Raw genomic sequence first — 144,179 nt, forward strand, 5'->3', positions numbered from 1 at the left:
CAATATTTTCTGACATTCTGATGACTCAGATCTTTATCTTTAGCCCATGTTTCTCTTGAGCTCCAATCCAATATTCAATACCTATCACAAACACAGTAATACCAAAACCAACTACCTTCCTCCTCATATAGTTCTCTATTTGTTGGTAAGTACATCCAGCTGCCTCTGTGGCTTAAATCTTCATCACATAATGTAATCGTAGTTCACTAGTGTTCTTCCCTCTGGTTGTGCCTCTCTTCAACTGTCTCAGGCTGTTAGACCAAGGTGATGTTACTCAAATACAAAGGTGACTGTGCCAGCTTTGAACCTTTTGGCGATTTCCTAAGCTCTCCTCATCATGCCCCTGCTTACATTAGGCCTCACCTCTCACCAGAAGCTTCTCTGAGGAGGATCGTAGTGCCTTGCACATGCCACATGTGCAGTCTCCTTGTTCATATTCTCCTTTTGCCTAACTAAAAGTTCAACTTGTTTTGTTGGTCCCCAGCATTTCAACCTCAAGGACTTGTAACAATCCTTCAAAATCAACTTTTTTAAATGAAGCATTTTATGACCTCCCCCCACCACCAAAAAAATGATTGACCATTTCTCTTTTTTCTTTTCCATACTGCTCTCTGTGTAAACTTACCATTGTACCTAAAAAATTCTATTGTACTTCCATGATTAGATACCTTTTTTCCTCCCACCAAAATGTTATAAAGTGTTTGGGATCAAGAATCCATCCAGTTTTATTAATTTTTTCATTCTTAGAGTATAACATAGTACCTAACAAATATGTTAACTGATTTTTAAAAGGATATGAGATCAGATTATAATGTATAAGAACTCTTAATAGAGCAGGACACAAAACTGTATTTATATCATGCATATAACTTGGTAAAACATAAGTACTTAGAATAAAACTGAAGAAAATACACACAAATTGCTAAAATTTTTACATTAGGATGTTAAAATTTGAAGTGAGTCTCATTCTTTCCCTCTCTTTTTCTCCTCCCCTTTCTTTCTCTTCTCTTCTCTCCTCTCCACTCTTTTCCAAATGTTCTATCAAATGTTCAAATTTATTTTATAACTATATATTTATATATTACTATATTTTTTTTTAATTTTAGGAAACAGATGGTTACATATGGTTCACAATGGTATGTCTCTTTATATATGTGTCATTTCTTTCACAATCACTTGGATATATAATCCTAAAAAATGCTTCCTCATAAAGACGAGTTGAAAAATGGTCAAGGGTTCTAACAAAATTACACTAATTCAATTATACCAACCTCCAAGATTGGGTTACACGTATCCTACTTCTGTTTTCTATAATGTCCCCAAACATTCCAAGTTACCACAAGAAACTAAGTTTTTTAAAATATTTCTTTCATATTTCCCATTACTTCTTACCTACAATTTGCTTTATTATTCCTTATTCTAAAATAATGTAGTCTCACAGCTTCTGTGTAGTTCAGCTGGTGGGCAGTAAATCCAAAACACATCTGAAAATCATGTTTTCAATGAAAGCTCGAGCTTTCTGCTTCCACTGCCTGACTATCCCCTGTATCAGACAAAACCCACAAAAATCCATGGACAGAATTCCTTTTCTATCTGTGAAGACAGGGTGTTTATCGGGCAGCTCAACAGTTTTAAACAGTGACCCTAAACAATGACCCTCAATTCCTAGGCCATAAGCAATTCAAAGACCAGAATAGATATGAGTCATCTCTACATTTTTGGTGCCTCGCACTTATAAGTTGCATAATTAATGCGTGTTGAGTCATATCGTAGCTCTGTGAGTTACAATAGGAGAAACAGCCACTAGCCCCAGTAAGAGACTAGTGACTAGAAAAATAAGTTTATTATTCTCTGTTTTGGAACTAACATTCTGTAGAAAGTGAATGGCAAGTCAGGAGAAGTTAGAGCTTAATTTATGCTAGGCACTACGATTTTTATGTGTATTCCTTATATACATATTAGATTAGTGATTAAAAGGGTAAGTGTTGTTGGTGCCAAAATGCCTGAATTTGGATACCGGCTCTATCACTGTATAACTGTGTGACTTTGGACAAGTTAAAAGATGTCACTATTTCTCAGTTTCATCTACTCTAACTTGGAGGTAGTATTAACAGACCTACTTGACAGAGTGATTGCAGCAGCTGAGCTAATACATATAAAGGCTTAGCATAGAGGTTGGCACATAGTAAACACTTTCTAAGTGTGATTTAAAAAATATTTATAATCATTAGTTAACTCTTACATCATCCCTTTGAGGTCTGTATTATTACCACCATTTTACATCTGAGAAAGTCTAAAACTAAATACTTAAACTTGTCACATCACATTGTGAAACTCAAATCCAAACTCAAGCCACAGAGATTTTGTTCATGGATCACAAATGATGATTTCATAAAGCACTCTTTCAGAAACAATAGGAAAATAGGTATATTATATTTAAACCTTGATAACCTAAAATCCCAAGGAGCTAAGCTTTTCCAAATAGAATTTTCAGGATAACCAAATTTAAATCCCCATTAACACAACATACTAGGTTTCAATTCTTTTATATTAGTCAACAACACGTACCATACTTAACATAACTTATTTTATTCTTTGTAACTTGGGCTTATTATTATTTCTGTTGATTATTGTGCAGAGTTATAATAGCCCATGTTATCATGCCCTGAGGAGCTGGTGAGCTCTGCAGAGATGTTTGCTCCTTCACTTAATGGCCCTGGCCAGCATCTATTCGAGTTCTTTTATCTGTATTTCCGTGGTTTTACTCTCCCCATCTTTGTCTTGTGTGACAGCCTTCATGGGTCTCTGTCCTGTGTGATAGCCTTCATGGGTCTCCGCTGGCAGTGTGCCTGCCAACAGCAGCCCCTTTATCCTGATAATTTTTACTCTAATCATTCTATGGAGTTGATAGAAGTAAGTATATACCACCAGACTAGTATAAAATCAGAATAAGCAGAATCTGGGTGAAGGCCAGAAGGGATGTTATGAGTAAAATCCATGCTCTGTATGTGTGAGCACTATAAGCATCTATTTCGATTCTGCAGGGATCGTTTGCTCACTAACTTGTGCTTCTCTGTGTTTTCCACAGGGTGTGTACTTAGTTAATTCATTCAACTATACAACAATGGTTACTTGGAATATTTAAATATTCAAAATGAGATTTAAATAGAAAATTATTTTGAAGCAAGAATACTATTACAAACCACAGCACTTGAATTCGAGCTGTGTGTGCTGTGGTGTTCTGCAAAGTCAGTCGCTAAACATTGAATAAGAAGTCTGTTATTTAGATATATTTTTAGGAATTTTACCCGTGTTGTTTTTCATCTGCAATAGGCTTACTAGGAAGCTGAAATAAATATTTCAGACAGTCATTTATTGGTAAGTTTTCTCTTTAAGGATGCTTAACCCAATGCATAAAACATAATACAGACAATAAAATATTATGATTTTTCTTACAATCCAATCTTTAATTAGAAGAGACATGGTGACCTAATTCCACTAAACCCTATTTCTATATATTCTAATGCAAATTTCAACTTACTTAGTCATTGGTTAGATTCTAAAATCTATAGAGCTGTGGAGTATTTGAAACAAAGTTTCTCCTCCTTTAACTTCAGGTTGTTTTTATTTCATCTAATATGCTTTAGAAATTTTTGTTTCTTAATATTCCAGGTAGGAAGAAGAAAAAATAATGTGACCTATTGAAATATTATTAATTACAATAATCATCTTTGTCTGCCTGAATTTGCTTTCAGTCTAAATGACTTTATTTTGATGAATAACTTTTATTTAAACTGCGTGATTCTGTCCCAAAACATTGATAAATCTTAAACTTTTTATATTTTCATATAAAAACTCTCTGTAATCATTAAGCTTTTTCATCTTAATTTCCTCTTTCTAATATCTTATTAATTTTTTATGCAAAATCTTTACTATCATATTGCCAATTTGCTGACCATTCTGCTTATATTACTTATTCTTAAATTCTTGCCTTTGCATATTAATTATTCCCACACTACAATATAATCTTTCCTTTACTCTGCTAATCCAAATATTCTCTTTCCTTTGAATCTTCCAGGAAGTCTTCTTGGTTTAACCACATCTGATTTTTGTATATTTTTTATGTGACTATGAATTATTTATATTACTTGTGCTATTGAATATGTTTTCTTTTGCCTTTTTTATGAGTATAGGCTCCATCTTCCAAAACAGAAAGATAAATCTACCACAAATCTATCATCATTTTTTTTTTGGCTCACATTTATCTCCTTTGGCCAAGATGCATTCTCTAAATTTTACATTCTAAGTATACATTATTGCACGACTAAGGATAGAGAAACTTAGAAGAAAGTGAAAATGGTAAAAATTTATTGTACATTTTATAAACTTTTTCATTTGATTGACTTTCTAGGTATTTGGCTAAAATTCATGAATGTGAGATTTGGAACAGGTGTTGGAGGTCATCAAAGTCTAATGATCTTATTTTATGAATGAGGACTCCCAGGCCTCGAGGAGCTAAGAGGCATCCCAAGTCAAGTAGCTAGTTAACAGCACCCCGAGGACTAAAATCTGGTCATCGAGTATTCAGCATGTGACTTTGGGCTCTATAACAGGTTGCTGTCCACATATTCAAAGAGTACTCCCATTCAAGTCCTTGGGAGGGACTGTTTAAGTAATCCATATATTGTTCCTGAGGTTTGAGTACACTCAAGGATCGTGGCCCTGTTTCACATATGAGCTGGAACAAAGAGGTGTTAAGTGGCTGACCAAGGCAGCAGAACAAATCTACAAAGGCATAAAAATAGAGCACACCTCTACTGTGTTCTACTTCTGGATGTTATCTAGTAAACTACTCTGCCTTTGTGAGAACAAATTCTATCTTCCCCAGGGGCTAAATAACTCCCTAATGGTAAATTAGTCACTTAGGAGGCACATTAACTCTATCAGGCCACTGGGGTGTCATTACTTTGGAATCATTTGTTTCTAGGCCATTGGCTGCAATGATAGCACACTACTCTAAATGGGACCCTAGTGGCCCAAAGACCTAATGCACCTTCTTTAGTGCTAATCTTGGTGCAAAGCTTAGGGACGCCCCTGAAATCCCTTCGACTCACAGAATATGTAAGCATTTTAAGGTTTTCTGGCTAAGGCTGGCACCATATCAAATTGTGTCTTTATTTTGACTTCAAAGGTCTTACTTCTGCTCTCAATGATTCTCCCTTCACCCCTTTCTCATTTATCCAGTATCTAATTCATCCAGGGACCAGAGTTCTCACACTGTCAGTAGGTGTTCATCTTGCCATGCCATCAGGACTTGTGATCTCTCTTTATAATTTTGCTTCTTTGCACCCAAACTTCTCTCTCTTTCATGACAAAATATATCAAAGTTCGGTCTCATTTCTATAGAAGTCTATACTAGCCAGTTTTTATCAAGGGACAAAACAACTCACATTAAGATTTTAATAATGTGAGTTATTTAATAATTAACCATTACACCAGACAATAAAATTGAACCATTTAATAATGGTGTTAATAGCTAATAGTGAATTTGTGTGTTTCCTTTAAGACATGCTTTAAATCTATGTATTTTAATACATTTGACCAAAGAATACATTGATATTATAAGAAATTCAAAGGTACAAAAAGTTATACAGTAAAACGTAAGTCTCCTTCCCTGATCTGATCCCGAGAGTCCCAGTTTTCCCTTTTCTAGGGCAAACTTCTCTTATCAATGATCTGTGTTCATAATGTATATGTGTATATATTGCTTTTACACAAATGTTAGCTTATTAGACACACTGTTATATACCTTGCTTTTTCACTTAAAAATATAAATTGGTTGCGACAACATGGATGGATCCTGAGATACCCATGTTATGAGAAATAAGTCAGACAGAAAATGTTGAAAACCACATGATATCACTTATATGTGGGATATAAACCTAAAAGCAACAAACAGGACAAACAAACAGACTCATGGACATGGACAAAAGACTAGTGGTTACCAGAGGGTGGGAGGGAAAGGGGATGTAGACGGGGTGAAAAGGGTCAATTATGTGGAGACAGAAAGAAATCTAACTATGGGTGGTGAACGCATATGCCTTACTGTTGATTGTACACTTGAAATTTATTGGATTTTGTAAACCAATGTCATTATAAAAAGAAATAAATCAATAATAAAAATTTAAAAAATTTAAATTAGGAGTAATTCTATTTCAATACCTACAGAGTAACAGCACTATTTTTAACAGACATGTAGTTTTCCATTGTATGGATGTACTATATCTCATCTAACCAGTCCCCTCATGATGGACAGTTAGGCTTCCCCCCAACCCTCTGTTATTACAAATAATGCTACATACAGTAGCGGTGTTAAATGTATAAATCAGCCTTTATGCATATGTGTCTTTATATAATAATTCTAGAAATGAAATTGCTGAAACAAGGGAGACATGCATTTTTAATATTGATAAATATGATTAAATGACCATCCACAGTCTGTAATAATTTACATTACCTTAACAATATATTGTGTTATCATGTTTCAATGTTGGCCAATTTAATAGATGAAAAAATGATTTCACATTGAAGAGGTTAATACAGCTGACTCATGGAGTCAAGATTTACAATTTGGACAATCTGACACTAAGCTAATTCTCTTTTTCTCCTCTTAGTTATGGAGAAAAATTGGGGAAAGGATTTTCTGTATAGCCGCACAAATGACAACACATTGCAGACACCTACTTCATCTGGCCTGAGAAGTCAAGTGTGAAAGAAAGAGGTGTGTGAAGTATTGATGGGCACAGGTGTAAAAGAATAGCCCAAATAAAGGAAAACAGGAAGAGAGGAAAAATAAAAGTCACAGCTGAAATAACACAAGGGCTCTGAGACACTGATGTAAGACTAAAGGTGAGCATGGTGAGGAGGTGTAACACCAGTCACCCCAAGATGGAGCTCTGACTTGACTCCACGACCGTTGTTAGTTCTCTCTCATTAGTCCTCCAGAATCCTTATTCTTATTCTCATAGTTATATATTTACAGGTTTTGCTTTTGAAACATTTATAACAGACTATTCACCCTACATGTTAGCAGGAATTAGTAAGGATCATGTCACTCTGGGTTCATTTTTTCTTTTTTTTTTAATTATGTTTTTTTTTACATTTTTAGATTATTATATTTGAATTAGTGGAACTAGCGATAAGTGAAAAGTGCCCCCAAATACTCTCATTAAAAAAATTAAATAGGATAAACCAATCTTTTCCAATGAAAAGAGAGAAAAAAAATACCCGACCCAACATAACGGTCTTTATAGCCTCATAAACCACAGTACCACCCAAGATGTTAACAAGCTGGCATGTTTTGAGCATCAAAGATAGAGAGGAAACTGTGTTTACATGTTTGGCACAAAAACTAATGAGGAAAGTCAATTGGCCCTTTGTCTTGGGGGTCTGAAGCGCTGAGCTCTAATGTTTGGTTTCTTCGTTGGCACTTGTTCAAGTAATCACTCGTGGCCTGACAAAGCCGCACTTGTGTTTTATTAGTGGCCACGCTGAACTCTCCTGCTTGGGCTGTGTTGTCTCTCAATAGAGTGCCGCATCAGAGGGCACACTTATTTGAAAACACTAAATCAGAGCATGATGATCTTTGCCCAAGCAGAGCAACCCAGAGAACAACAGAAAATGTTCAGAGTACTGTTCCTTTTGTTTGGAGAAGGAGGGAGGCGAGAACAGGAGGAAGGTAGAACTCGTGCCTGTGGCTGAGTAATCTGAAAATGGCAGCTACAAAACTGAGTTTAGGAAAGAAATCTTTTCCCCTTCTAATCATGGCAGCTGCATTAACATCTGAACCGGGCAGTAATGCATCACATGGCACAATCCACGCGGCCTTGACTCATGCCTGTGGTGGCAAGAGATGTCAAGGTGACCCCAGAGGTCTTTTTTCTTTTTCCCCTGGAATTCTAAGGAGACATGAAAGAACAATCACGTTACTCTGGGAGGCAACGGACTTTGTCTTTGCAAATATACTCCCGGAGAAAGGAAAACTTCCAAAGTAGGTCACAGCACAGTGTAGCTTTTCTCATAGATGGCTTTTTTAACATCCCTACCTTTCTCCCTCCCTTCCTCATTATTATTATTATTATTATTATTATTATTCCTGGAATTCTAAGGAGACATGAAAGAACAATCACGTTACTCTGGGAGGCAACGGACTTTGTCTTTGCAAATATACTCCCGGAGAAAGGAAAACTTCCAAAGTAGGTCACAGCACAGTGTAGCTTTTCTCATAGATGGCTTTTTTAACATGCCTACCTTTCTCCCTCTCTTCCTCATTATTATTATTATTATGATTATTGTTATTATTATTATTATTATTCCCATTTAGACACAAGAATGCTTTGGACTGTCCCGGAATTTTTACCTCCACGACTGAACAAGAATCCAAACATTTGGCTGCTATTTTCAAAGTTCTGAACCAGAAACGAGGACTCCAAAATCTGGTTGCAAACAACATTTTTAAAGTGACAGTTTTGGCAGTCTTACCTACGGATCCAGTAAAAATAAAACCTAGAACAGTTTGTTCTTAAACTATTTCTAGTACCAGTACTGTGAAGAAAGTACTGAGTTACACATAATTAAATTTATTTTTTTTTAAATGACTGAAATTTTACATGTTAAAAATGAGAATTTGGGATAGGTTAAGATATGTCCTTGCCTTTGCCAAATCCTTGAAGTTCTCTCTGGCTGTCTGCCTCCCATCAGATCTTTTTGTGAAGGGTGTAAGTGTACACTCAATGCAGTCACTGCCACTGAATAAGTCTGAGTGATGCCTACGCTGAGAAAATGCTAAGTGAGAGTTATTACTGGGAAAATCACGTGATAAAAAGTCAAAAGTTTAGAATATACTGAACGTTTTTGACTAAAGTGTCATCTAACTACCTTTAAATAAGCAGCATTTTCTTTGCTCGTTACTTCTTTAACGTTTACTTTTGAAAACGAAGAGGATGCTAATGGCAGGAGTGTTGAGTTTTATAATTCTGGAGCACTTGAGATATAAATTTCTCAAGCTTTCATTGTTCCTGCACAAAGGAAAGCATTCATTTACGTGGGGGTAAAGTAATTCCAAATTTCTATTCTTGTTTTTCAGAATATTTACTTTTAGATAATGACCATATTATGCCAGAAACACAGTAAACAGGTGGAAGCATTCTAGAAAAAGCAGTTCTGTAAGGGGGAAAAAATGTTGGGCTCCTGCCTTTGAAATCTAAAGTGGCGGTGGTAAGTGAAGTCCGATACCTCAAGTCTACAGACCTAGTCGCTGGAGAAAGGCAGTGTTTAACTAGGATTTGCTTTTATTAATAGGCGGTCCTATTCTCGGCCTTCAGACCAAGGGAGAGCTATGGGAAGAGATAAGCCTCATCCGCACCTGATCTCCTTTCCCGCCTGTGCCTCACTGCCACCCATCCGCCCCTCTATCTTCCTGCACCCTCCCACCCTGCACATGCACCCAACACTGTTCTTTCTTGCAGGCTCTGCTGCAAGAATGTCAGACATGGCAGCTCACATTCAGAGCTCGGATTGCTATGAACGCAGCCAGGGGATGAGGGTGGGAGATGTGCAGTGCTCGGCTATTCCTCCGTGGAGGAGCTGTCCACAGCCTGGGCTCAGGATGGGTGTGCTGATGCTGCAAAGGGGCCGCTTCTCTCCAGCTGCGTCACATCCCTACAGGCAGGCCCGGCTGCTCGGCCGAGGGGAGAACCAGAGGGCGCCCTGGCCACCCCCGCACCCCAGCTCCCACCTTCTGCGGACAATTCATTCAGAATCTAGCGGCGTGAATGTTAAAAGCTGACCACTATTACAGTCTTTTAAGGAAAGATTTTTCCCTCATTATAAAATGTATACTCTGCCTATAACATTGCAGTGTTAAGGCACATAGGACTTTTTTTTGAAAAAACATGAATTTAATAAATTTACTTGCCATCTAGAGTGAGATATGTGCATGTTTATTACTACAGCCTAAATATATCACAATGTGTATTGTATTTGCTGTTTTACAACACATATTCATATGTATATCATAATGTATATTTATATGTACTATTATAATCTGTTCTTTGTATAAAAACATTAGGCTTCAGAATTAGCTTAGTCACGAAACAAACCTCACGTATTTGATGCTTTTAAGTCATGGGGCAGGGGGCTTCACTCACCAAACGTGGAAGAAGAATCAAGGCCAACCAAATAGAATAACAACAACAATGTGTTAACCACTGGAAATTTCATGGTGCGAACCATATCTTATACAGATTATGACTCTGTGCATTAGTATCCCTGCTGGCATGACCACTATGCCATCAGCCTAAGGATTCCCCAGTGATGATAAAACTTAAGGGTGAAGTATTAGAGAGCCGAATGAGGGCGACTCGTTTAAACCATGAACCAAGCGATCATGTATTCGCCTATTCAGAAAATTAGAGAGGAAGAGCAAAGCGTAGGCAGTGGGGAAGGTAAAGATGTGGAATCTTGGTTAATTTTCTTCTAGAGGTAACACATTTTTAGAAAATTGTTCAGATTATAAAATGAAAGTTGTTTAGAACCAAATACCCAAATTTGAGTAGCACTATGAAAACTGACCCTGGACGGTCATGAAAGAGAAAATACTTTATCATTTCTTGAATGTCTTTTTCAGTGACATAAAAAATATTTGGTTTAAATAACTAGGGTTTTTTTTAGTACTGAGTGTTTATCATAGTTAGAAGGAAGCCAGAAACCAATGATGTATGCAATCAACAAACAGTAGATTGTGCACAGCAAAGAAATCCAGAATTTAATAAAAGTTTCACAGCCTATTTTCTTTGAGGATTACTGCTCTCTTGTTTATCACTTTATAGACACGAGGTAAATAAGTAACTCAAAATATTAAGTCCTATTTATACATAAACTGATAGCATCATTTTTTTTTTTTGCAAATAAGATTAGTGCCTTAATTTATGGAGTATGATTTTATAAGCACTTAATAATAATAAATTTCATTCAACACTTGTCAAAATACTAACCAATAATACCCACTGTTCAGTTTTCAAAAATTACTTAAAAATAGAATTGCCATTACTCTAGCTATAAAAGACTAGAATATCAGAATTAAATAAGCCTGTTACCTGGTACTATTTATATTAGCATTCTGTTGGAGTCTACAGGCTGTTTCATCACTGAAAAACATTCAATTTCAAAAATTTCAGAGACCAAGTTTTCAGATAACCTCAGCTGTTTTACAATAGTTCCAAAGACAATACATTACCCATCTCGTAAAAAGTTAGAAATTACAATGTGTTCCCAGTAACTGCATTTGACATATTTATGAACTGTCAGTCTCAACAGAAATTCAGAAACTATTACCAGAGATTTTCATTAAAATTTAAAGTCTATAAATAAAAAATAATGATATATTTTACTTTTTAAAATAGAAAAATGATAAAAAAATATTTCTTACTATTTCTTTTTGATGAATTCTGCCTAAAGTCATCAATATTGTTTTATTATGATATCCAAATAGTAAATTTCTCTCCCACTGTCTCTGTTGTTACACTGTTTCCAACTATATTCTGAACTACTAAAATCTCTCAAGACTAAACTTTTTGGGGAGTTGGATATGAGTCTGCTTTGTAAGTAGTTATACTCTTACCACTTACGGATATATTTTTTAATTACGGGATTACTGTACTGGTATCACCATTTATATATGTTATCTTTCTCCATCAGCAGAGATATTTGATTGCTAGGTGAGATATGCTTGGCAAATAGTTTTAGACTTTTGCTCCTTTGATATTATTTAAAAAATCATACTCATCTCATCTATCAAAAATGTATATATTTAAACACAAGTATTTCTGAAACTATTCGGATAAATCATCCCACAGTCCTGTTTTAGCTCTTAGAAAATTAAAATCAGCTTTAAAGTTTTTGAGTCCTCCTCTTATTTTAAGAACTGATGTTTTAATACAGATCTTGATGACCTGATGCTGTTATCTCAACATGGTACAATTTTTTGACCTTTGAAATTATTCATAAGTCTCAGACATAGGCCTGTGTTTTAAGCATGTCTTTGAAGTCTCTGACTAGATTCGATGTTTACAAGAATTCTCTCTCCGCATGAATTGGGTCATGTTGTTACCATACAACGTCCTCGAACCAAAGAAAAATGTAATTACGCATCAATACATATACGATTTACCCTAGTTCTTCAGGATAAAAGGAAAATTTGACTCAGCATTTTAGAAACTGTTGAAATATAGTCATAATTTCATTTATTTTTTCTAGATTGGCTTTTTGCAAGTACCTAATATAATGTTTCTTTGGAAAATGTAAAGCCCTCACTAAAAATCCATGGGGTCATCTGGTCATTTCAACCATGCAGATAGAATATAGATTTTTCTCGTTGCTAATTTTCTACAATTCCAAGGGTTCTACTGAGTAGTGAGATAATGCAAATGGACCAAAGCTCCAAGCCAGGCTTCCACAGAGAAAATCTGAGTCCTGCAAGTTCGATTAAGCTAGCTAATTTTCAGTCCAACAAGCTAATTTCCAGACAGATTCTTCTGATGTATTTCCTCTGTTTGTAATTTGCATCATTAAATAGCTCAGTGTTTCAAAGCAGCCACGGCACTAAGGTCACAAGGCTTTGTGTTAAATCGCAGCCACCTCGATTTTTTTTTTTTTTTTAAGGAAGGAACAGAGAGCAGCTGATCCTGCTATAGCATGAATTTCTTTTTTTTCTTAGTGGGAAGAGGCTGAAGTGTCTCGTGGATCACAGAAATTTTGCTTTGGTTCGGAGAACCGCTTTCGTCAGTGCCTTTGTGTTCCAGAAAGCAGCCCAGGATCACAGGTGGCCTTGATTATCAAGATTTTTTTTTTAATGGTGTCCCCCTCCCTTTTATAGAACAGCAGGACATCTCCCTGACATGAATATCTCATTTTAAGTGGCACAAAATTCAAACATCTTAAAGGCATATCCAAAACCTAAATTAAAAAAAAAAAAAAAATCTACCATTGAACTTCAAAGGATAAAATTGGTTAACAAACATTACCGAGACCAGAAAAGGGTTATACAGGCAGATAATGTAGAGTTATGGCATCTCATGGCCAATTTTTCCGCAGAAGGTTTTCAAGGGACTGCTTCTAAAGTCACATGCCAAATACAGAGAAAGCAGGAAAACACTTTTTTCCATTCTTACTTATACTTCTCCAGAATACAATAATTTCCCTTTGTCTCTCTGGCCACACAAGCACGTACTCTGGCCCACTGGCCCCCTGGAGCACTGTTGCTACCCCACATGCCGACGCTGGAGCTAGTATTAAAAAGTCTTCAATCATATAACTCCAAGCCATTCATATTAATGTGCCTGAGTCAAATTACCCTTTCTGTTCTGCAGGGAAAGAAAGGCCATAAAATACTCTCCGCATCCATAAAGACGGCCACATTGGCACAGATGGGAATTGTGCTGTGAAGTGACAGCACTGTCTTCCTGAAACAGGACCCAATGACCACAGTGGGTTTCTTTAGAAACGCATTATTTTGTCATCAGCCCATCTCTACCAGAGCCCACACTCCTGAACCATTCCACAGCAATATTCCCGGGAAGTTAAAGATGGCTCAGAAGAAAAAACTGTCATCTTTAACAATAGCTGTTTGTCGTGGGGAAAGGCCTAATTCGGTTTGCAGTATCTCTGGGTTTCTATTTTGACTCGAGTTGTTTTCAGCACGTTCTCTCCAAGTTACCAAAAGTTAGAAAGTGTATTTTAAGAAATGCCACCATTTTTGCTATTTACTGAAGATGACATGCTCAGGGATTTATTTCCATGAAAATGTAGACCGCAGATTTTAGAAACACACAGTGTACAAGAATTCGGCGTGTTTTAAGATACCACTAAAATGCAGGACGCTTTTCCCAGATAATAATGAGATTAATGTTGTAAAGTATGTACATAATATTAGTTTTCATTGACATTGATTTTCATTGTGACAGGTAAATTTGGGGATTATAAAACATTCTCCTCTTGAAAGGAATACTTTTTTTGTTGGTTTTTAACTACAGTTCACTAATGCCAATTTCTTTCAAGAAATAATACTGTCCCATCCTCTCTGGTCCCTCAGCAATTGGTGTCTGGATGAAATATAATGCTTACCCCTTTGCATCATACTGTCTCTCCCTCAGTAGAATATAACCAGCTGTGGGCAGGGACTGATTCCTGCATAGCATTAACACAATGCTTGACACATCTGCTGAACCAATCGTACGTGGAATTAAAATAGATTTTACTTGTCTATTTCAGAACTGTGTCATGGCACATCATTACAACGTTTCGGTTATTTTGAAAAGCTCTGATTTGTTGGGGAAAGGGTAGGAAACTACTACAGGCCTCTCCAACAAAGACAGTGCCAGTAAGATTCATTAGTAGAGTGATGCTGAAGAAACAACAGAAACCAAGTGTCCATCTGTGCACAGTACATGCAATGCTCAGGTGCAAACAGCTCTATGCTCTTTAAATGGATGGATTCTCACATGAATTTACTATTCATCCTACTCGAAGGATGTTAGGAAAATGGGAGCAGATTTAGGTAGTATCTATTTTTACTTAGCTACTTAGAACCCATGATAGAATATAAAAACACTTCAATAAAATAACTGATGCAAGAAAGGTTCTTTTCGGTGCATTCTGAAGTGTGCAAACATGACATATCTGATTAGTATTATATTCCATCTTTTAAAAACGCTCAAGATTTGAGATATGGTAATTTCCTTTAACAACTTAGAGCTGCTCAGCTTTTCAGGTAAACATTACTGTTACTGGTTCTCAGTACAGACTACAAAGCAGTTCACACAGTAACAAAACTAGAACTGGACACTTATTCTTTCCATACTTCCCCATGGAACTAGCCTAGAGAACTGTGCACTTAGGACAGAAGCTCATGTGACTCAAAGCAGAACCACCTAAACAGCTGCATTAAATAGCTCACGAAATGACTTGTGGTAGGTAACAGATGTGCTACTAAGGACCTCTGTTCATCCATTGCACTTAGGTTGAAGAGAACCATCAGGCTTTTAATTTTGTTCAAGAAAACTAGTCTTCAAAAAGCAATTTTTTGGCCCCCACTCTATCGGGCTGCACAGAATTTTCAAAGCTGCACAATGTTGTAAAAAATGCCCTTTTAATCAGATTACCCTTGGCGAACGTCCCAAACTCAGGCTGAAGTGTAGTGCTTGTGGTTTCTCAACAGCTTACACTAAGCCTGCACCATGGAAATAATCTACTTTTAAAACCCAGGAAACAAATCGACTGCACTAAGGACATAAGTCGCTGTCATTAGGGAGTGATTAGGCTAAACATTTTTATACACTCTACTAGCCCACTTTCAAATTATATATCTCTGGCTGATAGGAAGAACCGCACTTCAGGTGAGTGTTTGGAACAATCATGCAGAAAAGTTAATAAATCCAAAGGAATAGAACAGTAAGAAGAAGAATTAAAAGAGCTCTTGTTTCAACTTTAACCTGCTAATATCTAAATCAGGATGTTTTGAACCAAAAACTGGGAGTTTTAGTCACATAACACATGCAGAAAATATTTTTCTTTTTAGCATAGAATATTTTTAAAGCTCGACACATCACATGTCCCTATTATTTATTTTAGGCTAACATGTTTCCTGTGTTGCATACTTAATATAAAGAATTCTGTGAAAATGAAGAATAAGAAAATAGCATTTTTCTAATTTATCATTATACCATTCATCTTTCTTTAATAGTGAGGGTTCGTTTTAGGGATTTGGTGACTCATCATCATGATATATTGCAGACGAATAAGAAGTTACAGCATGGTCCCAGATACATCCACCCCTTCTTGTCCCATAAGCCCTCTCCCCACCCATGGAAGCACACACGCAACCCAACCTAGTGCGCTGGAAATAGGAGACTTACAATCTTACATTATATCTGCTATTATTCTACCTATTAAAATGTTTATCATCAATAATGAAATGCTTAGCATTAAGTTCCTTGGTTTTAAAATCACTTCTGAGGTTGTTTTCCAATTTCTTTCCTTTTGGTTTTTAGTTTGTTTCTGAGATATGTGTGGAAAATATCAACATGCCAAAAAGCATGTAGAAAACATGGAAGAAGCCGCATATATGTTCTCAGCCAGTGGATATGAGAGGTTTATATTTTCCCCATGAGACTGAAAAGAGATTGGATTTAAGAATGGGCTGGCTATTTTACTGGCCCAAAGCTCTTGTTTAAACAATCTTTGAGTCCTATTTTGGACATTCTGCTTCATTTCTAATTTATGAAACATTTCATTAATCCTCAATCTGTCAGCTCTTTCTTGACAACAATAGAGGCTGACAGACAAAAGATTAAAATTTATTAAGTACTCTACACTGTAGAAGTTTTTGAAACACTATGTCCATTTTAGTCTCCATTTCACCTAATTTTAAACAAACGACACTGCTCTTAGTTTCTTCTGAAAGCAAGTGGACAACACGACAAAACAAATTTTAAACACTAAAATACACAATACTGAATCTACAACACGACAGAAAAGATCACAATGCAGCGATTCTTGAGCAGAATTGCTAGCATGCACATGAAAGCATCTCCTACATCCCAAGTATTTCAAGCATACATTTTTTGTACGCTCTTCTTCCTCATCCTCAGCATTCCCCCACCCCCATTTTTCCAATCTTATAAATAATTCATGACCTGATAAATATGCAATTTCAAAAAGTGCAGACAAGGCAGCACTACATTAAAAAAAAAAAAAAACCACGAAGAAGAGGAGCTTGTACATTTTTACTCACGAGTCCTGTGCTGCACTTTATGGACGACAAATGTCCTAGAATTCAGATACTCTATTGTGTGTATGACAGGAGTGGGATGCTTTTCTGGTCAGATCCCTTGCTAGACATGTTTTGAACTGTTTATAAAGAAGACTGTGATACATCGGATATAAACATTTAAAGAAATTAAGTGAGCCAAGTCGTAGGGCTTGGCACTTTACCATTGGAATTTTCTAACAAATGGTTTAAATGTCCACTCGGGCAGGTGCGACACCCAGGCCTTGCACGTGGCAGATTCTCCAGCGCTGGCACCATAAAGGTCTCAAGCCCCTAACGGATCTCCCAGGCACGCGTCATTTATTGGACATCATAAGAACAGTCTTCAGAGGCCAATTTAATTAGCCCAACGGCAAACTGCCCTGCCCGAGCTTTCCAACAGGTAAAACCACCCACCTGAAAACTGGGATGAAGGGCAGAGAGGAGAACCTCCATTTTGTAGGCTGACTGATCACCGGCCTGAGACAAAATGGAGGCGAGACCTTTCTAACGCCGCCCGGGGCTTAGGTGTCGGAGGGAAACGCGTTCAGGGGGTGAAAACTCTCCTCAAAGAACATTAGGTGTCTAATCCGGTAAATAGTACAGGTAATGGAATAAACACAGATGACGTCGCATTTATATGCTGAGAACAGAGATAATAGGGATAAAGTGCTCGTTGAAAAGAGAACCATTCTAGTTTAGCAACAGTTAAGTTTCTCTTTTCTTTCTTTCTTTTTTAACAAAAGAACCTGATTTCTGGCTGAAATGTAACCTTTCAAATGAACACTTAAATTGGAAAACACCATGGGTAAGAAATAGACCACAGCATTTAATTTGAGCTGGCTAGTTGGAAGCCTATATTTACTGTACTATAATTTCAAATTTAATTAAGTCACACTGCTGACGCCAGTAGCATCAACACAGTAAAGATGATTAATTGCATGCGTAAATGAAATATAAACAGCCCTAAAAGTAACATTAATGCAGAACCTTGCACACGGAAATGGTATGATAGATTTAAGTGTAAGCGCCTACTTACATCTTTGAGACACTTGCCAAAATTAGGATCAGGGCCCTTCATTTGAATGTAATCACTGTACCAAAAATATAACATTTTATAGGTCATTATTTTTCTAAGACATGTGTCCAACCTCCCCTTTTCCTCTCCTCCGGTACCTCAACCCGCAACGTGATCTGTTATCTTAAAGAAGACTTTTCACACGATTTGCATTGTCATCTTATGGATTGGCTACCAGTACACAAACATGAGCTGACACACTGCAATGGCAGGACTGGGCTGTCACAACAAGGCAGCTGGACTGTTATATATTCCACTTTGCTTCCATTGTACTTCCATTCACAGCCGCAGTAGGACAAAGGGCCTGACAGAGCTAACCACGGATTGTCACCTTGATTCATCCAGACCAGCAGATACGCAGAAATGAATTATATTCTCCTGCTTATGAACACAACACAGAAGCAAATAAAGCTTGCAAACAGCATCTTCCAAACCATAGTATCCAAAAAACACCAAGCTTCCTCATAGATACAACATGCTGCCTCACTCAGTAGGTGAGGAAAAGCAGAAAGAACCATCGGATTAGTGAAGACACAGAAAGGTTCTCCTCCAATAATATATTCTTGATATTAGAGCCTAAACTCTCTCTGATTGAGAGATATGTAATTTGTATTCTGCTAAGCTTTTGTTTTTGATGAATGCTATCACCCTCCTTCAAAACGCAAAGTTAAATCATATTTTTGCAGAGAATGTGCTGTGTGAAACCCGGTAAATAAAGTTCTTGCCCTTTTAAGAAAAACTATGTTAAATTGAAATGTTTTTCTTAAAAATGATAAAATGAAAAGCTTCACTCAATGTCTGTTATAGTACACTTTTCGATAAACTTAAAGCCTGTTTTATTTATATTTTACTGTATGTTAAAGCTCTAAGCCCGAAAGCATCCCAAATAGCTGGCTGCTAATGAGGAAATTCACTGGAAGATTTTTTTTTTAATATCAGTTGTTTAATTTACTACTTTATTGACAAGGTATTTGTATGCCTTTGAGATCCAGGCAGTTTTAATAGCCACACATGGATAAATGAAGCAGGCAGGGTTTGGTGATTTCTTTATGAAAATGTGCCTGCAATACCAGAGAAAAAGAGAAAACTGTTTTCTATCTGCTTTTTGAAGAGACATAAAAGAACATTTCTTCATGCAGCAGAGAAAAAAATTGTTGCCTTCTTTAAAAAAAAGACAAAGATAAAGATCATTTCACACACATACATATATGCACTTACAAATTCTTTCCATTTTCGTAGACAATGCACTGTGCTTGCTGATCCCTCAAAAGACACATTTTAGTAAAACCAGAGCCTCATGTTAAGAACTCCGGGGGAAACAGAATGTAATCTACAGTTTGTTTTATTATTACTTTTTAATGCTACCCACCTTGACAGTATGTGCAGAGTGTTTGGCTCTGAAGAAAAGCCTTGAGAAGCATTTTATTTGTTCTTTTTTTCTTTTCTTTCTTTTTTTTTTTTTTAATTTATGAGACAGGATTAATCTAAAGATGCAGCATTTAAAAACAAAAATGTTGCATTTTGTATCTGAGCATATATTTAAACTACTTACCCTAAAACGATGTTCCCTTCAAAAGGCCTATTAATTTTGAATTTTAAATTGTACTAGTCTATTGTCTTCTGCTTATACATATGGATTCTGTTCACAAGGCAACACTTGGTACCTAGTGTTTTAAATGGTGACTAGCACAAGCCAACATGATACGCATAGTAGACAGTATGTATGAGAAGAACATAAAACCCGACCCCATACAGAAATGCAAATGTTATATGATCAAAGGCTGCATGTTCATAGTGAAGGATTCGGTCAAAATAAAACCTCTTCTTTAGGAGGATACAGAAGAAAATCCTGCATAACTTGTTTCAAATTTATTTAGAAAAAATATGAATGTACCAAAAAGTACTGTTTATTATTGTCCAAGGAAAAATTGCACCAATGTGTCTTTCCTCGGGATTCTATGCAGCCAGCCATGGGAGCTGTGTGATCGTGCACCTGACTGCAGCAGAATCGGGGCTTGATGGTTACGGTGGGTGACAGAAAGGGGCCATTGGAAGTGCTATTATGCAGTTTGCACGCGGAGATTTCAGCACATTTCAGCTTTATCTAGTTATGCTAGGTAGTTGTGTTTTTTTTCTTTCTTTCTTTTCTTTTACTAGTTGTGCATGGCTTCCAGTATTGAAATCCAACTTGTACTCCGTGACCACCATTTCCAGCACCCTTGTGCTTTAAGAGTCAGTATTATTTGACAGATTTTCAAGTTCCTTTGGCATTTCAATCTGCTTTATGCTTGTAAATAAAATTCACACGTTCGTGCCTTCATGCACATGGTCCTCTTTGCAAAAGATGGAATTCCTCTTTATCCTTTTAATTAAATGGAGGGTACTAAGGTTTTCTCCCAATTCATAGTAGAAATATATGCCCAGTTTAGTTCTTTTGTGAAAAAGAACTAACTGGTTTCCTTAAGTCTTGTCTTTTATGTTTCTAAAATATAACATGTACACGTTTCTTTAAAACTGAGTGTGTCATATTACATGTGATTCTGGAATTTGGAGTTATTTGCAATTATTTTATAAAAAGTACAGTTAGATCTCTGCATAAAAGATAGAAGATCATTCTGCAGTCCTTTAAAGAGGGAAAAATACCAAAGTTGAAATTTTAAAGGTTTAAACCCATACAATCAAGTATTTTTTTTTTTTAATCAGTAGTTATGTTTAAGAAAAAAAATGTTTTAAAGCATTTCATGGAAGACACAATGAAATATTTGGAAAGATAAGATTTTGTCCCAGAAAATTTTAATTGTTCATCCTTTCTCGCCATTACATTCTCATCCCATGCCAGAATGTTCTTTTGAAACGTAGGTTAAAGTGGGGTGGGGGTGGGTGGAGAAGGGCATCAAATCACTGTTCAGCATTGCTCGAAACTTTCATTACATTTAAGAGCAAGGCAAGCCACACAACTCGGCTCCCTGATATACTGCTGAGTGGGCCGTCTGAGGTTCTGTTTTCCACGTCGGGTCAGGACTGCTGACATGGGATTAATCAGCTACTCCTCCTAAACCATGAATCAGAACAATTGCTGTCAGTTTCATATGGTACAACCGCCTGGAAATAGAAGAGTAGGAAAGTGAGAGAACGTATCAGGAATGTAGAAAAGAAAATGGTAATAGATAGTAGTAACTCCACTTTGGCTATTCATGATTTGGTATAGTAACTGAATTAAAATGATGACATGTATGTTCGACCAAGTGATTTTGGAACATCTTTCCCCACCTTTTTTTTTTTTTTTTCACCTTTGAGATCCCGTTCATATATCAATTGTGACATTTTATAAAAACTTCACACTCATTTACTTTCTTTGGGTAGGCACCATTTATGTTCAAGGCCACATTTAAACACATCTGTTGACCCAGGGTTAAATTCAACGAAGCCTGTGCAGAACGTGTGCAGCTCTTGTGTATACATATTTCAAAGCCAACATTGTATTTAACCTCTCCTTGAATGTTTGCATTACAGAATTGGAAAATACTAGGTGCAAATGCCTGCATTCAGGGGAGCTGAAATCCTTCACTATGAGAGAGGAGTGTGACAAGCTCTTTTTATACTGAGATACACTTATATTAAAATGTCCTTGCTCCTAAATGAGATTGCTTCTGCTACTAACAATGATATGGAAATGAACACTTACTGATCACATGTTTGGAAAGATATCTCTTGCTTTATCAATGATATTCATCAAAATCAAGAATTGTATTTCTTGGGGATAAAGTATCACATACAAAAGCTTTTTCTATTTATTTACATTAGAATTCAATATTTTGGAGAAAGTAAGTTTAAGATTATATGATATATATATGATCAGGCTACATGGGCATGAGTGATTAAGAATTGTGTCATAAAAATAAAATAATATTTTATTAGAGAAGAGAAAAATGTACAAAATTTATCAGTCAAAATTTATTTTTAATTATTAAATTTAATATTATTCAATAGCAATTTTAAGACAGTGCTCAAAAAAAGAGTCCTGCTATGATTAAAAAAGTAAATAGATGTTTTTATGCTGATTTTTCAAGTTAAAATAATTTATTATTTAAAATGTTAAGAACAAAAATTATGTAAAACCATAAAAATGTAGTTATTTATAAATGTACTCATTTCCTTTGTAACATGAGTTCTGCTTTTACATAACCGATTAAAGGTAATAAACTTATTTTAATGTTTCATGATGCTACCACAAAAGTATTTATAGCACATGATATAATATAGAAATACTCAAATTGGAAATAAATAGTGAAAAATTGTAAATCTATAAACTAACTCCATTCAACATATACTCAATTTATATTGTATGTTAACCACATACATATTACAGACATATGGGCAATTAGTTTTGCTACTATTAAAACACACTGCAGGATTAGTGTGTTAAATGAAATGGAATTGTTCCCCCCAAAACTATGTAAAATAAAAACTATATATTTTGTTTTAGTATGCAATTGTAAACACTCATGTTATACCACAAAAATTCTAAGTCATTTTAAATGCAATATTTAGTGTATCTATACTAAAGATTTCAAGATTGAATCACCAAAGAAAGAAATTAAAGAATCTGTAACTATACAGCACAAGGATTTATTCTTTTCCAAACGAACTCTCCCTATAACTTTAAGACATTACTAGGAAACAAATGTATAGCTATTATCATCATCTTTTTAAGTTTAGAACAGTATTTAAAGTGTTAATTTGTATATTTTGTAAATATAAATATTTATTTGATTAAAGATATGGGGATTGAAATTAAAAGTATTATATCACTTTGATATTTTTATTTAAAAAATATATAAAATTGTGTGAACACAAATTGGCCATGCAGAAGTACTTACAAGAAGCACTGCTTTTAGAAATAGCTGACTTATTTTTATCTAAATGGGATAAAAAATTAATGCATTTTGTAACTGATGAAATATTTGATTATAAAAATAATTGGTTATAGTGTAATTCAAAATGACTGTTTAACAGTAGTATGACAATGATTTATAAGATGTTTGATAAAATAACTGCCAAGGTTTAAATTGTACAAGGCAGCTAAATAATTGGTAAAAGTGTATTTAAAGGATTTCAATATTTTTTCCTGTTTTTATTCATATGTTTATATGAATAAAAAAGTGAAAATATTTCCAAAAATGTCCATAAATGTACCGAGGTTTCGTATATATTTGTTTAACGTTTCCAGAATTTATTTTAATTTATAGCATTTAGTTCTAGGCTTTTTATTTCAAAAGAAAACCCATAGGATCAGTGTTATTGCCCTAATGCTTGAATAAAAGCATTATATAAAGGGATTTATATAACAAATGGTATTCTAATCTTTTTTTTGAGAATGAGAATATTCTGCTTATCGAGAATCAAATAATGTGTGATATATATTTTTAAATGATTTGATAGTGATGGTCAGAGTTGAAAACACATGCCATTAATCTCAGAGTAAAATCAAGGTAACTGAGAACAAATAAGGCTTAGTATTATACCTGAAGATAATTTCTGCAAGACAAAATAAAACTGCTTCAGAAATGCAGAAGTGCTCACGAAGAGAAGGGGAGGGAGGAGGCAGGGGGAGAGGGAAGAGGGGGTCCTGGGAACCTTCAGGAAGACAACCAATTCATCGATGTGACTCCCACCATTCTCCCAGAATGATTTGCACTGAGAAAGGCTGGACACCTAGATCAAAGCCATGCTCAGCCTCTGGACTCTTGCTAACTTGTCCTCAATTATAGATGACCTTTAGGCAAAGAATGAAAAAGAAATATTTCTTTACCATTAAATGGAACAAAATTAGGATTTTCAAATTGCTGAGTACACATGCACGACTCAGCTCCAGATGATTTTTACCTGCCTTTTCTCCACTTATATTTTCTCCACCTACTTTCTCCACCAGATGATTTTTACCTGCCTTTTCTCCACTTATATTTTCTCCACCTACTTTCTGCATACGATTTGGGAAAAGACTTTTAAGTTATTATGATTACCTGTAGAGAATATTAACAATATTTAATATGCTTTAAATCCCATTTTAGACTATGTAAAAGAATCAAGAAGCATGGATGAGAATGATTTATAAAACAAATTTTTCCTGTAAAAAGTTAAGTTAATGTAAAAACCTTGATTTCTTCTAATGAAAATAATATAAAAAAGGTTGCTAATTATGTTAAAAGGGTTGCTAATCATATTAAAACCCAAAGTACTATTATCTCTACTTGAGAAAAAATTTCTTAAACTGTTTGTTTACCAAATAGATAATACCTCAAAATTAGAAAGCTGTAGAATACCGATCGAAGAAGAGAGGATTCTACTGGCCACTTAAGAATTTTTAAAATATGTATCTGAAAAGCACTTTGGTAAGACGAAAATTACCTTTAGTTTTATGTAATTTTTAAAATTTATAACAGGAATAAATAAAGTTTTTAGTTAAATGATACCCCCAAAATCCACACACACACAAAAAAAACAGAACTATCACAGGATAATAATAGCATTGTAGAATTCTTAGGTATCAACACACTCCTTCTAAGAAGTATTCAGTTAATAAAATTTTCCTTATAATTAGGAACTTACTCTCAGAGACTCTAAATCTCATAAATTATCTAGTCTTTACTCAAATCATTGTTTGAATTGCTTAAGAATAATATTTAAAATGTTTTATATCTTTTTTAAAAAAGCTTGTTTGTCTTCCTTGCTTTATACCAGAGAAGTAACACATTACAAGTTTTCAGAGCCCATTTTGTTCAAAGAAAAATATCTTTGTAACTATTTCTTTTCTTTTTTTAACCCATTGTATAAAATTTGAAAATAGGAAAATAAATATTCTACAATTCTAACAACTGCAGGCAACTGCTGGAAATATTTCAGAATATTTCCTTCTAGTCTTTCTTTTCTAGAATTTTGCTTTTTATAATAATTTTTATTATAAATTTTATATAACTTGGTATTCTGCACTTTTGTTCCAAAGTATGTTATTAGAATTTCCCACATCACTGCAAGCCCTTTGTAAACAAAATTGTAAAGATCATATGATAATCATACAAAAATTTTACCTAAATTACTTTTAAGGAAACAAGGAAGCAAACTTGTTCTTCAAGTGATGTTTTGGTGAATACTTTTATGAAGATAACGATTACCCTGTTTTGTTTTGTTTTTTTACTTTTATAGTTTACAATGTTGTCAGTTATTTAAAGCAAAAGATAAAATAAAAAAAACACTAAGTTATAGTGAAAATGTTTATCAAACAGCCCAGCTTTAACAACATTTCTTCCAAAAAGCTTGCAAAGCTCCCTCTTCACTTGGGGGTATGCGAGAAAGGGCTGGAACGAGAATAACTGAGATTTGCTGGAGCCAGCGCTTCCAGAAAGGAGAATCTGCAGGTTTAAAAAGGTAACGCTTTAATCTTACATTTATATGGAGCGAACCACAGATGTGCAGTGTGACCATTTGCAAATGTCGTTTAAAAAAGGACACATAGCTATGAATTCCATATTCGTTTTAGATAACCTTGTTTTCTTTCATATGCTACGATGATATTTGTGTGTCTGTGAAGTATGCACATTCACCTTAAAATGTGTTGAGAATCAAAGTCACGGGAACTGCTAAATGAAATAATGAGGAAAATGTGCAATGAGGTGTGTAGACAAGGTGCCCATTTTAGAATAATTAAGAATGTCTCAGATAACATACGGGTCTCCTTTTTAGCCTACTTTTTTACTACAAAAAAACTTCCCAAAGCACGCAATGGTCCCATTTATATCAATAGGGTTTTAGAGGTGTTTAGGAACATCTTGCTGAAAAACCAACAAAATCCCATCCTTTTTTAGATAGCATCTGGGACATACAGGCAGACATATTTTTCTCCTCTTGCACTGATCATTCTAATTGCCTGAAATGACCTTATGCTTACATATGGGGTGGGGCAGGAGGGGATATCTTGAAATAAATGTAATGATCAACCTAAGACTCTCACTGAATTTTTAATTTAATTGAACAGCTATATTACTTAATTGATCATCTTATTTAGTTTAGGGAATGTAGTGTCTGTGGGTGTGTGTGTCACGGATGCACGTGCACATGCATATGTGTGTGTTTTGAGAGATAGAATGATGGGTAGGAGAGCTTCAGGCCTAAAGAGAAGTAGAAATGATCACAAATGTAGAAAGTATTTACAATAATGCACGCAGGCATCTCTGAAGCCTTGATTACAAGTGTCAAATGTTTCTCACGTGTTTCAACTATAAAATGATTTCGCCTCCATTATTTGAGAGAGCCAAAATATATGGTATTTGCATGTTAAAAATCTAAATGGGATATTAATTCTGCTCTATCTCGTCGGAGTTTATTTTCAAAGCAAAGTACACAGGATATATTTAGAAATGTGGTTTGATATATCTATGCTTGCAAAGGGGAACAAGGTTGATTTAAATAATTCTATAAAAATGAACATGTCCTAAGAAGTGCTCTCTCACTCATTTTGTTGGTTTATTTTAATATGAAAAAATAATCTCTACTTATAAGAAGATTATGTAATGTATTAATTTATTTAAAATTAGGATACACTTGATATCATGTGAGTTCCAGACATGCAAAGCAGAGGAAGAATTATGAGCCCAAACACAAATGAAGGGTCTAAGCTTGACTATCTGTTTTATTGCAACTCTCATTTTGGAAAGTAACAAAATGCTTTTTCTTCGCCTAATGAAAAAAGTAATAGCTCCTTTTTTTTTTTTTTTTTTCTCAGCAAATCGTCAAATTGAAGAATGAGCATCACTAAATTTAAAGAAAAGTGAAGATGTTCTTTCCATTTTCTTTGTGGGTATCAAGGAGACTGTTCTTTTCTAATTATTTTGTACCAGGAAGCTAAATTTTATTTTGTGGGTAATTTAATTACTTTCTATACCTCATGGATTTAGAACATGTCAAGGAATGATTTTACTTTCCCCTTTCCCCCCATATCTCACATATGATATGTGATAGAAATTTTTGAAATGCTAGTGTTTTCATATGAGGTTAATTTCTTGAAAATATATTCTTTGTCTTTCTTAGAAAATGCATGTGTGAATTAAAAATTCATATCTTAGTTTAGTAAAATATATTCAATGCTTTTAAAACACATTAAATACCTTTTTTTTTTTCTACTTAGTTATGCCTTCCAAGTTACCACAAGTAATTCCACTGGCAGATCCCATTCATGCACCATATAATTGTTTCCTTATTTGGGTACTAAAATTACATAAAACATAAGAGGTTTGAATACAAAGTAATGAGATCAATCTAACAAGTAAACCCAAACTTACATTTTCAAACAAGTCTTTTCATTCAGGGGCATCACCTCAAGAATCTGCTTTTTTTCTAATTGTGTGGCCATTCTTTTCTTTAAAATTACGTTTTTGATGGGCACCCTGTTTACAAATCTGTAATCAGGTCAAATTATTGTGTATTGAGAGGATTTGTAATATCATTCAGTGCCAGCAGTGGTGAGTGGAAAGGTTTTCTAACTTGTTTTAGGTACAGAAGAGAAAGAAAAAGAAAAAGAGAAAGATTATAAGAGACTGGGCGATACCATAATGTGACCAGTCTTCTTGCGTGACTCATGAACATATTCAAAAGACAGTTTTAAAAGATGAGTTTCAAAACTAGTTTTGAACAAAGACAGAAGTACTGGTGAACTGGATGTATGGGTTCCAAGATGGCTCATTTGAAGGACAATACTTATTTGGACATATGTACTAATTTGCTACTCTTAAATACATATAATCATTCTTTCATGACAACACTTTTTATATTTGATCTTAGCCAAAAGTCTGAGAAGAGATATGGCAACACTTTTTATGACTTTTCCTGCATTTATATCTTGAAAGAGAAAAACATTATGAGCAGAGCAGTTAGAAATGGGGGCAATAGTGTATTCGGTATCTCATTCTACCCAGTTGACCATTTTCTCCCGGGTTCGCCATTTGTAAGCATAGCATTTACACTTGGCTCCAACTTACTAGGTTTTGCCTTCAGAGTCCTTTATTTGGTCATTTCTTCCATTAGCTACACAAGCAAGTCAGTCTTATTACCTTATCATTATGATTTTAGACCCCCAAAATGGCATTATCCAGTTTGAAATACTTTATGTATTTAGATTTGGCTTTGAATAAATTCTCATTGTTTCTCAAACCAAAATAATCTTCAAAGAAAAAGGTTCTCAACCTTTGAAGGTAATCTATGGTTTGAAGAACAGATCACAGGTCATGAAAGTAATTCCAAAAAGAACCTTATAGTAATATTTTGATCAATGTCTATTCATTGGCTTAAGGTGACTATTTGAGGGGACAGCACTTTGAGTGTCTGATTTCTGATGTGGATCTAAAACATTTTCGCACACTTTTGTTTTTACACATCTACTATCGTAATTATGAAAGTTTAAATGTAATGACTGTAAGTCACATGATTGCTTTTTACCTATAATTTCTCACTTAGAGGTTAAAATCAATTCAGAATAAAAGCCAGATTAAAGGACATACTATAATCTTAACTGTAAAATAAAATCACTCTCAGATGTAATATTTTATTTACTTTCACCCTCATTCCAGGAAAACAGGTTGTTAAAATATCATTTGTTGTTGGGAGAAATTATTTTTTATTTTTGACCATGAAAGTTTGGAATGTGAAAGAATTAATATATTTCAAAACACTGGGAGAGATGTAGAAAAAACAAACAAACTTAGAAATGTTAGATTTATCAATATATAATTATGAACATTTCATCTACTGATTTACTTAAATGAGTTAAATAACCATGGATTATATAAGACATTGTCTGGTAGGGGGTCATCAATCTATTAATGCATTCCCCTGGGCCAATTTCTGTCTTATATGTAGGTTTGGGTATACTGAAAGGTAAATATGTGGAACATTTTAATCCCTCTCTTTAATTCCTTCTTGTTTTATTTTACTAAAACAGAAGAGTCTACAAATTTCATTTGAGTATAACCTATATAAATGTGCTGTGAAAATTCTTCATTACTTATTAATATGTTGTTTCATCCCCTAACCATTAAGTCTTAAAAGCCAACTTCAAGAACCACTTCTACTATATCTAAGCCTCAAGCATTTTCTGAACATTTTAAGTAAAGTCTCCCTCTGCCCCTTCAGATTTTCTATGCATTTCCTATAACACTATTATAAAAATATAATCAATCAATAGGCTATTTTCGAAGCAGGAAAGGATTTAGCAATAAGTTTGTCTAATCTCATATTCTGTATATGAGGAAATGAAGACCCAAAAGTAGAAGGTGACTCACTCAAGGTCACTCAGCTTATTGGTATAAGTAGAGTGTGAAGATCTCTTCCAACCCATACGTCTGAGGACACATCACCCTACTCAATGGATTGTAGAATAAAAATATAATCTCTTTTTCTTGATCTCTTTGTATTTAGCTGATCCAATGCTGTTTATTATCTGAAAAGATTTGGAACTTTTTTTTTCTGATCATGCAAAGGTACATTTTTCTCAAGAGAATAAAAAAGAAGTCAAGACTAAAATTGGTCAAACTTTTTAGAAGTCAACCTAAAATAGGTCAGCTCCAAAGTGGAGCTGACACAAAACTTTTCCAAAGCAGCCAGTGTCCCCTCACTATCAGTAGTGATGGTGTCCAGGAGCGAGCCTGTCTCTGGAGCCCCTTCAGCACCTTACCAGTGAGGATCCAGGGGTGCTGTGATGGGGTGGCAGTCTGCCACAGAGATAAGCTAAGCAGGATTCCTTTTAGGAAACCACAGGGCTTTTCAGAATAGTCATTGTGTTCTCCCTTATTTGGAATTCTGTTTATGCTGCTAACATTAGCATAGATTTTCCTTAATAAATGCTTTCCAGATGAAAGATGGTGAGATAGACTGTGTGAATCTTTTTAATATTAGTTCATTAAATTAAAACTGTTCTGACTTGCAATGAGGCCTTTTCCTTTTGATGTTATGCTCAGGTTTGCAGATAATGTCCATGACAATACACGTGTGCCCTGCAAAGATGGTCTTTTTAATCAAAGTCCTTTAGTGTTAGCACTTTTGTGTAATAACTTGAGAGTTTTTCTGTTAGGTGATATAAACGTTAACATAAAAATCTGACTATTTCGTAATGTGAATCCATGTATTTAGTTGAAACAAATTTTTCCCTCAAACTCAGTGACCCTACTTACCAAAAAAATATATATTTTACTTCTTATCCTCTTTTTTAAAATACGACTGTTTAGTTAGGCTGTTTTGCTCATTTTCTTATAAATGATTGCGAGGAGGGAGACTCTTTAAATATCCCCCTATGCGAAACCAAAAGGAAAACATCACCATATTCTTGATGATTGTATTTACTAAATCACTCCCAAATTAGATGCTTTAAAAACAACACGCTCCACAAATAGCAAATACTCAATTCATGCATTGCCTGGAGGCTTTGGACTGTATTACTCTCCATCACAGGAACAATAGAATGAAATGATTCTGCAAGGTTAGAGAACTGAAACCCACTCAGCCACTTTTCACAAGACATATTTGGATAACCAAGACTTGATGCAAATATTTTTTTTACTAGCCATTATGACAAGCTGGGGACATCCCATGAACTTATTAATATCCAGTCATTCGCAGTTTGCTTTTCTTGTATCAAAACATGCACACAGATAATAGAAATAAATTGTTTATTTCCCATGTTACTAGGCAATTATAAATATTTCAGCAAAAGGGCTATACTGTGGCAAGGTTAGAATCTAATAGAATAATTCAAGATGCAAATGCCATTGTCTTGTAGGCTAATGCCAGAGTTCCCATCTAGTCCTCATTTGATTGGCTTCTAGAGAAAAGACTTAAAACAGAATAAAGTATGCAACAGCTTTTAAAAAGCTGCTAGTCTATCACTTATCGCTTCTGCAGGATTTCCCTGACTTTTTCTTCCCTGGACAGTATTCCTAGGAAATCATGCTGTACAACTCGCATAGCTATTAACAGCTCAGAACTACTTATTTCAATTCTAGAATATTTTAAACACAAAATTTAAAAGTTACCAAGCTACTTGTTTATCTTACTACTTTGATTACATAATAGTTTTAGAGAGCTCTGCCTAATTTTGCATCGTAGGCAATTTTTCCACTATCGCTTTTCATAATTTATTTAATAGTTTGCAATAGCAACTATGCAGAGATTTATTAACAAGTTATGTAGTCTCTGAAAAATGAAAATATAGTTACAGAATCATGGAACTGAAATGGGCTCAAGGCCATACTACAGCCAACCGTCCTATTCAACAAGTCAAAGAAAATGTGTCAGTGAAATAAAACGATTCAGCCCGAATTGAAGTAAATTTTTGGCAGTGGAGCCAAGACCAGCACCGACGAGAAGAGGACATTTATGAAGTCTACCTACCCCTTTCATTCTGCTATTGTCACTCATGATCCTATATCCTTGTGGAAATGCTTAACTCTTGCATATTCTACAATTATTGCTTTCGTTCTCTATCTTTTTCATGTCATTTTCTTTGTGTTCGTTCATTTTACAGAAGATGAAAAGAACTGTTAAAATTATGTGGTCCTCTTTACGATGTTCTAGGATACACAAGAAGGGTTTGAGATATTTTAAAACAGAAACGTTCCTTCATCTTCTAAGACATGGGACAGATAAAGAGGATGGGGCATCCTTCTCAGCAGTTCCTGGGATTCACCTATGAGAAGAAAATGAAGAGGCGAATTTTTCAGAAAGCCTGGGCTATTTTGTGATTTAAGTTCAAAAGACTAACTTTTTATCCATTAAAAAGAGTCTTGTGACCATTTTGATAGAAAGGAGTCTTAAGAAGTGTAGAAAAAAAGCAGAGCCTCTTCTTGGACGGCAGTCAAAGGAAACAAAACAGAGGGCCAGTTCGTTTGCCTTAAATCTTAAATGTAAGTAGGATGGACAGAAACAAAAAGTGCATTTGTGTTAGTTTAGTATTCAATGTGGCATTAGTTAATAACTAACACTCACTAATGTTAGTTTAGTTGGCTTTCTTTTGCAAGTGTGTGTGTGTGTGTGTGTGTGTGGTGGCAGTGAACATCTCACATGGTTTTATTTAATTTACAAAAGTTCAGAGCTACTCCAAGAAAGAGCACTTTTTCATTTCTTTCTGAAATATTATTCTGAAACATGGAGGCAAATATTTTACTCATTGCGTAATCAATAAAATGAAAAAAAAATCCAGTTAGTTGATGAAAATTGTTCAGCTCAATGCTGGTGGATCCCTGATAAAAATACAACCTCTGGAACATATCTTTTAAGGGGATGGCATTCAAAATTTAAAATATTAATTCAAATATTCCAGTCTTTGAGATTCACATTTTACATATTTATACATCATTTATTGTTATTAACATAATACTTTTTTCTGACTATATCAGAATACATATATATGATACATGTACATTTTATACATAAACAATTGTTAACTGATATAATAAGATACGAGAGCTAAAACTTTATAGAATTTTATGTCCTCCCCTCCCCCTCAAAAAAGAGGTTCTAGACTAAAGCACAAATAGTGAACAAGCTGCTAAGGAACGCTCAGAAAATGAACATGAGGCCCATTGTATTTCATTTCCCTTTGGAGTGGCAAAAAACAATTTAGTAGGGTTATTTCTTCATTTCCAAAGGCATACAAGGATTGGGACACCCAATCTTTAATGCGCAATAAAATGAAATGGCAATTTTCCAAGAGCCGTGAGACTGCAGCTAATTAGCACATTAATTTATATAAATAAAATTCTCTTTGCTGTTCCCCAGTGCTGTGCCTGAGAGATGCAACAAAATGAATGAACATGACAAATCAAAGTGAAATTTACAGGCTTAAAAAAAATAAAAAGATGCAGAAATAATCCCTTGACCTTATTCCAATTTTCCTGACCCTTCATCAGTGCCATTTTCCTCAGAGCCCCTAAAACTGCACTTCCCATTCTGCCAGACTTAAATTCTAAAGACAAGTTCACAAAGAAGACCACACCCATCTCTCCTTCTGGAGTCGGTCTCCTGCCTAGGAGAGTCAAGATCAAAACTCAAGAGAATGACTATCATTTATTCTTACATTTACTTTCAATTTTTTGTTGCATCCTTTTTTTTTTTTAAGACAAAAGTATAAACATTTCTTCTGTTTTTAAATTTTTTCTTTACATGCAAAATCATTTTTTAGTTTTAACTAATTTTTTAGTTTTAACTGATTTTTATGATTCACCCAATTAAAAAAATAAATATTGTCTCAAAGCCAAGTCAATATTTCAAAAAGAAATTGCTGATTGAATAGAAAAGCAAGGCCTTAATTTCTAGGAAATGTTTCATTAAATTTATGTTTTATTATAATTCTGTTACTCTAAAAATAAATTTAATGTAATGAGTACTTCCAGATATTGTGCATGTGTGTATATATACACACTCTTACTTTTACATAGATACATGCGTATATACATATATATGGCTATAACTCCTTTGGTGAAATACAGCCTGTAAAAACATAAGTAGTAACCCTGGTTATAACCCATTACAAAGTAGCAAACTTAATTTTATAAAAAATAGAGTAGAACAGAAAGTAAGAGAATATATTTCATGTAGTAAAGATAAGTACTGTTTTGTGAGACACATTTATCAGTCATGCGTTTCTGTCTGTGTGTATATATTATGATATATTATATTTTTCTCACTGTGAATCATGCTTATAAGAGTTGAGATCTTTCAATAAAGCAGCACATAAAGAGTTTAGAGCCTAGACTAAGCAATGCAAACCTTAATTCATATGTTCGATAAATATTTATCACTGGTACAACAGTGAACAAGACAAAGTCTATGGAATTATAAAACTTACATTATAGTGGAAAATCAAAAAATAACCAAGTAAATAAAAATGTATATGTAATATACTATCTAGAGATAAGTGTCATAAAAAAAAGAAATAAAGATAAGGGGATTAGAGAATAAATAAAACCAGAGATAGGATGGGGGTTACTGCAGTACAACTGTTAAAGAAAGCTCACTGAGGAGGTGACATCTGATCAGAAACCCAAATAAATGGTGTAAAGAGCATTTTAGCCCAGGGCCTGACAAATGCAAAGTCCCTGAGTAGGAACAAGATTAGCATATATAAAGGAACTGCAAGAAAGTCAGCATAAGTGGATGGGGCTGACTAAGGTGAGGAGTGGTTGAAATGAATTATGACTTAGAAAGAGAGAGGGGCAGGTGGTTGGGGGACTAGTATGAAGCCAGTAGAAGTACAGGAAAAATAAGGTGACAATAGTTTGGTGTAGGATGGCAATGATGGATGATAGGCGGATGAAAAATGGGTAGAGTCTGGATACATTTTAGCCACTGGACTTGCTGACAGACTAAGTGATGTGTATGAAGGAGAGAGATACGTCAAGATTGATTTTTTTGATTTTTTGGTTCTAACAATTCTGTGAGTGGTGGTGGACTTTCCTACTGCATGTAGAAGGTTCAAGGAAAAGAGGGTTGGGGGTGGGTGATTACGTAATTAGGTACCTTTGCTTTTTTCTTCTATTAATACAGTACCATTATTATAGTTGTAATAAACATTGATAAAGAAATTGGAAAGAGCCAGGCTCTGTGCTAAGTGCTGGAAATAGAGTCAAAATTAAAGCCATTGTTTATGCAAAGAAAACAGAAAAGAAAACTAAACTAGAAACTGTACTGTGGTATAATTTGTGCTGTGATAGTATATAAAGAGGACATTGGAGCAGCAGAGAGTAAAGAATCTTTATCAGTTTGGGGGATTATCAAGTATTTAAAACAAAGATGAAATTTTTAGAAACACTGGAGCTGTGTTTTACAAGATGAGTTGAAGTTAACAAGAATAAAAACTGCTAAGAGAAATGGAAGTATACTCAAAGCATTTAAGAGAGCATGAGCAAATGCGTAGAGAAATAAAGCACATTTATTTAGGAAACTAGAAGCTCGCTGGATAAAGGGTCTATGTTGGATATTGACAAGTGGAGTGGCCAAAATGGTAGGCCGGGAAAGATCATGAAGGGTCTTGTCTAACAAGCTAGGAGTTTGATTTGTAGTGAAATCTGATTTAAATCAGGAGAGGTAGTATAATTAGACAAATTGGAAAGAGACCGGGCCAAAGTTAGAAAATACAGCAAAAATGTTTATGAATAGAATCAATGATAGAAATGATGAGATCCTAAAACACGACACTGATAACAGGCATTGGAAAAAAACTAAGTTTCCTCTCTATTAAAAAAGGTAAGCTATGTAAGGCAAGCAGTCTATGCGAGAAGTCGATGATGTCAATCACTGGGTATCGAGAATTCAAGTAGATTATACCTTAGACTCATTTTATGCCCGGTCAGAAAGTAAACAGGTCGAATCTAGGGCCTTGCCTGGCCCTAGACTTCTCTAATGTAGATTCTTCCCGAGTCCTCGACCCTTTACACTTTGAGATCCTAAACTGGGTCCTGGTTTCTGCTGTAATAAATTCCCTACTTTTCATTTTTCCTTTGACCTGTACCTTTCCTGTTGCTCAATTACAAGCAGTGTGTGGTGGAGTAAGAGCATCAGCGAAGGAAAGAACAGCAGTGTAGACCTCACACCTGGCACAGGACTAACCAGTTACTTGACCTTCAATATGTTTCACCATTTCCAGAATATAAGAGTTTTCATCACAGGGTTATTGTGAGAAATTAGACATATTCTGAGTGCCCAATAATATGTGACTGATTAAATAAAAATGTTTGAAAACCATAAAATAAATACTGCATTAGGAGTCATGCTTTTAGTATATTAAACGATATAAAAAATGTGCATGATATAGTTACATAAATAGAAAACAGTTTATAAAATTGCGTATTTTGTTTTAATCTATACATAAATAGGGATATATTACAAAAAAAGAAAAGATATATAATAAAATGATAGTAATGCTTATATCTATGAAAAGCCACTATGAGTAATTTTTATTTTCTTCTTCTTTGTGATTTTTCTGTATTTTTTATATTTTCTACAGCCAAAAATAGGTTAATTTTATAATCAGCAAAAAGTAATTAAAATAATCTATGGTTTTCTCATCCCAAAGAACAATTTCAAATTCAGTGTAGATCTGATTAGGGTATATTTAGCAGCAAGAACCAGAAAACTCAATTAAAAGAGACTTCTGCTTTCTCTTAGGAGAGACAGTTTCAGGATAATGTTGCTTCCATCCTAACGATAAGAAAAACCCAGATAACCTATATAATCATTACTTTATTTTTTTTTTAAATCATCACAGACCTGGGGATGCAAAGAAACCTAAATAAATCTAGAAAGTGAAAATCTCTTCCTAGGAAAAAGAGCCTCACGACCACTTCATTCTTGAAAGAGCAGTGAAAGCAGAAGGACAGGTATAAAGAAAACTCACTTAAATTCTTAGAAAAATTTAAGGTCCATATGAACAGGTATGACAGTTCAGCATTCAGTGGGCAGTAGCCACATACAGAATCTGCACCCACCCACCCTTTCCCGTGGTCCTTCCTGGAGTAAAAACATAGAGACCTGAGGACAGCCGAGGGCCTGACGAAGGTTGAAGGCAGGGAAGACAACCCCATTCCTCACAGAGTATGACCTAGTGATGGCTTAAGGCTGGGGGAGGGCAGAATTGCTGAGAGAAACCACCTCCCTGACTGAGCAATATCTAGAGTCTTCTGGGTGCTTAGATCGTGAGGTCTTGCTCTTGATCTTAAGTCGTTTGAAGTCTGTGGTGAACCAAATCAAACTAAAGCAACCACGGTCTCAGCTCATCTATAGATTAGATTTATTCAGCCCCCTACTCTAGCGGCCTGAGAGAAAAATGAGCCTGCTCTCTTCTGAATTTTATTATTATTTACTTTAATCTCTACTGTTCTTTTAGGCAAATTTAGTTTCACACAGCAAAAAATTATGACACACAAAAAGAAGCAAGGAAATATGACCCATCAATAGAAGCAAATCCAGCCAGAAATGGAATAGGTATTGGAATTATCAAAGACTTTAAAGTAATTATGATGAATGTGTTAAATGAAAGTGGAAGAAGTAGACAATATAGGTAAACAGAGAAGGAATTTCAGAGCCATGAAAATCATTTTTCAAAAGAGCCAAATGGAAAAAAGTAGAAATAAAAACCATAATAAAAATTAAAAAATTATTTGATAGGTTTATCAATTGATTGGACATGGAATAGAAAAAAATAAGTGAACTTGAAAACAAATCGATAGAAATAATTGACACTGAAACACAAAGAGAAAAAAATAGATCAGAGCATACTTAGTAAACAATGTAACGTGAATAATTGGAGTTGCAGAGGAAAGAAGAGAGAGAGTGAGCTAGGAAGAATATCTGAAGAGATAACAGCCAAGAATTTGCCAAAGTTGGTGAAATATACCCACCATAATCCACAACAAATATATCTACCTATAAATCCTCAAAAGGAAAAATACCAAGAAAATCACGTTTAGGTACATTTTAATGAAACTGCATGAAGCCAACAATTAAAAACAATAAGTAACATACAGAAAAGAACATAGACTATCACGAATCACAAAGTGTCTGGATATGGAGTAAATTCTAGAATTGACTAGCCTAGCATCTCACCCAGGACAAGAACTAAAATTCTTTCCATCTTTCTTTCTTTCTCTCTCTTCCTTCCTTCAATCCTCCCTCCCTCCCTCCCTCCCTCCCTCCCTTCCTCCCTTCCTCCCTCCCTTCCTCTTTCTTTCTTTCTTTTCTTTCTTTCCTTCCTTCTTTCCTTTCTTCTTTCCTTCCGACATTAGTTAATGAAATCCAGTAAGTTTCAAGTGTACAAGTCAACAGTAAGTTACATTGTATGTTCACTGCCCATAGTTAGATTTCTTTCTGTTTCTTTCTGTTTTTACATATTTGACCCCTTTTGCCTCCTCCCTTCCCCCCAATCTCTGGTAGCCACTAGTCTATTCTTTCTTTCTTTTCTTTCTTTCTTTCTTTCTTTCTTTCTTTCTTTCTTTCTTTCTTTCTTTCTTTCTTTCTTTCTTTCTTTCTTTCTTTCTTTCTTTCTTTCTTTCTTGCCATATTTAGCAAATGGTCTGCTCCTTTTGTGTTCAAAGCTGCTTACAGGAGCATCAAGAAGCAGATCATTGCACACATCCAAACACCAGAAGAGAGAGAAGGTCTCTTTCCTATATCGCTTCTTAAGGGTAATGAAACTCTCCCAGAAATTTCCTGGAAGACTATCTCTTCCAGGTAGAATTGTACCATGTGCTCATCCCTAGACGAATCACCAGCAAACAAGAAATAGTTGACTGGTGCAGACTAATTACTATTCACTCTTGAACCTTCCCCTATAGTTTGTGGTTCTTCTTAGCTTTGCCAAAACCAGACTTCTTTTAGCAAAGGAGTAAAGAGAGAGTATGGTTATTGGGTAGAAAACTGTTTGACATTTATTGAAATGAAAATTCACAGAGGCAGTAGGAAGATATTTCAACAGAGAAAGGATGAACATAAGCTTAAATCTTACAGTTGCATTACTAATGATTTCAGAACATCTTTGAATAGTTGGTATCACTATTTGATTATTCTCATACTCTTACACTTCATTCTACAGCCCCTACTGGGTGTGGGATGTAAAAAGAGGCATTGTGTCTGTTCTCAGAGTCTGCTTTGTAGGATGGGAAAATGGACAAATGAGTGCCATTGGAAGACGCAGTAGCAGAACATGGATCTGGCTTCAGTTCCTTCACTTACTAACTAAATTACTTTGACTAAGTAACCTAAACTCTCTAAGTCTCAGGATCGTGTCAGCAAAAGGAAAAAATATGTATCATTCTCATATAATTGTGGTGAATTTTTAATAGATAATCCATGAAATGATTAGCAAAAGTGTTCATTAACATTTGCTATCATTATTATTATTTATTAACGTGTTTACAGAGTTTATTAGGTGTGCTAGGAAACAATGATTAAAAGTGTCAACACGGAAATAGTAAAGCTTGACTATATCTGGATACATGAGTTGCTCCCCTATTGTAGAAAGGACTGGGATAGTAATAGGAGGCATTTCTAGATTGACTGGGATGAAAAATGAGGAAGAAGGGGTTCTAGAAAAGCAAATAAACCCGAGCATAGGCTTTTTGAGTCTAGGGCTGGGAGTTAAAGGTGCGAAAGAACATATATGAGGCATGTACAGGACGTGAAGCCTCATATATGACACGATTAAGGTGTCAGACTCTATTCTCTAGGCAATAAGAATACACAAATTTTTTAAAAAAAATTTTAAGGTAGAACTAACAGATGCCATTTTTAAAGACCATTATGGCAACGGTGAGTTCAGATGGACACCGAGAGAGACCAGTGAGATGTGGCATCTGTGCCAGTCACGATGACATAGAAGACTTTCACTAGTCCGCTTGAGAAATCATGAAGGCCTGAACTAAGGCCATTAGGAAAGGCTGGAAGAAAGGGACTGGATATGAGACCTGTTATGGAAAAGCTTAATTCTTAGCAGAAAGGTCAATTAGAAGATTATAAAGTATTCAGTTTATGATTAAAAAATTGAAAGACGATTGAATGACTTTCATTCATGGACAATAACAAAAATAGTAGTAAATAAAGTGCTGTAAAATAGATATTCTACACAATGTTTGGATTATTAGAACGAACATTTGAAAAATAATTATGTGCAGCCAGTAAGTACTCTTAAGCTATTTAAAACCCACCTGAATATTTAAGCAAAATAACTATTTCTTTCTAGAGGAACAGAACAATTTTGTTTACTGTATTAACTTAATTAAGAAGTCTTTTTTTTTTTTTTTTAAGGGTAGTATTACATTAAAGCTCAACCCATTTCTGGTTGAACTGTTATAAATTATAAATGAGCAGATTGTGAAGTAATAAGATTTGAAAATATCTAGCCTTAATCATTATTGCTTAAATTTAAATTTCTCTCTTATTAGTTTCTCTTTGGAGATAAACTTAAGCTCCTTTAACCTTATATTTAAGGTGTGGTTCTCATGGAGAGCACATGTAAGTGTCTTCTGGATCTTAAATTATAAATGAGTTAATATTTCTTCTTGGACAAAATCTCTCCCCATTAATCCTAGTGTTTCGACAATACCCTGAATCCCTCTTTCAAGTCTTTTCCAATCATTTTAGAGCCGTCTGCCAGGGTTATTTATTAATTCTCACTTTATATAAAGCAAAGCAGTTCTAGGCTTTATTCCCATTTCACAGATAATTTATTTATTTAGGCAGAACTCTCTAACATGTAATGCCATTCAAAAGTAATTTTTATACAAAACTTATAACACACATTCTTGGCTACTGGTTATAAAAGTGGAAACTTTTCTGCTTTCTATGCTTTTCTGCAACTCAGTTAAAAACACTCTAGGCTATAGTCTGGAATTTAGTACATTGTTGGTGATTTAGTTACATTTATCAAGTATAGAGCAATCCCATATTCCAATTTCTATAATATTGTAATAGTCCAATCTGCTTTATTAAAGGATTATATATCTAGTGACCATTTGGCTTTAGAGCCTAAGCATTATAAAAGACAATATGGGCCAGTCAGAAAGACGTTTAAGTCAGTAGCAGGGCTCCAGTCTCATCTCTGCCACTAGATGCGCTTCTTCGAACAGTTCACTGAGAGCTTTCTGCATCTACGTGCGCATCCCTAAACTGGAGATTATGGTCCCTGGATCTACTTCATTCAAAGGAAGCTGTGTGAATGAATGCAATAATTTGTCTGCAGAAAATAAATAAAAGAAAAATACTTCCTATTTTATAACCATGATGCTGAAGACTTCCTATAGATGCCTCTACTGTTTTTAATAATAAATAAAGAGTACTTTCTGAATCTCTACTTTTTACAGTACTTCACAACTCTAAATCCTTGGATTAACTGGTTTCTGATCCTTGCAAAATGCTCTAGGTAGCGACAGAATTTCTTTCAGCTGCTACAATTTCCTTTTTACGTTGTGTTTGCGTATAATAAAGTTAATGCTATCTATTAGATGTGAAGTAATGAAATATATCTGCTAAATACTCTGATCTAAGGCACAAATAAGCTCCAAGTTACTTTCCTCTGCCAATTGTAATCTTTTAGAGTAGTCTCCTCAAGTGTCCACCAGAAAGGCCGCTCTACTGATTTCAAAAACAACTATGTAAAACACCAAAACAAATGATTTTGAAGTGAGAGTATTTGCATTAATTTAAACACCTTTGTTATATTAATTTGCTTTGTTAAATTAATTTGCATTAATTTAAACACCAAATCGAAACAAGAACAAACAAAATTATATATACATATATAATACAGAAAATATGTAAATGTACATTTACATAGTTTACATATACATATTTATATATGTACGTATTTACATAGTTTGCAGAGAGTGACTTAACATTAGGACTTCTGTAGGAGGTCTTAGGTATTTTGAGATTCTGATATTTACATTCTAACCTAGGATTCCAATTGGACTTGGTACCCTTGGTACTGTAGAGCTTCTCCCAAGGCTGCAATGTGAGCCCAGTGTCTGTGTGCTAGAATTGACATGAGAAGCTTGAAACTCCAGTTATTACCCTGGCTACAGACACATGCATATCTTTATTTGAAGAACACTAACAGCTTATTAGCTTCCAGTATGCTTTTCTCTCATCTGTGAACACTACATCTTCCTTCATTCACACTGGACCCCAGGAACCTGGCACGTTATTTGTACAAGAGTGTAAATTCCCACTTGGCCAACGCAGAGCCGCCCTTGGAGTCCACATCTCTGGCCACAGTTGTGTTTATCCTTAGTATCTAGTTTCAATTATCTTTGTGTGTGTGTGTGTGTGTGTGTGTGTGTGTGTGTGTGTGTGATCGATTTGTTTCATTTACTAAGTTTCCCATAATAGAATGGTGAACAGGGCCACGAAGAGGTTGCATAATGTGGCAAGGCTGGGCCTCATTCCTAGCCTTTTGGCACTTAATTACTACACTTTGCTTGCCAACTATTTCTTGGCAACTAATTTAATTTGGGGACTTGCCTAAGTGTTTAATTGAACTTGAGGAACTCCTTTCAAATATTTATATCCACTTTCTCTTTCTCCTCCTACCACATCATCAATAATTCTGTGCCACATTTAAAATCAGATCCACTTTCTTTTTTCCCCAAAATGTTTGCCATTCTTTTTTTTTCTATTAAATATATTGCCTCACATCCTGAATCCTAATGACTTCATCTTTTTACCAAAAAAAAATATATATAGTTTGCCTTCCTTTTCTTCTAAATCTTTTCCTGCCCTGTTATAGCAAAAGAACCCTACATTTTTTCTGTCTGTAAAGTTTTTAGTCCCGCATTTTATCCAACTTGTATCTCACCCCTCTGATAAGTTTCTTGTGTCGAAACGGGCAGACAAAGGAAAGAACAACGGATTCCTTCTACTCATCACAGCCACATCAGCTTCACCGTCCTCACCTCTGACCACGACTCTTCCCCTTTAGCTCTTTCATTCCATAGTTACATGTAATGTGTCCTTGTATTCCATCCACATCTACAATTTCGTGACCACTTTCACTTCTTTCCTCAATCTTTCAGTGTTCTCCTGATTTTATGTCCTTCTGCCGCGCGCCGTGGCCTCATAGCCCATCATTTTACCTGGCCTTTTGTCGGTGCCTTCGAGCCTGTATCAGTCTGTCCTTCTGTAACTACCGCCACTTAAATTCTAGTGCTGGACCAATCCAATCATATCCTGTCTGCACTCTGATACAAATATACACAGTGCTGTATGGGAAAGTATAAATCAGTCTCCCTCTCTCTCTCTCTCATATATATACGTATCTATGTATATATATATGTGTATATGTGTGTGTATGTACATATACACGCACATATATACATATGTGTGTGTGTATGTGTGTGTATATGAGAGAGAGAGAGAGAGATTCCCTTTGGAATTGCAATGCTGTTCATCTTTATTTTTCATCCTTTATTTTTTACTTCTCTCATTATTTCTACTTACCTTTTTCATACGTTATTTAAACTCCCTTAATCACAGAACCAATACTTTCAACTGTACTTTCAGCTGAGGCTTTTTTCTACTAACCCCCAAATTCTTATGTTATCAATTGATAAAAATAGTTCTAGTCACAATATCTGTAGTATTTTAAAAAGTGTGATACCAGTGCAAATATTGATGATCTAAATGAATATAACAGACAATCCAGAAATAAATCCAATATATGTGATAAGAAAATGTTTAAATGAGTGGAAAAATAGGTTATTCAATAATGAACTAGAACAACTGGTCAGCCATCTTGAAAGAAATAAAACAGGATCTCTATCTCATTTCTTTCACCTAATAACAAAAATATAAGCAGTAATAATTCTTTTTGCCTCAGTGCAATCATGAACTTACTCATAAAAAGCGATGCTTAAAATATGTAAAAACTAGCTTTAGAGAAAGTCATTCTTAATTTTTTTAATCTTTATTTTTGACATTCATATTATTTTATATTAGTCTTAGATGTACAGCATAGTGGTTAGACATTTTTATAATTTATGAAGTGATCCCCCCCAAATAAGTCTAGTACTCACCTGGCACCATACATAGTTATTACAACATTATTGACTATATCCCCTTTCTAACAAAAGCCTTTGAAAGACAAAGTCTTTCTAATCATGTCACAAAAACTGCAAACAAAAAAAGAAAATGGGGACACATTTGTTTACATCAAGGTTCTGTTTGACAAAATAAGACAAACAAACAAACAAACAGCAAACAAACCAAAAAACCTCAAGATGACAAAATGATGTTATTGCAGAATTATTTATAATAATGAAGAATTAAAAACAGTCTATATACTCATCCATGTGGGACTAATTAATTAAATTACAGTATATGCCTATTATAAAATCTCTACTAAAATTAAAACTGAAGTTAAAGTTTATAATGATATGGAAAGATAGTCACAATATTATTGTCAGTAAACAAAAGGAAGGTGCATGTATGTACGTATACGTACGCATGGACAGTGTATACAATACGTGTCCATTTCTATAATAGGACAGTTGAAAGAACTTGGATTGTTGAGTTAATATAACATCTCGTTCTCTACTTTTAACAGTTTTAGTGTGACAGACACTCTTCCAGGCAATTCAAAATACCATTTTTTCCATTTCATAGGCTAGAAACAGTCTCAGAAAGTGTAAGCAACTTGCCTTGAATAAGGAGGTAGGGTGGTCCATAGCCAGAACATAGAAACTTTCTTAGTCCAGTGTTTGACCACATGATAGCTGAGCCCAAAGAGAAGATAGCTGTTTCAATGCAACCAGTTATATTCTATCTCCATTAAACAAAGAAGAAAAATAATTGAGGTTAATCTATTAGTGTAGATACTATAAATTATCTTTTTTAAAATTTTTCTTTCTTTTCTTCTTTTCTTAGAATGAAGAAAAACTGATAGTAAAGTATGATAATAGGTACCAAATAAAGCACCTTCCACTGATTTATCTGCAGCTTTGCCAAAGAGCTAGCACTGCTGGTGTGCTTCCCAAGGATGACGTCTGTTGGTTTAATTTGGGAGCATAAGATAGATTGAGCATAGCCTAAGCCATATGAAACAGATAACATCTACCTGCGTTGTTTGAAGAAAGATTTTTATCTTCCCCAGCTTGTGATATAATTCCATGAATCTCATCTCAGCCCCCCTCCCCCAAATAAGCTTATATACACAAGGATCTAGGTAGAGTGAGGAGAGACATGGGGAGTTGGAGTGTTCCCTGGTCACTTCTAAAATAGAGAGAAAAAGCAGGATCACTCATTAGTCTTCATCCAGATGACTCCTCTCATTTAGGGAAGAGGTGGCTCACTGAAGGCTTTTAGTTCACAGTCAGAAGCTTCATTTTAAAAAGTGGGAATTGAGACAAGATCTAGAACTATTGAATTGAATCCAAATATTACAGTTGCTACAATTACAAGATTCAAAATAAATCTGAAATGGTGAAAGGGGGAAGACCTTAACATTTATTAAAAACTTACGGTGTTTTGTGCAACTTGGAACTTTATATACATTATCTGACATTTTAATCCTTGCGATAGAGTTTACCTGACCAGAAGCCCATGTAGGTAAGAAGCCAGCCTGAAAGATCTGAGAACAAAAATCATAAAACATAAACCTACTAATTATATTTTATTACTTACTTCTCAAGTGATTATACGGAAAATCTCTGGCAACAAAGAGGTATCTAGGTCGACCTTCTCACACACGTGATATTTTATTCTATTAAGTAATGACACTGTTTCTCCTGTTTCTGTTAAAAGTATTTGTGTTTGCTACCCGTCTTCAACAAAAGTTGAACATAATTTCAAAGTGAAGTTGATAAATGGCACTTTTTATGTTATAATTTAGGCAAACAGTAAGAAAAAGGTAAGTGGAACAGTTCCATTGGGCATGAATTCTTTAAGCATGTAAGGTCGGTTGTTATTTTATAGACTGTGCGGTGGCTTCAATGCAACACAGCTACTGTGCAGAAATTCTTTCATTTTGCAACACAGTTTATATTATTGGAGTAGGTCTATTAAAGTAACATGCTTACTTTTGAGAAGATGACATTTAAAATAAAAGTACATGATAGATAAAGTATAAAAATCATATATAGCCAGGCGTCCAGGTGGACATCACCATTGCCGATACTTTAAATCAAATATTTTAATAAACTGATAATTGGCTGTTAAAAAAAACATGCAAAGATCCTCACAGCCTGGTCCTTCTTCAAATCCGATGACTGGTTTTAATGTGTGTGTTAGAAAACAACTGTACTGATTATACATACTTGTATTAGGAGATTTAAATCTTTCAGACTAAACATCAAGTGGGTACTTTCACAGTCAATGTTCAAAATATGTTTTGACCATAATTCAAAATAAGGATAAGTTTCTAAAATTACAAAATTTATATATATGTGTATGTGTATGTGTTATTGTTGAACTGTCAGTTTACCAGTTCTCTAAATTCTTTTTTTCTATCTTTTTATTTAGTATGGGATCATCTATAGCCTACACTAACAATATAATAAAATCCAAATATATTTCTTACTGCATTGTTAACTTGGGTCATTTTTTTTTTTAAGAAACTGAGGGACAACATATGCTTGCTTAAGCATGTTATGTAAATTATTGGCATAAAAGGATTTTTAACATGTAGGTAGTGTAAAACATGTCATAGTGACAATTCTTACATTCGATATTCATTTATCCCGACAATTACCATGGTTATAACACCTTTCTACATGTAGCCATTTTATATGCATGTTGAAAAGCAAGGCGTGAACATGTATCTGCAAGACACTGGAATTATGTCCTGAACATTTTATCTCTAGGTTGGGGCTTAGACATTGTAATTTTCCTCTGTTTATAAAATCACATACATGAGATACCCCAGCAAGGTGAGTTTGTCTACTCAGAATATTTGAAGTAGGAATATTTTAACAGGGAAGGAATTTTCCCTTTTACGTTTAGACTCAGTCATGTGGTCAGAGGCTGGAATTTACGCCAGACATTCTCAGAAATCTTCCAATAACCATATTATTGCTTTCTTCACAACACAACTGCACAGTGCCTAATTTCTAGCTGCCTTTGCAACATTGCATTGCTTATGACACGATCCTATTTTTAAAATGTACTTTACTAAACAAGTTTTATGTTATAAAGCAGAACAATATGAATACCATGCAATCTGCTATTTTGCATTGTCAGTTATGTCTTTAAAAAAATTCTATAGCAATCAATCATGTGACATAGTAAGGTCTATTTTTTTAAAGAAAAGAATACCATATTTCATCTATGAAGGAGGCAATATGAAAATGCCACTAAAACATCAGAACGATTTTTTTAGTCACTTGTAAATGCGCAGTGTCCCGCATTTACTGGAATAAGGTCTTGGAATGCAGTTTGTCAATTTGAACAATTCTGTGAGGATGGGACAGATGAGCAGCTGTTTCTTTTTTTAAACCCAGATTTCGTTCTTTTACTTTAAACAATGTTTAAAATGTTTTTTTCAATCGTCAAAAAAAAAAAAACCAAACAAACAATTTTTTGAAAAAGAAAAAGTGATAGATACAAAACTGTAATAAAAGAAAGCTCTTATTACTTGGATTAAACATCTCTAGCTCATTTTAACTGAAGATAATAGATTTTACTGGCTGAACTATGCTGATATTTATCATTATTTATACCTTAATTGTTATGACCAACTGTTATTTCAGTTTTATAGGAATAGACAAAAATACTGATTAAGTCAAATTTGAATAATCAACAGAGCATCATTATTTCTCTGTTAATGCTTAAGGATTTTCCATGTTTTGATCTCAAATGTAAACCCCTTTCTTAGCTGTACACTGCAATATGAATTAATCCAAACTAAAACTATTTTTGAAATCCTTTTGCTTATATAAAATCATAATAAAAATGCCTCTATTTTTAAATCAGAATTTCTTTCTTCTATCATAATTACTTTCCCATATTATGGAAGAATAAAGATTTAACTAATGCCCTAACTAAATTGGTCAAAGATTATAAATAATGACTTTTCACCAGGCACAAGTCTTCTGTAATTAGAAAGGGAGGCAAATAATCTGTAATGAATAAACTATATTTAATATATAAGCACTGAATATTGAACACAATTGCCTCTATACTTACTCTCAAGTGAAAAAAGCAATAAAACAAAACAAAACAAAACAACAAACAAACAAAAATATCCTTTCCTGGGCAGAAATCCCATACTCTGGGAGGTAAAACACTCAACTCAAAAATTCAGTACCACAGCCACCAAAAAAATAAAATTAAAAAACAAAAATTAATTAGTTGAAAACCAAAATGCCTTTAAAAGAAAGATTTTAAATAGCAAAATAGTCATTATCCTATTATGTCACTTGAGATTATTCTATATATTATAGCTCACCAGAAACTACTTCTGTATCTTAGTCAGAAATCTGATTTTTTTGACCTTCAATTAAATAAAAATCATTTCATTGGTCAGTTCCATACTACGCAGCAATGCTGACATGTGATAATTTTACATCTGAAATATAATTCTACTGAATGCTTTTAATGGATTGAATCTGTTAATACAACAGTGGTGGTTAAAGAACTTATTTTAATACCTTAATTTTAAGCAGACTACAATGCTTTATACCTCTAAATTGTTAGAATACAATTTTAGTTTTTTTGAAACTTATAAGCCTCCCTGCCCTTCCCAATTTCAAATTTAATTAAATCCACAACACAACCACACTGAATAGAAAGGCCAGTGTTATTTACATAACATAACAATAGCAATAACAATGAATTAATAGCACTAAACGAACACCGGTCTTAACCACAAAACACTACTCGATCTCTTCAATGAGCATCCTTTTTTTCTACCCAGCCCAGAATAACATTCAATTTTGTATAAAAATAAGTACTGCAGTAGAACTCACAGATGAACAAATATATTTTTGGAAGTTAATCAGGGCATTCAACATCACAATTATCGCTATTAATTTTTTTTCATAAACTGAGTAATCCTCCATCTTAATCCACAATATCAGCTGTGCTTAAATTTCATGTTTCTTAGATAGTATAAACATTATCCACATATTAAGCTCTTGGGACAGACAATGAAGAAATTAAGGCACAGATTACAAAAACCTGGGACATCAAGAGGTTAAGGGGGCGAGATCAGAGGAAGGAAAGTGGTAGGTAGAACCAGGATTTCCAAGCAGTGCCTTCTCTCCCAGGTTATATTCAGGCCCAAGGCGTGCCTGGAGCAGAGTCAAAGTTGGAATTTGCCTGGAGCAGCTAGCCTGGAGGGAGAGACCCGTCCCTTTATTAACCAAGCTGGACTGGGGTTGCCTCAGACTAACATCTACTCGCTGTCTGAGAGTTTCCAGAGTCTTTGGATTAAGTATGCACTGACCACGAAATCTCTCTACATGCTTGCACAGTTAAACACTGGTATTGGACACTTGGGAGACGGAGTGACAGAATTTCTAAGAGAAGCCTTCACAAAAGTTGAAGGGCAATCAAACTACAATATCAGTTTAATATTAGGTACTCCAACTATGTTCTCTCCATAATGAATTTTCTGAATCATTTTCTAAGAGTACTTACTGGCCCTTAGCTCACTGTATTCACTTTAATGCAACAATTCTCTTCCCATAATTCCTTTTAAGCCACATACACACAAAATATCTTCTCGCAGAGTAAAAGTTGACTTCCTTTATTATGTAGGGAATCCATTCTTCCAAAGAGATCACGTTTCTGTACTAGTGCTTTCTAATTCGTTTTTTTTTCTTTAACTCATTTCTCCTTGAAATACGTTTGAATTTCCAAAATCTTGAAAATTCTTCCTCTTTGAAACCACTATTTTATTTTAATCACCTTCCTATTATTCAAAATTATTTTACAGCTAAGCTCCTCAAACAAGCAACCTACTTCTGGACCCCACTGCTCTCAAGCCATCCCTTAATTCCTTAAACTCCTATGATTTGATTTATGGACCCATCAAAACCCTAACACCGCTCACTTAAAGCGTTTTTCTAATGGAATTGAGTTTCTTTATTCTGACCCTCCTCACATTCCACACTACACTTTACATAGCTTATCTCTTCATTTCTAGTTTCCAAGATATTGTTTGTGACTTTTTTTTCTGTATCTTTCACTCATTTGGCTGCTTCTTCTCTCTATCCTCCAATTTAATGATTCTCTTTGTTGTCTAATTGCTGGTTTTCCTCTACATTTACAGATTTTATACATTCAAATGTTTTAATTATCTCCTCTATATTGACAACTAAAAGATTTTTATCTTTCAGGTATCTTCTCCTCTACTTTCCCTCCTGTCCCATTCCTCCAAGTTTATTATAGGCACCTTAGTCCTTTATTCACTAGAAGAACATTCTTACAGGCATTCTTATAGGCACCGAAGATAGAGTAGTAAAAAAAAAAAAAAAAAAGTAAAAAATACCTGCCCTCATGCAGGCTATTGAAATAAACAAATAATAAACATGACAAAAAGTAAAATATTAATGTTCTGAGAAACGAATGCTAAAGAAAAAACATAAAGCAAACAAGGGGTATGTGAAATATTAAAATTTAAGTAGCGGAGTGTAGATGACAGAGATAATACAGAAGCTAAGAGACTAATTTTAAAAATACTGCAATAATCCAGGAGGAAGGTGACAGGAACATGGAGGAGAATGGTGGCAGCTGGATTCAAGAGACACAGGGTTGAATTCCAGGTTTATTTTGAAGATAAAATAGATGTAATTTTTATTGATGGACCAGATATGAGAAAAAGTATTTAAAACTTATACTAATATTTTTGACTCAAGTAACCGGAAGAATGTGGCCACCATTAAGCAATAGAAGTGAGCAGAAGCTGCGCACTAGTAGATTAATTTTAAACATCTTAAGTTGGAATTGCCTGATTATAGACAAATGGATGTTGAATAGGCAGTTGGATATATGGATTTGAAGAGGAAGATCCTAGCGGCAGAATATAAATTTTGCTGTCACATAGAAATGATTTTTAAAACCACGAGAGGAAAATTTTATCACCATTAGAGTAAATATAGGTAGAAGAGGAATAAAATCTAAAGATTAAAGTTTATGAAAATAAAATGGAATTGGCAAAGTGACTGAGAAGAAGTAGCCAGAAATGTCAAAGATATGATGGACATCAAAAGAAAAAAAAAACTTTCTGGGAGAAGGGTATTGATTATGTTCAGTGCTATAGATAGTGCAAATAATATGAGAATTGGCAATTGATATTAACAATATGAATATCTTTGGTGATCTTGACAAGAGGAATTCTGATAGACTATAAGGGAGAAACTTGATTTTCTATAAATACAAGGAAGATGGTAGGAAAGAAATTTGTGACAGTAGACAAAGAATTTCCTCAAGAAGTTTTGCTATAAAGAATAGAAAGACTTGGGGAAGTAGTTGTAGAGCAAAGTGATATCAAGCAAGAGTTTATATGATAAGTGTATGCTAATGAGAATAGCATACAAGCTATACAGAGAAATGCAAGCAAGATGGATGGGATTTGCACATGATCTATGTGGAGGCATGAATGACATGCTAACGGAGGAGACTGGAAGAAAAAGAGCATAAAGATTGGTAAGTGGCTGATGCGTTAATTGTAACTTGTAGAAGTTCTCTTTAGAAGGCTTCAGTTTTTTCAGTGAAATGAGAAATCAAGGCATCAGCTGAGACTGATGATGAAGGAGAAACTACTGGACATTTAAAGAAATAGAAGAAATCAGAAAAAATATTCTAGGAGAGTAGAAGAGAAAATGGACAAAGAAAATATAGTATGCTTACATTAAGAGATTCATTTCAAGCTATCGATAATGGATTTAAAGTGAAACAAATTATCACGGTTGTGCATTTTCCTCAGTTTCCTCAACCATATTGAGATGTAGAGGTGAAGGCACATAGCAGAAAGCTTTACTTAACTAGAGTTAAAGTTTCATTGGGAAAATATAATGAAGCAAGAGAGAGGCATGGGAGTTACCGATGTATGAAAGAGAGTGATTATAATGATTGAACATGAAATTTGAGATGGGTAACGAGGAAATTAAAGATTTAGGAGATGAAGGACTGTATAAATCTGGTAGAATTTATGCTAATTTAGTCTAGGTGTTTTTCAGGAATGTTGGAGTTGACATATAAAAAAGGTCGTGACTCAAAACAGGAGGCCAGAGTCAGAAAGCTGGATGTTTGAACTTGAGATTTTGGAGGAATTGTTGCCGTTGGAAAGAAAAAGATCAAGGAAGTGAGTTTGCAACTCAGGCTGAGGTAGAGAAGGGAACAAATCACTGGAGACACACAGTCAAGGCATTGAGGAGCCAAAGGATTGGGAAGTTTACCTGTGTGGATATTGAAATCACTAAGAATTATGAAAGAAGCAATGTTGGAATGACAGCGATCCAGGATCTAAAATTTTGAAGGAATGAAGAAAAAATAGAGCTGTGGTATAAAGATGATCACTATAAAGACTGACATTGGTATAATCTAACAGTAAAAATGACAAAGCATTGATGATTATCTTATTTCGATTCATGAAGTAACATTACAATGTAGAAACTATTATTACCTACATATTACATTTCAGCAAACTGGGGTTAAGTAATTTGCTCAAGCTTATTTAGGTATTGTCTAATCTCTTTAATATGGTACTTTTAAATTCCAAAGTAATAGCAATTGAAGTTTCCTAACGCTGAGAGATGATCCCTTCTGGAATGATGGCGAAAGAATACCCACAGGTGCACTCCATAGTGAAACAATAATTGGTGAAAATTATATAGAAAAAGGTTTTAAACTTCTGGAAATTGTTCCAGGGCTTAAATAAGATTTATTCAATAAAATTTACTAAGAGCAGTAGATTTGTAGATTTGGTAAAAACCAGTGAAGAGTTTGTAATGCATGAGATATGACCTGACCCTGGCTTGCCTCTGTCCCCAGATCACCGTGACAGAAGCTTTACTCTGAGCAGGTGTGGCTGAGACAGGATTCCCGCTCCCCTGTACCCCTAGTCAAGGGCTTCGATATCTCCTTGGAGGGGCCAGCCACAGCATTTTTTTATTCCCCCCAGTTCCACGCTGCAGAGACTGACTTTGAGAGGTCCAGATTATGATGTAAATTAATGAAATAGCGAATAGAAGAACAATGGAGAAAATTAATGAAACCAAGAATTGATTCTTTGAAAAGATCAACAAATGTGACAAACTTTTAGTTGGCCTGAACACAGCCATGAAAGAGGGAATATTACTACTGACCTTACAGACTAAAAGGACCACTATGAAAAATGACATGCCAATAAATAAGTTAACTGTGATGAAATGGAAAAATTTTGGAAAGAAGCAAAGTACTGAAACTTACTCAGGAAGAAATTGAAATCTGATGAAGTCATTAGCAAGCAAAGAGATTGCATTAATATGTTGGGGATCCTCAAGATCTCCCTAAGGGTGATTAATTCACTAGGGAGGACTCAGCATAGATTTGTATTCCTAGCTATGACTTATTATAGTGAGAAGATACTAAGCACAACCAGCAAAGAGAAAAAGTGCATGTGACAAAGACCTGGGGAAACAAGTCACAGCTTCCAAGGGTCGTCTCTCACTGGAGGCACACAGGACATGCTTAATTCCCCCAGCAATAAGGTATAGAAACACATGTCAAATGTTGCCAATCACAAAAGCTTACAAGACACTCATTATCTGAGCTGGTTACGTAGACAGCCTCTACCTAGTTTATACCAAAATTCCAGACTCCTAGATGACATTCGGCATAAGCCACATTGTTTGTACAAACAGATAAGACACAATGAGCCACTCATCAATTCTAGGAATGGTGAGAACCCTTCCAAAATCTAAGTTCCTGACACCAGCCAACTGTAAGCTAGCCTTTCTAAGGATCTTAGGCCTGTCCTGTTAACTTTTTTTCTGCATAATTAGAAAATTTTAAACTTTATAAAACCAGGACTGTTTTTTCACTAGTAGTTTCTAACAAACATTTTTTTAAAAAGCATTAATAACAAATTTTTACAAACTCTTCCCCACAAAAAGAGAACATATACCAACTCCTTATATAAGGCCATTATTACCATGATACCAAAACTAGAAAAACACATCATAAAAATGAAACTACCAACTAATTCTCTAGTTAATATATATGTAAAATTTTTCAAAAAATATAGCTGTCTTATTATTCACAGAAGTTATGCTCTATAAAGTCACTGAGAACACTGAATTAGTGAATATCAGACTATTGCTGACAAGAGAAATACAAGGTTAGGTTCTTGAGAGCCTCTAGTCATAACATTTGCATCAACTAATCAATAATAGCTTTGTTTTGTGTGTTTTTGTGTTTAAAGGAACCTTATTTAATACATATTGCTGATTCATTAACATTCAACTCATGGCCAACAGCGTTATAACTCGTATCTGAACAAAGCTTATATAATAAACACATTTCCACTTCAGGACTCATGTTAGGGTCCATTTTAAACACCAAAATTGTCAACGAAAGGCAAAAATATGTGAAAAATGTGACATTAAATAGACCGCAAAAAGGATACTTGTTTACAGTGTGAGAACTGACACAAGAGGACAGATCATCACCCTTTGTAACTTTAGCTGGAAATTGTATACATTGAGTAACTTGATTTGTTCACTGTTCTGTACGTGTTTAAAAATGACCACAAAAGTGTCACAAGTATTGATTTGGAAATTTCAAGTACATTTTAGTGAGCAGGAGAATTCACAAATATGGAAGCTTCAAATAATGAGGATTGATTGTATTAGCAAAAAGATTCTAGCAACATATAAAAAGGATTATACAACATGACTGAGCAGGATTCATCTCAGGAATGCAAGTTGGTTTAACATCCAAAAATCAATTAATATAACATACCACATTCATAGAAAACAGGACAAAAAACATATGATCATTTCAATAGACTCAGAAATATCATTTGACAAAATTCAATATTCATTCATGACCAAAACATTCAACACACTAAAAATAGAAAGAAACTTCCTCAACCTGATAAAAGATATCCTTGAAAAGCTAACATTATACTTAATGGTAAAATATTAAAGACTCTCCCTAACATCAACAATGAGAAACGTTTGTCTTCTCTCACTACAATTATTCGACATTGTACTGGAGTTTCTAGTCCAGTCAATTAGGCAAGAAAATGAAATAAAAGGCATCCAGATTAGAAAGGAGGAAGTAAGCTTAATTCTTTTTACAGATGACATAATGTTATATATAGACAAGCCCGAGGAATCAAAGAAATAATCATTAGAACTAATAAATGAGTCAGCATATTTGCAGAATTCAAATAAACATACAAAAATCAATTATATTTTTATACACTAATGATGAGTAAGCTATAAATGAAATTAAGAAAAATAATTTCATTTATTATAGCATCAAAAAAATAATATACTTAGGAATAAAATTTTAAAATAAGGGCAAAACTTATATACTGAAAACTATAAAACATTGCTGAAAAAAATTAAGAGACCTAAATAAATCAGACACCATGGATCAGAAGAGAATATTGATAAAATAACAATACTCCCCAAATTGATCTACAAATTCAACACAATCTCTCTACAAATCCCAGCAGTATTATTTTTTCAGAAATTGACAAGCTGATCTTAAAATTCATATAAAAATTCACGGTACCCAAAATAAGCAAAAGTCTTAAACTGGAAAAACAAAGTTAGATTAGTAGTGAATTTCACATTTTCAGCACTTACTACAATACTACAAGTTATTGAGATTGTATGGTACTGCAATAAAGATGTACATTAAGATCAATGGAATGAAATTGAGATTCCAGAAATAAACTTTAACATTAACAGTTAATTAATTTTGGACAAAGGCACCAAGACAATTCAATTGTGAAACAACAGTCTTTTGACAAATGGTGTTGGCATAACTGGACATCTACATGCAAAGTAATAAAGCTAGACCACTTCATCACACCATACACAAAAATGAACTCAAAATGGATCAACAAAATCAAGGTAAGAATTAAAACTATACAATTCTTAGAAGAAATAATATGAGTAATCATAAACTTGGGTAAGATAAAGCCTTCCTAGATATGACATTTAAAGCAAAAATAAGAACAAAAATAAACTGGACTTCATAAAAATTAAATACTTGTGTTTCAAAGGCACTCCTCAAGAAAATGAAAAGGCAGCTCACAGAATAGGAGAACATATTTGTATACATCTGGTAAGAGATTTGCATCCAGAATACATAAAGAAATTTACAAATCAATAGTTAAAAGATAAATAACACAATTTTAAAACGCACAAAGGATTTGAATGGATATTTCTGCAAAGAAGATATACAAATGACCAATAAACACAATGAAAGTTGTTCAACATCATTAGTCAGTAGGAAGATACAGATCAAGGCCACAATGAGATACTACTTCACACATATTAGGATGGCTAAAATAATACAAATTATAATAAATGTTGACAAGAGTATGAAATATGGAAATGCTTGTACACTGCTGGTTGGAATGTATAATGATGTATCCAACTTTGGGAAACAGACTGGCAATTCCTCAAAATGTCTCACTACACATATAATGTAACATGTCAACTTCTAGGCATACGCAAAGATAAATGAAAACATATGCCCATGCAAAAACATGTACATAAATGTTCATAACAGTATGAACATCCAATTATTCACTATAGCTCCAAACTGGAAACAATTCAAATGTCTATCAACTGAGGAGTGGATATATAATTGTGACATATGCATACAATGGAATATTATTTAGCAATAAAAATGACTGAATGATTTGTGCTACAAGATGGATAAATACTGAAAACATGAAGGAAGTCAGTCACAAAAGAGCACATATATATGATCACATTTATGTGAAATGTCCAGTATGCACAAATTTATAGAGACAGAGAGGTCACTGGTTCCTTGGGACTGTGGTATTGAAGAGAAATGAGGAGTTACTGCTAACAAGTACAGGTTTCTTTCTTCCCTTTCTTTTATTTTTTAAGGAATGATAAAAATGTTCTAAAATTAATTTTGGTGATGGTTACAAAACTCTGAATATATGAAAAACTTGAATTTGTACACTTTAAAAGGGCTAAGTATATGAAGTATGAATTACATCTTATAGAAGCTATTGTATATAGTATAAAAATAAGGTACTTTTTATATCCACCCACGTCGAAGTCTGACAATGCCTACTGCTAGCATGTATTTCAATGCCATCTCTTAGTGCATACTCTAATCACATAGATTACTGTAAGTAATCTACTACAGAAACTGTTTCCAGTTTCGATGAGCCATCTGTTGCAATATTAATTTTATTAAAATACTACTTTCATTAAATCACTCCTTTGTTCAATATCGATAATTCCCTAATCTCTCCAGTCAGCCTTTTAAGGCCCATAATCAACGGGCCTATGCTACCGACTGTTAGACAGAAGAATAACCTCTCAAAGATGCCCATATCCTAATTCTCAAAACCTTTAAATATGTTACTTTACATGACAAAAGAGACTGTGCAGATGTGATTAAAGTTCTCGAGATGGGGAGATTATCCAGGATTATCCAGTTGGGCCCAACGTAATCATATGCATCCTTCTAAGTGAAAGAGAGAAGCAGGAGAGTTAGACTCAGAGAAAAGATGTGACAAAGAAAGCAGAGGCCAGACTGATGTGGGCCATAATCTCGGGGATGTGGGCAGCTTCTGGAAGCTAGAAGAGGTAAAGACATGGATTCCCCCCAAGGCCTTCAGAAAGAATGCAGTCCTGCAGACCCACTTTTTACTGTGACATCCAGAGCTGCAAGATAATAAATTTGTGTTGTTTTAAGCCATTAAGTTTGTGGCAATTTGTTATAACTGTGTTAGAAAACCAATACACGCATGCAGCCATCTTGATGATTCTCTGTTCTTTTCATATCCTTGAGTTGAATAACCCTTCTCCACTGGTCTGGAAATTTCATTCTTCTCTTCATTGCCAACACGGCAGAGCCTGCTTGAACACTAATATTCTCAAGAAGTTTCCTCCCACTAATCCCACCTCTGTATAATTTTAGTTCTGGCTAGAGTTCTCTTCAGAATGAATTTATGCTCTCTACAAATTACTAGCACATGCATTACCTAGGGATGACCATTTGATTTTAAGTTACATGCAGAAGGCACTTAGTACATTGAATAGAAACAGTGATGTACTGATGAACTAACTCAAAAAAAAAAAAAAAAAGCTCTGATTTATAATGTTTGCTGATTGAAAACTCCCAACAAGACTGATTTCAATCATCATGTTGTATACCTTAAACTTACACAATGTTATATGTCAATTATATCTTCATAAAGCTGGGGCCGGCAGAGAGACAATATTTCAGGCTACAATAATGTCTCTTCTTTCCTTTGAATGTATGCTTATATCATAAATGTATCCTCAAGAATATAAATACGCCTATTTTTTGCTGTATGCCTAATAGTATTTAATAAACATTTCTAAGTCTTTGAATTTAACCATTTTTTAGGCAAGGACTTGGTTATTAGTGGGGGCTTCTTCCCCCAACCATTAATTTGTATTGGCGTACATAAAAATATCTGCTCTATTGTATAGGGATTATTCGCCCCACATCTCTTCATCTTGCTTTGCAATCACACTTTCTACACAGTTGGAGAAATATTTTAGTCAATAATAAAAATGTTTAACAATCATTGAACTAAAAAGTTAAAAACTTTGAGGTTAAAAGTGTCAAACTCTAAATTATCAGATGTATGAAAATGACCTTGTCATTTATCATCAGTGGAGAAAAAGTTGGGGAATCTGTAGCTGTAGGGAGCCTCAGTACCACCCACTGCAGCCACAGTTCTCTCCCCCTGTGTGCCTTCCTTATTACGTCCCCACTGATTTGATTTATGTTCATTCACTCAACAAATACTTATACACTCTCATGAAGGCTCAAAATAGAAGGCAGAAATATTTTTCAGGGACACCTGGGCACATACTCTGCTTTTCCATGCCATTCCTCACCCCCATTGTATTAGCTTTTTATTGCTTCATAATAATTTACCACAAAATTAGTAACTTAAAACAACAGCCATTTGTCGTCATACAATTCTGTAAGTCCAAAGTCCAGGTAAGTCCAGGTAAGACTACCTGGACTATCACAAGGCTAAACTCAAGAGTTTGGCTACATTGAGTTCTCACTGAGGAGGCCTGAAGAAAAAGCCAGTCTCGAGATTACTTTTGCTATGAGCAGAATTTAGTTCCTTGCAGTTCTAGAACTGAATTTCTGTCTTCTTGCTGGCTCTCAGGTGGGGCTGCTCTCAACTCCTAGAAGCCATCAAAATTATTGCCACATGGCCTCTCCATCTTTAAGTCAACAATAGTTATCAATTCTTTCTCTTGCATTGAATCTCTGATTCCTTTCTGGAACTGGATGGAGAAAACTCTCAGTCTTGAAAGGGCTCATGTGATTAGATAAGGGCCACACAGATAATCTCCTTAAGGTCTGCTATGCTGTATAACACAAGCTCATCACAGAAGTAAAATTCATCATATCCACAGTCCTGGGGATTATTCTGGGTACATATACGTGAGAGAAGGGGACAGAAAATTCTGAAGCTCATCCTCACCATACGTCTTTCTGATGTTGAATTTGGTTCAAAAACAGAAGAAATTGATATCTTAACATACAGAGAAACCTGTAGATTATTAGCATAAATTTTTGTAGAATGGAGATTCCCAAATCTAAAATCCTGCTTTGGCCCAAAATTATTACCAGAAGCTCTGTGTTGCTTTTAGAGTCTCTGTGAGTTACCACGGAAAGCCACCCTGGTAAGTGAAATACACACAACATAGCCACCCCAATTTTCATAAAACTTTATTTATATGAGCAATTAAATCAAGAACTTAATTTACTTCGGTGGGCTTGGGGAACTTTTTCAGATAACATCTAAAACACCAGAAATATTTCAGCTGGTGTTAAAAGTGCAACCAGAAACCCTGCAAAAAATAGATATGCTTCTTGTTTTCATGGAGCTTACAGTCTAGCAAGAAATACAAATTTAAAAAAAGATAATAAAGAGATAGTGTGATGACCACGTCCTAGGCAAAGGAAGCAATGCGTATGAGGGCCCTAAAAAGAAAAAAGGATGTAACACAAATATCTCAACATGAAGGAGTGGGAGCCGTGAGGCTGGAGAAGCATGTCAGGAAAAGGTCAAAAACACGACACGAAGATAATTTATCCTGAAAATAATTGAGAGTCCGGGAGTCCAGCAAGTCCATATATAGGAATTTATCCTAAGGAGGTAATCATGTAAATCAATAAAGATTCATGGACCAAGGTATTTACTATAGCGTAATATAAAAGCCATCCAGGCCACCCCCTCTCCCCATGGACATAAACTCAGTATTCATCAAAAGGAGATTGATAAAAAGTGATTGATGGAGTCGGCAGCCTTAAAAATGATGACATGAATTCCATACTCATTGACATGAAAGAACACCATATTAAGGATAAGAATGTGAAGGAGTTTGCAGGGCGAGAGAAGCAGTATTTACTGAGAGCTCCTTATGCACCAGGCAGTAAGCTCAGCTCTTAATAATTATTATTACTTTTGATCCTCTTAACAATCCAATGAGGTAAACACTACAATTTCTCCAGTTTTACAAATGATGAAACTGGAGCCCAAATGGGTAAATAACCTGCCTAAGCCCACTTATTTAGTAACCGAGCCGGGATTAGAACCCAGACAGAGGCAGTATGAATATTTCTCATTGGAACCCTGAAAAATAATAAAATAAGAGGGAGAGAGGGGGCAGGGAGTGGGAGAGAATGAGAAGAGAAAGAGAGGGAAGTAGGGGAGGGATGAAGAGAGACAGAAACAATCGAAAACCATCACCGAAAAATCTTGAGTAGTTATCTCTAAGTTGTAGGACTTGAGGCAATATTTTCTTTCTTCTTTACATTTTTCTGATGTTTAATTTTTAAAGAGCAATTTTTATTTATTTTTTTAATGAATAGACTTTAAAAGATCTTCAGGTTTGCAGAAAAGCTGAACAAAAAGTATGGAATTCCACTACTCTCTCCTTTCTCACACAGCTTTCCCTATTATTAAAATTTTTCATTAGTGTAATACATTTCTTAAATTAATGAGCCAATTATGATACATTATTATTAACAAAGGCCATAGTTTACATTAGTTTTCCTATTCATGTTGTAATTTCTGTGGGTTTTGACAAATGAATAATGACATGGATTTATCATTATACTATCATAACAAATAATTTCACTTCCCTAAAAATTCAGAATAAATTCTCAAAGGTAAATAATTATCACATATACAGGGGGTTTATTATAGGGGTAATAAACAATTTTAGTCCAACTTCCTTGAGTCTGGTCCGATCTCTCATATGTTTTCATTTTGCAGAGAAAAATGTTCTATATAATTTGTTTCTCAGCTTTTTATGTAGACTGGAGCTCTGGCTTTACTTCTGTGATATCATTTGTCTTTTCCTTCTAAATTCCATAGTTAGACACTATGGGAAACTGGTTAACTGAGTTCAGGGAGTTGAAGTCTTTTATAATGAGCAAATCAAGCACAGTAAGAGCAAAGCCCTACAATGCCTGAGATCCTCTTGGTAATGATGCCCACACAAATCGATAGATTTTCTGCAAGTCTCAGAGAAGAATTAAAACCCAATGAAAGTATCGTTTGTTACTACAGTTACTTTAAGTACATAACACTGGAGCAACATTTGCTGAAGAAATGTTGAAACGTGTAGGAATCGTTGAAATGTTTCCTTTTTTGTCTGTTTATTAGATTGTTTTAGAGAAGGAAGAAATATAGTTTCCTCTACTGACAGTTATAGATCTTATGTTTTTTGTTCCTTGTTTGGATATTATTTTTCAAATGTTATTATTTATGACATGGCCTTTCTGCATACTTAGAATATTTATCAGTTGCCTTCAAAAAATTATTGACTCTTTTGCTCTTTCATTGACTACCAATGATATTTAATTTTTTTTACATCTTTAGAACAATGTACCACAGTTTTAGATTCTATGAACTAGAATTTGATATTTGGTTATCTATTTATCAGTCTTAAATTAATCCCTCAGAATTATTCTTTTTACATTGTAGATGATTTAGAACATTCATGAAAAATAACTAAAGTGATTATAGATTGGCTGAAATAGGGACTGGTATGTTGTAGAGAGCATTAAGGGAAGTAAAAAAAAAGAATAAATGTATAATAACAATAAATATATACAATAATTCAGGCAGATTATCCAAGTAAAAATTAATACCTTAGAAGTAAATTTCTCAATTCAGTTAGTGAAAGTCTGAGAGCTACAATATATTCAAGATTAGGGTAAGTTTTGTAAAATTAGTACACTCCCAAAGTACACAGCAACTCAAATGAAAAAAGTAATCATAGAATGGATGCTTAATTAATTAAACAAGAGACAAAAACATACATTTATAATAATTATTATGATACCCTGTCATAAGAATTTTTTTTTTTACCCTATACCCTTTACCCTACATAAACCTCATTGATGCATTATGCAGTGGCAGAAATATATTTGTTAGTGGAGAATTTGTCTAAAATAAACAGTAAGTAAATTCATTGAGGCTTTTATAAAAAGAAAAAAGACAATTAGGAGCAGATAAGGGAGTGCACCAATTTGCGTATAAATCTGAACAATTGTCTTGAACATGGACTTTGAGATATCACTAGCACTTTTTATGTCCCTATTTATTTGGCTGTTAGAACTGTCTATATTCCAGCTGTATCCCAGTGATTCCAGAGCTATAATTAAACTCAGAATTATAGCCTAAACTACAGGCATCTCTGCCTAGTTGCCTATGGCACATTCCTAGTCAGATCCCCAATGGCACCCCCGACTCAACAGAATCCAAAGCAACCTTTTCATCTCTTCTCTGCTCTAATTTGTTCCAGGTTTTCTCCTCTTTCTGCATTCTCTTTCCTAGAATACCGGACGAGCATCGACTCATTTGCAAAGCTGGCAACATAGAAGTCATCTTGCACTCTTCCTTTTCTCTCATTCCTCTATCCATCTTGTCATGGAATTATGACAATTCTGCTTTTAGTGCATCTATCAGGTCTTCCTACCTTTGTGTCTTCTCGGCCACTGGCTTCTAGCTCAACCACCTGTTCTCTGCGCTAGTCCTATTTTATTGTACATATTCTTCTTTGCGCTATTACCCAAAGATAAAAACTTAAAACCCTGTTTCCTCCTTCTACAGGTTGACAAAGATGGCATGGCATCCCTTCAAACAGAAAGCTACTTGTAATCGGACCCAATATCCTATTTCTCCAAGGTTGTCATTGAACCTGATGTACCAGTCACATGGAGTTGCTTGCCCTTCTCCAAGCATTTTACATTTGGTAATGCCTCCGAGGCTTTACACAGGTAATTTTCCTTTTCCAGATGACCCTTTTACCTCTTTTCTGTCCGATGAACTTCTAGGCATCAAACAAGTCTCAGCTACCACTTCCTCTGGGAAAACCTCCCTAACCGTTCCGATCTGAGGTGATCTTTACGCGTGCAAAGTATGAAGTGCAGATCACACCGGGTTGTGGTTCCCAGTGTTCCGTGAGATATACGAGGGCAGAGACTCTCTTCTTCATCCCCCTACTCTAAGAGTGCCTGCTGCCACAGAAGATCTGGCATGAAACAAGGGTTTCATAATCATTTATTGAGATAAAGAAATATTTGCCAGAGCTCGATTTTGAAGGGCTTTGAATATCATATTAAGGAGTTTTATTCTGCAGATATAGCTCTGAAACACAAGAGACATAATCAAATCTAAGTGTTAGAGAGAAACTTGGGTAGAGTAATGGGTGAACTAAAGATGAGGTTATTTGTTGTAAGGTAGGCAGGAATGTCTGGAGACACAATTACAGATTTATTGAGGTATTAGGTTGAAGAATGGGGATATAATTCATGTAATGTTTTATGTTAGGGCTGAATTACATTCTAAATATACAGTAAGAAAAAAATAAGAACTCTTAATCTGCTTCATATCTATGACATATCCCACCCAGTACTGCAATTCCGATGATAGATATTAGGCAAGAAAGCATGATTACCACACTTAATATTAATTAAACAGATAAGGGACTTAAGCATTTATTCCAAAAATATTTCTAGCTTCTTATAATACCCTAATATGGCTAGATCAATCATAAGTTTATAGAAACCAAGTTGTAATTGTTTATATTTAAGCTCTTGGAGTAATACATTTCACACATTATTTGACACTGTATATGGAAATTTTCTTAAATTCTTCTATTTAGGGCCTTATGGTAGTGACACAGTATTCTAGGAGTTGGCAAAACTGTTTGTGAAGATGAGAAAAAATATTTAAAAATACCATTTCCTCTAAATTAGTGTAAGCAGATGACTAAATTTTTAATAATAAATTATTACATTAATGTCCAGTATTTCTGCCAGAATTTCTTTTAGCCTCATCTTAAATTTTATCAGATATGAGTTGTAAGGATTTAATCTAAGAAGATCTGCTGTAAAGATGAAATCTAAACAAATCTCAGACACTCCCATGATGTTTTCCAACATTTTATAACACAACCAAATTGAAAGACCATCTCGTGCTATTTTATAGAATTTAATCTTCTGAAATAGTAAGACCACAAATATGATACATACTTCTTTTAGGAACTGGATGAGAATACAGTAAAAGTTGAGCAGAGTCAATAAAAATGTTGCTGCCTTACAATATCCAAGTTATCTGTCAGAACATATTTGAAACCCATAAGATTTTTTTTCTGTGAAGGATAATTAGATATGTTAAGTGTACTTCATACACTTAATAGAAAAGAATGAATAACTTTCACAAATTCCTAAACTTTAGGATGTCATTATTATTATTACCATTAACTCCATTTATGAGAAAAATAGATTATTGTGAAGAAGGAAAGGTTAACATAATACATTAAAAATAAAATATGACCAAAAAGAAATAATTCTCCTAAACTACCTAAGCTACGAGTGAATATACTAGGAATAGGGTAACCGCATTTCAAGGGGTCAGCACTGAATCTATTTTACTCCATGAAAGGTTGTTTATGACGATCAATATTGCCACTCATTTTTGATGATCTTTTGTGTCCTCTGTGCCTCACATAAAATGCATCAACATGTTTGATTTTTAATTTAGCCTTGTTAAAGTAATTTAGTTCAACCTTCACTGAGGAAATGCTGTTATTTGCAATGACAGTGAATGCTATTTGGCCTCTTAGGGCAAATGGGACTGTCAGCCTCATTGTCAAGTTTTGAGTTGACATAGTCAAGGAGTTAGTGAAGAGGGAGAATGGTGGCTTCCAGCTTTAATGGCATTGGGCGGTGGGGGTTGGGAGGACACTCATGGCTTTTCTAGTGTGTGTGTTTTTTTTTAAATTCATCATCTATTTTTGATCCTGTGAAAGTTTCCATTCTTCTCATCACCTAGGGTTGAAATCTCAGGAATTTTTTACCTTCTATCTTCCATACCACCCATCATGAATCATGTCAATTCATATTTTATATCTAATCCAAATGCTCTCATCCTCATTTAAACTTGTCATTTTACAATTGTGTAGTTGCAACAATGTAATTGATCCTCACCTTTAGTTCCTATGTGAGCAAAGCCGTCAGATAGACAGACTACTGCCATGTTAAGTCTCATTTCTATTTGTGTCTCCCCTCCCCCAATTTTTAGTGTCTTACATGACCTACAAACTGATGTCTAAAATTCTTTGCCTAGTTCTAATGTATGGTCTCCCTTAGAGTTATCAGCACTCCCTTTACCCAGGCAAGTTTATCCCTTCCTCTTCAGGCTATTCCTTCACTCAGAATGTCCTCTCTGTTTATTCTAACTCTCTGTTCCCAGCCATCTTCAGGATACATCTCCAACATCAGTTCTCCATTCTGACTTCCCCTGGCCATTTCACTCTATTTGAAACCCACTGGTTGTTCTGTTTGTCAACCACTAGTTGGGCCCTTGAATATATTTCCTTGAATTATTTGTTGTGTCTTGAGCCAGTTGACCACAAGGACCTTACTTTCTCTTAGCTTATGTTCATTTAAGCCGGTGGGACTTATTGATTATATCGATCATTAATTTACACTGGCTATTGATAATATAGGATACATAGAAGAAAATAATTCCCTGTGCTAGAAAATCCATATATTTTAGTAACTAAAAGAACAGTTGTGTGCATGTATGTATCTACTGTTCTATAAAGGTAAATTAAAATTTAAAGAATTTCAGGAATGTCTAACTATTGTTAAACTTTAAAAGTTAGACATTATTTTTTTAGCTGTTTATTGTCTATCTCCCACTTAAAATATAAACCTCATTAAAATATAAACTCCACAAGAGTAACAATCTTGGCAGTCTTGTTTACCACTGTATCTTTAGTCTGGAACAGAGTCCAGCATCTAGTAAACATTTAGTAAATACCTGTTGAATGAAAGAATGTATCTCCAGTACTTAGCAGTGTAAGGCATTTAGTAAGCAATCAATAAATATTGATTAAATGCATAAAATAATAAATGACAAACATTAAGGAATAGCATAGTAAGGCCAATATTAGGAATATGTGTAAATATTTCAAATATCCTTTTAGGAATCCCTTAGCACTATTATTACGATAAAATGTGGAGGTAAAGTTGACTCAAGGAAGGAAATCCTTAGGGAATAAAGATTTGGATGCCATTAGGGCAAGTGAGCTCCCAGGACAACATGGCTACATATCACCTCAGCAAGACCAACTCCTTCTGGCTAGGGTTCAAAATAAACAGTTGGGTTGAAAGATAGGGAAAAGACAGAAGATGAGTACAGTCTTCAGCCGCCATTGCAGAAGATTCAGAGAACAAGCGAGCAGGCAGGTCCAGTTACACAATTCGTGGGGGCTAAGAAAAAATGAAGATGCAGGGCTCTTTGTTTCAAAAAGTAGGATTCAAGTGTTATTAAAGGTAATAAAATATAAAGCTTGTGCCTTTCTCTGTTATCTCTCCCTTGACCTGTCATGGTGTTTTTTATTTTCTATTTAATGTAGTGCTCGTTTACCATGGGAATACTAGCCTGGAAAGGGCAGACCCTGCCAGGCGCCCAGGGCCTCCACCTGCAAGCCGGCAGGCATGGTCCTGGCTGCCAGGACCCCCTCCTGCAGCTGCCTGACAGATGTGCGAGATCTGGGGGCAGGGAAGTTGATCTCCACTTCCCGCCGGCACTGCCAGCACACATTGGACAATGGGCATTCTCTCTAGAGAACGGAGTCTCTGTACCTGGACACCGTAGGTCGCTGGACCCAGGAGGGTGACAGGATCTCAACCAGTGAGTCACCAGCCGGCAGGGATGCTGCTTTCAGTTCTTGTCCTGAAACACCTTTGGATGTGTGGGCTCCTGACCCCAACTCACCCCAGATCTTTGCCCAGGCCCTGCTGAAGTCAACAGGAGAATGAAGAAACCAGAGTCTAATCCCTGGCTGGCAGCCCAGGAAGGGGGTATTAGCAGTCATGGCTGAGGAGCAGGAAGAAGATGCTAGCCAAGGCCCAAGGCACCAAGGAGCAGAGAGCAGATATCTGGGGGTTAGCCCAAGAACCCATCCCAAGAAGGGGAACAGTGTGTGGGTCAGGCTCCAATCTGAAATGCACACTCCATTGTCCCATCCAACTTCACTTATAAGATAGAAATCTGTAGGTAAAGGTCTTAAGAATTTCAACACTAGAGGATAGAGGACTAAACCCCGAGAGGGGATCGTTCTGATTACATGTGACAATGCAGGGTGTAGACCCACGGAGCCTGACTGAGAGCAGATGTCTGAAGGGAAGTAAAGCCAGGGGACCAGGTCTTCTGGCACCTCACCTGACAGTGATGAGTGGGGCATGGGGTTCATTCCGGTGATGTGGGTGGACCACATCACTAAAACGCAACCAATCACACTGTTTAGTCTAAGTGTTGACACATAGTGTACTGTGGTTTCCGCTGTGATTTCTCTTACAGATGAACTTGCTATAGTTTCTATAAGCCAATGATTGTAATATAAAAGGAAAAGAAGCCAGAAAGATAGCAAAGAATTTTTTTCATAACTTAAAATAAAAATAATGAAGACAATGAAAGAAGAGAGAAGAGCAAAGAGAGTCTTCACTAGGAAAGGTAACACTGATTTGAATCACGGTTCTCTGGCTTTCCAATAGATGCCATGTTTATTCAGATCCACAGAACCACCATAACAAGGTAGTATGAAATGACAGCTACTTGCATGATAGGAAATCTCTAAAATGGGGTGATGTCCTTAACTTTTAACTAGTAACTTTAGAAACATAATATTGGTTTTCACATCCACACACTAGTTAAAGCAGACATTATCCTCATTTTTCAGATAAAGAAATAGAGTTCAACAATTATTCTAGGTCAGTCTGGTCAAGGACATGTAGCTAGAAAATGGGATGGCAGAACAAAATGCATTTTGTACTTAATGGATTTTCTTCCATGAGCACATAAACGTTGCAGAGTCAGAAAAAATATAAAGAAAATGGAGAATGAACAATAACCATCTATTTCCACTGGGGAAAGTAGGTTAATGAAGAAACAAAGCAAGTAATATTCAAGCTCATTCATTGCACTGTTGTTATGTTATTCATTATATTTCTCACTCACAAATCACCAAAGAGAATATTTTAGGAAGAAAATAAATCTCTTTTAGACCAATATATTTTTACCTTATGTATGTGAAATGAGAGCCTGTCCATAGAAGGAATAAAGGCAAAGGTGATTATTATATATTTTAAGCAAATGTGTTCCACACATGTATTTTAACAAACATTATAAACAGGTCATAGTAGAAAATCCTGAAAGTGCTTTAATTTACAATGTACTTACATTTGTATTTTACCTAAGGAATTTGTCCCATTTTTAAATATTTGATTACCTTTTTTTTGACACCTGAATTTTTCTACCTAAAATTATGTAGAGATCTTTAGAGTGCGTGTGTGTGTGTGTGTGTGTGTGTGTGTGTGTAATGCAGGAATGTTGACTTTTATAATCCTTGTCAAATTGAGAATATTTTAGTTCTAATTTTAAAAAGAAAACAAGTCCATTTTTAAAGTTGCTCAGTTATAATTCTGAAGAGATGGCATATTTGTTCAACTAAAGCAAAATTGTTTGAAGATATATATTATATATTATAATATATTTATTTGAGCTGAAAAATCAAGTCATAAACATCTATTGAAAAGGCTTTATTAATTTTAAAATACTTAAACATCTATAGTTTGCTTAAAGTTATAATGGAGGATTTTGAAGGAGAGTACATTTTTACATACAAAATCTCAGTATATTTTCTAAAATTCTGAACAAAATTGTATTAAAAATATTTCAAGGTTACTGGGGCAAATAGTCAAAACATTTTGCCTCACATATGACATAGTAACATATTTAAAAAGTCTAAGATAAAAAGTCAAATCTCTATCATTTCTTGAATGCCAATTTTAATGTGTTTTTATACCAGAGAAAATTCAATATTTTTCATATTAGTGAGAAAAATCAAACCATCCTCAATAAAAACGTATTTATCTGTAACATCCTTGATTAACTAAAGCTGGGGTTGTTTACCACTCTTGCTACCATTTTGCTAGAATAATTCTAGCTATGGTGCTATCTGGGTTCAATACCAATTCTAAAAGCATTAATGTGATTCATTTCTTAGGCATAATAATAAAAGCATGTAAGAAATAGGAGTTGTGTTCATTTAACAGTTATTAATTATAACCCCTCTAATGTAATATTAAGTAATATTAAATGGTAGTTCTAAACCAACTATCTGTTGTCTCTTACTCAAAGCATATTATCAGGGTTCCTGAATAAATAGCTACATTGGAAAGGCGATCCCTATGGCAGAAATTAAGAAATAAAGTACAGGAAGGATTAACCTCCAGCCTCCCGTGCTTTTATCTCTAGCATGCCTCAAAAGCAAGGAGAGAATGCCTAACCATTAAAAAAGATTAAAGGTGTTAATTAGACAAAGAGATAGAAAGCTATCACCCTTACGTCAGGCAGAGCAGACTAAATCTTCTAATGGATTAAAACATACACACATACACACACAGCCCCACTATTTTGTCTTTACTAAAATTCCATTAATGATTATCTCAAATGTATATTTGTGAATAATTCTTGTTGAAACTGATTAAGAATTTTGGGCAATATTTTTATATGCACAGTCATTACCATATTCCTATCATAGGTATTTTTAACATTCTATACTAAAATATAACCATAAGGAGCTTAGGAGAGTAATCAAGCTTCACAACAATGAAATTCAGAATTGTCAATTCTCACATCTACTTCAGTTGAGCCCATTATGAAATTAGTATCAGATTATGTAGAGGTTCTTTATTTTTCTTTCAGGAGAAACAGAGCATATGTTAGTCATTATAGAAATGATGTGATTTGAAATCTTTTCATGTTAGGTGTCCAAAGGGAAAATTATTGTCCAAGATAATAATTATTTTTAAGTAAGTCATTTTGTCTATCATTTTCAAATTTATACATTTCCATTGTTGAAATATAAGGGAAAAACACATATTTCATATAGCATACAATATATGCTTATAGTATTAATGTGTTTATACATACACATATATACATACATATATATGTATAAATATATACATATGTGCATACACATGTCCTTGTATGTATATACATCCATGTGTATGTATACGCACATATAAATACACACACATATTTCAGGTTCTATTACATAAAGATGTTCTCTGTTTTCTCTTTTTTCTTACTCTCACTCTCTAATGTTAAATATTTTCATTTCCCATACTTGAAAGGTGATATTAAAGATGATAAGACTAGAAATGGAAATGAGTCATATGAAATAAAAGTGCTTAAACATTTTTTTAGACAATTGCTAAAAGAAACATTGAAAACATTACTTTGAAGGAACACTTTGAGCACAAAATAAGAGTCAATAAAAAACTTAAGTAACAATTTGATGTAAAGATGCCATATATCTATGTCATATATGAATGTGTGTGTGTGTGCGCGCGCGTGCGCGCGCGCGTGTGTGTGTGTGTGTGTGTGTGTATACTGCTCCTTAAGAAGGAAGTGATCACTTTAGATGAACTCATGGCCCATCTTCAAGAGTGCCTCCTGTTCATCAAGCCCCAGAAGACAGAGGGTCTTCAGCTTAGTTTTCAGCAGAATGTTGACAATGTGATAACAGTGCTGCCTAAATTGGCCACCTATCTGGATATCAATGTGCGATTCACAGATGACTCTGATTTTGAGTATACATGTGAGTATAGTGTCTTTGACCTACTAGGTTTTCCTCTGTACCATGGCTGGCTTGTTAATCCACAGAGTCCTGAGGATGTTGAGTACAGTTCGGAAACTGAATTACAACCAGCTGATAGAGAAGGTCACCTACAAGCACACCAGCAATGTCAACCTTGTGACAAAAGACCTAATCACAGAGCAGTCCCAGGAGACCACCACAGCACAGCTGACCTACCATGGTCTGCGTGAGCTAATGGCAGCTGCCAAGGAGGATGAATTTATCATCTTTTTCCAAAACAATCACTTTAGTGTTATGGCTAAGCACAAGAGTCAGTTGTACCTACTGGTCACCAACCAGGGCTTTCTATAGGAGAAGCAAGTGTTGTGGGAGAGCCACATTCATGCACAATATGGATGAAGATAGCTGCTTCTGTGACTCTGACTTTCACCTAAGTCATTCCCCGGGCAAGAGGCCTGGAGCAGAAGATGGGAGCAGCTCCCCAGACAAGCAGGGCAGGTAGACCAGGGCTGTCTGATCACTTGGCTCCAGCAGCAGCAGCAGCAGCAGCAGCAGCAGCAGCCACAAGGCATGTTGGGTCTTAGCAATTTGGAGTCGATCCAGCAACTTCAGCAAGAGGAGCACACCAACAACAAACAGTTCAGCCTGGACCATTGTGGCCCCATTACCGCAGGGGAGAGGAACCACATCTGGACGCCCAGCCAGAGTCGGACAGTGTCCTCCGGTAGCCCTTCCCAGTACTCAGCCGCCCTGTCTCTTCCTTCAAGGCTATGGCTATTTTGCTGGCTCTCCCAGCACAACTCCCTGAAATATGCAGAATAACTTATTTATAGACCATTGGGGATCAGAGGAGGAAGTAAATGCCAAGGTCAGACTCGATGACCTCCTCGGCCCCATGTGCTGCTGCCTTTTCTTTTTTCCAACCATCCAGGGCAACGCTGGAGCTGTTAGGGTGAGGATTTCTGATTCCCAACTCCCCTTCCCCAGAGTAGTCACACTAACATATGTGCCCCAGGGTGAGAAATCTGTCCAGAATTCTCCCCTACTTCCCACCCCGGACTGGCTGGGTCCTCCTGGCCATCCAGCAGACCTGTCTCTGTTTGATTTTCAACCTTTTCTATAAATTGCCAAAATTCCTAATCCTTTGACACAAACTTATAGATATTATTTGACTTAAATTTATTTACATTCGTCTTCTTTCCATTTAACATTAAATAGTACTATTTATTGAGCTCCATATATTAATCAGTTTATTATGAATGGTAATTCTAATTTGACAATTTACTCTTTCTCATCACAAGAGACTCAGAACAATATTAGATCATATCAAATACTTAGAAAACCATCAACAAAACACAGCACAAGTGTAGCCAGATTTTTCCAATATATTAAGTATTCCAAATATTTGGCTTATCAGTTATATATTTGTTTCTGATACAAAAATAATAACCTTTGAAATAAATGAATATTGTCACTGGTGGTACATGACTTGGGCTTTAAGAAGCTGAAAGGAATTACAGAGTACATTGGGTTTGCCACCTCTACTCCAAAGATTATGCATAACCATGGGAAAATTATTTAACTCATGGAGGTAATACAAATGCAGTATTATTTTTATTATTTCCTATCATCGTTCTTACATACTACTTCATAGAAAATTGTTGGATAAATGTGAAAATGTTAACTTTTCCTAAATAGATTTCAAAGGAAAGAAGCACTTAGTCTTGAGATAATTATTATGACAAGAATGTAAAAATAAATTAAAATGGAGGCATTATAAACACTCCCAAATCAAAGCCTGCAAGACATATGCTAACAAATTTCTAAAACTAGTAGAAAATATCTAAAAGTACTAGGAAATCAGCAGAGTGTAAAAATTGACAGCATCCTATGTTGAAGGTGACAGGTGAAGAATACTCTTGTTCGAGGCTAGTTCAATTATAAACTTGAATCACACATATCTCAAAAAAAAAGTCATTAAAAATAATTTACCCTTAAACTTAGGACTTTGTGTCTAAAATTTATTTTTGTTATAAATATCATTAAGGATATATACTAACATTTCAGAGCCCCAGATGTGCATCACGGTGCTGTTTATAATAGCAAAAGTATAGGAACAAACCAGATATTCGATAATAGGGTTGGTTAAATAAATTATGATATACGCATATAAAGATAAGAAACTACAATTATGCTATATAAATATAACATGAAATATAAACATTTCATGGACTATACCAGGAAAAATTACTATAATATATAATTCAGTGAAATAAAAATAGATTCTGAGATAATATGACCCATGTGATCTTATTTTTGTTTATATAAATTTGTATATACACACTTAACATAAGAATATTAGTAATAGTAGTTAGTTTGCAGTGAAAATCATCATTACAATGATTTGAATCTCCTTGTTTATTTATATTTCCAAATTTCTATAACCCTCGTTAATAAGTTGACAATAACAGTAAGAGCGAACATTTATTGAATGCTTACTGTACCAAGGTTTGAGTTACTGCATTTAATTTTCACAGTATCTCAAGGATGTAAGTTCCATCCCGACCATCTTTTCATAGATGAGGAAACAGAGCCTTGGAGAAATGCAGCAGTTCGTTCTCCATTATCCAGCTAGTCGACAGTAGAAGTGAAATTCTAACTCAGTTTGTCTGATTCCAGAACCCAAGCTCTTCTTAACCCTTAAACTCCAACTTCATCTCATATTACTTGCAGAAAAATTTAAAAAGTGCTAGCTACAAAATTAGAGATAGCAAATGCCATGATAACGATGTATGTTAGAGGATTTTGCTAAATAAAAAGCATAAGAAAATATGATTTAGATACTAATTCAAATAATCATATTTGAAAATAGTTTAAAAAATATTTTAGATCACTTCCCTTATTTGAACTCAAATAATCAAAGGAGTGTTACATAATTATCTTACTTTCTTTTTTTACTTTCACAGCATTATATGTTACACTCAATAAATTAGAATTGCTATAAGCTGAAAAATAATTACCATGAATTTGAAAATTTCTTATCTCATCAATTTATACACTTACAGCATCAGTTCAACACTGGTTGCAGAATTCGGTCCATGATTTCCACAGCAAACATTAATAACCTTGATGATCAGAATCTTTATGCTGCATGAAGGTAATTCACAGTATCGCTATACAGTAAACTAATGGTGGGCACTATAGAAACACACTGGCACCCATGTTCTGCTGACCCTTATAGTGGACAGCAGCCCTAGTCTATCGTGCCTCTGACCCCTGGGACTCAACGGAACAGAGAGATTCTGTCACACTTGAACTCACTTTCTCACCCTGAGCTTTTTGACTGTTTCGAAGGCTAATGCTCAGTAAGTCAGGTCTTCAACCCAGTGATCTGACATTTTGAAATAATAATTAAAATAAAGCAGGCACTCTCATGTTAATAGGCTTACTTCCAGCCCTTAGGGAGAACCTCAGCTGATGAAACCCAAGAGAAATATGCTTGGATATCTCTTCCCTCTTTTATCTCTCTCTGACTCTCGTACCCAATCTTGACATTACACATGAAAATAAAAGCCAAAATAGTATTCATTATTTGATGATTGAAAAGTGATAATAAAATGATAAATAAAGTGGTAATAAACTTCTTGATTTTTCTAACAAGAGAAGGAAAACAAAATATACAAAACCTAATAAGTCTCAGACTTATGTTTGATAGTTTATTTTAGTTCGGCAACAATATGTAATCGGTAGCATTTTGCTTCACATATTTCAAAAAAGTACAGCACTTTGAGTAACATATAGAAGACATTTTTTTAAGTGAACATTTGTATCGTATGCTTTTCACTTAGCAATTCCCATTCTCTGCTTTCATTTCCTTCCTTCCCATTTCTTAACCCATGATATTTCAGCTTCCATATGCATCTTCGTTGAGACTGTTCTCAAAAGCTCCAGGTTGTCGGTCACGTTCATGACATTTGTCAAGAAATCTGATGATTCTTTTTACTTCTTATTTTCATTGGGATATGACATCTCTGTAGTATAGAACATCACTGGTAATTCTTGCCTTCTTGAAATACTCATTTTCCCTGACATCTGGGCAACCAGGTAGGTTTCTGTCTCACTTTTTGGCTGCTTCTTCCAAGCCTTCATTTTTAAATTTATTTTATCTATCACCCCTTGAATCTGATTGCATCTCATCTAGTTCTTTCCTTTCCTTCCATTTCATTCCTTTCCTTCTCTTTTTATCTATCTATCTATCTATCTATCTATCTATCTATCTATCTATCTATCATCTATCATCTTTATTCTTTCCGGTTAATTCATCCTCTTTTATGACTTTATTTAGCTATGTGTACGTGAATAACACCCATACTTATATGTATAGCCTAGGTCCTACCCGCAACATCAAATCGACATACCTAACTCCTAAATGAGCATCTCCATGTAGATTTTACATTTTCAACTATGACTCAGCATAGTTTAAACTGAACTCATCTTCTTTCCTTCCATAACCTTTTCTTCTAGCATTACTCATTGTGAATTGTTCTACCATTTATCGAGTTATGTAAAACAGAAACAAGGGAATCAATTTTTACTCTTTGCTCTCCCTCCAAAATCATTCAACTACTAATTCTGATGAATTATTTAATACTCCTACAATTTTTCAATGGCATTGAACTTTTAATTTTTTTCTGCAGCCAGAGCGATGTTTCTAAACTTCAAAATAGTGCAAGGCATCCTTTCGCTTACAATTCTCCACCAGTTTCACACCGCTCCTAGGATAAAATCCTTAGCTGTCTGTACTGTCCACCTATTCTATCTTCTTCTTAGGTCCCAGGGTAACTTTTCCATTCCCATCCTAATTTTCCCAAATATCCTTGCCTTGCTCAAACTATGTTCTAGTCATCTTTATGTCTAAATTTAAATATCAACAGGATCAATAAATCTCCCTTAACCTCTAAATCTGGATAGGGGACTAAATTTGGAGCCAAATTGTCTCATAACATTTATCACACTAAATCTTAGTCGCTTCTGCAGTAGATTACAACTCTTTAAGATAAAGATTGTATCCTGTACTTCAATGCCTAGCACATAGTAAGCACTCAATCAGTATTTAATGGCTGACTGACTGGCTGTCCAATGATAAATGGGGTGGGGCAACAGTTTGTTTTGTACGTGCACGGCAGGTAAGACTGTTCATTGTGAAAAATGTCCTCTTCTGTATAGCTCCTTTCATTGAATATTTGAATTTAAATTTTGCAACAACCTGCCACATGACAGAAACTTGGCAATGATGTAAGCTGGTTCAATTGAGACATATTATGTAGTATGAGCACCAATATTTAGAAAATTGAATATCCTTCAGAAATCTTTTAATTAAGTAGCCTTTTTTTGTTTACACATGATGTTACACATCTTGTCACTAATAGAAATTAACTTGGATTCCATTTGGAAAGTACACTGGTAATTATTCTCACTTCTCAAATAAATACAGCAAAGGATAGCAGTGAAAAAGTTTCATTTTAAAAGTGAAGTTGGTATAACTCCAAAAATTCTGAACATTTATTATAGGCCAATAAACTATGTCATCTCAAAAGATTACAACAAGGATAGAGTGCCTTGTCAGCTATTTTTTACTTCCCAGATACCAATAAAATCTCTTTCAGTCATGGTAAGCTGTCACCAACCTAATATCTTATCTTATTCTAATCTAGGGCTTCTTAAGCATTCGTGGATGAACTTCAAGCATTTTGCAAAGTCCGAAAAAGTTGTTTCTAAAATTGCATGTGTATTTATCTGGGGCAGGGTCCAAACCTTTTGTTGGGCTTCTCAAATGGATTCTCAACTCCAAAGCAATTAACAACCATTGATAATCATTTTAGAAGTAAAAGAAAAAAAATTATAATCCACTTAAATATTCTCATATGTGAAAAGGTCATCTTTGGGAGACGGAAATGTCAGACATTTGTTGAATCACTTAAATTAGTTAAAATTAGATAAAATAGTTGTATTTTAGTTTATCTTCTAGCACATTGAATTATAATCTAGAAATAAGGGAGAATATCCTTGAAATTTTCATTTTTATATTCAAGTAAAGCCACAGAATGACTCTGCTATATATGGAGTCTTATTTTGCTTGATAGAACAAAAGTACTTTTAGAGTATTGCAAGAATCCTTCTTACTAGCCTCTCAAAAGTAGTTTTCTAATGCCTTCTCCAGACAGTGCCTCAATTCATTCTCCACCTTCTCTGGTGATAAGTGAATCTCTCATATCTTTTTTATCAGTCTCTCCATTCCTCTCTGTCTTGGCAGATTTAATATTCCATTTGTTCTTATGGCCTAAGGCTCATTGATTGAGCTAGAGTCTATTTAGAGTCTAGAATCTAATGAGCAGGGAAGTGATTAAGGATAAAAAAATTCTCCTGAAATACCAAAATACCTTATGTGAAACACGGATTAGCATCTGCTATAAGACATTGTGTCTCAAATCTTAGAAAATTCCCTAAACTGAAGAGAAAAATGACACATATCAGCTAAAATGGTCAGAATATCAGAGTATTCTCAAAATGGAAATGTCAATTTAAAATTATATTTTTAATAATTTGTTATTAGAATATTACTTTTTATTCCAAACAAAAGCCTAGAAATGGTTTTGCAATAAAATTCTATTCTAGACATAATTGTGTGTATGGGCTTTCTAGTTAGCAAAGGTTTAGCACATCATTTTGGTTGATATTTCAAACAATAGCTTGGCTACACCTCAATAAATATCAGAAATAAGTTTTTAGATAAAGATGAAAGTAAATTTATAGACCCTTTAGTTGGAGTCAATTTCATTTTTGCTAATCCTATTCCGGATGACTATCGCAGAACTCCAGTGCCAAGCCATGAAAGAGTCATGGAAATCTTCCTTTGGACTACCTCACGCTTTTCACTCACTTTTATGTAGATGACTTTGATCATGCCCCTGAACACCAATAAGATATTTTGCATGGCCCTCCTGAGTGCTATGGTATAAACTCTGATTCAGAGCCCAAAAAAATCCTACTGAGAATATGGTAGGATTTGAGAAGAAATGAGGGGAGAGTGAACAAACACACACACACACACACACACACAAATCAGGGCACCACTGTAGAGGGCTGATCTTGAAATTAATAAACCTGAGTTAGATCAGAGAATGTTTCTTTATACAAGGCTGATTTTATGCTATATTCTTTTGCTTAACTCAGCAAGGAGATTCATATCAGTGGTTGCTTTGGCATGATCTTCCGTAACACTGATTATCTTTTTCTGCTGGAATCATTGTGGCACTTTTGTGATGACCATAAGAAAAAGTACATATTACCAGAAACAAGATTAACCCAGTGCATAACAGAAACCAAGGTTTTGGGAATGGTTAAACAGGAGTATTGAGTGATATAGCTGCTATTTAGATAGCTGCTATTTAAAAAAAAAAGTAGCATGAGCTCTTATAAAGGAAGTTTTTAAACAAACATAAAACTTCATTTTCAGTGTTCCAATTAACCACTTTAGCTTGAATTCCAGAACTAACTAAATTGTTTTATGTAAGAATTGTTCAGTCCACAAAGGGAAGAATAAGGCCTCCAAATTAGTGATTGTTTTAAGCAGCAAGCAAGCTACATGGGCCATCATGGAGGGAGGACTAGGGATTAATTATGTATCAAATTTCATAGGCGCTGTCATGCATTCAGATAATACCACCCCTAGGTGTGTCAGTTTTAAAGATGCAGAGTAATGAATAAGGCACATACACTCAAGCATTCACACACAGAGACAGATATGCTGGGTCATCAGAATGATCCAGTCTGTTGACCTCCATACAGTGCCAGGTCCTTCAAATATTGATTCGGTTCAGTTTTTCTTTACTGAAATGAAATATATACTTTGTGTTACACTGAGGTCTGAGCTGTGGATGCACTTCTGTAAATTGAAATAATAAATTAAATACATTTTCTTTTAGTTACAATTGGATAGAAAGGTGGCTACTTCCTAGCAGAAGATATTAATTCTCTGTGTGGCTTCACTTTTTTCTTAAGCTGAGAAAGGCTATAGGATACTTGAAAAATGCTGACTACATTCTTCAATTCTTAGGACCATTTATCTAGCATTTGTAACTCTCGATACAACGTATGTCCTATAATTATAGTTCTTGATATTTGAAACCAGTCAGCGCATCAAAAGAATAAAGAGAAAATGAGGAATTAGAAAAGCCCATTTCACTGTTTGTACCACATCTAAATAGAATCTAATACAAAGAGAAGAAATATCCACACGTTCTGGAGGGCTTTAAGCAACTAAAATTGGGTTTTTGTTTGTTTGTTTCCTTGTTTTAAATCTCGTCTTTCTCTTCCAGTTCTAGAGAGAATAATGTTTTGATTAGCCATTAATACAGGATTAAAGATGCTTTCACACTGTAAATAACTTTAACATTTTTTACTTAAAACTACAATCAACAGTTGTCCTTTGTCCTAATATTGAATTCATGAAATTAAAGACTCGGGGAGGGAAAGAAGAGATGCAATCGAGGCCAGTGGCTCCCAAAGGTGGTCCTTAGATCAGGGCCAATTCACAATGTTGTCACTGGCCCATGACAAATTGAGAGAAATAAGAATGATGTCCTGAGCTTTCCTTAAAGTTCGATTTACTCACATTATAAGATTATGTCTATTCTCCCTTACTGTGGAAACATTGTTACATTTATAAAATGGTAATGGTAGGTGGAATTATGTATTTATTTTGATTTAAAATGCTAAAAACATTGAAAAATAAAAATTTCTTTCTTATGTACAGCTAAAGGTACTTCTATCTAACTATAGCTACTCATTTAATTCTTTCCTCTGAAACCACAAATATAATTTTGCTTCATATGAAACTGACAAAATCAAAACAAAGATAATGCCTCCCAAAGCCTTCTTCAGGTTGAACTTTTCCAGTTTTCTCAAAATTTTCTCCAATTACACTGGACTCTGGTGACCTTCCAAAAATGCCTTACTGAGAAATAGACACATTACCCCTAATGTGGTCTTACCAGTGTAGTTACACCATTATACCCAGTACACTGTATTCATTAGTACAGACCACAGTTCCTCTGTTAATTTAAACAATTATGCCTGCTCTCCCAAGCTGCTACTAAAGCTGCATAACCTTCATCGCTTCTCGGCCTTTTGGCGAAGGTCAAGTGTAAAGTTACATAACTTTCCCTTCGAGAACACCTTCTTTATTTTTATTTTATTGAATTTATTAGGGCGACATTAGTTAATACAATTATATAGGTTTCAGATGTACAATTCAATAATACATCATTTGTATATTACATTGTGTGTTTACCTACCGAGTGATGTTTCTTGAGCATATGGACAACACTCAGTTCAATTCAATAAAAATGATTTAATCCTCAAACATTGTGCTCAGTCACTAGTGACACCAAGAGAATCCTTCAGGAGAAAGATGCTAAACATGCAATTTCAATGTCGTCAGTGCCATGATACAGGTACCTCCAAGGTGCCTCATGAGCAGAGTTGAAGAGATGGGAGGGAGTAGAGACTGCAGGCACATAATGAGATATGATTTCCACCTCCTTTGTTCTCAAATAGTGCAAGGAGTTCTATTGCTAATAAAACATCTTAGAAGAAAAAGAAGACATGGTGTGAAGAAAGGAGCGGAGTCTGTAATTGACCACCTAACTGAATTTTGTTAAATGATGTGTAACTGATGGCCATTTTAAAGCGTGGCAAAAATATTCTTAGTTCATTAATCTTCGTTACATTGACAACAATATTATCTGCATATATTTCTCACCTTGTCCAGGAAGTTTATAGGTTGGAAAACAGTTAAAAACAATCACAAAGTACATATCTCTCATATGTGTATTTATTTGGCATTTATGGAGCTACCTATCTATAAACATACTCGCTAAATTGTTTAGTTGCCCATATTTGCTTTTGGTGGCTTTCATTACAATCCCCTAGTAAAGTAGGTTTAGGTTCACATATATAGAATTCTACAAAAAACAAAAAACATCCCGTCTGTATTGAGCTGCAGAACACAGACGGCTTGAGACGTGTGTCTACAAAGCTGTCTTTGACCTTTATGAAATTCACTGAAGTCATGCTTACTCTGCTCGTTTACCACAGCTCAATACAATTTCTTTCTTGGATCAACCATTTTGAACTACTGCTGGCTTTTTGCCTCCTGTCATAATATGAGTTTTCTTAACTTTCTATCCTGAAATTTAAGAAAAGCATATCAAACCAAAGAATTTCTTAGATGCAGTATACTTAAGTCCTGGCTGTGACTGCCACTTGAATTGAGGTTAAGCTTTTCTTCTGAGGACCTCAAAGTCTCTATAAATCTCACATGACCTCTTAATATCACTATCAGAAGATGGAACCTGGACACCATTAGTCCTGTGGCCAGTCATCCCAAGTCTGAGAGCTTAACTGATTGTCACAGGATGCAGAGACTGGGCAAAATAGAAAAAAAGAAAAACTTTTAATTATATCTATATGAGAAATAATCTTTTTTCTCTGATTCGTAGAAGAACTCTGGAATTCCTATATCGGTCTCCACACATTAATCCATTGATTTATTCATATTTTTTAGTTAAAGCTTTGGATCATTATTAAAATAAAATTATTAATAATAAAGTATAGGAAAATTGAAACACTTGGGAATTAAAGACATCTTGATTTTCTTAAGGAATAATCCTAATTTACTTTTAATCTGCTTTGGACAGAGACAAATTTAAAAGTATCTGGCATCGAAAATATCAACACAAAATTGTAGAAATCATTTTAGTGTTTTATTGAGAGTAAGTTTTAAAATAATGGAACCCAAACCTCTACAACTCCATCACCCATCCCCATAAAAAAAAAAAATCAGGTCAGCTGCATTCAATTGCTAATATCTTCTTTTATAGATGTTTACCACTGTTATTTTATTTTATATTTTTACCTATTTTTTTTTTTAACAAACACTTTTGCTTTTTTCAGGGATATGTTGAAAAATACATTTTAAATGATGTATATCCTGACTTTGATTCCATTTACAGCAAAACAATAAAAACAATCGGTATTATGATGGCATTAACATATTCACACAGTACACTGTGGTACATATGGGGATCCAGGTTTTCTCTGTGCTTGTGGAGTTTGAAAGCAAACTTCTAGACATGCATTTTATGTACATATAATATAGTGTTCAAATAGGGACAATGTATGAGAACATCAGTACTTGTCAGCTATGTGCTGTCAGCAAAGATGAGTTTCAGTGTGTGGTATTTTAGACTTCATTATACTTTCCCATGGAGCGTTCCCAAAAAAGTAGCAGGTAAAAAGTCAGGAGCATTCAAATGAAATGATGCTCAAGGGGGTGAAGAGATTTTTTTCCCCCCTCAAATTGTATCTATTGACAGAATTGACTTCACTTTGCCATTGAACTGTGACAAGGTGATTATTTTTAAAAACCAAAATATGGTGCATAATACATTTTAGCCCGAAGCTAAAAGTTAAGTGTGAATATTCATTCATTTTTTGCTCTTCCATGGGAAAAAAAAAAATGTGTCCAGAGTAGCAAATAAAGTGTTAAACTTTATCAAGTGTATGGAGTTAATGAATGATGCTTAAGTGGAATCATTTTTAACAAAGGGGAATACATTTTTACTATGAAACTGAGATTTTATTGAAAGGGAAGGAATAGTTTTTATTCTTAGTAACCTGAGTATCAAATTAGCAAGAAAAATATTATGAATTTAAATATCATAAAATATTTTGCAGCCATAAGCAGAATATACATACACACTAACACAGAAAATGGACTAAGGAAGTTAAGTATATCTTGTTAGCAGATATATGATCATATGGCCAAAACTCTGTGCTAAGAATTTTAGACTAGCTTAACCTAATTTTAAGGCCTGGCTCTGTAAAATCCTCCTTGAAACGGAATGCACGTAGTGTCCCTTTGTGTCGATTCTGCAAATGGCCAGAATTACAGTTAGTGGAAAGACTTGGCCAAGGTCAGGCAATAAGTCAGTGGACAAGCTCATCCCATCCTGTCATAATTTTAAAGTATTACACATTAGGCCAGGTTTCCAACCCCAGATAGAGTTTTCGGTAACTTTTTCAAGAAGAGCTAATTCAAAAGCTTGATCTGGTGAAACTTTGAGTGAATTAGGCCCACAGAGACCTAATGCATCTTTTGGTAGATTTTTTGCTTAGCCCTAGAATCTTACTTTTTTTTTTTTTTTTTTTAAGAAGCCTATATTTTTAAAATAACCTTTCATACAAGTCTATAGGTAGGAACACACAAGTCCTAGATCATAAAATTTCTGGTCATTTGTCCTCTTTATTTTTATTCACCTAGGTTAAATTGAGCAAAATCTACTTCTTTTTAAATATTGTCAAGGAAAAATTAAGTTGGGTGAATGATAATGGATTCTTTACTGCAACCAAGAATTGAAAAATCATATCGTCGGGTCTCATTCGCAAACTTCTTCCATTAAGCAACAAGATACAGCTTTTCTTCTGGGTACTTCAAATATCAGTCCTACTGGTCCCATCCTCAGTCACAGGACAGTGACTCTGCTTCTATAGTTAATCTTTCACTTCTGACTGTGGGCATAGCAATGTGCTTTCTGAAATCATTTTTCTTTCATAAGGAGTAAAAGTTACAACAAAGTTCTTACCTTTATATGAATAAGATGAAGTGAACTGTTAAGCAATCCTCTCCTTTTTTGTTGTTGTTACTATTACTTATTTTACAATCTAATGCTTTAAATAGAATGTCAGAAAAAAAACAAAATATACTTTGATTCTAAATCGAAATTCACAAATTTAATGATAATTTCAGTGACTCCTTCATGGAATCCTTTTTAAAATTCTACTTCTGAAGCATTTATTTATCTTTTCATAATACCACCAAAAAGAAATTGCCTGGCTACATGTACTTTGATAGACACCAGAAGGAAGAAAAAAGTCAACGTCTGGAATGCTAGCTACACATAACAGATAAGTTTTAAGATTTTATTTATTTAATCCTCATTAAATTCAAGTTTATTTTTAAAATATCAGGATTAGGTTAATTTTTTTTCCCCAACCTGTCTTTAAGGTTGAAATAAGATTCTAAAAATTTTAAATGATTTGAGGGGTCATACTGATTTTTAAGAACTATGGCATACATAAACAAGCATTACACATCCCTACTCTGCGCAGGTAATCTCATAATATTACTTGGGGTTAAGGCAAGAATGCTTACACCATAGTCTAAATCGTGCCCCAAAAGGTGCAGTCCGATCATAAAAGAAAATATTGATAAACTTGACCTTGTAAAATTCAACAATTTGTGCAGGGAAAACAAAAACTATAAACTAAAAAATAACAACTTGGGAAAATTTTACAATTCATGTCATAGAAAAAGGATCAATTTCCCTAATATATAAGTTTATCCTACAAAATGATAAGAAAACCCCACCACCCAATAGAAAAAAACTGCACAAATGATTCAACAGAAGATGTTTGATTTTACTCATAATTAGAGAAATGCAAATGCAGACTACCCTGAGATGCCATTTTTTTAAACTACTAATCTGATAAAGATTAAGAATTTAATAACACACTGCATCAGTAAGGGGACAGGAAACAGATCCTCTTTCACTTAGATGGTGTAAGTTCAAATTGCTGAGATCCATACAAAATGCAATTTGGAAATATCCAAAAGCTCACCAACTTTTGATCTAGCGATTCTGCTATTATATAGATAAATTTTTTCACATTCAAGTATATTCATGACAGAATATTTTCTACTAGGAAAGTAGAAGCAACCTAAGTGCTTATTAACTGAAGACTGATTAGATATCCAGAAAATGGAATATAAGTTATAAATAAGATTAAGAAAGTTCTTTGAATATTGGTATAGAATACTTGGAAATATATTAAGAGGAAAAATAAGGCACAAAACTGTTTATAACATGTCACATCTTGTATTATAAAGGGGGAGAATATATATTCACATTTCCTTATAAATACTTATAAATGCCCAAAGTACCTCTGGAAGGATACAAAAATAAAAGAATAATCTAGGTACCCATGGGGGAGGGGAACTAGATAATTAGGGAAATGACAAGAAGGGGACTTTCACTTTTAAATTTTGAACCATGTGACTGTGTTACTGTGATATGATTTTTTAATAAAGAAGATATATTTGGTCTTCACCTCTATTCCTGGCACAAAGCTACTAAAATCTGTAGAATTTCCTAAGTGATAAGAGCAGAAAAGCTGTCTTTAATGAGGTGACTTTTGGAAAGCCCGGGTAACCTAAGGATGGGGCCTGGTTGCCAACCACATTATTAGAGGCTCTGAACTTTCAGTCCCACCCCATGCCTCCTGGAGAGGAAGGGGCTGGAGATAGAGTTCAATCCCCAGTGGTTAGTGATTTAATCAGCCATGTCTAAGTAATAAGGCCTTTATAAAACCTCCAAAGGTTGGGGTTTAGAGAGCTTCCAGGTTGATGAACATGTGGCAATTAGGGGGAAATAGCATGTTTTAAGAGCTTAGGAGCTCTGTGTCCCATCCCCATATCTTGCCTTATGCATCTCTTCCATCTGTAGCCTTTTATAAATTGGCAATCTAGTAGGTAAAATATTTCACTGTAGCAAATTAATTGACCCTAAAAAGGGGGCTTCGGGAACCTCTGATTTATAGCCAGTTAGTTGGAAAGCACAGGTAACAACCCACCCTGGACTTGGGATTGGCATCTGAAGTGCAGGGCAGTCTTGTGGGCCTGAGCCTTTAACCTGTGGGATCTGACACTATCTACAGGTAAATAATGCTAGAATTGAGTTGAATGGTAGGATACCCTGCTGGTGAGAAAAAATTGCTTGGTGGAGTTGGAAAATCCACACATTGAAAATTATATCAGAATTGGAATTATCTATTGAAAAACATTCTCAAACATCTTATAGGGTTTCCGGAGTAAACGAGATTAACTTTGAGCCCAACAGGGGTTTCACTGACCTTGCAGTGAAAATGTAACTTATAAATTTAAATTATATTATAATTATATTTAAATTAAATTTTAAATTATAAGTTAAACAATAAGTTTACCATGCTTGATCAACCTCTCCCGTAAAACAGGTAATAGAATTACAGCATTTAAGAAGCAAATAGAAAAGTATAAAGACACAGTGCCCATTTCAGTAACACGCAGAACATTTGACCAAGCCCTTCTTGATATTCTCTCTCTGTTCTTGGCTCTCTGTTTCATGACATCACATCAGTGGGATTTTTCCAATTCGCCGACCTCTCAATTTCAGTCTCATTTGTAGGTGTTTCTCTTATCTCTCAGAGCACTAGATCAGAGCACCTCATAGCTCAGTTTTAAAATCTCTTATATTCTCACTGAACATGCATTTTGTATCAATTTGTTAGGTCTGTCATAACTAAGTACCATAAATTAGATGGTTTAAACAACAGAAACATACATCTCACAAATCTGGATGTCAGAAGTCCAAGATCAAGGTGTCCTTCTGAGAGCCATAAAGGAGAATCTGTTTCACGTCTCTCTTCAAGATTCTGGTGGTTTGCTGGAAATCTTTGGTGTTCCTTGGCTTGTGCCAAGATCACCCCAATCTCTGCTTTCATCTTTACAAGATACTCTCCCTTTCCATGTGTGCGTGTGAAAATGTCCCCTTTTTATAAGTACGCCAATCATATTTGATTTGATTAGAAACCTAATGACATCATTTTAACTTGATTATCTCAATAAAGACCCTATCTCCAAAGCAGTCCACATTATGGAATACCAAAAGTTAAAACTTCACCAATTCTTTTTTGGGAACATGGGGTAGAGGGAGGCTTGTGAATTGGGGATTTGACAATTCAACCCATAATATATTCTCAAGATTATTTTATTCATTCCTATAGCTTGAAATACTATCTGTTTCCCAACAAGTCCTCAATTTATACGTCCATCCTTGACCTAGTCTCCATGTTTAATCCAACTGCCAAAATGAGATCTCTACCTATACATCTCAGAAGACCTCCAACTCATATCAAAAATAGTCTTCGATGTTCCACCACTGCCCAATCCATTCCTCTTCCACTCTTACCCATCTCAGTTAATAAAATGACATCCACGCTCTCACTTAGACCAGAATCCTAGGAGCTCATCCTGATGCTCTGACATTCACTCACTCACTAAGTCCCCTGTCTATTCAGATCCCAGTATGAATCCCATATTTACCAAATCCTTGACATCCTACCACTGTCACTATTGCTATCTAAAAATCTCTGTTTCTATGAAATATCAAAAGTTCATATATATTATTCTAAAAATATTGGGAGAGGGCTAGGTTTTATTCAAGATTATAGGAATCAAGATTACTTTTACGAATTGGAAAGGAAGAAGTAAAATTCTCGTTATTTGCCAATGACATGACACTATATATAGAGAACCATAAAAATTCCACCAAGAAACTGTTAGAACTGATCAATGGATTCAATAAAGTAGCAGATTACAAAATAAATATTCAGAATTCAGTGGCATTTTTATATACCAATGATAAACTTTCAGAAAGAGAAATTAAGAAAACAATCCCATTTACAATTGTGTCAAAAAATAAAATACCTGAGAATCAAATTAACCAAGAAAGTAGAAGACCTGTTTTCAGAAAATTATAAGTCATTGAAAAAAGAAATTGAAGAAGATACAAATTAATGGAAGCATATACCGTGTTCATGGGTAGGAAGAATCAACATCATTAAAATGGCCATACTAACCAAAGCAATCTATAGATTCAATGTAATCCCTATCAAAATACCAATGGCATTTTTCAAAGAGCTAGAACAAATAATCTTAAAATTTATATGGAACCATAAAAGACCCCAAATAGCCACAGAAATCTTGAGAAAGAAGAACAAAGTTCGAGTATTGCACTACTTTATATGAAACTATACTACAAGGCAGTAGTATACGAAACAGCACGGTACTGGCATAAAAACATACACATAGATCAGGGAGACAGAATAAACGGTAAAGATAGTTTCTTCAATAAATGCTGTTGGGAAAATTGGACGTGCCAAAAAAAAAGAAGCTGGACCATCTTCTTACATCGTATACAATATTAAAGACTTAAATGTAAGACCTGAAACCATAAAACTCTAGAAGAGCAGTAAACACTCTGATATTACTAACAGAAACTTCTTTTTAGATCTATCTCCTCGGGTAAGGGAAACAAAAGAAAAAATAAACAAATAGGACTCCATCAAACTAAAAAGTTTTTGTACAGCAAAGGAAACCATCAACAAAACAAAAAGACAACCAACTGGGAGAAGATAGTCACTAATGATACATCCGATAAGGAGTTAATATCCGAAATATATAAAGAACTTATACAACTCAACAACAAAAAAACAAACAATCTAATTAAAAAATGGGCAGAAGACCTGAACAGATACTTCTCCAAAGAGGAAATACAGATGGCTAATAGACATGTGAAAAGATGCTCAAGGTCGCCAACCATCAGAGAAATGCAAATTAAAATCACAATGAGATATTATCTCACACCTGTCAGAATGGCTATTATCAATAAATCAGAAAACAACAAGTGTTGACGAAGATGCCGCGAAAAGGAAACCCTCATACATTGTTGGTGGAATTGCAAATTGGTACTGCCACTATTGAAAACAGTATGGAGGTTTCTCAAAAAATTTAAAATGGATATAGCTTTTGACCCAGCAATTGCACTTCTGGATATTTATCCAAAGAAAACCAAAACAATAATTTGTAAACACCGAGACAACACAATGGAATATTACTCAGCCATTAAAAAAACAAACAAAAAAAAATGAAATCCTACCATCTGCAACAACATGGATGGTCCTAGAGATTCTTATGCTGAGTGAAATAAGTCAGACAGAGAAAGATAAATACCATATGATTTCACTTATATGCTGAATCTAAGGAACAAAAAGAACAAACTAATCAAAAACAGACCCACAAATATAGTGGACAATTTGGGGATGGAGAGAGGGGAGGGCGGTTGAGGGGCTGAGATAATGGGGTGAAGGGTTAAAGGAGTACAAATTAATAGTTGATAGTTGGTCGTGGGGAGGGGAGCACAGCATAGGGAATGCAGATAGCATTAATATGATGGCTAGGTGGAGGGCCAGGGGAGGGAGGGAGCAATTGGGGGGATCTTTTTATGAACTATATAGATGTCTAACCAATGTACTGTATACCTGAAACTAATTTAAATAAGTAAATTTTTAAAGAGTTTTAAAACAGTCAAATAGAAAAAAGGATTAATTTTAAATGATTCTCTATTTTTCTAGGTTTGCAACATTAGCCTTCAAACAAGGGTTATTTTCTTTCTTGTTGTTTATAATAACCTGTTATCTTAACTAAGTTATTTTCTTATTTATCCTGTTTAAGGAAACAATGGTTTGTTACTATGTCATGGTAAAATTACTAAAGGTCCTGCCATTCTTTTTAATTTGTTAAAGCATAAAGCAATTTAAAAAAGAAGTATAATGTTCAACCTAGAAGACATAAATTCAATATCCATTACATTCTAAAAAACAAATGTACATATGCAGACAAATTAAGGAATGCATAAGAGGATAATGGCTTTTCCAAGTTTTAAACCCAACAACATACTATAAAACTTAGGACCTGTGAATTCTAAAGTAAATAGGCCATGACATTCCTCAAGAGACAAAGTTCTCATGATGTAGCTTAAATAGAATATAGAGGTGTTATCAGCTGGTCAGTGGGCCACCCACATAAGCGTCACATCACCAGATACTCACAAAGATATTATACATTAAGAGACAGAGAAGTAAACTAGATAAAATTAACATGTGAAGAGTATATGACTGAATCAACATCAATAAAGCATAGCACATTTATTATTTGGAATAAAGGTTATGGACTTCACTAATACAGCCACATTTTCTTGTTAAGATATCCTTGTGTAAAATGTCATAAAATTTCAAAATGGCCACTGGGGTGCAATTTGAGATAGAAAACACAGCAAAACCGCTAAGTTTACGTGGGAACCAACTAATTAGATTGGTATCATTAGCACAGACCTCTAACCAAATGTGCTAATTCAACTCCAAATTACACAGGAAAATGAGGAGTTATGTTGGCCATTTTGTAGGACAGAAACAAATGAATGTTCTGAAAATTCACGACTCTGACTTGAAATATAAGGTGCTTTACAGAGAACAAAATCCAAGTGAAGCTTTACCAGTGCGCCTTAGAAAAAAGAATCATTGCATCTTTTTGTATCTTAGTACAATAAAGATAAGAATTGTTTTATACACTTTTCAAAAATAGTCTTTCAATTATTGATGTCTTTGCAAAAAGAGGATATATCATAATTACTATTAATATTAAAATTAATTCAATACATTTTAATAATTTGCGTAATTAAGTCAATTCTCTTTCTCTTCATGGTACCTCTCTTGTGTTTTAAACGTCATCTTATTGAAAGCCAGAAATTAAACACCTCAAAGCTTCACTTAGATAGGATTAAAACACCAAATTCACTTGTATTATATGTCTTTTCAAATCTTCCCAGGCAGAAGTAATCCCAGACACTTCATATTTCTAGTTAACTTTTCATGTCTGTACCCTTTAATTTCTTCAATTAGATTGTTGTCCACTGGAGGAAAAAAGACTCTCTTTATATCCTTTAAGGAAATAGTTGTATTATAACTATTATGCTAGTATTACAACTTGCATAACACTTTGCCCATAGTAGTTTTTAAACAAATATGTATGGTCATCAGATAGAGGTATATGGTAAGAAAATAGCCTAATATTAAAGAACAAAATAAAAACTCAGAGCAACAGTTCTCAAACTTAAAAATCAAATTTAAAAATCCTATTGTTCAGGACCTTCTCTAGAATAATTCAGCCAAAAACCTTGGGGTGTGAGACCGAGGCATCCAAGGTTCTAAAAGCTCCCCAGTCTGTTAGTTCCATTGTGCCGCCGAGTTTGACAACCGCTGTCTTAGAGCGGTAGCTCGCAGAAGTGACCTTCATATGTATTCATATGTTTTAAACTATCATCCGGGCAGTTATATATATATAACTCCTGTGTAACACTCCTAGAGATTATGATTTAGTAAGTCTTAAGTAAAGTTAGAAAATCTGTACTCAGAAACAACAACAAAACCCTCACAGATGAGTCTAATATGCAGCCAGGTTTGAGAATCACTGCTTAAGTCTAGACCAATGGCTCCAAGGATGTGGTTCCCAAATCAGCATCAGCATCATCACCCGGGAACTTACAGATGAAAATCCATGCTTCCCACTCCAGACCTACAGAATCAGAAAGTCTGGAATGGGGTCCACGAATATGATTTATCAAGCTTCCTGGAGATTCTGGTGCAGGCTGGACAGTGGGGACCATGGAGCTACACTACTGTGATCCACTGGTGTGCTTTGTGCTGGAATACTAAAAAATAATAATAATAATTAAGATAAATTATTCCAAAAGGACAAACAAATTACACAATGAATAAGATTTTCTATATTTTAAGTTTTGTTAATCTTAATGCTTATCTTAAACTTTTGGTACCTATTCCCGCTGACATGTTAGTGTCATTAACAGACATCAAAACAAATTAAAATTAAAAATTTAAAAACAGTGACTGACTGGATAAGAAAACAAGGCCCCTACATATGCTGCCTACCAGAGACTCACTTCAGATTAAAATACACACACAGACTAAAAGGAAGGGGATGGAAAATGGTATAGCCTTAATGGACCTAGAGGGTATTGAAATGGGTTGGATAGAGAAAGACAAATATCACATGATTTCACGTATATGTGGAATCTAAAGAACAAAATCAACAACAACAAAAGCAGAAATAAACTCATAGATACAGAGAATATTTTGAGGGTTACTAGATGGGAGGGGGTTGGGGGACAGTGAAAAAAAGGCAAAAGGATTAAGAGGTACAAATGGTAGGTGCAGAATAGACATGGAGATGTTGAGTGTGGCATGGGGCAGATGGTTAATTATGTTGTAATAAACATGTAAGGGTGAAGAAGTGTACTAGATGTAGTGGGGTGATCGCTTTGTGAGTTATGTGGATCTCTGATCACTATGCTATACAACTGAAACTGGCACTTTATCGTATGCCAACTATAACTGAAAAAAACTCATCGAATTGTACAATGTAAATACAAGCAACTAATTGTCTATTATATTTCAATAAAGCTGGAAAAAGAAAACATATTAACCACAAATCCCAAATAGGTAGTCCTGGTAAATTCAGAAACTTGCCTTCTTTATGGAAATGTTGGTTTCAATTTTATATTTTGTTTCAGTTTACAAAGTTAATTACATTAAACATGGCAAAAAAATGTAAAATTTAAAGAACAAATAATTAAATATACAATTTGTGGTACATCAAAATCTAAATGATAAAACTATATCAGAATTTAATGTTTGTTCGTAAAGTGCTATATATGTGGATATCAAATAATGAGCTTCTATTGGGTGCTAGAAACTCTATGTTTTACAAGTGTTACCTAACTTACTTCTCTTAAAAGCCCCATGGAGAAAGCCCACAGATGTGGAACTGAGGCTCAGAGAACTCAGGAGGCAGAATTGGATTACAAATTGTTTTGGTTTCAAGCCCTTGAGCTTGTTTCATCCCCAAAATAGATTTGAGAACCATGACTTTGCTATACCGACCATTCTGGCCTCAGCTGGTGACAATGAATTAACAATCGTGGGGTTCACTTTGGGCCAGAGTAAAAGGGCATGATGCATGGACACACAGCCCCACCCCCACCTCAGGGCCAGCAGAGATTAGCAAGCAGTTCTAATGTGAAGAATGACAAAATTGATATTAAAATCATGGGGGCCATTGTGCTAACATATGTGGAAATCCCCCTCCCATTCGGAAACATAAGAAAATTTGATTTGGTTTTATTAAAAGAGAAATAAATTATCAATAAGCCCATGAAAAAGGGCCCAATGTCATGAATGATCAGAAAAAAAAAGAACTTAAAACTATGATGGCATACCTCTACTTACCACCATAATGGCTAAATTTTTAAAAATTGATAGTACCAAGAGTTGATGAGGATGGAACTTCTGGAATTCTCAGAAGGAAAAATTTGTTCATTGGATTTTATAAAGTTATAATCGCTTCAGAAAATAGTTGGACAGTTTCTTATCAGTTAAAATGCACTTACTATATGAATTAGCAAAATCACACCTCTGTGTATTTACCCAAGAGAAAGGAAGACATATAACCACAAAAAGACTAGAACATGGATGTTCACAATAAACACAAAGTGGAAACCTAGTGTCCGAATTGTAACATTCTATACAATAGGATACTAGTCAGCAGTGTGAAGAAACAAACTATTGATGAACAAACACATGGATGAATCTTAAAAGCACACTCAGTAAAAGAACATAAAAGTGTATATACTATTTTATTCCATTTATATAAAGTTCTAAAAAGATAATACTAATCTATAGTGATAGAAATGAGATCAATAGTGCCTGGAGAGGGCTGGAGGGGCTGCTCAGGGAAGGGTACCAGGGGCATGAAAAAATTTTTGTGATGATCATGCATATTCTATCTTGATTAGAATCATAGTTATATGGGTATATACATATATCAAAACTCACCAAACTATTTAAAAATTGGCAGATTCAGTTTATTGTAGGTGACATAGCACAATGATACCGATGTTAAGAGCCCAATGAATACTTTGTTAATATTATTATTAGCTAAACATTTGATAGTGACTAGATAATATGATATCCAGGCTTTTTAAAGATTTCAGAAAAAAAGTGCATATTTAGAAGAAAATGCAAATCAATTTATAGCATAAATTATGTTTATTTAAAAAAGAATGCTGATATTTTCAAGGCTTTTATATTTAGTATAAAATCTTTCACTAAATTAAAAAAAATATCAATCATGAATAGTCTATCCAGGGAATTTTTATGGCAGTTTTATACTTCTTCATGTTAAAACTTCACCCAGCTTACTGCATCACCAAAAAAGAGTTAGATTAGTAATACACTTTTTTTATATAGACAGTAAAAAATACCATTTTGTCACTATAACTTCTAGCTTGTGATGAGGCAAGACTTAGTGAGTGATGCATTTTTAAATAAATAATTAAGGCAATTAAAAATATATATCCCATCTCATGATACCTGAATTAAAAAAGCACAAACTGAAGTTTCCATACCATTGAATTAATATGTAGTTTATCTTTATAGCCTGATATGCTCTAAATCACTAAATGTCTATAGAATGTATAGTGTGTTTACTAAGTCTAGCACCATTCCAGAGAAAGTATATGACATGAAAGAAGTTTATTGCATGACTTCTTATGGAAGGTAAGACTGTATTGATAATGATGTCAACTTGCATTCCCACAGGTATATACTCTTCACAGTGCTTTCAAATTCAATCTGATCTATATCAGCCTCAGACTATGGCCATCAACAATCTTTATTGGTTTTTGCAGATTAATTTAAATTCATGTACCCTAAAATTTAAAGTTTCGATAAGCACAACAGTATCTGCAACAATAGAGTATATAATCTTTCAGTTTTAAACATTCTTTTTAGGATTCATAATAATTAAATATTGTCATCATATGAAGTAAATTATCAAAAGACTCCAGATACCAACTCTTCCTAATCCATTTCCACATACCTTTCTCTTCTCAGTAGGACTGGTAAACAACCCTGTTCCCCAGTATTCTATTCTCAGATCTGTCCACTTTACCTAAGATGGTTCATCTGTAACCTGGGTTTTGAGAACTCATGAGATGTCATTCTCTTTCAAAATTATTTCCCAAATCTCCCTTACTCTCCCATTTAAGCGGTCACCAACGCATGTAAATCCATCATCAAATATTTGTTAATTAAATTTCACTTATCTTCAATCATTTTTCTACTTTTTCAAACCCTGAGCATTTCATCCATCAAATATCACATATACTTCCAACATAATGACTTTGTCAACTGTCTCTTTCTATTCAGTTCATCTCATGTAACCAACAAAATAGCACTTCAAATACATCGATCTGATTATGTTGCCTCTGTTTACAACCTGTAATACTTCCTCAGCACCTTTACGATTAGGCCCACATTCCTTAATAGAGTGTTCAATGCCTTTCACAATCCGATGTCAAACTATCTTTAGAGATGACTTCCAACATCCCCTACCTCCTATACACTTCTTGCTATAGACTCCCTACCTGTTATTTCTTTCTTTATTTATTTAGAATTGGTGATATTTGAACTCTTAATTTGGGTGCTGAGTTCGCAAGTATTCATTCTTTTATTATTATTGGAAAAGTATGCACATATATAAAACACAAATCTACATAAACTTATAAATATATATTCTTTTACATTTGTCAAATATATAATAAATTTATTAAAGAGAGATATATATAACTAATAACATCCAGTTTTATGTTACTTACAAAAGGATGTACTTAAAATATATTGTCATAAGACATTTGAGAGTAAAAGGATAAAAACAACACACTTGGCAAGTACTAACTAAAAGAAAGCAGTTTGTGTATATATATATACACATATATATACATACATATACACGCACACATATACACATATATGTAAAACGAAATAAACTTAAATGCAAAATAAATGTATTAGTGATTAAAAGAGTCACTACTAACAGGAATAATCTATCTGAAAGACCTAAAAATTCTGAATGTGTAGGAACCTAAGAAGTAAAAACACATTGAGAAAGATTTACTCAGTGTAACACTACACAACCATTAAAATGACTTTTATGATAAGCATATAAAATTTTAAAAATTATTACAACATTATTCTAAGAGAAAAACAAGTTTATAAAGTACATAGATACTGGGATTACATCCATGTAAAGTAAAGCTTATATAAGGAAAATATTGGAAAGAAATATTCATCTGCAGATGATTTATTGTTTCCTTTTAAATTTTCTGTATTTATCAAGTTCATTTGTACTTATACGATGGAAATAGTCATTTTGAAGACTCGTTAAGTATACTTAATGCAATCGATGTTTATTGGGTATCTAGTAGGCCCTGGGGAAGGAAAAATATATGACTGTCTTCTCATATTGCTGTATATCAGTAGTTTATTCTTTTTATTGCCAATGGTATTCCATTGTATGAAAATGCCATAATTTGCTTATGCATTCACATATTTCTGGACATTTGGGTGTTTCACATGTTTTGCTATTATGAACAAAGCTGCTGTGAACATTCCTGTTCAAGTATTTTTTGTGGACATATATTAGTATTTCTTTGTGTAAATGTCTAGGAGTGGAGTGCTGCCAAACTCTTTTCCAAATTTGTCAGTTTTACACTCTCACCAGCAATGTGTGAGGTATAATTGCTTCATATCCTCATTAAAATTTGTTGTTACCAGTGCTTTTAATTTATCTATGCTGTAAGAAATATTGCATCATTATTATAATTTAAAATTTGTTAATGACTAAATCTTAGTACCTTTCCCCCATGTTCACTGGTCATTAGTACCTCTTCCTTTGTCATGTCTACTGAAGTATTTTAAAAATTTTGTTTGCCATTCTAGTTTTCAAGTTTTAAGGGATCTCCATGTATTCTGAATATAAGTCCTTCATCAGATATATGTTGTGAGAATGACTTTTCTGGTTTTCTGTTTACTATTTATTTTCTTAAATTTGATTCATTTTAATTTATTATTTTTTATATTAAAACTTTTGTAGCCTATTAAAACTTTGCTAGTCTAAGGTTGCAAAATATTCTCCTATTTTCTTTAAGAGTAGTTCTAGGTTTTATGTTTAGGTCTATAATTGATCTGAAATTAATTTTAGTGTATGTATGAGATAGGGGTTGAGGTCTATATTTTTCCAAACTGATATCCAGTTTTTGTAGCACCATCTGTTAGAAAGATTTTCCTTTCTTCCATTGAATTATTGTTCTACCTTTGTCAAAAATCCATTGACTCTTTAAATGTTTCATCTATATCTGAGCTCCACATTCTCTTCTACAAATCTATAGTTTTTGTCTTTGTAATAACATATTTTTTAACTTAACGGATATATTAGTTTTTTTAATTATTGTAAAAATTACCACAAACATGGTGGTTTAAAATAATACAAATTTATTATCTTACAGTTCTGAAGGCAAGAGGTCTAAAATTGGTCTTACTCAACTAAAGTCAAGGTGTCAACAGGGCTTCATCCCTTCTGCCATTTCTGTGGGAGAATTCGTTTGTTTGCCTTTTCTGGCTTGTGAAGGCCACCTGCATTTGTGGCTTGTGGCCTCCTCCCAGCAATAACATAACACTAACCTCTGCTTCTGTCATCACATCTCTCACTCTGATACTTCTTATCCCTCCTATACAGACTACTATGATTATATTGGGCCCACTAGAAGTAATCAAAATACCAATGGCATTTTTCTCAGAACTAAAACAAATAATCCTCGAATTTGTATGGAGCCATAAAAGACCATGAATAACCAAAGCAACCTAAGTGTTCATTGATAGATGAATAGTAAAGAAGATGCGATATATATATATGTATATGTATATATATATATATGTATGTGTATATGTATATGTATATGTATATATAAGTTAAATATTACTCGACCATAAAAAAGAATAAAATCTTGTCATATGTAACAGTAAGGAGGGATCTGGAGTGTATTATGCTAAGCGAAAAAAGTTAGACAGAAAAAGACAAATACTGTATGATTTCATTTACATGTGGAATCTAAAACACAAAACAAATGAACAAACAAAACAAAATAGAAACAGACTCATAGATACAGAAAACAAACCAGTGGTTGCAAAGGGGATGGGGGTTGGGGAGATGGGCAAAATAGGCAAGGGAAAATAAAGGATACAAACTTCCAGTTATAAAATAAATAAGTCATAGAGAAGTAATGAATAGCACAGAGAATATAGTCAATAATACTATCATAACTTTGTATGGTGACAAAAGATAACTAGACTTCTGAGCACTTTGCAGTGTATGTATATATTTAATCACTATGTTGTACACCTGAAATAAATATAAGAAGTCAATTATACTTTAATTTAAATAAATAAATAATGTTTGTTCTCCATCTCTGGACATTTGAAACTAGAAAACAAGTTACCTCTTTCCAAAATACAATGGGACAGGTATAGGAACTCATAGAAAATGTTATAGATGTTCCTGTTCAAAAAGGGAAAAAGTAGGAGAAAAAAGGAAATCATCAGTCCCAAGATATTTTGAAATCCAGTCAGGTATACTCTGGTTTCAAGGCCTTTGTTTAGACTTAAGTTTTGAAATATGGCAATATATGTCCTGAACCTTTTCTTTTTCTTTTTCAAGATTATCTTGGCTATTCCTAGTCTTTGACTTCATATAAATTTTAAATTAAACTTGCTAATTTCTATGTCTCGAAAAAGTCTACTGGAATTTATATTGGGGTTTTGAGGAATCTCCAATTTAGGGAGAAAATATGAAATCTTAATAACCTCAGCAATATTGAGAAGGAAGAAAAAGCTGAAGGTATCATGTTCCCCACTATCAAACTATGTTGCAAAGTCATGGAAATCAAAACAGTATGGTTCTGGCACAAAAACAGAAACATAGATCAACAGAACAGAATTGAGAGTCCAGAAATAAATGCACACATACATCGTCAATTAATCTATGACAAAGAATACAAAAATGCATAATAGAGAAAAGAACCTTGGTGTGGTTTTATATTATTCCACATTGGGTGCTTATGGATTACTGAATTTGTAGTTTGGTATCTTCATAAAGTTTGGAATATTGTCACATAGTATCTTTTCAAATATAATGTAGGCCTCATTTTCTTTCTCTTTCACTTCCAGGAATCCACTAAACATATGTCTAATATCTGCTTTTCAATTTATCTATTGAGTTCTACTTATATTACTCCCAGTTTTAAAATAATCATTTGGTTATTTCTTATAGGTTGATATTTCTCAATAAAATGCTCCATATTGTTAATTATTTTCTCTTACAAATTATTCATGGTTTTGTTTAAGGTTCGTGTTTGATAACTTCAATATTTAGATTGCCGATGAATTTCTCTCTTTTATCTGTTTATTTTCTCTGTTGCCCTGTTTCTGGCTATCCAGTGCCCAAGTCTCCTCAAGTCTTACTGCTTTATCACATCAGCCTGATTTCCAATTGCTGGCATATTTTTCTCTACAGATCTAGTCCATGAAATTCTGTTTGTTTGTTTGTTTGTTTTTCTGTTTTGGATTTTTATGGCTGTCCTAATAGTTTTTGGTAAGCTAAGATTATTCTCTGATTTTACAATTTAGAATATTTAGGTACTGCAGAAGCTGCTGTGTTTAAACAATTCCCTCACTTTTTGGTTAAGCAAATTACTAGTGGGTGCTAACTGTATACACATCATTATGTTAGGCACAGAGGACAAAGCAGCCGAGGACGTTTACGCAATACATTGTTAGACATGTGGATCAGTGTTTGGATACCGGCGCTGTCATTAGTCAGTTTTATTACAATGGGCAAGTCAGCATATGTCTCTGAGTGTCAGGTTCTGTCTGTAGAAAATAAAGTTTGGATGTGACTATTTCTAAGCTTCTTTTCTCCTTTATAATCCCCCTAAATTATAACGTTCGTGAAGTGAAGGTCTAAGTCTGTCAGTGTAACATCCCGAATGTCTAAAATAATGCTTTGTCCTCAGTAAATATTATAGAATATATAAAGAAATACATGTACTTATATATGTTGTTTTGTTAGTGGGTTAATTTTTATACAGACACATACATATAGCATATATATATCTTATCTCTGAATTATTTAAAAACACGACTTCACCTAAGCCTGGAATTTCATCTTTTCTGTGAATTATAATTTTCTTCTTTTATTTAGATTTTAATCAGTTTATATTATCAACCTTTTTAATTACTTATTTTGGCTCTTACATTTCATATCTATATTTTTTAATGAATCACCAATTATTTCTTTATACCACCAAATTCTTTGTAGATTTCAAATCAGCCATTTTGAAGAAGATGAATTATAGAAACATTATTCAAAAAAGCCAACGTTTTATAAGAATCCTTTCTGTATTGTAAAATTTAGCATATTTTATACAGTTTATTGACAATACATCTACATATCTTACACGAGCAGCATTTTTTAAATATGGCTGATTGTTAGTTTCAACAGGACGGCCTACCACTTATATTCCAACCTGCTGCTTTGAAAGAAATAAGCATTAATGGCCCTACCACACCTTCAGCCTCTTGTCTCCTGTCACTGTGCTTAGCTGCAGGACTCCCATTAACATTAATGGGAGTTCCATGCACACATCACCTGGAGAACAGACCCCTCGATGTTTGATCATTATCTTCCTAGACAGGTAGGAATGGCATCAATCAGGTATCCAGCTTAGTTTCACAGTATGTACTATTAAAGGCATCAGGGCAATAAAAACACAGCTCTCTAACACTTTCTTTATAAAACGGTAAAAAACGTGCAGAACAACCAAAGGAGAAGATTTTAAAAGCATACAAGGAGTGCATGGCTTTCTTGCCTATCTTTTTATAATTACAAATGACCCAAAACTGAAGCATACATACTATTTCCTTTCTAAAGCAGCCACAATGGGATAATAAAGACAAGCTTCATTATATAAAGTGGATTTGATTTACTATAAAGTAGCCAAATAGTGAAGAGACAGTACAGTTTACATAGAAACTGCTTCGCCTCTGTTTTTTTCCCCCTTTTCACATTTTCCCACCAATACCATTAAAAATCATAGCCTTTCATGTGGTTTGAAGGAAAACAACATGAGCGATTGGTACTAGTATGTGAGCTCCATCATGGTGAAAGAAACATTATAAAAATAAAGACATGTTTTCAGTTCAGATTTACTACATTTTTAGGAAATTAAAAGCAATAGTATCATGAAATGGAAAGAACAAGAAGGAAAGCCTGAGTAAGATTTGGGGTAAGGGAGTCCAGTTTTGAGATTGTGATTTTACCAGCTACGCAACCTTGGATAAACTTTTTGAAGTCATTTTTTCATTTATAAGATGAACCGAAAAACGCCGATACACGAGACGTAGAGCATGACAATTAGTGAATGTTTTCAAAGAGTGACTATTTTTCTATATGTATGTATAATTAATTATTAGCTCCAAAGGATAGTATGATATTACAGAACAATCATTAGAGTCAGAGAGACAGATTATAAACCCATGTCTGCTACAAACTAACCTTATGACCCTGGGCAAGCTTTTTTCTAAATATGTATGTATATGTATGTTTATATGTACATGCATTTATACACATACCTACACATACAAACATATATAATATCTTTATACAGACATATATATGCACACATATTCAAAAATATAAATATATTTAGCTCTCTACAATTTATCACCAATTTAACTCTAATGTCTCACAATTCTTAATTTTATATCTAAGTGCAATAATATGGCTCAGTTGCTAAATCTGTAGCCACAATCTTAATGTGTAGTCTTATATAAGACATATTAAGGAAACTGAGTCAGAGGCAAGAGGCTTTAAGGCCACATTTCCACCTACGGATGTCTGGCTCTTGCTGGCCCTTCCACGCATGCTGTGTACTACATGATACCTGCCATGCACGGAGTCTGGAGTTCTGCTCTCAAGGAAAGTCCCACCTGTTGGGGACCTTCTTGGTCTTAACCCCCACTTTTCATATGCAGAGTCAACTCCAGGTCAAGACTCAGAGAGCACTTAGAGTGCTCTGTATTTGAGAATATCTGACTTAACTAAACTTTACCTACCATCTTAATGAAATTTTATCATAGGGTTGTAACCAGGCTTGAACTGTCCAGAACTAAGCAAATTCCAATGATGTTAAAAGGAGAACTGGGCGAAAAGTAAAGAAATAAAGACATAGGAAGAATACGCTCATTATTTTGTACAATGATTTATTCCTGATAATGCAATCCTAGGCCTTTATCTAGTCAGTCTTCAGGAAAGCCACATGTGGAAGGTATCAGTAACCCACTATAGGAGATGAGAACACCAAGACTCAGTAAAATCAAGTTACCCATCCAAAATTACACTGAGTGGGATAATCATTACTCAATGATAATCTTGGCCTTCTAGAGTTCTTTATCCTTACTGAGTGCAGCTTTAAAATTGGGATAACAGTAATCTCTACCTCATAGTGTTGTGTTAGGATTAAGTGAAATTGTACATACAAAGGGCTCAGAGCAATGTCTGAAACATAATATATAATACATATTTTATAATTATTATCTTATTGCAAAACACACAAAACTATGTTAGTCCAGATATTAATATTAATATTACTTCAATAAATTTTAGAACACCTACCAAGTTTCAAGCAAAAACAAAAAAAGGCCTAGTGTGGAGACAAACTATAAAGATAATCAATAAGTGAACACATAATCGATAAGCAGAGCCTAGAGGGGGGCAGGGAATGACAAGCTGATTAGAGAGGGTGATCAAGGAAAGCCCCTCTGAAGTGGTGACATTTGAGCCAAGATCTAAAAACGGAGAAAATGTAAGCCTCAGGAGAAGATCTAAGAAGATATTCTCCAGAGAGGGAACAGTGTACAGGCTCCGAGGTAGGGGTCTGATACGCTGTCCCTTTTTAGTTGTCCCCTTTTAATATGAAAAAATGTTTAATCATCCCTTGTCGATGTATACACTGTTAAGTTGAAAAATAAAATATCTCCTTAGAGAAAAAATAAAACCGAAAATCTGTACTTCTACGGGATTGTTAACAAGTCGTACATTCTCTCGGCCATGTACGTGTTGTGTGGCTTGGGGCCAAGTTCACGTCTCCCTGGACACTTCTGGGAAAAGCAAAGGAGGCATTTCCCCCTGATGTGCAACAAATATTGCTAGTGAAGTGTGCATGCTCTGTTTTGCCATAGGCTTGTGGAAAAGAAGTACCATCAACTCTAAATGTAAAAGCATGGAATACATAATATTGCATAATGATATCTAAGTGACAGATTCAAATAATACTGATTCTTCTTCTTTAGTCTTTTGGCGAACACGGGACACTCTAAAGGAATGAAATAGAGCTTCTTCCTCAAATAATCACCCAAGACTAAAGTCATCCCAGGCAGTAATAATTGACCATTTTCAGAGCATTTCACAAAGTGGGTTAATAGAGAGTCAAGGTTATTTTCATGACTCATACTTCTTTAACTCCCTATTTCTAATATTTTAGTTCCTCATCCTGGCACTATTACTACTTGAGTTTTCTTTGATAAGTACGGTGGGACTAAAGTCTCAAGGCCTGGATAAGAAGGAATTTTAAGCATTTTCTCACTGTGTCCCAGGAGCTGTCAGGCCCAAAAGAATAATTTTCAGCAAGAAACCCCAATAGAATTGTATATATCATGTTTGGATAATTCTAGTTTTGAAACATTTCATTTGGCTTTCTTAACAGCTTTTGAAGTAGGCATGATTATCCCATTTTCGAGATGATGAAATTGAGGTTCAAAGGCGTCAAACAACTTGTCCAAGTTTATACCTCTTGAAAATTGCAAACCTAGATCATAAGCTCGTGCTTTTCTCACTTTATGACTGCATCAAACAAAAAATAATTTCTTTTTTTTTTGATATTGTGCTTTGCCATTTTCAAAATACTTTGACAAACATAATTTACTCTTTATAACTCTATAATAAGCCTGACAGATGAGTTAGCTGATCTTACAGCTGAGGATACTGAAGTGAATAGGTGTTAAGTGATTTGGTGCTTCTTATCTGACAAATATGTGTTCCTTCTGTATGCAGGATGTTCTTTTAGAGAATACAGTCAGACTAGGTTTTCAGACCTGGCCTGGGATGAAGCTTGTCTCTACCACTCTTGGTTAATACTCCCTTATCCACTGATCCCAGTTGTGTACCTTCAGGCCACTATGGCACATGTAAGAATTACCTCCCAAGTGTCATCTGAACCAGCAGTCCTGTGAGCTGCTTCCAGAATGGGGAAAACACCTTGATGGTCAATTAAGTCTGAAGCACTCTACATACTATAGTTTCAGTTTTGACATTCACAATTCGCTGCAGTATGTAAAGGTTCTGAGAAGTACTGCATGCAAGAAACCCATCTAAATTCATCTAACCAGCACACTTCAACCTCAGCAAATTTCAGAACAGATTTTTAATGCATTAAAACTGTTCAATGGCATGTAGGACAAGACAACCGATTTCAGGTAGAGAAACTTGAAGAATGATGATAAAGATAACAAGACCACTGCAAATAAAACGGGGAATGAACTGCAGTTAGGTTAGCCGTAGGGGAGCTTTGAGTTCCCGATGCCTTTTGTCACCTTAGCGCAGTTCTCCATGTTGAGAAAAGAAAACAGAGGTGACCATTTCTGAAGATAATTTTTCAGTTTTTAGGGACAGCTTTATAATTTTATAGTATTTTATTCTTTTTATTAATAGTACACGTGGTCACGCTAGAAAATAATGGAGGATTCTAATTTAGAATGCCAGTGCATTAAAGTGGAATTGGTCATCTCTGTACAGAAAGAAGCCTTTACTTTTCTTCTTTACCTTTCTTTTTCTTTCCTTTCCTTTTTTCTCAGCCCTTCCCCCTCTTTCTTTGTCTTCCTTCCTTTTTCCTTTCTTAATAGTTTCATAATAAAGTTGTCAATCATATGCAAATTCCCCAAATTTAATTTATTGACTCAGCCATATTTACATTCCATAAAAATAAGATAGTAAACTACAAAAGAGAACTACACTCCATCCATACCTCAAGAAATGTAATCACGATGCTGAACCACCTGAAGCTTCAGTTACAGCGGGTGTTTGATGACATAAGTGATTAATGAAGGAAGAGAGAAAATACTTAATAAAATTGACTAACATGGGATATGTGAGAAAGCCACTCACCCCCATCAACAATGTGTCTCCACAGTATCTACTACTGTCTCTTCTAGAGAGAAAATTACTATTCTTCTTACATAAAACTTAAAGCAAAATCTCATTTAAAAACATAAACCAACAATTTAACGAATTGATCCCAATATTGTTTTAATTTTCAGTCTTCTAATTTTAATGATGTTACTAAGGAAACATACAAATAATGAAATCCAAAATAATGAACTATTGATTCTTTTGTTGTGAACTCATTCTGCTCTTTGACATATACTTTGAGACCACAATGTATTATATGATCAAATTATAGTCCATGAAGAAGAAAGTGAAGCAGAAATGACAGCTATGATTTTCTCATTAAAACCAACCGAAAACAATGTTTGTATTCAGAATTAAACAAGACTTTTTAATATGTCTCAATTTTATGATTCGGACTGCCACCGCAAATCTTTAGGATAAACCAAAAACCCTTCACTGTCACTCAGAATTTTAACAAAGTTTCCTTGATGATTTTGAACAAACGCACATCATTAAACATGCAAAAGATGCATAAGAAATACAAAATCATTGCTGAAATTATAGAATTTTCCTCTCATGTTGACATCTTCTTTCACAGATTCAGCAAGAACAAATGGAGAAAGGAGAAATATGTTTTAATCCTCCAATCATGCATGGACAACAATTTTTGAAGCAAGCTGCTTAAAGCACTTTATTCCTTAATTTTGTATTATACTTCCGGTCTGGGATATACCTGGGGAATCTCCCTAAATATTTCTGCTGGTTTCTGCAGTAATTGAAGTTAGCAAAAGACTAGTCTTGCATCCAAAGACAGTATATGGTTGACAGACTTAGTGTACCAAGTCAAAAAAATATATGTACTTAAAAGGCAGAATCTCAAAGAATATCAGTTATTTTTTTTTTTCCATGTATTGCTTTGTGTGTAAGGGACCAGTAAATACCTTGGAAACTAAAACAGTCTCCTTTTTCCTTATTTCTTCCTTACTTATATATCAAAAGAGCCCAGAACTATGCCAAAATAAAAACTGTTTTCCTTTATGTAATTTTCTAGGGGCTTTTAGAGTATCTTTCCCCCATGATTACAGGGTATTTCCACATAGGCTGTCATTTTAAGGTGAAAAATTTGCAAGGACAGTCACACCATCTGTCATCAGCTGGGTTCCCTGACACCCAGAGCTGCTCTGAAATGGCCAGCGGCCTCCTGCATAACAAAGACCTTGTCCCTTGGCACTGTTTCTTCCTTGACCTGTGCTGAGAGTCCTTCAAAGGGGGCTTTGCTACAACCATTTCAGGGCTGCTTTTCATGGGCCGGGCTTTTAAAGGAAAAAATTTATTTATGCGTATAAGGAAATTTGAGATGCTCTAGCCTTACACCTAAGCCAATGGAATAAACCCTAGAAGTTTGTTACTAGCTTTGCTTCTGTGATCCCTGAATGAAAACCTACTTAGCATTATTTCTTTTTGTTTCTGCTTTTGAAAGTTTCTTTAATTTAGGTGTTAAGCAATTCATATATAAAGCTAGAGCGTGCCAGTTAAATGTAACTAAACCATTCAAATACAGAAGCTGTGTTATAATAAATAAATACACCTTCTGACCAACAAAATCCCAGTGCTTCTCACAGTGAGTCACAGACGAGCTATTTTTACTGTCATGTCAAGCACAGTTCTGACTTAAAGATACAATACAGTACAATCACACCGTAGGTCACTCATGCCCAGAGAAGGATCAGAGCTGTAGCTCACAATATTTATGAAAGAAACACACAAAAAAAGAGAAAATGTCAGCTATTGTGAAACATTTTTACTAAGAAATGTATACTTTCATATGCCTGACATATAAAGACATAAAGCTGAGGCTCCCCCTTTTTTTTTTTAATTTACCACAGCTGTAAAATGTGTTAGGGAAATCTAAGCTAGAGTTTTTTAAGAGACTAAGGTTTGAAAATTAGGCAGATCATTGTTAAAAGAAGCCCCAGCCATTTCTAGGAATGAATGAATAAACACAAAAGGATATTCCCTCTGTCAACATAATTAATGGCAAGATTTTATGAGCTTCATTTAGTCCCCAAGACATAGTTATGTACAATACATGGAGTGTGTGTTTATGCGCACCACAGTATAAATATGTAAAAGTCACATCATTAAATCTTTTATATGTCTGTATTCATAATACACAAAGCTGTTTTTAAATTATTTAGAGATCTATTCTCTCTTCCATATACATTAATACTAATAAGAGTTGCCGTCAACATCAAAGGCAGACTAGACCCCTAATTAGATTGCCGATCTGCCGAGAGTCACATTGCAGAGAACAAATATGGAATGAGTCGAGTGTTAGAGAAAGTGATAATCAGTCCTCCTTCTCAATTTCTGATTACTGCAAGATTCTAATGATTTCTTAACAATAAAATATAATTGCTCTTCATCACAATTTGTAAACATAAAATTTCATATGACCAATTCCCAAAGAAAAAGGTGATCGAACAGATAAAGCTGTCATGTCTTCAAATGTTAGGATGTGAGTTGGTTACAATAGCTCCAGAAATTTTAAATAGGTCTAAGTTTTAGAATTTATGATATTGCCTGATTTTCTTTTGCTTTATTTAGCCTTTTTGATTACCATTTTGACTATACTCATGTTATCTTATAAATGACAAATTTTCTATTGGAATTCTAGTTTAATAGTTAAATATTTAAAACATCAGCATTTTATTTAAAAAAAAATTATTTGGTGAGAACTCTATATACCAGAAATTTTGCTAGATGCTGGAAAGAAAACAGCTTCTCCCCACCCTCTTATTGCTAACAAGGAATAAAACAACTACATAGATTTAGAATTAATTATATGATGAGAGCTATTTCTGAATATCAAAGCAATATATTCAAATGTTGAAGGATCTCAAACAGAAAAATACCTACTCTGTGACTTTAATTTGATTGCTACTTTAATTTTCCTGTCCTGCATAGACTCTCAAAATTATTATTATGAAAACTTTCATACATATACGAAAAAGAAAGAATCACATAATGAATTCACATGCTTACATGGCCAATCTTGTTTATCTATATCCTCTTTCATGTTATTTTTAAGAAAATTTCATATTATTCCATACATAAATATTTCAGTATGTACCTTTAAAGATAATCACAATATTATTATCACACGTAAAATTAACAACACTTCATCGATATCATCAAATATCTCATTAGGGTCCAAATTAATTTTCAAATGTCGTATTTAAAATGTGTTTAAATATGGACCAAATAAAACTCACACACTGAGTTCGATAGGTAGATACCTAAGTCTCTTTTAATCTATAGGGTCTCATTCCTCCTCTGTTTTCAATGCCTGAGCACTCATTAGCATTGCAGAATCTCAGGTACCACCATTGTCCTAATGAATCAGAACCTGGATTTTATGCAAGATAGCCAGGTAATTCCTACATACATTAAAGTTTGAAAAGTACTGTTCCACGTCTCATTCTTCTCATGGATCTTTTCCCATTAATTAGTTATTATCTTGATTTATGTTCAATCTTTCACTTTCGCTGGCTTCTTCTTAACTACACATACAGAAACTTGGTTATTTCTCATCGTAAAAAATAAAATAAATGAACAAACAAACAAATCAATAAAACTTCTTCCAGTTTATTGATGACCTAGAACCTTTGGTTTCCATGAGAAACATACATACCTTTAAACCAAATTTCCTTCCTCTGCTTAAGCTTACTCTAATAGGTTTCTATTGTCTGCAACCAAAGAACTGAATTTATTATTTTTTTCACTAAACTTTTTTTCCTTAAAGTATGATCAATATTAGTTTGCAACGGCACCAACTGCTGAGTCTCCCTAGTGTGAAAACTAAAAGTCATCCTTGACCCAACACTTCCATTACTGCTGTAGTTCAAATTCTAATCATTTCTCACTCAGATTAATCAATACACTCCTATGATGGTTAATTTTATGTGTCGAGTTGGAGGATGTTTTTAGATGAGATTAACATTTAAATCAGTGAACTTCGAGTAAAGCAGATTGCCCTCTATAATGTGGGTGAGCCTTATCCAATTAGTTGATGGCCTGAATAGAACAAAAGACCAGCATATTGGCTTTGGACTTCATCTGTACCATCAGCTCCCCTGGGTCTTGAGCTGCAGATTTAGACTTGCCAGCTTTCATAATCACATAAACCAATTCCTTGTAATAAATCTCTATCATCCATCATCTATCTATCTATCATCTACCTATCTATCATCTGTCTATACCATTGGCTCTGTTTCTCTGGAGAATCCTGACTAATATAGATTTTAGTTCCAAGAAATAAAGTGCTGTCAGTAACAAATATCTCAAAATGTGGAAGTAGCTTTAGAGTTGCATAATGAGTGGAGGCTGGAAGAGTTTGGGGAAGCATGATAGAAAAAGCCTAGATTGCTATGAGAGACTATTGGTAAGCATATGGACTTAAAGCTGATTCTGGTGAAACCTGTGAGAAATGAGGAATATGCTGTTGGAAACTGAAGGAAAGGTAATCCTTGTTATAAAGTGGCAGAGAATGTGGCCGAAGTGTGTTCTTGTGTTTTGCGGAAAACAGAAGTTAAAAGTGATGAACCTGAATATTTAGCTGTGATTCCTAAGCAACGTGTAAGGTATGGTCTGGCTTCTCCCTGCTGCTTGTAGTAAAACATGAGAAGGGAGACAAGCAAAAAGAAACTAGAATTTGAAGATTTGGAATGTTTTCAGTTTATCCTTATTGGAAAAAAAAAAAAGGAGAAAGCGTATTCTGAAGAGAACACACCAAGGGTGTGGCTGGGCAAACACAATATAAAAAGATTACCCATGAATTTAATCAAGCATCTCAGCAGAAGTCATGAATAGAGATGGATTATACCAGCAGAGACACTACCAGTTTGGATTAAAGTGGACCGAGACCGAACAAAATAAAAGAAGGCTTTCAGACTTCTGAGATTCTGGAAGACAGGACATTAGAGTTATCAAGCATCAAGCTGGCCTTGTTCTTTAAGAAAAAGAATGACCCTGAAGGTCCTTTACCCAGGGTCAAGGCTGTCATCTCTTTAGTTTCAAAGGGTAAGGCTACCTCCTCCCAGGTTTCAGTGGGCCAGGCTGCAGCTGCCCGGTGCCTCAGGTGCAAGGCTGCCACCCAGAGCCACGAGAGTAGTGCCATTTTCTAGGACTGTGGGAACATGGCTGCTGCCCCAGTGGGCCAAGAGAACGGAGCATCAGGACAAAGAGGATTATTCTCAAGCCTTAAAATCTAATGGAATTTGCCCTACTAGGTTTTGGACTTGCTTCAAACCTATGACATTTTTTTCTTTTTGATTTCTCCATTTTGCAATGGAAATGCCTAGCCTATGCCTATCCCATTATAGTTTGAAAGTACATAAATTGATTGGTTTCCCACGTTCACAGCTAAAGAGGAATTTTGCCTTAAAAGTAATTATACCTCAAGGAGCACCTATATTTAGACATTTACATAAGACTTTGAACTTAGAGTTGATGCCGAAGTGAGTTAAGACGTTGGAGATGTTTGGAATAGGGTGAATGTATTTTGAATGTGAGAACATGAATTTTGAAAGTCCAGAGGGTATAATGTCATGAAATGAATTATGTCTGCCCAAATTTCATATATTGAAGACCTAACCCCAATGTGACTGTAATGGTAGATAGGGTCTTTAAGGAGGTAATTAAGGTTACATGAGATCCTAAGAGTGGCCATGTATAAGCCAAAGAGAGAAGACTCAGGGGAAACCATCCATGCTGATACCTTGATCTTGAACTTCTGGCTTCTAGAAATGTAGGAAAATAAATGATGCTGTTTAAGTCACCCAGTCTGTGGTATTCTGTTCTGGCAGGTCGAGCAGACTAACACAATTCCCAAAGCATTTCCCTGACTTTCATCTCATCTCTGTCTGATTACTTATCCACATCCTCAGAGGCCCATCTTCCTGAAAGGTAAACTAGATAAATTTCCTCCTGAGCTCAAAACATTTCCGTGCCCATCCTAGCCACTAGATAACATTCAAAGTACCCGACATGACACGTAGGACACTGTCATCCCCGCTTGACTTTCCAGTCTCATTTCCTGCCAAACATGGGCTAACAGCCAATGCTCTAGAAAGACAAACCCAATCACTTGCAGTTCTCTTAAACTGTCATGTTGACTCATAGTGCATAAGGACTGTCCCCTTCCCCAGACAACCAGGCAATTCACACAAGGGTCTTGCCCTCAGTGAAATATTTGACTTCCCTGGACTATGCCGATCATACCTTTCCTAATACTACTGCTGTATAAACCCCATCATACCTCTAGGACAACACTAATTATTTGTCTACAACTGCTCCTTTTGGGGACTGCATACTCTTTAAAGACTATACTTTATCTGTATATTCTCTATCCTTGTCACATAGACTACTCAATTACTAACCGCAAGATAAAAAGAATTAATTTTATTGATTAATTAATGAGGCATGTGAAGTATCCTTTACTGGATCCAGATTATCTGATCTAAAAGATCTGTAAGAGATCAAATTGGAAAAATGTTCTAAAAAGTAAAAGAATGCTGAGATTAGGATAATGGAAAAGCCAAGGAAGCAAGAAACAAATTATTGATTATTATAATTCTACATTAGTCTCCCCATATTCTCAATATCTGTATTTCTTATGTATCACTGTTATGTTTAATTTACTTATTTATTATCTTATCAACCATTTTGCTGATTCCTGAAAGAACTCATTGTGTAATAGAAAAGCACTAAATTAGAAAGTAGAATACCTGGGTCTCTGGCTCTGTGACTTGAGACAAATCACAGTGACTTGAGACAAATCACAATCACTTGAGTATGTTTTCTTATCTGCAGAATGTGATTCCTATAACTAATCAGTTCATCTCATAGAGTAGTTCTGAAGATCAAATGGGATGATGTATAAATGCTGTATAAGTTGTCATTCGATAAGGTTTTTTTCCTAATGAACTGGCAATGTTTTTGTGTATCACCAACAGTGCTCTGCATTTGGCCCCAGCTCACTGTGACTCTTCTAAACTGACTGACATTGAGCAGAACATTTAAATTTTCTTAACCTTAATTTCCTTAAATGTAGAAGTGAGATGGCATCATAAAATTCTTCCAAGGAAAATGCAAATCTAAAATATTTTATACTCAATAACATCATAAAATTTAAAGTATTTTTATTATCTTTTTTATTACCTTGGGTAAATCATGTAGCTATTTACATTACTTTCCTCACTATAAAATAAAAATATAATAGGCTTGTTAGGGGATTGAGACAATGTGTGTAAAGTATTTAAATATCACATTATTGGTTAGTATTATTAATGATGATAATTATCATATTAATATTACTAATACATACCATTATGATATTACTACTAATAACAGATGTCTCTTGAAACTACATCTGCAAAGTATTATGTGACTTATGACACTTTGGGCATACTTTAAATATAAGATTTGTTTCATTTCTAAGGATGACAGCTAACAGCATAAAATGGTAGAACTGGTCATTAACAGACAAAATATCCATAACTCATAATAAATATTTGCTTAATAAAAGGTATCTGTAATGTTTGGTAGTTGTGTACAATGACCTCTGAAGATTATTGGTCTTTGATCTTTGATGACTAGTCAGATCATCAAGTTCGATGGACTACTCTTTGTGTTAGCTATTCTGCACATTTCACTGCCGCTTACCAAACTATAAAACATTGTCCTTATACAAACACACCAACAGAACTATTACTACTGAAGTTGTCATTGCAATACCCATTTCTATATGTGAACCATTTACGTGAAGATTATTTAAAAATATACATGCATATATATTTCTAAATTATGTACTGTATATACTACTATATATATTTCTAAAACAAAGTAGAAGGAAGCATGAGAGAGAAGGCCAAGGAAAATAATACCTAAACTGATTTTCTAATTTTGTGGCTTAAAAAAAACCTGCAACTATACAAGTGTAATGCTGAACGTGATGAAGATAAAACCTTGATTTCATTTTATTGTTTTAAAATACTATTCATATAGCATAATGGAAGTAAATATTACTTATTTTCAGAGAATAGTTTACTCACTGGGTATATCGGCTTTAATTTTCTATCTATATTTCTTACCAATTTATATGTCTGAATATTTAAGACTCACAGTTGGCCTCTATCTGAGGAAAAACAAACACAAATATTCAAGAGGCAAGATGTGCTTGAGACCCCAAAAGGAAAAAGAGCTTATCTCCAAGTGAAAGAGATTTATATGAAAACACTGCCTGTAGCAGTAAGGTACTGGTACCAGACACGTAAGAGTATTTTAAGATCTAGTTTTAAGAGCAAAAGAGAACATACCAATCATCGCTGTTCATGCAACATATTTTAATACTGTAAATATAAAACTCCAGTGGAAATCAATTTTCAGATTCAGTGAAATAAGTTAGTGTAGTGTTAGTATAAACAGTGAAATAGGTAGTCATCCTTCAGATGCTTAAGAAAATAACTCACTACATAACAGATAAGAGATACGCTCATTACGAAATATTTCCTATAAGATACAAGCCCCTTGATACAGCAGGGTTCTACTAAATGGTGGATTATTTACTACGTATGGAGAGCGTAAGAATGGAAGCACTTTAAAACATGCCATAGCTCACTTCCAAGTGAACTGATGATTTTATGCTCAGTGAAAGGCTTTGACTATTCTGATGTGCATATGGAGTGTGGATGCTACCTACCTAAACCTGCCTTTGAGACTAGTGAGGGGTTTTAGAACTCTTTCCAAAATGAACACTTTCTTATTCTTTAAAAGGAAGCATTTTTACAGCTGTCACTTATCTTCTTGGGAGTCTTAATTTGATCGAAAATTATTTGGCCAGAGATACGAACATTTGCAAATATAGAAGACAATGAAAGGATAAATCGAGATACTAGGGAAACTATATAATTCTCTTCCTGGCACAACATAAGTGCTAAAATAAATGATATCCATTATTATCCTTGATGTTATTATTGGCTCATAAAATATTCTAAGTAAAATAAATTACTCAAATTATCGATTATTGCATGCTCACTATATTACTTTTAGAAAATTCTAAAATTAAAATAATTTCAAATGCTTTTCTAGCTTCTGAGACATTTGAGAGTAAAATAATCAGCTCAAAAATTCTTTGACAGATTTTAAAATAAACTTAGACTAACAAAAATTATTTCCTTAAGTATCTTCCAAATTTTAAGATAACAAGAAAAATTGTGACTACATTATGCATTTTGTTTATTAACGTTTATTATTTACTTGATTGGTATTATTATTCATGGGTCAAATTATCAAGCAATAGATTTTTTTTAAAGTCTCATTTCATTGGACATTGGGCCCATTTTATAAATAATGTGTACTGGAGATTTATGCTTTTTTTTATAGAACTAGTAGCTTATTTTTATGATCTTGAATTATTATAGATGTTTACAGTTGTTTTTATGACATATTATGTATAAAATCTATGATTTGTTTGGTGCTGAGTACTTGATTAGGGATAAAACTGTGCTTATAACATTCTGATGAAGAAATATCCAGTTTATTTAAGAAGCACTGCTTCTTGGTATATATTGCTGAGTGAAAAGGGATTAGTGTCTTTATTAAGTGAGGTACAAATTATGCCCAAAATCACATTCTACAGGACTTTTTCCTTGTAACAGAAGTATTTTGTATAAATAAAACTATCACTTTTTTATGCTCAAAACTGAATAAGATAATTAGTATTTTTGTTTTGTTAATGTATCTTATATGGTTTCATAATAGGATGAGTTTTTCTTCCCAATCCCAAACCTCTACCAATCCCCTCCCCTCCATATACTCACACATGAATGCACTTGTATGTACATCTTTCTGGTGCTGACATAACAAAGAGAACCTTGTGATACAAAACTCAACACTGAGAGGGAGACAGAGAACCATTACCCAGTCAGGTAGAGAAGCTTTACTATCAGATGGATAACTTTGACAGTTCTCTTGGTTTGCTTATTTAAAAAGTTTCTCCCTCAGTTTTCAGACCTTTGAGCACCCTTGACCTTGGGACTTTAGCTCCTCTTCTTATCCAACAGTGCAACTAGCTGGAGCCTAGAAAGACTTGTGGGGAGAGCAGATAAAAAGGGCTAAGAGGCTATGGAGTAGAAGAGAAGGCCTAAGGAAGACTTCCGAGAAGGAATAGCTGTTAAATCCTTGGGAACTAGCAGAAAAGCTGTGTCTGCACCAAACTTGGAGACAGATTGAGATGGAAGAGAATTTTGAAACCTCCCCAGATCATGCCTACCCTGTGAATTCTATCTAAATTGGACTACATTACTAAAGCTGAAACTTAAAAATCAAAGGCAAAATTGATCGCAAATCCTTCAGAATTTCCTCTGAATGGTTGCCCAGATGAAGGTAGGCCACAATTTCATCCTTCCCTTCCACTCTTCTCTTGCAATTACTAATGAGTATCTAGTTTTCTACATCGTGGGTGGCAAGAAGAAAACAAAAATCATAGGTTAGACTAACCAAAAAACTTTTTATTTACTGTGTTCTCCTTTAAATAATAGTAATACACTTAAATGTATTAACTATCTTAAAACGTATTATCTATCTAAATAGACCTTAACAGACCCTAAAACACCATCTTTGCTATTCAGTATTTAAATTGTTTAGTAACTTATGAGTTTCATTATAGATTTAGTGTCTATCTAGTATTGTCCTTGAAAATTTAAACTTCCTATATATTTAGTCACTTTTTGAGGCTTACCAAATAATGAACTTTGCATTCTTCTTGGCGTTTTTTAAAATCAAATAAGAAATTTTTCAAAGAGCATTTTAAATGTGCTATTGTCCAAGAAAATATAGAAACAAATTCAAAATATTACTAGCAATGATTCCAGTTAGTGGATTCATTTAGGATCCTTTAAGTATATTATGATATATTGCAGAGAGCTCCCATAAGCCAAGTTTGAGATAAATACAGGCCAAATTATAAAGCAGCTTTTTGAAGAGAAATAACTCGCTAACCAAAGTTAGAATTACTTAATACTACCTTTTAACACTTTCTCCCCAGACCCAGCTGTTGCCTTAATTACATAATCAGGTCAATTGTGATGCTCATTTGTAACTTTGCTATCAGGTATAGCCAGATGTTTCATTTAACCTCTAATATAAATAAAACATCTGATAAAATTTTTCAATGCCTTTGTCAACAGCTGTTTGATCTGGAAACTTACTGCTGAAGCAGCTATACTGATCTGGTCATTCTCCCTACATAATGTCAAAGTAATCGTCTTGATTTTGGGGAAAACTGCTGCTGTAGATATTATAAAGTCTTTCATTACAGCATGTTAGGTCTCTTTCATATGCCTAATGTCTAGTCAACACATGTTTAGTCTACCCAACAAGAATTTATTAAGTACATCTAAAATGTATGAAGAAATTGCTGGTCTATTTCTTTGACAATGAAAATGTAAGTTGAGTACATTGTTAAGGCAATTTTATTATATACTTAACATAAAACAGTGTTTGAGCAGCCTTTATAACACATTGTGTTCTTTTCCAGGTTTATTAAATACATCTAAGAATAATACTCCTCATGTGCTTATATTTTTTCTTCCTTGGTTAACATGGGCATAGCTCTAACATAAATAATTATTTCATGTGATTAAAATAATTAACAGAATGGTAAAGAGTTGATGCTTAAATTCCTTAAAACTAAATTAAGATCATATTTTAGACATGCATGAAATATTCAGCATTTCTTGAAGGACAAATATCTAACATAAAATAAATAAACTGGCATATTTCAAAATTTTAGTAGATGAGCATTTATGGTCCATTCTAATGAAAATTGACCAAGCTCCCTTGTTTTAGATTTCTTGTTTAATAATTCAAAGTTTGAGGTATTATGCAAAATAAGCTGATGCAAATAAGAAAGAATTATTATAATACTAAATAATTCAGAGTTTTTTGCTCAATATTTGGAAAATCAATAATTTTATTTAGATATTGTTATTTATGTTTTAATAGACTTTAGCATTATTAGGAACTTAAACATTTCTGATTTAATAAATAACCTATATTTTTGTCATGTGCATTACATTATGAATTTTCCAAATACATTCTTGCAAATTTTCATATTTTTGGCTCTATAATTTATTGTTTTCAACTCAATTTTTAGCCTTTATACCTACATTTGTTATTATTTGTTTGCACACACTAAGCAGGAATCACTTTACAGGGTAATATATATATATCTTACTTTCTGATTTGAAACCCATTGAACCATTTTTCCCCATTTTTCCCCAGGGGGTAAGGAAAGTTTTTCCATACCCCTTGTTAGAAAGTGGAATTTGCCAGGTGGTGGCATAGCCAGGCCTCAGCCTCCTGACAAAACTTAATAGCTATCTTTTAATTTACCAGAGTTTCTGTACTACAGCTTAAAAGTCAAAGAACTTCTAAACTGTACTATCCAGTGACCTGCTGCTGCTTAGATTATTAGATTACATTAAGCTATGCCAAGTGATTTAAGATGCGGTTAATGGCCATAGGGAAATGAAGCATTGTCCACCAGCACTGAGATACAGTGATGGCTCCCTCTAAAATGCAGATTTAGCTTGGATGCCACTGGAAACAAATCAGATAAAGATTTTCCATTCCTGAGCAGTGGAAGCCAGGAGGAATGCTTAGTTGTACTATACAAGAAGTTTGGTGACATCGAAGCTTTTTATACATGTATGTACGCATGCATGTGTGTATGAGTATGAGCTATATCTTCCCCAATGGGGAAAATCCATTTTCAGCTTAGATCCTATTTAGTAATTTACTTTTCCTACCAAAATAAGTGGATTAAAAAATTTCCTTTCATCACCACCACAGAGGCCTACCTTAGCCCATAGGGGTGAAAACAGACACAGAGTTTATTAAAGCTGCAGGGCCACACAGATATAAACAGAAACCATTCCCCAATAATAAGCTCACAGAAGCAAACGTTTTGAAGAGTAGAACTAAGCAAAGTCTCCACATCATTCTATTGATAACATCCTGCGCTGGAAATGAGCTTTGAAGAAGACCATAATTAGAAAAGAACAAACTCGATGAAGAAAGGAAAGAACCAGACCAAAACAGAGCGGTTAGGAATAGTCACCCAGAATGCCTTTAACTGGATGTCAACAAGTGAAGGAAAAGTGTGAACCAGCCAGGGATAGCTAATCTTGGCTAAGAAAGATTTTTCACCAACCTCTAACAAGGAAATAGTGAAAATGACTTCAGAACCCTCATGTTTTATTTATTGCTTGTTGTACAGTATATTTAAATCAACTATACTTAGTTATCATTCCAGACTGTGGATTCACTAATTCAAACCTAATTATTTTGTTAATATTTGGAGACAAGAATTCCTCCAGGTAAGATTGTAAATAGATCATTGCACCCAAAATTTTGATACCCATTGTAGGTAGATGGGCTAAGTAGCACCCCTGACAGCCAAACCAACTGCAGCAACACGATATCCATTACATCTGCAACTCTGCGAATTACCTGCAGAGTAATCACCTTGGGAGGATACGTAGTACTTTGAAGAACTACGGTTTTGGCCAAGTAGGAATAGAAGGAGCTCTTCGGGACTTGCTTTCAGAGTCCCTGATGTATATTTTGGACTTTTGTGAATAGACAATTTTTCTTTTGAGGGTAAACTGAATTGAGAAGAAAATAGTTAAATGTCATTCCCAACCACTTCTAATGAATAAATTGTGTGGTCATACTGGGAAAGGTACTAATTTTAATAGATAAGCTCTACTATGTTTGCTAAAAGTCAGTCATATTGCCTTGCAGACACACTTGTGAACATGTCTGATTATAAAGAGTGTGGACTAGAAAGAAAGATTAAAATTATGAAAATCATAATATTCATTCCCATTTAATTAGTGCCTTTTTAGAATATTGGTGATTAAAATATATCCAAAGAGTAAAGCAAGGAATGTTCCCAAAACAAAGCTTAATAACAGAAAGAAGTCATTTAAAATTAAGGATTAACTTTCCACGATAAAAGCACTGATCAGTGCCTCAAACCCTCAGCACATTACTCTCCAATTGTATATTCAGAATAAATGCATTTGAATCTTCCTGAAGGACTATAGCTCTAAAATAGTTTGTTTGGTTTTTTTTTGTTTGTTTGTTTTTGTTTTTGTTACTCCTGAAGGACTATAGCTCTAAAATAGTTTGTTTGTTTGGGGTTTTTTTGTTTTTTTTTGTTTGTTTGTTTGTTTTTGTTTTTTTTTTTTTTGTTTTGGAGCTGCCTGGAGAGTGAGCATTGACTCTGGAGCTAAAGGGCCTGAATTCAAATTCCATCTCTGCCTCTTCCTAGCTATTTGATTTGGGGCAAATTATTTAACTTCTGTGCATAAGTTTCCTTATTTTAAAATGGAGAGACTAATAGCTTCTAACTCATTCTGTTGTTACAAAGATTAAATAAAAACATGTATAAGTATTTAGAATATGGTCTGGTACTTAGTAAGTACCCAGTAATAATAATATTAATAATAATAAGTCACTATTATTGTTACTATTAAATAATAAAAAATTAGTCTTTCTTTGTAGCAGTAATTATTGGTTTTCTTTTGTTAAAATCCAAATTACCCATTAGAAGCAAACATTTTGTTCATCAGTTAGAGGCTCCATATATAAGTATTACGTAAGTACATTTCACTTTTGAAAGATTAAGATCTGTCAAGAATATGTTCTAGGCTCGAATAGCAGTTGCCAGGTAGACATCTTAGAAATAGTTTGAGCCATGGTGGTCACATTATCATAACTGTCACATTAATTAGCATGATTGATAAAAAATTATATTACTATATGGGCATCCTACATAGTAGAAATTCTCTATGTATTTGTATTGTTAATATATGCATTCCCACATACATAAAAAAAGTATGGTAGACAGAACAATATCTCTCCAAAGATGTCCAAGTCCTAATCCCTAAAACTTGTGACCATGTTACCTCACATGGCAAAAGGGACTCTGAGGTATCATTAAGTTAAGGATCTTAAAATGGAAAGATTAACTTTGATTATCTTGGCTGGCTAAATGTAATCAGAGGGGTCCTTATAAGAATGAGACAATGTGATGACACAGCAGAAGTTGGAGTGATGTGGTTGTAAACCAAGGCAAAGAATGTGGGAAGCTTCTAGAAGTTGGAAAGGGAAAGAAACGGATTCTCTCCTAGAAGGAAAACATTCCCCCCAACCGATTTCAGCCCACTGATAATGAAGTTAAGACCATAAGTTTGAATCTCATTTCTGCTCATTTGTTTCTGCTAGATTCTATGGACATAGGCTACTCTCCAAATTCCCCACAATCAAGAACAACAGCTTGACTATTTGCATTCTATCGTTTTTCCTGCATGTATGCACCTTGCACAGAGCTTTGCACATAATAGCCAGTGAATAAGCATTTGTTGAATGAATAAATATATCTCATACACATGAGACTTTTGCCATCAGGGAGTGACTAAAAGGTTCAAATCAATTATATCTATCCTATTAGGTACTCAATAAATACATGGATATGTTATTAATATATTTATAGAGGCTACTACAACATAGAAGACTAAAATAATAAAATCATTCAGCATAAAATTGTGAATTAGAAGGATTAAAAATTATCTAGTTCCATTCTCTCCTGTCATAGATGTTGTAACTGCGGCTTAGACACATGACAGTGAATTATTTTTGAATGGTTTGCATATTTGAGAGGGCCATGAATTCCAAACTCTGGCCTTTTTCACGCATTTAGGTTGAAAAAAAAGTCTTCACACCTCTTGTGTTTCGATGACCAAGTAACATCGAAAGAATGAAAAGATTCAAGGAAAACTCTGAAAAAGTCATCTGGCTCCCAGAAATAAACTGCAAAACTTGGACCCATGAAGCAGTATTCAGGGCAGAAATCAGTATTTCATGCAAATGTATCTCCATCTCTCAAGAAGTAATAAAATTGGAATAGGTAGACCGCACCTCCAATGTATTTGATGATAATAGAATCAAAGATACAGCCCAGTATTATCTCAAACGAACATTGGGAGCCTTTCACAAAAAAAGCATTATTTAAACCACTGTAAACAACTAGGAATCAGAGTAAGGATAGAAATCACATTTTGCTCTCCTGTCACAAAGCAGCTGAAGAATATTATGTTGCTATTTCAATAAGAATAACACTACGCTGATAACAGACTCCATTCAAAATTTAATAAAGCATTAGTCCCTTAATCAAAACATGACTATGAGGCTTGGACTGTCACTGGAAAGCAGAATAACATGAACAAAGGAGAAATGGAACTGTGTCTGAATATCAACTCTACAAACAAATAACATCTCGTTACACATGCAGCAATTAAAGGCAGGAACTTCAAAGCTATTCGCAATTTATCTTTGTCAAGCTCATGACCAAGGAAAAGTTTGAATCATGAAATCAAAGCAGGTATGTGGTAAATATCAATCAATCAAATGCCTTAACACATATATGATTACATATGCATTTTGCTTATGCTGAAGACATTAGCTACATTATATAAAATTTTGCCTGAAGCATATGAATTATAAATATATATGTATAAGACAGCCACTAAACTTTGTAATTATAATGAAAATAAACTTTGATTTAAAATTCTATATATAATCGGTAGAAAACAAAAGTTTTCCCTCTAATTCTGTATATGAAATGGTTAAAAAAAAAATCTTTTCTGGAATCAGACTTCCTAGGTCTGATTTCTGATACTATCACTTATGGACTTAGGCCAAGATATTAATACGGTTTTCTCATGAATGAATTGAAATAATACTAGTGCCTACCTCACAGAGTTGTAAAAATTTGATGACCTAATGCTTAAAACTCATAGGTGCACTATCACTAACTACAAAATAGAATTTACTGAAAAATTTTAGAAATGAAAAGCTGCCTGAGAAAGCTTCGATTCCATTGATAAATATATCACAATAGTCTCTAAAACTGAACTTGGTTATTTTGACTCATTCTAATACCTAAATAACGATTTGTAAAAGTTATTTACAATCTGAGTCTAAAGATCAGTGTATTTATACAGGTTCAATTGGTTTAATAATGCCATAGTAGCATCCAATTCCATATTACAAGCTCATTTTCAGGTTTAAACTGACAGCTCATATGAACACTTCTGCTCATGTAGACAATGAATTTCACTGAATTAAAAATCTAATAAAACACAAATACATAGGCTTGATGTAGAGCTAATGTGTTTTAATAGTTATGCAACATCAAATATGTGGTTTTCAAATGTCTTTTGGCTTTGATCTTTTAAAAATTTATTTTCTTTTAATTTCTGGGGCTGCTGCCTTAGATATTGATGTGCTGGTTAGTAGCTTTATAATTTTCCTGTCCTCTGGTCTTTCCTTAGGACTTGAGCAAAGACCACAGTTTCTATAATGCCAGTGAAACATCAGCTCTTCCTACTGAGACCAGTAAAAAGTAGAGTGTGAGTCATCTTGGGCAAGGACCAGACAGACAGCAAGAAGTCAAAGTAGAGAAATATAACACAGCAATAGCAAATGCTGCCAGGTACACAAATACATGGAGTTTGAGGGGCAAGTGGAGCTGAGAGGTGTCATTTAAGCAAGGATTGGGGCATTCTCAATTCATGGGCAGAGAAAGAGGGCCTGAGCATCTAGAATGTGACAGATAGATGGGCTGCATTCGAAAGGGAGATCTGGCCTCATAACACCCAGGATTAAAGGCTTAGTTTTTCAGAAAGTCCGTGGAGTCTGGCTTCTCCTTCCTACCAGATTCCCTAAGTAAGTAGCTGGCCCCTTATTTGCTTCTGTCTCACGGGAAGATGACCACACTATATTTTCAACTCTATAGTTGCAGTTGTTCAACAATATAGTCTCATTCATCATAGCTGTTCTGTCTCAACTTCTCCTCTCATGCAGTCTTTACAAGGCTCTTCAAGCTCCCATTAACCCTTTGACCTAAAACCAACCAATCTCTAGATCTCACTATTCTTTCCTAGGCAGGGCCCTATAAAGTTCCTCTCTTCAAAATCTACTCAGTCCCTGTCCAATTTCTGCTGGGTTTGTGGTTTGTAAGATGATCTGTCCATTCAGCTATTCAGTCGGTCAGTCCCTTATCCACCCACTCATTCAACCAACAGAGGATAAGACTACAGGGCAGTCACCTCCCTGAGTGCCAAAGATATATAGAGAACAACACAACAAGGTCCCTGCTGTCATGGGGTTATCTTCCAGTGACAGGGCAATAGCAGAGAGAATGCAAAGGGCTCCTTAGCCTGAGTACTCAGGAAAGGCCTTGCTGAGGTGGTTTATTAGTTTGTTAGGACCATCATAGCAAAGTGCCGCAGACTGGGAGGCATAAACAATGTAAACGTACTTATAATTTTGGAGGCTAAAAATCTAAGATCAAGGTGTTGGCAAGGTTTATTTCTTCCGAGGTTTTTCTCCTTGACTTGTAGATAACTGTATTTTCCCAATGTCTTCACATTGCCTTCTCTCTGCCCCTGTCCGTGTCCTAATCTCTTCTTATAAGTACAACAATCCTATTGGATGAGGCCCCTCCCTAATGACCTCCATTTAACTTAATCACCTGTTTAAAGACTATCTACAGATCCGGTCAATGTTGTAGACTGAATTGTTTCCCTCAAAATTCGTATATTGAAGTCTTAACCCACGTGGTGACTATATTTGGAGACAGGTCTTTAAGGAGATAATTAAGGTTAAATGAAATCATAAGACTGGGGCTCTGATCTAAGAGGCTGATGTGCTTATAAGAAGAGGAAAGGACACTAGAGATGTGCACACACAGAGGGAAGAGTTATGTGAGGACACAGCCAGAAGCTGGTTGTCTGCAAGCCAAAGAGAGGGGCTTCTGGAGAAACCAAACTTGTTGACACCTTGATCTTGAACTTCTAGCTTTCACAGCTATGAAAAAATAAATTTATGTTGTTTAATCACCCCAGTCTGTGGTATTTTGTTATGACACCCTCCCAGCAAACTAATAGTCACGTTATGAAGTACTGGGGGTTAGGACTTCAACATATGAATTTGGGAGAAAAAAATCAGATCATAATAGGGAGTTACATATGGACTAATGAAGAGGCAAAGCCAGTCTGACAACAAATTCCAAAGACAGTATAGTAAGCAGTGCACAAAGGCTCTGAAAGTAGGAATGAGTTCCCTTTACAGGCAAGATGCTCCATCTAGAAGTCCAGTGTGCCTAGAGCAAAATAAATAAGGAGAGTGGTAAGGAAGGTCGAGTTGAGATGCAAAGGCAGATCGTGTAGAACCATGCAGGACATGGCAAGAAGCTTGAATTTCATTGAAGTTGTGGGCAACCTTTGATGGCCTTCAACAGATGAGTGATATGACCTGATTTGTACTTTCACAGGGACCATTTGCTTCACAGTGTATAGAATGGACTTAGATAGGCTAAAATAGAAGTTCCAAGAACACTTAGGAAGGGGAGGGAAAAACTAGATGACAGATAATAGACTAGGAGGAAAGATAGAGATAAAAAGAAATAGATGGACAAGGTATCATTTGGAGAAAAAGCCTTAAGAATTTGCTGGTAGCTTAGATATTAGGGATGAAGGAAACGGTGGATTCACGGGTCATATGTAGCTTTTGCCTTGAATATTTGGGTGGATAATAGAGTATTTTACTTTGATAAGGAGGACTAAGGAAAAACAAATTTGATGGAAAGGATAGAAGATCGTTAGTGTTTGAATTGTTAAGGATAATAGTATAAATATTTCTTATGATTCAGCTGGCCAAATCGCATGTAGTTTTGCTGTTGCTTTTTGTTTTGTTTTTTGCAAACATCCTGTTCTTAAATTATGAGGCGCATTATTGATAGCCATCTTTGACAAGTGTTATTTTTGTCCAAGTCTCATTTTAGCCTTTTTTCTCTATTTCTTTTATTTCACGGTCTGCACAATCTTCTGGTAGTTTTCCAGAAGCATAATTCCCATATGTAACTTTGTTCCTGTGCAAAAGTCAGTTTTAGACCACACTGTTCAAAATAAATTTTCGGGAATAGAAACTAGGTTTGTTTAGATTAATGTATCACATATTTGAGTTATAATTGTATATGTAAAAATTAAATATACAATGATCCTCTTCTATAGAATGCAGTAGGCTTTAATAATATTTGATGCAAAACAGTCATTTGATATACCATCAAGATTTTCAAAGTTAATTCAAAGTTAAAGTGTTATATATAGCTGTTCCATATTTAAAAACTAGATGATGGTGCCCATATACATTTCCTTTACTAGCATCTCTCTTGAATTTTCTCTTGCATGTCTCAGTGTTTTAATTTGAAGGAAAGTAGTTTTAGGTACACTGATGAAATAGTAATCCTTTACATTGCAGGGGACAGAGGGACATTGAGAAAGGTGAATGATATGGTCACACTCACATTTTAAATGGTGTTTTCTGGGGGCTATGGAGGAATGATAGAAAAATGAAAATACTGGTAGCAGGGAGATCAGCAAGACAGCTATGCCAGCAGAGCAGGACAAGGAGACACAAAAAAGGAGAACCCGAACTAAGAAAGGTGGTAGAAGTAAAAGGAAGAAAACATTGGGGGGGGAAATCCTCATAGAGAGTGAGAAGCACCAGGTAACCAATTGCCAGGTTTCTAGTTTGAGTAATGGGAAGAATATTGGATATGCTATCAGCTGAAATAAGGGGAAAAAATAGAATGTTGGGGATGGATATGCAAGATGGTTAATTTTATGTGTCAGCATGACTGGAAAAAGTGCCCAGATTAAACAGTATTTCTGGGTGTGCCTGCGAGGGGTCCTACTAAACAAGATTAGCATTTGAACCAGTGGACTCAGTGAGATAGATCACCCTCCCCAATATGGGTGGGCATCGTCTAATCTATTGAGGGCCTGAATAAAACAAAAGGTGGAGAAAGGAGGAATTTGAGAAATTTGCCCCTTTTTTCCTGCCTCACCGGTGAACTAGGGCATCTCACCTTGTCTTCTCCCATCCTAGGATTAAGATTTACACCATCAGCTCTCCTGGTTCTCAGGCCTTCAGGTTTATTTTGAATTATACCACCGGCTTTCCTGGGTCTTTACCTTGCAAATGGCATATTACGGGACTTCTCAGCCTCCGTAATCATATGAGCCAATTCCTCATAACAAATATCCTTAAATGTATTTTTTATTTGGTTCTGTATCTCTGGAGAACACTTACTAATAGATGGGAGTGAAAGTAACTGTTTTTGAACAAGATGAGTTTGAGGTATTTGTGGATATCCAAGAGGAGATGCTGTTAGAATCCTAATAAAAAGATCAAAACTAGAAAGAAGTGTTTAGAAATCATTGGCCATAGTAAGTAGTTGAATCCCTGTGAGTATGAGATTGTCGGGGGGTGGGAGGGGTGAGGGGGGTCAGTCAAGTAGAATTAAAAAAACACAGAGTCAAAGACAGAACTCGTGAAAAAAAAATCAACATTTAAATAGTGGGAAAGAAACAGGAAAACATCTAGTAGCTTTTATTTTGATATATAAATATAGCATGTATAATATAGAATTTCAATTAATGAATTTTCATAATTGAAGACTTATAAACCAGGGAGTTGAGAACCTTTGCAATCCAAAGCCTAAAGATTCTAAAAGTATGATTTGACAGAAATTTTTATAGCTTCAAGAAAACCTTATTTCATCTTGTTTCTAACATTAGCCCTAAATTTAGTACGAATCTAATGTAGCTGGAGTGGAAAAAACATGCACATACACATACACATACACACACACTGTAAAGCAATGTCAGCAAGCATCTAAAGCTGCAGCAGAGACTTACCTTCATTACTTTCTAAATGTGGTTCATGGCAAAATTCCTCAAGGTAAGATACACATACCATTGTCCATTATAAAACTGTGACAATTAGGGGCATGAAGCTAGCAGAGCTTCATGCTATTTTCAAAGAAAGCATTGCTGCTCTTTTAGTAAATCAAATTTATCACAAATGAGTGTAAAATAATGCTCATTATTTGAAAATATTGTATTTATAATAAAGCAAGTGTAAGTCACCAATTTTGAAAAATTTGCAAGACCAGTCACAAAGATAGTAATAAATGACATATTTAAGAAAAGTATAAGTACTTATTGTTGTGGGAGCAGCTAGGAGAGAAGCTGCTCTAAATCCCAACTTGTGAGCAGAGGCTTAGCTCAGAATCATTGAAACACAATGGGAAAGGTACAAACAGAGCAACAGGCCAAGCATTCAGTTTTAAGTGGAGTCAATTGTTCCTACCTGGAGACTTTCTCATGAATCCAGGTCCAGCAGATGGACACATGATGAAGCAAAAAGGGACCTGGACTTCTATCTGCATCATCTCAAACAGGTGCTGCTTATTGTAAAGATTAAATGATTATATAGTTTGATGTCAAGGAAAAGGAAGCAGAAGGAAATTCCAAAAGCCCATCCCTCCACACAAGCAGCAAGTAAACTAGCAAAAACCATCCAAGTTAGGTTTGTGAGATATCTGGAAACTAGTGGAAACTGTACAGCAACCAGGTGAATGATTAAACAAAAACCAAAGAGTAGAATCTCTGTTTTAAAGAAAAATTCTACTAAATCACTAGCTGTTTACTAAGCTATCAGAACAGATGTGTCAGGGGCCATACACAACAAAGAATACAGTCTTTAGAAAATTAGTTCGGAAAAATCAACAAACAAAAAAACAGCAGCTACTCCAACAAGCAGCAACGTAAAGCCCCAGGAAGCAGTGAGAATCTGATATCCCGATTCATCACATTGTAATATTCGAAATGTTAAGTTTTCAACAAAATATTACAATGCATACAAAGAAAGAAGAAATTAGGCCCATACGCAGGAAAGAAAAATGAATAAAAAGCGTCTCTGAGGAAGGCCAGATTTTGGACTTAAAAAAACAAAGGCTTAAAATCAAGTATATCAAGTATACTTAAAGAGCTAGAAAAAAGCTATGTACAAAGAACTAAGAAAAACCATGAGAATGCTGTCCCACCAAATAAAGAATATCAATAGATGTAAATTATAAGAAAGACTCGGATAAATATTCTAGAGCTGAAAAATATAATAACAAATAAAAATTTCACTAGAAATGTGCAACTTCGGATTTGAGCAGAAAAAGAAATAAGCATTGGACTTGAAGATGGGTCAATTGAGGTTAGTCAGTCTGAGAAACAGAAAAATAAAAAATGAGAAAAATGAATCATTCCTAAGACACAGGTGAGACTTCATAAAGGGTACCATCATAGGTATATTGGGAATCTTAGGAGAAGAAATGAAAGGAAAAAGAATAATTGAAGAATAATTGCTGAAAAATTATTGATGAAATATATGAAATCTACATACTTAATAATGTCAATGAATCTAAGTAGGAGAAACTTAAAAACATCCACACTGAGACAGATTATAATCAAACCATCAGAGCAAAATACACGCGCACGCACACACACACACACACACACACACACACACACACACACACAAATCTGGAACGCAGGAAGAGAGAAGAGATTCATCATGTACAAGGGATCCCCAATAAGATCAACAGCTAACCAGAAATCATAGAGGCTAGGAGGCAGTGTGATGACATATTCAAAGTCCTGAAAAAAAAAACAAACCTGTTAACCAATAATTCTATATCCAGCCCACTAGCCTTCAAGAATAAAGAAGACATTAAGATATCTCAAAGTAAACAAAAATTGAGAAAGTTCACCACAAGTAAACCGTCCCCAGAAGAAATGCTAATAGGAGTCCTTTAGTCTGAAATACAAGGACACTAGACAGTGCTTGAATCCATTTGAAGAAATAAAGAAAAGCAGTAAAAGTAACTATATAAGTGAACATAAAATCAGCATTATTGTAGTTTTGGTTTGTAACTCATTATTTTTGCTACATAATTTAAAATATAACTACATAAAACAATAACTACGAATCTACATTGACAGGCAAATGATATATAAAGAGGTAATTTTTGACAATAACAACAAAAAGTGGGGTAAGAGCAAAGATTTTGTATACCCTTGACCCTAAATTCAATGAGATATTAATTTGAGCGGGATTGTTATAAATTCAGTTGTTAATCACATTAAAATGTTAATGGACAATTGCTAAGAACATAACTTCAAAATATATAGTAAAGAAATCAGGAAAGAATTACAATGAAGCACGAGGAAAAATTTAATTAATCATAAAAGACAGTACTGGAGGAAGTGAGCAACAAAAAAACATGACATAGGAGAAATGAATAACAAATGGTAGAAGTTCTTCCTTTTCAGTGACAACTTTACACGTAAATGAATTAAAATCTCCAATGAAAAGGCAGGCATGGCAGAATAAGTTTATGAATTGACCGAACTACATGTTGCCCACAAGAAACTTAGTTTAGATACAAAAACACCAACAGGTTGAAATAAAAATATAGAAAATGATCATTTGTGTAAACAGTAAGGAAAAAAAAGCTGGAGTTGCCAAATCAATATCAGATAAAAGAGACTTTATGACAAAAATCGTTTGAGACATAGAAGGATATTATATAATGATAAAGTGGCCAATGAATCAAGAGAATATAATAATTATAAATACATATCTCAACTAAAAAAGCCCTGATACAAAGCAAAAACTGATAGATTTGAAGGGGGAAATTCAAAGTTCAACAAAATAGCCATATTGGTGATATGGAGAAAGTTTCAGTGGTCTAATAGAATATCAAACCAGCCACTATGTTCCCTTAGGCCAAAACCTAATCCAGAGCAAGGCCCAAACTCTCTTCAGTTCTACGAAGGCTGAGAGAGGTGAGGAAGCTGCAGAAGAAAGGTTCGAAGATAGCAAGGTGGGTTCAACAGGCTTAAGGAAAGAAACCATTTCCATAACAAAAAGAGCAAGGTGAAGCAGCAATGCTAATGAAGAACCCTTGTGATTCACGAGAAGCCAAAATATCAATGTTAACAGGAGTTTGGAAGAAGCTGATTTCAACCCTCATGGCTGATTTGGAGGGAGCTCAAGACTTCGTGGAAGAAGTAACTGCATGTGGCGGAAGCAGCAAGACAACTGGAATTAGAAGTGGAGCCTGAGGACAGACCGACTTGCTGCAATCTCAGGATGAAATGTTTACGGATGAGGAATTTTTACTCATGGGTAAGCAAAGAAAGCGTGTTCTTGAGATGGGATCTACTCCTCATGAAGATGCTGTGAAGACTGTTGAAATGACGACGAAGCATTTAGAATATTACATACATTGAGTTGATAAAGTAATGGCAAGGTTTGAGAGGACTGACTTCAATTTTGAAAGGAGTTCCACTGTGAGTGAAATGTTGTGGAACAGCATCCCAAGCTACAGACAAATCCATCATGCAAGGAAGAGCCAATCGAGGCAGCAGACTTCATTGTCTTATAAGAGATGGCCACAGCCACCCCAACTTTCAGCAACCATCGCTCTGATCTGCCAGCAGCATCAACATCAAGGCAAGACCTTCCACTGGCAAAAAGATCACAGCTTGCTGAAGGCTCAGATGATGGTTAGCATCTTTTAGCGATAAAAGAATTTTTTAATTAAGGTATGTTCACTATGTTTTTAGACATAATGCCATTGCACGCTTAATAGGCTATAGTATAGAGTAAACATAAATTTTGTTTGCAGTGGGAAACCAAAAAATCTGTATGACTCACTTTATTGCGATATTTGATTTATTGCAGTAGTCGGGAACTGAACCCACTATATCTACAAGGTAAGCTTGTTTTTGCTTATTCTAAACATGTGCTAAAGTTATATTTTCAACAGGATAAAATTAGAGTTGAGGTAAAAGCTTTTATTTTAGAATAAAGCTTATTTATTTTCATGGATGTTTGTGTCTACACCTATCATCAATTTGTTTCTAACTGCTCTATTCATATCTGTTCCATTTATCTTCATCTCTTCTATAATCTCTCTCTGGTTAAGAAACATTCATTAAAATAACACGTAAATTTCTTCTCTGTTTTTTGAGATGAATTTTGTTATCACAGACTCTACTCTATCTGAATAACTTCCAAATTCCTTTTTCTTTCCTAGATGCTTTCTCAAACTGTACTATTCACTGTTTTCCTCCACATTTTGACTTTGTAGGTATTTCCTTTTTCTTACCCCTTTACCTTTGTTCCATCAAATGCTATAATCGCTAGACTGTTTGACATTTTTAAAAGCTTAAATTTGATTAGCATATATATCTTTTCTTTAGGTAATAAAAATCATTTGTTTTTGCATCATGCTTTATAGTTAACAAAAACATTATCATACATTGTGTCATTTAAGACTTAAAACAAACCTGTGAAATAGAAAAGATATTTGACTTCGGTAACAGCTCAGCAGCCAAGATATAGTTTATTGTAATGGAGAAAGGGGCAAATCCAGTTTATCATCCATATAAAGAGAAATATAATTACCAGTCGCATGTTTTGTGAACTTTATAAAATAGTACTAATTAAGGGAAGGGCAACATAATTATTAAAATTTTTATTTAAAAAACTTAACCTCAGTGAAATGTATTCAAATATAAAGTGTTGGAAACTGCATTGAGAACTCAAAATAAAACCTCTTGAAGTCTGGAAAATCAAAGTGTCAAAGAGAACATATATAGCAAACAATAAAAGAAATGCTAACACACAAAATATATCATCCAAGGTAACTGAAGATTTGTCCCAAGATGAAGGAACTGTAAATCAATAAAAATTCCACGAGATTCAACAAAGCGGTACATTTCCACAAAGGGATGACTTTATAAAAACCTTGCAAAATGATGCAAAAAGATCTAAAAGTTGAAAGCTAGCTAAAAGCACTAGAATAAAGGAAGTCAAATACTCTGAACTAAGAGCTCAATTTATGCCCTTCAAAACAACCCCTAGCAATTGGAAGCGTCAACACTGCGGACAGACAGCATTAAATAGACTTCTTGACTAAGTTATATTTTGATTACGGCGAGCAATTGTGATTAGAAAGAGAGAGAGTGGGAAGAAAGAAGAGGGGTGAGTAAATGAAAAAAAAAATGAAAGGAGAAAAGGAGGGAAGGAGGGAAGGAAAGCAAAGTGAAGGGAAAGGAGCTAACCAACAACAAAAAGGGAACAGTTCCGACGACAAAAAAAGAACAGTTTCATAATTAGGATATCAAATGGCACCCAACCAACTTTCCTTGAAAATGAATGAGGTGAAAGTAAATCACCCAGGTACGAATTTATGTAAGGAAAAGACAGTGGTAACACTCAAGGGCTTTCATAATGACACCAAAACTAGAAATCACTGTTGGCAAAAGAATGTCTAAGTAATTCAATTTTTAGTCTCACGGTGTCCTGTTGAGAGCACTTACAGGGTCTATCACAATAAATGCCCTCAGCGGTTGAGATGGCCCTTAGCTTTGTGGGAGTCAATCACAGGTACTCCTCGGAACCCCCATAATCAAAGTAATTCCAGGCTGTGTGTCTTTTCAGTGGCCATTATGATATACCACTGGCATGTTGAGATGATTTAGGATTTGTTCACAGTACAAACAGTTGTTTAAGAGCTCAACACTTACATTCAATTCAAGTAAACCTTGGTAACGTATGAAAAAGATTCAATAACATTCGACCAAGACTCTAAAGCAACTAACTTCTACAAGCAATCTATCACTCACAGAAGAATCGAGACTGAAATATTCTCCTTTCAAGTAAAGCTAAATAAATAATATGTTGTAACCAGTACTCCACATGTCAAAGAAATTGTGAACTGAAGGAATTAGTCAAAAAATATAATGTAGTGCTGTTGTTTTGCTTCAATTTTTCAGTTTTCTTTAGTCACGAAAGTGACTTACGGCAATAACCATGCTTTTATTTCAGTAAAAAATGTCTACACTATAATTCTCTAAGGAAATTTGCAGACTTTACAAAAAAGAAATATTTCTGTTTGGAAGCAGAGCTTTGATCAAAATTGTAACATTAAATAGAATTTTGGCTTTTTAAGAATCGGGACTAAAATTAATTCAGATTTATTATTATGAAGATATTAAAAAGCTAGATTTTACCCATGTAATGTTTGAATTATAACTTTATCCTTAGAGTCTAAAGCTTATCTGAATACCATTTCTATTTCTCTGAGAGTTATTCACATTTCTGCCTAAAAAATATTTTTTTTCTTTTCACATAAATTTCATGAATTTATTATGTTGACCCACACAAAACTTTTGGTTTATACTTCAACAGCCAGTACTTTTCTTAATGATTACAAATATTGACAGCTCAGTGTGGTTTTTGTCCTTGTTTTTCATCAACAACTGTGATACAGACTCCAAGTTTACGCTTGACTCCAAACATGGAGTTAAGTTACAGCTCTCAATGCTGGTGCACCAGAATCATCTGGGAGCTTTAAAACACATCACACCCAGGTCCCATGCCAAAGATTCTGTGATTATAATTCATCTGCAGTAAAATCTGAGCATCAGTAGTTTTTAAACTTCAGATGGTTTTAGGTTGCATTTAAGATTGAGAAACACTAGTTAAGAAAAGCAAGGTCTACAAGTTCACTTTTTTTTTCCCCCCTAAGATGATAATTACCATAAATAAAATATTTCAGTCTGGAAAAATTAGAACTCAGGTCACTAACTTGTATAAGACTTAAAAAGCACACCACTAAAAAGAAGCACACCATTATAAAGAGATAACTATGACTATATTATAAAATCTTCATTAGGTAAAACAACTCTCAATAGATTCAGATGCATTGGTGCAGACCTAATATGTAGAGACTAATCAGCGACCTCTGAATAAAATCGTGCAACAGACAAAATGAGTCCTTCGTGCCCTGCCCTTCACTTTCTTCCCTCTACATTCCCACTTCCTCTGAACTTTCAACACTTTATCACACAGACTTCTCTAGGGAGCTAAGGTCGCAGGAAAAGATTTCTAAAAAAATAAAAACACGTATACAAATGACTCCTTCTTTGGAGTCAAATTCTTGTTTTTTAAGCACTCCTGATGACACGATGACAAAAATAATGCGAACGAATAGGACTCCAATGAACAAAAACACTATAGGAGATGAAATCTTTGTGCTTACTTTTAAATGTGGACAAAGCTCTCTTGAGGTACCACATCCATAATGTTCCTCGAAGACGTTTTTGGACTGCAAAAGAAAAAAATATCTTTTTAGTGTTTATATAAGGCAGTAAACTGTGGTGCTTGAAATTTGGCTTGGCACTTTCTGACTCTGGGAAAGATACATAACTTTTCTAAGCTGCAGTTGTACCAAGGGAAAATAATAAAATGTAACTATTAGACAGAACAAGGCATGTGATATAAATAGCCTATGGAAAGCTTCAATAAATATTAGCTGTTATGATAAAAATTACTATTTGTAATTTCACCATTTTCTTAAGAAAACATTCTTTTATCACAAGATAATGTTTAAAGTTATTTTATATGCTTTTTTGTTTATCCAAAGCACTTTTATCCATATAATTTCATATTACACTTAGAGAAGACGGTCATTGGAAACATAATAGCAATTTTCTTGATGCATAATAGTTTTATTCCATATAATACTTAGTGACCTAAATAAGACACATGGGTGAAGTTTTAGGGTAATGTTTATTAGAGAAATCTCCTCATCAGAATCACTTGGAAAATTCTTTAAATCACAAATTCCTTTGCTGCCCACAGATCAACCCAATACTAGTCTCATGGGGACCTTAAGCCCCTGAAACAGTTCTTGTTAACGGTAAGGTTTGAGAACAGGCACCTCAGGAAGCCACTTCACACAGTGTACCGAAATTGCTTATGTTCAGGACTATCCAGAGATGAAATGAGTTATCTTGTAAGATCAGGGGTCCCCCATCTCTTAAGCAGTTCAAGTGTGAGCCAAATGGCACCCTGGTCCAGAAACTGGGGACTATCTTTAAACACAGGAAAGGTGACTGGGCTGGGTGAACTAGAGTTAAACCCCTTTCCATTCCAGAGATTCAATTCTGAACAAACTTTGATAAAGCACCAACTATGGAATAGGAACTTCCATAAATATTACATGTACTTCATTTAACCAGTCTGCAAGAGAAGTTTTGTCTGAGAAAAATAAGTTCACAGAGGATACATTTTTGTCCAAGTCAATATTCCAGTCTGAGCTTCTCATTCCAAATAAAGTGTACTTTCTACCACTCCACACCACCTCATCTGGGCATAAAAGTACTTCTTTTTTTTTGACTTTCCTGTTTCTTGTTAATAATCTCATCCACTGAGTCTCAAAAGCATCTGTTTTTACCCAGCACTTTGGAGATGTGGTTACGTCATTGCCGCCCCTTCCTTGGCCCCTTTTTAAATCAGCCGTAATATCCTATTGATTTCACTTACGAAATTGTTCTCTCATATTTCTTGCTCTTTTGCCTTCCCAATTCCATGACTCCAGACCAAGTTCTATTAACTAATACATGAGACTCTTCCTCGGTCAATCCATTTTGTTCAGAGCCACCAAATTAACTTTCATAATGAAAAATCTAGAGTATGGTACTTCATCGATTAAATATATTAAATACTCTCCCATTCTTTACAAAAAAAAAAAAAAACCCTACTAATCTGACAGTTTTAGCTAACTGAGCATTCAAGGACTTCATGTGAGGGCTTCTATCTGTTTTGGAGGGCTTTATTTCACACTTTCTTTTCACCTTCTTTAATTTTCAACCAAAATGGAACAGTAGTTTTCCCATGAACACAACTCTCATGTTCTGGCCTCTTTTTGATTCCTCAGGTTGATGCCCACCTGTCTGATTACACATTGCAGGCCAATGGGAGTTCAGCATCTGGTGTCTCAGGTGCTTAGAAGTAGAAGCAGAGCAGAGTGGGGGCAGGGCAAAGTTTTGAAAAGAAAGGTCACCAAAAGTTGCAAGGGAATATTAACAATCTGACTTGGTTAAGTAGAAATAGAAAATTTTATAGAGACAAATTGGATAGCAATCTAGGCCGGAAGAGAATAAATGTCTGAAGTGCAGGGTAGAGGGTAAAACCTAGAGAAATTCCCCAAGTCACATCCAACGACTTCCACAGGCTCCTTTGATCTCAAGTTGGGTGGAAGAAAGAGGTTAACAGTGCTATTGTCTTAGTTAGTCTGAACTCTTCCTCTTCCAATCATTCCAATTTCTTGCCACTGATATCATGCCTGTTATAACTTTGAGCACGTTACCCCTGAGGAGCCTTCTCCACATCCCTCAGAAAACTATCATTCCTTCCACTGAATTCTCATAGCAAACTGTTCTTACTTTCGCATTACATTTGATTCTTCCTATTTCTTTGTACGCTTTTCGAAGATTTGTGTCATTTTCATCTTTGACTCTGCCTCAGCAAGGTCTGGCTATTAATTACCTAGGAACCTTCCCTTGTCGATGTATGTGAGTGTTCTGTCTCTTCCTTTCTTTTCAGCATCCCCATTCACAAAGAAAATTAGATCAATGGAGACTGAATGATTTGTGCAAAGAAATATCCCCATGAAATCTGACTTTCTAATCATTCTATACTAAAGAACTCTCTTTTACTCACTCTCCTAGAAAGCTGTATTATTCCACAATAAAGAGTAACCTTGAAGCAATTTTTCTAAGGGCTGAGAATAGTCAATCAGCCTATCTGTCTGTGTATATGAGGAACTTGTAGTAACCTTAGGAATTATGAAAAATAATGTTTCTTATGAGACCAAACAGCTATAGTAACACAGACTTTTTTAAAAATTTAAAACATGCATAAAACGTTTTCAGTTCTATATATTGTCAGCTGGTCTGCATCCAAAACCGAATGCTGAAAACCTGCTTTTGCCTTTCGCTTACTAATTCTCGCCTTATGTTTTCTAAAACCCCATGGTAGGTCTAGTCATCTCTCTTAGAAGCAAAAGCAGACCTAATTCTCTTCTCTCAATTAGTCTCTTGGTTTAGTCATCCATCAGCCACAGGTCTGTTTACCCCTCCTACTCAAGTGCACGGTACTATTTCATGAAGCAGTCCCAACATGCTATAAAGCCATTTGTACGAGTAGGTTCTGCTTACCTAAGGGGTCATCAGTTAGTTGGATCCTGAGATTCTGAATCAGCAGCACCTCAGTTCTGGCCAGCGTTATGAGTAGTATATAAAGTGATGGTACCAGAGGCAGACCCAGCGAACCAAGAGAGCAGGAAGAACTGCTCTAGCTTGGCTGTGATTAGTCAAAGCATTGCTACTGAGGAAAGCTGCAGGTAAAGATGAAGAATAACAATACTAATAATTGGAAAGCAGATTTAATATGATCTAGATCCACTTTCTTAAATTGTTAAATTAAAAAAAAATTAGAATTCCTTCGTGAAATAATTTAGCAAGCTACAAAGTGCTGCATATGCTAGCAAATTCGCGACACACAATGTTTACGAATTAAAAGCTCTCAGTAACTAATATCATTTAATGCAGGATTCTCCAACTATAATTGAACATAGAACTCCTTTCTGATAACACCTCTGATGTATATGTTCCAAGGAACACACTTTGGGAAATGCTAATCTAGTTTATACATATATTTACATTATTGGATCATAAAAAGATGCTGGAATTGATAGAATCAAGACCATGATTTGCATTACTCAGCCAGTATTTTATTTTGTAAGGGGCTGAGTGCTCTCTACAAGTGCTATTTCGAAAAGCATAATGAAATGCCTTCAAAATAGTTGGAAGCCTGTATTTGTGAAAATTATATTTTTAAAATAAAATTTTAATCTACCTGATGGTAGAGAAAAGATCTATTTTTCTCTCGTCTCCCCAAACTGTCTCAGTATAAAGATAATTGATCTCATCCTTGTATTTTTAAAAACCATGTTTACTTTCATGTGTTTTTCATATGGAATTTAAAGTATATCTTCCGGCTGTGAGCCATGAAACATTTTGCACAAAGTTGCATGTTGCAGTACACCAAAGCAGTAGTGAATACTGGCAAGAAAATAAAATTGTTTGTAGTATAAAAATTACTGACATTTTAAACCTATCTTCCTCTTTAATGCTCAGCTTTATTTTTCACATATGACTCTTGCCTTGTACCATGATTTTTTTTTGTAAATTTCCTCCTAAGATTTATTTAAAAACAAAACAAACAAAGCCATATTAATAGGATTAAATTTCTGGAATTTGTGGTACTGTGACTATATCATATTTCCTCATTATAAAAGTGAATAAATTATGGTTACTCAAAGATAAAAATGTAACCAAAAAAAAAAAAGCCTTATCATAAACAATATGTACTATCTGAAAATTCTTTTTTGAAAGTTAATGCATAAATCAAAAGAAATTTCTCATTTTATACATGAAGCTACTATGAATAAGCATCATACTCTGCTGGACTGTATCACTCGAAGGCCATTAATACCTTTAAAGCAGTCAACGCTGTCAATTGACCATGAAATGTTATTGTTCCAAAGATGAAGAGATACTGACTCAAGGTTGAGTCTTAGGTTTCTACGTATATCTAAGAATTAATTGTAGGTGTGCAATCACAGGATTAATCCCAATAAGGCTACCAAAAACTTCGTTTCTTCATTTAGTCATCATTTTGGTCCTATGAGATTCAGACATTATAATTCTCATTTGACAGACTACAAAAATGAAAGTTAGAGACAGAGTAAATTACCCAAAGTCATATACCTAGCCAGGAGCACGTCCAACCAGGATATGGGATATAACCAGGCTGTATGAACATCCGGGCTTCCTTCTTTAATTCATCACTTTGGTTTAAGGATAATGAGGCCCAATAAATCATGTGATGAAGAATTAGTCCAAGTAAAATGCTTCTGGAACCCAATGGATATTGGCAGGCGCTGCTGTCCAGCTAAAGAGTTATGTATTTCTGGGCAACTTCTTCTAAGCTTTTTTTTTTTGTTTAAGGATTAAATGAGATACTTCATAAAGTGCTCACTTTTTCACAGGATATCTAACTGATAAACAAATGTTTAAACTTACTATTATTGGAATTACTCTTGGATAAAATGATTATTCTGAAATAGGTAATTAAAATTTGATTCCGTTTAAAAGCCCCAATCTATACTACCAGTTTAATTTCTACCAGTTCCCCTCTAGCACAGCATAAAAATATCCTTTTCCCTAAGCTTTCGTATTTGTTTTGAATGCTTGGAAGTTAATACCTAATTAAATGTTGTGTATAAAAATTTCATGTGTTCCACAATTTACTCCTATCTTCGTTTGCTCCATTTTTCAAAGTCCTACACATCTTTGAGGGCCAATGTCAAGTCCTATGTCTTTCTTGTGACTTTCTTAACTTCCTCTAATTGGCATTAATCAATCTCTCTCTCTCTGTCTCTCTGTCTCTGTCTCTCTCTCTCTCTGTCTCTCTCTCTCTCTCTCTCTCTCTCAGAATTCCACTGCATTTCTCTCAGGCTTTCTATTATTATGATGTAGCTATCTCTCATTAAATTCTGAAATTATATTACTCTAAATGACAGAAACTGCATACTGTTGTTCTCTACAGGATTCATATTAATGGCAAAGAGTAGTTGTATAATAAAAGTTTGTCGAGTCGAACATAAATTGTGCATAATTTGTATAAAAATCATATTAAGATAATGTACATAATATCTTTTTTTCACAAATGAATCATTATTTCTCTATGAGCAAGTACCATATTTTATAAGTTCTTGGAGTCTGATAGTAGCTAGCATTGTAAGAAGAAATAAATATCAACTGGATGGTTTAATAATTTGCGTTTTATTGTGTCCATGAGAACCTAATAGGCTGGCCAGTAATTACATTTTTTTCCAAGTTATTCTTCTCCCCCAGATAATATTTCACAGCTTCTCGTCTCAAATCATCAGTGACTTCTCCCTCTACTCATCCTATGCTCAGCACCTATCTTTACTCCCTATTTAACTGAGGGAAAAAAAGGATTCCAAATGTCATTACTATATCTTTCATCTACCATAATTGTGCCCTCAATTCTGCCTTCTTTCCTATTACTACAGATAAGCTGTCTACACCCCCAAACAATCCCCTTCACCATGGTCCTGTATCTCTTGCGTATCCAAGAACATTGTTCTAGAAATTCTCTCTCGTGTCAATATCTTTCCCCCTCTGCCAGATTAATTCTATCAGCATATACATATATTGTATTTCTTCCTTCTTCAAAAAGTAAAAAACGTACTTAGCCCTATTTCTGTTACCACTTAAGATCTTTTTCTTGACCACCTTACACAGCAAAATTTTTAAAAGATTTTCACACATCAATCACCACAATCTCCTCTTTTTTCATTGCCTCTTAAACTCACTTCAGGGAGTATTTTAACTCCAGCCCTCTTCTGAAACTCCATAATGTGATGTCAGGCCTCATCTTACTTGATCTCTCCTCCTTGAAATACTTTTTTTCACTAGGCTTCCTAGGCTCCAACCTCACCTGCTAGTTCATTGTCACTTCTTATCCACTCCTTTCTCTGATTCCTCACCATCTCCCGACCTCTGAACATTGGATTAGACCAAGGCTCAGTTCTTGGTTGTTTTTACATCTCTATCTAGACTCACACCATCTAATGTCAAGAGTTTATGTACCATTTATATACCCAAATAGCTGCCAAATTTATACATCCAGTCCAGACTCCCCTAAATTCCAGACTCTTATATCCAAAAAACTTGCATATTTCTTCTTGATGGCTAAATGGCATCTCAGACTAAATATGGTAAAAACAAACTCCCTCCACTCCTAAACCTGCTTTTCCCACAGTCCTTTATATATAAAGTGATAGCAAGTCAATATTACTAGTTACTAAGTCTAAACATCTTGGAGACATATCTTTGGTTTGTTGTTTCTTCCTATATACCATATCCAATCCATTAGCAAATTCTGTCAGTGGCACATTTAAAATATATCAATCTCTTAACATCTACAATGCTACAGCTCTTATCCATGCTACCATCATTTCTCACCTGGATTATTCTAATAGCTATCGAATAGATTTTTTGGTTTCCATCACATCCCCTAAAATTTACTCTCAAATCAGCAGCAGACCAATCCTGCTAGAACATAAGTTTAATCATGTCACTCCTCTGCTCAAAGCACTCCAATGACTTACCACTTCTATGAAAGTTAAAGCCCAGGTCTTACGATGGCCTGCAAGTTCCACGTGATCTCTGCCATCCTACCCCACCTCTGTCCTCTGATCAGATCATTTACCACCAAACCCCGTTTGGTTCGATTATCCTGACCCTCTCGTGTCTCTCCTCTCCCGCTGCCCTGCCCCAGAGCTTCATGTCATCCTCTCTGTCTCGGACACCTGCCACCCACTCACCAGCTTGGCCAGTTCCCTCACATTTTTTATATCTTCACTCAAACTTCATGTTCTAAGTAAGACTTCCTTCCACCCCGCTCTTTAACGTTGCAACCTGTCCTGGGGTACCCTTCCCACATCCCTGCTGCTTATCTCTCCATAGCATTTAAACCCTAGTAAGGTATTGCATTACCAACTTATGTATTATGTTTATTGACTCTCTGTCTACAATGTAAGCTTCAAGAGGGCAGAATTCGTGCTTGTCTTGTTCACTGCCTTGCATGTAGTAGATACCCGATGCATGTTTGTTGAAAATTTATTCACTTAAGTTTTCATAAAATGGGCATTTCCACAGATTTGAAACATGTGCGACAGTGAGATTTGTGTTGCAATAATGTCTAGGATCGAAAATAACAGGAAAGATGGAGTTACAATTTAACTTATCAATTAAAAATGTAGAGCAAACAGGACTGGATTGGAGATAAACTTATCTTGGTTTTTAGACTCAATTCAGCCAGTAAAAGCTCTATAGCTTCTGAACTTTAGTTTCCTCCTTTGAAATACAGATGTAATAAAACTAAATTTCTCAGAGTAGTTGTGGGAATAAAATGAGACAATCAATTCATTCATATTTTCATTCGAGCAAAAGACATTGTTCAGGGGTTGATGTGAAAGCATCCTGTGAACGTGAGAAATCTGATGTAAATATAAGAAAATATTATTTTTAATGGAAAAAAGTTTTCTGTTGAATAACTCTAAACAGCAATGCATAGTAAAAAATGATCACAAAATGTTTATACAATGTGACTCCAAACTATATAAATTGGAATCTATAGCTTTTATTAGTGAAATCCTATTTATCTTTTGACAATATTCTAAAAGACAGAAAACCTAAAACTATAAAAACAAGTGATTTTGTCCTCACCAAAATAAAGTTGTATTAAACTGGTAACTTTTTATGAATTAGCTTAACTTCAGGCTAAACTTAAAAGCCAACACACATTACTAATGCACCATACAACAATAAAATAAGCTCATGAAGCTATTGAGCTGGAAGATCTGAATTGTCTATTGATCTATCTTTTTAAAAAAGCATCAGATTCATACCCTTATATAACTATGGGGGATAGGATGTGAATCTGGCATATTATTTTCAGACTCCATACTGAATCAGAAAGACTTCTGATTACAACAAAATGAGACCACCTTGAGCTCCTTCACCACTTTTGTATTATTTGGGTCAAACAGGATGGATGTCAGAAGTACACAATCTTTTGAGCTAGTATAAAAATGAACTATTTTGCTTTAGTAGCTTTCATTACTGTTATGACTAGAAATAACTTTAATGAGATTTGAAACAATTCTTTAATTATATTAAAAGGACTTTGCTGATCCTTTTTAACATAATGATGTTTTATACATTAATGTCTGTCTATAATACTCTTTAATTTATTATTTATATGAAGAAATAGAAAACATTAAAGTCTTTAACCAAAATATTAAGTTCTAGAATTGAATGCAATAAAGGAAAAAAAGAGAAAAAAAATCTATGTGAAATTCACAACTGAATTCAAATAAAAATTTTCAACTACTTTTTAGTTTATCTAGTGTGAAGACACTGGATCTGCTGCTATTTTTTTTTTACATATATTATATGAGGCCATTCATTAATCTTTAAAAATTCATTTGTGAATATTATTACTCATTTTATTGAACAAGATGAAAAAGAATACAGGAAAAGTGAATATCCTTGAATACTTTTTAAAAAGTAGCAAGCTAACAGTACTTTTAAAAAATAGCCAGTTAGCAGCTAAGAAAATATTCATTAAAGGAGCCACCTATAAATCAGACGAAGAGAGGTTTGAAGGGCTTTATTATGTAGCTAGAGAAATGACATTGTTTTGTGAGAGGAAGATTAACTTTTTCAAGTCCCTGTTCATACTTTAAGTACTAAGAAGGCTTGAAACAGGGCAATGGTGGTTTATCACATTCCCTAGACTTTGGGCATTTGATAGTGTCTAGTACAGTGCTACTTTACCCAGTAGATACTCAGTAAAAAAGTAATCGAATTGAATTGAATTTCATGGCTTCTTGAAAAATAACCGTTTGGTTGTAGACCATGAAGTGCTATTTTCTGAACAGTACAGATTTCCTGCTCCTTCTTTCGTTTTGGTAACTGTGTTAAGAAAAATGCATACGTACACACACACACACACAGTAGTTTGACTAAATATAAGCATCCGTTTGACCAACAAGAGTGACAAGCTTCCCAGCTTCTGTGTTAAAGTTAATGAAATAGTTTCAGGAGTCAGCTTCACTGACACTCTTGAAAAGTAAATAAAGTTAGGCACTGATTTTTCTGGGAGTTCATTAACTCTAATAACTAGACCAAGAGCAAAATTCAACTATCCTCTGATTAGAGAAGTGTGTGTGTGTGTGTGTGCGCGCGCGCGTGTGCATGCATGCGTGTGTGTGTGTGTGTTTGTGTGTGTGAAGTAATGAATCCAAAGACAACAGAACCATGTAAACCAATGAGATATTATTCTTTTAGATCTTCTCATATGTGAGGCCACAGCTTCTCAGAAGCTCTAACATGGGTGAAGACACAGAGGTAGAGACACAACTATTGTAAGAGGGTGACAAGTAGCGCCTCATGTAACAAACACCATCTTTTACGAGTCTTCTGTGTCCCACAAAGACATCATTCTCCATGTTTCTGTTTCATCAAGAAGAATTTGAGTGTAAAGGGTTCGAAACCAATTCTACCTGTTAAGCAACAAAGTATCATAACTTTGACATTACAAGATCCGAAGTAATTGAAACAATTGAGCCTTCCTTGTACTTTTACCTTGCTTTTGCCGTCCATGGAGTATGACGACATTCTTGGATACCCAGGAGAAAAACGCTAATTCCTCTAGCACAGGTTAATATTATTTCTATATACCCAGGAATTAGTTCAGGTTAAATAGAAGACTACAGGAAAA

The 144,179-nt window shown here is 34.6% G+C and overlaps 1 pseudogene; it reads left to right on the forward strand.

Annotated features, from left to right (window-relative positions):
* Nucleotides 1-7,823: 7,823 nt before the first annotated feature.
* On the forward strand, nt 7,824-71,681 carry LOC102887795 (annotated as a pseudogene).
* The last annotated feature ends 72,498 nt before the right edge of the window (nt 71,682-144,179 follow it).

Source organism: Pteropus alecto, unplaced genomic scaffold (assembly GCF_000325575.1).
Source record: "Pteropus alecto unplaced genomic scaffold, ASM32557v1 scaffold87, whole genome shotgun sequence".
NCBI classification, from domain to species: Eukaryota; Metazoa; Chordata; class Mammalia; order Chiroptera; family Pteropodidae; genus Pteropus; species Pteropus alecto.